We start from the raw sequence: 140,196 nt of genomic DNA, 5'->3' as shown, positions 1-140,196 counted from the left end.
AAACACGTGTTGTTAAGGCTTGACCTGAAGGTTCGACATTGAGGAGATCAAACTGGAGATCAAACGGATCCAGTCTGCCTGCCCTCGACTACAGTGTACTAGAATAGTACACTGTAGTCGAATTCTAGTACACTGTACCTCGACTTTTGCATTGAGTAGAGCCCACTAGGTAGAGCCCTTACTGCCCTAAATGGTCAACAACATGATCATGACGTCACAACGTCCACGTTACATCACGCGGGAGTTTCAAACACCTTATAAATTCAAATTAAGCTAGCAAATTTCGGGAGGGTCCAAATAATGCCGAAATTGGCGCTGAGTTTCCTCTGATGGGGGCATGTCATAAAATAGGAGTCATTTAGCAAAATAAATATGTCACCATTAGAATGCGAAGCCAGGCCTTTCTGCCTGCTAAGCGGGTATGCAACAAGCCACGGATGGTCATGAAGGTCAATTAAGTGCTTTTGGGATGAGTACTTATGTCACAATAATAATTTAAAAAATGTAATAACTTACGGAGGATTTATTTTTAAGATTCGCGGAATAAAAGGCGCTCCTCCTAATATTTTCGCCGAAACACATCACTTGAATACTTTAGACAATGATGATCGACTCTAAACACCGTGCATTCCTAATTGCACCGTTAGCTGTACTGTCGCTTAACAACTCACTCAGAACTCTTCACTGTGCGCTAGAGTTTTCCTAGCTGCGCTGGAGAGGTAGCTGAGCTGGTAGGTTTATAAGAGGTGAGTAAGGCGAGAAATAACAGGCGCACGCTCCCATAAAGGGAGACAGACCAAGAAACTAGGATCGCGTTTGTAGACTCAGCGGGATATTTAATCTGTCCAGGCATGCGGTACACTGGCACATGATGACTTGAAGTAGAACCAGACTGTGGATGTAATTTATTGGCACAAGGTAAACGCACGCGTATGGCTCAGGATCACCATGCAAGAACGGCCTCCTTGAACAAGCACGGACGACTGGTTGGCTCGTGGTAGTGTGAGTAGTACAGCGAATTCGAAGGCATTTAGTTGACAGATATTTGGGATTATCATGTTTGCACGTTGTAAATTAACGACGCCGAAATCAGCTGTTGCGGCGCAAAACTGAAAGCACTGCACCATAACTGCACTGCCTTTTCGAAACGAAAGTAGCTCAGCCATGTTGTGGCTACAGCCGGCTAGGTGCTTAAGTTGCCGTAGCCATAGACAATTGGCTTGCTGCGCTTGGTGAGCTAGGCAGCTAGGTCTAGGTCACTGTAGCTAGGTAAACGAAACGTCACTTCGAGCGTCGTCGTACTGGGACGCAACCTGTGACTGTGTTTACTGACAGACAAGGCTTTATACTGTATCTACGCAGCTTTTACAAGCTGCCCAAAGCTTCAAAATGCCGGAAAGAGGGGAAGGTAAGTGCTTTCACGTTTCTGACGGATGTGTTCGTTTTCACTGTCAACCGAAGAGTCTATGTTTTCATGCTTTAAACTGAGGACCACGTTTGCAGCTCGTTGATCTGCGTAAACTCTGCATCTTGATGCAGACAGAACCATCTTTTAGGCCCTGAAAGATGTGATTGCGTCCTCTGCTGTGGCGATGTACGATGCTTTGCAAGTAGTGGCCACGGCATTTGTTTCGGTACTTGCAGGTGGTGAATCGTACTCCAACCCGATCGCTCCTCCGGGGCTGAATGTGTCGTCATCGGAAAGGTAATTAGTCGTTATGGCATTATTCTTGCTGTTATGCCGGTCCATATAATTGTGAAAGAGCACTGATGTTGTGGCTACTATGTCGTCGAATCCAAAACCCTTGTTTGCTTCGTTTAATGTAGCCATCATCCGATGACCAACGATGACTTTCGGAAGCTTATTATGACACCTCGAGCGACGCCTCAGGCGACGCCGACACCAGCGAAGGAGGAAACGCACCGGTAAGACATTAAGCATCTCGACATATTACTGATGGCATTGTGAAAGAGCACGCTGCGCGAGTTTAGTTAAAATGAGGATGAGTATGGAAGATGGATACAAATCCTTCTTCCGCACTGCATTGTTTGCTGCATCTAGGCTGCACTGTTCCAAAAGTCCTGTGCACACACTGGATTTGTTGGAGTGACAGCAGCTTTATTCACAGTAGATGGGCTCATCATTGTAAAGCAACCACTCTAAGCACTAACAGTATCTTCTGCAACACTTTGTGAACTTACATTTATAGCACATCAATATTTTGCAGCTTGATAAGTTCATAGAAAACAGTGTGTGCCTCTAACATGAAAGAAGATCTATAAGCATTACAGTGCTTCCAACTGCCTGTGTGCTCAGGCTGCAAGATGCTGAAAAAAAAAGAGCTTCACATTTTGAGCATATAAGCTGCAGTGTAAAAATAGGTGCACTGCACAAGTCCAAATGCAGTTCTCTTGGTAGAGCAGTCCCTTGCAAATTACAAGGCCAAGAGATGACTTAAAGGTCAACTACAGTGTTTTTTACATCTTAGGTTTTACTGAAATCTTTATCGTGTATGCTCCACTATTTTTGGTCCTTTGTACCAAATTTCACAGCCGCAAATCAGAGTTTCCCATTTTATGGCTTCAAACAGGATTTCTATGGGCAACCCTGCATGTGCAACATCACTTAATGTTTAGCCGCCAACCTTCACTTTGCTTTTGCCGAAGGACAAAGCTTTGTGCTTGCTTTTAGTCAATTCAGACAAAGAACAATCCCAGCTTTCTTTAACAGTCATTTGTTTAGCCAAACCACTGGAACGGGTTTGTGACCATATCTGTGGCATCATTGGCCAGTCTGTCGTGTCATCAACACTTGGCCGAAACCCAGTTTCAGTTTTGGTTCCTTGGCCTTTTGCTTTTAAGATACTGGTACATGGTATAGAAAAACTGCTTTTTTTTTTCTGGAGAGAGGGGACCCTTGGGAACGTGATTTGATTATCAGTTCAGAATGTTCAAAACCCCTGGGTTTGGACGTTATAAAGCTTATCAGTTTTGCTATGTGTTACCTTGATAGTTATCATACTAAATTTACAATGTCCATAAATAAAGATGGTCATGTGGTGTTCATGTTGTTTTGATTTTCTCATCAACAAGTTGGAAGTACTAAAATCTCAAGTAAATCTGGTGAAGAGCTCATGTATTAGTTAGGCTTTTTGAAGTGCTGCTAATTAGAATAGTGCATTTCAAAAGTGTGTTTTGGAGGTGACAATGGCACAGCTTCTTAATACATGTTTGGCTCATATTTATGACATGTGTGGAGCTGGAAGTTGCTCTGACAGCTTGGTGTTATTGGCGTTTTTGCTTTGATAATTTTTCATCACTTTGGAGAGCCATCTCAGTGGATGTCATAGTTCACTGTGGGAAATGTGTCAGTCAATGCTAAGCCAGCTTTACCTCAGTACAGGACAGTGTAGTTTGGATTAGTTACCCTTTTCACATTGTTAAACATGTCACAATGAAGTATTATATATATCTGAACTCTTGCTTTCCATTTTTCAGTAAACCAGCACCTGAAGATGATGACAAAGGCGACCAAAGGCGCAAAAAGAAGATGTGAGGAGAACAGTTTGTTTTAACCCCATTACCTCGTTTCTCGCTTTGGTCTGTCTGACGTTTTCACATATTTTTTAGGTTTTATGCGTCACTCAAGAAACAAGAAGAAGACAAATTGGCCGAGCTAGCAGAGAAATACAGAGACAGGGTAAGCCTGCTGATATTCATTGTAGCCAGGTCATAAGAAATCTTGGATTCATATGTTTAGTTCATTGTGATAAGCCTTGTAACTTTGGTTGCTTTACTAGGTCTTCAGTTCATATTGAAGAAGCTCAGTAGTGAAATTCAGTAGTGATTGGTTAATTCACATTTTTGTTGCCTTTCACAAAGTGGCATTTAGTAAATGACTGAAGCTGAAGTGAAAGCTGAAGTGTGCAGGTACTCACAGAATGCTAGAGTGTGGTCTTGTTTTGCACTCGGGCCTGAAGGGGAATTGAAATATATGGAACAAAGCAGTAGGTTTCAATTACAGAAGCCTGTCCTAATTATAGTCATCATTTTAAGAATTTTATTGATCCTCAAAATTCACCTATTTGCTTCATTTTGTCAGAGCTTGGTTCCTGAGCAAGGAAGGTGGTATCAAACAGTCCTTGTAATCAGGTCACTTGTGGTAAATGAAGCTGGATCAGTAATAGAGGAATGCAGCATAGCATTGCTGTATTACCATTGCTGTATTACCATTGTGAAAGTTTCAGTTGTCTTGAAAGTGACCTTTTCAGGCAGATAACTATAATTTTGTATTGCGTCTTGTCTCAGTTTTAGTTTATTCAGACATATGACCCATAAGCAAAATTTTGCTACCCTGAGGGGCTTAAATAGACGTAAATCAGCCATACTCTGTTATCCAACCTGTATGATCCTGCGAAGGCTATTTTTTTTACTGATAATGACAATGACAAGCTCTTTAGGGTGCCACAAGTCATTTGGTGTGCAATAAATCCATTTGGACATAGGTCTTCATTTGTTAGGACCACTGTACTTGAGATCCTCTTTCTTGCTAACCTAATGTTGTGATTAATTCAAGGATTTACGAGCATGAAAAATATTCCTGACCAGTGTGCGCAAGGATGTTGTTAGAGCTGTTTATAGTTTGAAATGTCTTAGAGTGTTTGCACCGAATCAGATTACATGTTGTGCAATAAGTGGTTTGGTTGAATAGGTTGAAGTTTTAAGGGACAGGGGAGCATTGAGAAGGCATGCATGTTTTTTTTAGGCTGTTGCTTAGTTAACACGAGACTGTGAAACCTGCAGGCTCGGGAGAGAAGAGAAGGCGTCAATCCAGACTACCAGAATGAAGATCCCATTTCATCGACAGCAGGCTACAGGGCTGTCGCACCAGACGCTAAATCGTATGTTTTGAGCTTGGCATTGTTATTATGTGGCTATAAAAACAAGAACATTGCAGATGTTTGCTTTTTATGAGTGGGTTCAGTATTAACAGGGTCAGGGAAAGAACTGATCAGGTCGCCAGATAACAGTGTACAGTGCCTTTTAGCATGACAGACTGGTGAAGCTCTCAGTGTATTGCATTAATGCTGCCATTGTCACCAGGGGTCTGGATGCTGCTGAGCGTCGTCGTCAGATGATCCAGGAATCCAAGTTCTTGGGTGGTGACATGGAGCACACTCACTTGGTGAAAGGTCTCGACTACGCTCTTCTGCAAAAGGCAAGAGCATTTTGCACCAAAGTGTATATATTCACATGTATAAAAAAAGTTGTGCGCATTTTTTATTTCCTCAGATTGATAACAATGTGCCTTTTAAATGACATTGCCCAGGTACGGAGTGAAATCTCCAACAAGGAGAAAGAGGATGAGGAGTTGGAGCAAACCCTGACTCGACACAAGTGAGGAAGTCTCCTTCCAGCTTAATTGACTCTAATAACTGACCCTAGGAAGTTCTGCTAATTTTGTCTTTCATTTGCACCGCTTCCTTTCAGCAAAGACGAACCGCAGGAGGAGGAAATGCAGTTCAGAACCGTTATGGGTGCGAATCTTTCTTTCTCTCAGTCAGTTTGCATAATGTTGGCATTGCACTTTCTGCAGTGCGAGCTGTTTGTGCATGAATATGGAAGCTCTTGTAAACATGTTGTAAGCCAGCAGCTTTCCTTATATTTCGCATTTTGTTTATCAGGTCTAGCTGTGAGGTGAAAATAGTTTTCCGTGAGAGAGTAGTAAATTTCAGAGGTGCAAAAAATGGGCAGTTGGGCCAAAGCTGAGTACTGTTCCCATTTTTCACCCTTGTGATTTTGTTTTGGCACTGCCTCTTCCTCCTCACGAATCTGTATTTCTCCCTTTGTATATAAGGGAACAATTTTGCTTCCAAATGGAAAAGATGCAGCACAGTAGTTTTTTGCAAACGAAGGTAGGCGGAGGGGATAGATTCAGTACTCAGCCATACAAATAGAATGTCTTACTGCACGTAATACTTGTATGCCCTTAGGAGTTGCTAGCAGAAACAGTTTGGGCTAGTTGGTGAAGATTCAACATCAAAAACCTAAACGCAGCCGATAAGTGTGCTCTGTTTTTGATCATATAGCTAGGAGAACTCACTGCATGCATTATGCCTTTTTCTTTGAATTACCAGGGCGCAACATCTACCGGTTGCTGTTCCGACCGCAGAGGATAGAACGCAACGATTTGTTCCTACCCAACCGGATGGCATACATTATCGAGCTGGATGATGAATATGCTGACAGTGACATCCCCACCACACTTGTCCGCAGCAAGAAGGACTGTCCAGCCCTCGAGGCAAGCCTCACCTTGTTGGTTCACTACTCTGGTTGAAGTAGTTAGGCTTATTTGCTTACACATGCATGTTCTTGCTCAATATTTGACATTGTAGTAACTTGGCATTATTCTGAAATTATTTGTGTGATTGTTCCTTCTGGTAGTTGGTTTCGCTGATTACACAATAGCATAATCAATATGCGTGGATTCTTGCTATTGCGCTTTCAGTAACCAAGTTTCCAGCTGTTGCGTGGACTTCTTTTGTATAGAGCTATATGCACTGCAATTTTGTTTCTACATGGTTTGGATAGGCATTTATGCTGCATGCATACACATCGCAATTAGTTCAGCAGGGTGGAAAAAGCTTTTAGTGAAAGAATCCACTTGAAAACTGCTTTATAACTTAGTCACTTGTTGCTGGTTTCTATTCAGTGAGCTGCCTCGTAAGCTAGTACTAAACTGAGTGCGTTTTACTTTTCACACTTTGCCCCACAGAGCCACACCACACTCACAACCAACGACATAGTGATCAACAAGCTGACCCAGATTCTGTCATACCTGCGTCAAGGCATGCACAACCGCAAGGGCAAGAAGAAGGGCAAGGGAGCTGACAAGTCGGCTGGACCTAGCAAGGCAGTGGACGATGCGTAAGAGCCTGCTTGTTTCTCTTTTTCTCCCGCAGGCCTAACAGTTTTCATGATTCATGCACCTGAGCTGCTGTTTTAAAAACATAACATTCTCAAAATGAAAAGAGAAGTTGGCCATATAGGTATGAGCCCACAATACAGAAATTTCTTTCTTGAAATTCAGGGTTTTGACGGAAACCCGTCTTGTTGAATATTTTTGTGATAGAAAAGCTTCAAGTGCTGGCCAGTGATGTCAGAGCTTGAAGCTTTTCCACAAAATTTCTGTCTTGCATCAAAGAGCATCTCTAGCATTTACATTGCCATGAAATTCCGAGCAGGCGCCCCCACACATGCAAGTGCTCCCCCCCCCCCACCAGCTGGCTCCATGCCCTTATTACGCACCGCACCCAGGCAACACTGTCCGGCCCCATCCAGTCCAAGAATCCAGCTGAATCTCAGCTCTCAAGAACATCACAAACAAAAATGCCATCCTGATGGCACTGACTGGACCAGGTGCACAAATGTCAAAAGCCCAGAGGCTGATAGACATTGTCGGTACCATCACGAGCGGTGCACGTGCCAAAAGAGCAGATGGCTGCTGTCTAGGCGGGAGCTGCTGTCAAAATGAAATATGAAGCAATCGCTAACATAGTTAAATGGCACGCTGAGAGAAAATGTCGGCAGCGGCAGCAAAGCGTTGGTCAATTTGCATTGGTGGTGGAGGCGTAGCGATTCTGCGACGGTGCGCCGTCTCAGCGCTTATTGCTAGGCCTGATTAGCCTGATCAGAGATAAAATTTAAAACCCATTGGCACTGGGGTTTATATATATATATATATTTTTAGGAAAAATTTGTTTTCACCGGTGCCATTCCAGAATAGGTGCCACTTCTCCACCCTCCCCCTGTTTGGCGGTAACTTCGACTTGCATGAAGGGGGCGCTTACTCGCAATTTTACGCTAGGTAGCTGCGCATTGTTTGATGCTAGGCATAGAAATTGAGCCGTGAGAGATCTTTTATTGTTGTAACGCCATCAAAATGCCTACAGCTACATGCCAGTGTGATTCAACTATCGAGTGCTCATGAAGCCAATTTTAACGTCGCAGAGTTAAATCCCCCACTCTACAGAAAATGCAGCATTGTCTGCGTTGTGACTAAAAAATCATGGGCATGCTCTGACAGGTGGTAATTAGTAATTGGCATGACTGGTTGGTCAGTGGGTTGGACATCACGAGACTATATGACATTGCTGGAGCTGCCAACTTGGGCTTCGTCATTAAGACGGGTTGGTAAGATGGGAACCAAATCTTCCAGAACCCAAGAATGATGAGCAGGATGCTGCTAGGCCAGTCAGACTTGTCCATATGGTTTGTTAGTGAAGATTTATAGGTTTCTATGTCACGTGGTCTTTTAAATACCCTAATAGCTTATGACCATATCCTAATAAGCATGTGTGAGATAGCAGAGACGCAAATTAGGGGTTAGATATTAAGAGAGTAGCAAAGTGCATGCATACGCTAATAAGGATCCATAGGAGGAGCTGCAGTTAGGAGTCATTTATGCTACCATGTAGCACCCATGAAGGCAGAGCTTAAGTGTCCCTCCACTTTTTTACTTTGCTCAGTTTGATATAATGAGTATCTCAAGTGGCTTTTGTGTTTTTTTTTCCTCTGCATGCCCACTCGTGCGGCAGCATCTTTGACGATGTGGGTGACTACGTTCCGGAGGCCGTGCCCGAGAAAGCCAGCAAGCACAGCAGCCGGCGGGGTGAGGGTGAGCAAGAGCGGGAGCGCAAGCGGTCGTCCTACTTTGAGAAGCCCAGCCTGGAGGACGAGCGTGCGGCCACACGCAGTAGTGGGAGTGGCCACCGGAGTCATGACACGCGTTGGTCCAGCGCAGCTGAAGCCCCCTCAGCTGCTCAGCAGCGCGAGGATAGTGGTCGTCTTAAGGCCAAGCTGACCAGCAAGCTGGAACGAGACTTACCAGAGAGCTATGCTGAATGCTACCCAGGGTGAGTGCTCGTAGTTGCCTTCAGTCTAGAGCAGCCATATGTCATGGCTGAGATGTAAGCATAGCAACAGACAGGCAAGCTGACGTAGGATTCTAGCAGACTTTTTATTCGGTGGACTTGTGTCGAAAAAGAAAGGAAAGCAACTCAAGTGTTGTCAGTAACAACGTGTGAACTGAGCAGTCATCAGGATGAGAATGGTTAGAGTTGGAATGTAAGGTACCTAGATGACCTGAAATAAATATGACCTCCATACAGGCTGTCGTGCGTGATCATAATTGTTCCAAAGTGGCTACATTACCTCTCATGCTGCTGTCAGAAAGTGATACGGCCAGTGCCAGCGGCAGTAAATTGGGAGCATGAGCAAAAAATATAACAAACCGTCACGGAAGCGCAGAAAATATTAGGTTGTACTATATGCTCTTACTGTCTGGCTCAGTTCAGTCATGGCTGCAATCATGTGACTGAAATTAATTCTGTGGCAGGGTAAAGGAAATAAAAACTTATGTTCCCACTCGTGCCACTAAGGTAACAAGACTGACAGAATATATTGTTAGAAGCAAGCTCTCAGTGTCAATGTGACTGTAGTGACAACCTGAATGTTGGCAGGAAGCAGGAACATGAATTATTTCGACCACCGAACACTGTGCCATTGTGTGTACTACTACTGGTGCATGTCCCAGCTGAAACAGGAAGGAACAGTTGCAATAAATAAAAATGGAGTTATGTAAAAACATGATTGAAATATACTGCACTTTGTTGGTCGTGTATGAATACATCACTAAACAATTTCATTTAATTCTTTGCTTGTACCTTTAATGACATGCACTGCATTTAAAAAAAAGTTATCTAAAAGGAGTGAGTCTATAGCGACTCTATCAAAGCATAAGACTTGGATATCCCTTCTTCATGGTATTTGTATGACAGCAAAAATTGTTTGTTGGACTGATATTGTTTGACTCTAAGGAAATTCACAAGAATCTTTAAAGTTAGGTGCCTGCAATTATTATTTTAGCAGAGGAACTCGCTAGTTAGTACAGTACAAGTTGGAATACTTAGATTGGTTTACTTTTGTTAGAAATGGTTTCCAGCTGCTGTCAGCTTGTTTTATGGGAATTGTATGCTATACTACAACTGTTTGTGCTTTTGGCTCCAGTGCCAATTATGCATTGCAGAAAAGAACACTTCTGATGGATCGACTTGGCATAATTTTAAATATTTATGGTTGGAAGGGTGGAAGCCTTGCGAAACAAATTTATTTATTTCACGGTGTATAAGTACTTGGTCCTGTGTTTTGCAAGCTTGCCCGATTGCTTTAGTAACATATGAGAATAGAACAGAAAAGGAGTTGTATGCTTTTGCTGTGAAGGCATGTCTGAGAATAAGATCACAGATAGCCAGAAGGTGGGATTGAAGTGGGATTATTCCACATCTCAGGATCGAGGGGTGGCCTCATTTTGCATTTGTGCCTAGTATTTCGTGCTACACTGTCATGTTCATTCTGTTCTCATTGTTCATTGCATTATAGACGTCTATCACTGCTGTCCTTTGTCACATGCCTCCCTATAGTTTAGTTCTCGCAAGAACATAGTCAAAGAAAGCTGAGAGTACAAATTAACCAAAGTTGCTATTTTGATTTAGCATTTTCAAATGCATTGAAAACGATGAGCTGATCAAATCTTAAGCTTTTGCAAAAAAAAAAAAAAAAAAAAAAACAGTTGTGCAAATACAAATGATCTTGCTTTATGCTTCCTGAATCTGAGTGTGTTGCATGTCAACTGTAGTTAGGTTGCAGTCACTGAAAACTTGCAAAGCAGCAGATACCTGATCTGATTTCTTGTGCAGTGTCTAAATTTAGACTGTTAACTTGTGGTGAAAAAGTTGCTGGTGTCACTTTGGTGCTCTCCAAGGAAATCACTAAGGCTTGCTGCCAGGGCATCTTCACAGTTCACGCGCAGAAATGATAAGCAGCTGCAGCTTGAAATTAGTTGTTGGATAAAAGATGAAGCATGCTGCAGCTTTGTGTTATTGCTGTGCACTTGCATGTGCGAATATTTGTTACGTTCAACGTGCCTTACGCTTTTAGTTTCCATATTCTGATATATGGACAGTCTTTATCATTTTAACTTCCGTCTACACATTAGAAAAATGATGTGCACTCATGGGCATTGCTGTTTCAGACCTCTGCATTTAATTTTGTTTGCGTGCGCAGTGCTCCTGAGAATGAAGATGCTGTGGCAGACAGTGACGACGAAGTGGACTACACTAAGATGGACCTCGTGAGTTAATCCTGTACCCCTTGGTCATAAGCAATCTCAAGAAAACCAAAGGCAGTCAAGGAGAGTCATCCGGTGTTAGAATAGATGGTAGTAATGGTCTGGACGATTTACGGGTATTATTTGACTAAGTGGACTGGCTGAAAGCATACTTGTTGATGAAATTGCACTGAAAACTAAGCAGGTGCTTGCTTGCTTGCTATTGCATCCTCTTGGTTCTTCTAAAGGCGTGTTTGCTGGTAGGTGGACTGGGTTTAACATAATCTGTGGCCGACCACCTCTAATACTCACTGTTTCGAACATATTTCATACAGGGCAACAAGAAGGGTCCCATTGGTCGGTGGGACTTTGATACACAGGAAGAGTACAGCGAGTACATGAGTCACAAGGAGGCTCTGCCAAAGTAAGCACTTTTGAGACATGCTCTTCTTGCCATAAAGCATTCATCATCATCAGCCTGATTATACCCACTGCAGGGCGAAGGCCTCTCCCATATCTCTCCACTTAACCCGGTTCTGTGCTAGCTGCATCCACTTGACCCCTGCGAACTTCTTAATCTCATCCGCCCACCTAACTTTCTGCCGCCCCCTGCTACGCTTTCCTTCCCTTGGAATCCAGTTTGTTACCCTCAGCGACCATCGGTTATCCTCTCTTCGCACTACATGTCCTGCCCATGTCCATTTCTTCTTCTTAATTTCCACTAGAATGTCGTTAACTTGAGTTATTTCTCTGACCCACTCTGCACGCTTTCTATCTCTTAATGTTACCCCTACCATTTTTCGTTCCATAGCCCTCTGGGTTGTCCTCAACTTAAGTAGAACTCTCTTGGTTAGCCTCCACGTTTCAGCCCCATAGGTGAGTACAGGCAAGATGCAACTGTTGTATACTTTCCTCTTGAGCGATACCGGTAAGCTGCTAGTCATAATCTGCGAGTGCTTGCCAAATGCGCTCCATCCCAATCTTATTCTTCTTGTTATTTCCTTTTCATGGTCCGGATCTGCGGTTACTACCTGTCCTAAGTAGATATATTCGCCTACTACTTCCAGTATTTCGCTACCTAATGTAAACTCCTGTTCCTTCCCGAGGCTGTTGAACATTACCTTAGTCTTCTGCATATTGATTTTCAAGCCTACCTTTCTACTTTTCCTGTCTAGGTCATCAATCATTATTTGCAGTTCATCTCCCGAGTTGCTTAGCAAGGCAATGTCATCAGCAAATCGCAGATTACTGAGGTATTCTCCATCTAGCCTTATCCCTAACTGCTCCCATTCCAAGTCTCTGAACACTTCCTCTAAACAAGCTGTGAATAGTACTGGGGAGATTGTGTCTCCTTGCCTAACACCTTTCTTTATGGGAATTTTGTTACTTTCTTTATGCAGAACTATGGTTGCTGTGCAGCCACTATATATATCTTCCAGCACTTTCACGTACGGCTCGTCTACCCCCTGATTTCGCAATGCCTGCATCACCGCCGAGGTTTCAACTGAGTCAAATGCTTTTTCGTAATCAATGAATGCTATGTATAAGGGCTGGTTATATTCCGCGCATTTTTCTATCACCTGATTGATGGTATGGATATGATCGATAGTAGAGTACCGTTTCCGAAACCCTGCTTGATCCTTTGCTTGATTGCAGTCTAAGGTTGTCCTGATTCTATTAGCGATTACCTTAGTAAATACCTTATACGTAACAGACAGTAAGCTGATTGGTCTGTAATTTTTAAGGTCCTTAGAGTCCCCTTTCTTGTGAATGAGGATAATGTTTGCATTCTTCCATACTTCCGGTACCGTCGATGACACCAGGCACTGCGTATACAGGGTGGCCAGTTTTTCTAGCACGATATCCCCTCCGTCCTTCAGCAAATCTGTAGTTATCTGATCCTCTCCAGCTGATTTCCCCCTTTTCATATTTTCTAGTGCTTTCTTGACCTCATCCTTCGTCACTGGTGGAACGTCTGACTGTTTTTCCCTACCGCCAATCTCATTACGGTCCTGACTACTTTGGCTACTGTAGAGATCTGTATAGAACTCCTCGGCTACTTTGACTATCTTGTCCATATTAGTGATGACGTTGCCCGCCTTGTCCCTTATCGCATACATCTGGTTTTTGCCTATGCCCAATTTCTTCTTTACCGCTTTAAGGCTTCCCCCGTTCTTTACAGCATGCTAAATTTTCTCCATGTTATACTTCCTTATATCGGCCACCTTGCGCTTATTGATTAGCTTTGATATCTCGGCCAATTCGATCTGGTCTGTTGGATTGGAAGCTTTCATACTCTGCCGTTTCTTAATCAAATCTTTCGTCTCCTTAGACAGCTTACCGGTATCCTCTCTAACTATCCTACCGCCTACTTCTGCCGCGCACTCAGTAATGATATCTCTGAAATTATTGTTCCTTGCCTCTAGGGTAATGTCGCCATCCTCAGTTAGAGCTGAATACCTATTCTGTAGCGAGATCCTGAACTCTTCTGCCCTCCCCCTCACCGCTAATTCGTTGATGGATTTCTTTCTTACTAATCTATTGCATTCCTTCTTCAGATTTAGGCTAATTCGGGACCTCACCATCCTGTGGTCACTACATCGAACTTTCCCGATTACCTCTACATCCTGCACAATGGCGGGGGTTGAACACATTATGAAGTCGATTTCATTTTTAGTCTCTCCGTTAGGACTTTTCCATGTCCATTTCCGGTTCTTCCGTTTGCTGAAGAAGGTATTCATGATTCGTAAGTTATTGCGCTCTGCAAACTCAACTAGTAACTCCCCCCTGCTATTCCTAGAACCAATGCCATAGTCACCTGCTGCCTTGCCTCCTGCCTGTTTTTTCCCTACCTTGGCATTGAAGTCGCCCATTAGTACAGTATACTGCGTCTTTACTTTTCGCATTGCCGATTCTACATCTTCATAGAAGCTTTCAACTGCCTGGTCATCATAACTACATGTAGGTGCATAGGCCTGTACAACCTTCAGTTTATACCGCTTATTAAGCCTAATTACGATGCCTGCAACCCTCTCATTAATACTATAGAATTCATCTATATTACCCGCTATATACTTATTGACAAGGAAACCTACCCCTAGTTGTCGCCTCTCTGGTAAACCTCGATAACACAGTACATGCCCATCCTTCAGTACAGTATATGCCTCATTCGGCCTCCTAACCTCACTAAGCCCTATGACATCCCATTTCATGCCCTCTAGTTCCTCTAACAGCACTGCTAAACTAGCTTCACTAGCTAGGGTTCTAGCATTAAACGTTGCCAGGGTCAGTTTCCAATGGCGGCCTGTCCAGCGGAGCCAGGCTTTCTTAGCACCCCCTGCTGCGGCACAGGTCTGACCGCCGCCGTGGTCAGTTGTTCCGCAGCCGCTGGTGACTGAGGGCCGAGGTTTTATGGAGCTTATCATAGGAGGTTGTGGCCAATTACTGCACCAGGGTGGCCAACTCCTGTTCTGGTGAGGGAGTGCGTTGCCGGAGGTGTTCACCGGCATCAGGTCGCACCCCAAACCTGTATATGCAATTCCATCGACACGCGGATTTTTTTTTTTTTTTTGTCATCCGGTGGAGAATTGCGCGGCACCGGGATTTGAACCCCGGTCCTCTTGCATGCGAGGCGGATGTTCTACCGCTACGTCACCGCTGCTCTCTAAAGCATGTAAAGCATTCTGCAAGCCAATTTTTTATGCCTTTTTATCGTTCTGTGTGGAGGTGCATACATCAGGCTTGAACGTTGGTAGCACATTTTCAGCAGAATGTATTGTTGTAATCTTGATCAGAAATGCTCTTTCTATACTGCATGTTTTACAGGTGCAGAAGCCGAAGGTTCTCAGGTTGTGGATTGTGCTTCAGTTGTTCGAGAAGACTTTCGAGAACAATATGGGTGTAGGGAGTATGGCTGAAACAGTGTGTGAACCAGTTTGTTTCACCTAGGGTTGAGTGTAGTGTCACTTGCAAGATGCGGGGCAAATACTTACTGATGTCTGCATAGAATTACAGTGACAGCTCGTTAATTCGAACCTCGATAATTCAAATTTTCGTATAATTCGAACTACACTACTTGGTCCGGCCAAGCTCCATAGAGATCTGTGTATAAAAAAACCCGTTAATTCGAGCGCGTGTCGATTCCACTACGAATAATTCGAACTATGCGCCGTCGCGTCTGGGCGGCTTGGCACACATCACGCGTCAAAAAAAAAGTAAAGAAACACCTCCCCGATCGGAAGGCATAATTAGAAGCTGTGCACGTCCAAAACGGGCACAGAAGATGGAACCAGGTAAAACCATGGAAGAGTGGGTAAAACTTAAATGGCGCTATGACCGGCGCGACGACCGGCAGCGTTGGAGGGAGGGGACGGCAGCCGCGGCAAGGTCAGTGCATGGCCGCATGGGGGCGGCTGCCTGCTCTCTCTTCTGCGCAACCTCCGTAGCTCGCAACTAAACACTCGTTAATTCCAACCCTGTTAATTTGGAAATAGGGATAAGTACTATCGGCGTGGTCCCAGCTAACGCCCATAAAAGGCTATGATCTCAGATGGGCACTATGGGTTAAACTTTTCTTTTTTTGCAATAGCCATCCATCCTTCCACCCATCAGTGGTCAACAGCCAGCACGCGAGTCAGCCGCGATCATGACGCTGGCTTTTAGCACCGTTCATTCCGATGATTGGAGTGGCAGTAGAAGGCGCCTGCCTCAGTTGCTCATAGCATGATAAAGCGAATGTACTGAAAAGGAGGTTTGCACAACCGTACAAGCGCTGGCACTTTGCCAAGTTCGCTTCCCTCCCCCCTGCCGGAGCTAAAGTCAAAAGATAAACACGCTGTTATGCTGCGCAGCATCTTGGCGCACTGCCAAGAATTGTGTTGTGGACCGTATGCACTGACTGCCGCCTTTATTTTTTTTTTTCAGATTCGTAGGCACAAATCAGGGCTGGGTGGGTTCATTATGCGAGTTCGTTACTGACTAAATACAGTACATTTACCGTAATACAAATGGTTCTGGTCAGTTTTTTCGAGGCCATTCGAGCATCGGATAATTCGAACTTTTTTCCCGGTCCCGTGAAGTTCGAATTAACGAGCTTTTACTGTATATGATGTAAATAGCGTTTGCGAAGCACAGTTTTATGCAATTTGCCCTTTGGAGTGACTGTTGACAAGGTTTTTGACATGTCCCACAGGTGTAGTCCCCTAGTATTTTCAGGCTTAAAAATTACACATAATATAAAGCCATTCCTTATTATTCAGCCACAAGAATTTTTGTTGTTGCTCCTGACTGAGAAGTACTACAGACACAGATGTTGCCATGTTTAGTACCGCACGTTTCATACTGATGACCGGGAACTGTTTACAGGGCTGCTTTTCAATATGGTGTCAAGATGGCAGACGGTCGTAAGACTCGTCGTGCTGCTGGAAAGAAAGACGACAAGGCCAAGCTTGACCGTGAACTGCAGAAGATCAATCAGGTAATGCAGTGCGTGCTGGTTATCAGTCGGGCTCTGTTGGCGTTCAAGTTTTTATCACATATCTTTTTCATTTCTTGCAGATCATTGCACGCCGCAAAGCTGAAGGGGACGGTTTTGTGGGCCTGTAAGTACTTTGACGGTGGTGTGCTTAGTCCAGGCTAGCATATGGTGTAATAAGTGACTGGCTTTTCTCTTCTTTCGCATCCAAATAATATATGCAATTATCCCCTTCAAGAGCTGCTTGCACATATATGCATGTAACCTGAGCACTGTCAAATGTCTCTAATTTTCTGCAAATGTGGACGTTATAAAGTGCCACTGAAGCATGAAAAACCTCATGTTATAAGATACTGGATTAGACATCGGACATGAACACAGCACTTCATTCCGTTTAATAGATGATTAAGTGTTCTACGGTAGCTCTACTATAGCTACAGTGGTCGCCATTTTTTGTTTGCTTGTTTCATAAGTGTAAGTGCTTTAAAGCATGTATATTTATTTTAATTTCTTTGGATAAAGTTGAAATGGTTATGCTTACCTGATACCTTGAAATTGGTGCTCATTCATGATGTGAATATATGAGGACCTGAGGGACATTGAATAATTATTCACTGGGGAAGGTTAGAATTTCTTCTGTGCAAACCTAGCATTTTCCTTGAAGAAATTTTAAATTATGAAAATTGTCCCTTGACGAGATCCTAGTTTATGCTTTAATGATTTATTCAGGTACAGAACCGCCGCATATTGATTTAATCAGGAAAGCATGCATGCAGGCACCGAATAGTTGATTTTCAGTTTGAAGCAAATATGAAGCGAATAGTTATTTTTTTCCTATAGTTTCGATGCGGAGTGCATAGTTTAGAATTGATGCGACTGGTTTGTGGCAAAGAATGTAGTAAGAAACAAAAAGGCAGGTCATTACATTAGTATATGTTTAAAGGTAAGTTTAAAATTTTTAGAATTTAGAATAAAATAAACAAAATAAAAATTCACACTTTAAAGTTTTAATAAGGCAATGTTCAAACAGCAGCAAGCCAAAGTGCATTAAGCACCGTAGTCTCAAGCCTTTGCGGAAATTTCCGGTGTCCTCCATTACAGCGTTCTCATAGCCTAATTCACTTTTGGGATGTTAAACCCTATAAACGAAACCAAACTTTGTATGTTGGTTTTTTACATGCTGCTGATTTTAAATATAAAAGCTGCTGACATATTTCATATTTTTCGGACATGATTCATATTATAAACTTGTGCTGCATCGAGTCACGCATCCCACTGCGTTCAGTGAGTGTACAAGCATGGCTGAAACTTCTAATGTGTTGAATCTGATGTCGCAATTTCTCTGACTCGATCTGCTCATCGTATGGTTACTGTATATTTGTCCCATTCATACAGCTATCGGATGAAACTACAGCTTGTGTCGTTTATTACGTGAAAACTGAAAAATGTCAGCCAATGCGCCATCGCACATGCGCCAGAGGATGTGGTACTCGCGGTTTCTGTCATGCATTGCATAAACCAGCCTTGTAAAGTTACGTGTATCACTACTCAGGATGGAGGCACATTGTCGGCATGGGCCAGAACAAGCCGCGAGGAGATGCGAGCACACCCTTCCACACCATCAGATGTGCCACTGTGTGAAGGCATGAAGGGCCCTTATTTTTAAGAGAGCAGGTTTAAATTATTATTCCTTCGAGGCAAGCACTTTCGTCTAAACATGCGAAGAGGTGGTAGAGAAGCGCAGGGGAGCCGTGCCTCTTTGGGAAGATTTAAACCGACAAAGAATGTAAAATAATCTATGCCTGCCTGAAGCTGACTTCCAGCGACACCACTGCTGTAACACCCAGTGCCAACAGAGCGCTCACCCACTCACCTTGGTCAGGGTTGTGTAGTGGTTCTTATCCATGTTATTATCTTATTATTCCTAATAAATTTTATTATTATTATTATTATTCATTATTCTTACCTTTTTGTCATCTTCGTCTTTTGGCCTTCAGCACAGTTTCTGCCTTGGCATGCTTGCTTTCACATCCGGGTCTTGCCTTTGTCCCATCACGTGCACACGCCAGCGGAAGTGCAGGACACTGCAGCTGGCGAAAGCCCAGTTTGTAAACGCAGCTATAGCGCAAAGTGGTAAAGTCATGCGGAAGTCACGGAAATGTCAGAACGTAAAACTGCTGACTGCTTCTTCAATAGTTTATTTTCCTTAACTTTAAAACTTCGAAATACTCAAAAATATTTGAAGTTTCCAAATCCTGATACAGTCGAACCCGGTTATATCGAACCCGGATGTATCGAATTTTGGTTATATCGAACTCACGGAATATCTTCTTGAAAATCCCATGTAAAAGTATAGGAAAACCGCGTCATATATCGAACTCAATTTTACCGGTCGTTCGATATATCGAACTCCGCACCACGCACTGGAAAGTGTGCCTTCCCCAAAGACGATCGCGTCACCCTTGGCCGTTTGCCGCGTGACGTTTTCAAGCCACGCGCGGAAGGAATGAGAGGGGACAGTTCTGGACACCGCGGCGCCCATTCCCCAAAGGCGCGCGCATCTGCAGTTATCGTTTCCCGCGCACCAACACATGACATTTGCAAGCCATGTGCGTGGGTGTGCCCATTTTTTTGCCGAGCTATCTCTCTCCTTCAGCACGCGCTACGCATGCGCCAAGCCAGTTCAGCCCATTTTCAGACAGACGTCGGACACTTTCTCCAGCGTGTGTTGCGAACCCTCTGCCCGCGGCGGCTGACGTGGCTATGGCGCCTGCGAACGTTAAGAAGCGGCAGCTCTCTTTGTTTTTTCTTTTTTTTTTTTTTTGCGAGAGTCATTTTTTCTTATCGTTATGTTGTACGCGCGACATAGCGTAAGATATGGCGGCTGCGGACGTTAAAACGCGGCAGGCTTTTTTTTTTTCTTTTCTTTGTTTTTTTTTTTTTTTTTTTTGCGGGAGCCGTTTATCTTTGCATGTATGAATCGACGGAAGCACGCGATCTGCTGCTGCGATCATGACGCCCGCTCCAAGCGCGGCGTGATAAATCGAACCAGGCTTGTGCAATCAAGCCATCACGGGCACTCTGCCAAGTCCGCTCCCCGTCACCGGAGGAGCTATAGAAAGATAAACGCGCCCTGATGTTATCGCTGCGCAGCATCTGGGCACGCTGCCAAGAAATGAGCTGTGGATGCGACGACCGAAACGGAGTGGCGCGGGCCATCCACATGCAAGCGAAAACGCTCGCGATTTCTGCCACAGCGACACAGAAACCTTGTATTGAGCTGTCGTGGTGGCTCGTGGTGGCTCGAGCAGCAAAAGGGACGCAGTTCCAACATTGAAATTTTTCGCTCTGTCGCTGCCGCTGGTCGCTGAGATCGCTCAATCGCTTGCTTGTGAGCGAGCTGGTCTTAACGCATTTTTCTTTTTTTCAAAATCTCGGGTGCAAAAGTGGAGAGTGGGTTCATTATGCGAGTGGGTTGATTACGCGACACATGCGGTATCGTTTTTTGGCATCGTAAGTTCCGTCACGAGCCGTTTTTTGTATATCGAATTATCGATATATCGAACTATTTCGCGATCCCCTTCGAGTTCCGATATATCCGGGTTCGACTGTATTCGCTTCAATCGAATACTGCATTATTCGCTTCGATATCCAACACGTTTGAATATTTGCACAACCCTACATACCTGGCATATTATTTGTATAGAAACCACTTTTGTGTTCCTTGAAATAATCGTGGTGTTTGTGCTTTCCAGCAGCACTAACTTTTTAATATCACTGTCAAACACAAAGAATGTTTTGCCACTGTGGTGTAAATGAAGAGGGGTTATATTGATGAAATCAGTCTGATAGTGTTGGACAAACTAAATATTTTAATTTTAAATTGGCACTGGAAGTCGCATAGTATTTGGTGAAGCAGGTTTCTGTCCTGAAACATTTTAATGCAGGAATGCATTTAACGGCTACATATTCAACTTCCTTTGTCCGTCTGTCCTCCCGTCCATCCATAGCACGTGGAAATTACTAAGTTAGCTGGGTCACTTACATAGAAGAAAAAACAAAGTAAAAAAAAACGAAATACTAGGATTAAACCAAAATTTGTCAGAAAACTTGCTGTAACGAAAAGAAAATAATTGAGCTAAAAATAAAACTGGGTTAACTTGAATGGGACGGGAATTCAACAAGGCCCTTCAGATTGTAAGACAGGCATATTACCCAAGCCATGAAGGCTTGTTGGTTCAAGCTGAATAAAGGTGGACCTGCGTAATGCACGATGCAAATGGTGGGACTTGATTAGATAATTTCGTTCCACTCCGGAGCAAAATTATAGAAAGCACACGATGTGCAAGATAGAATCTTGGCCTTTTATAAAAATGAATACCATCGTGATACCCTTGAAAAGGTTACTTTTCATCATTTCATATTGTGCAGACCCTCAGAGGGTCTTTCTTTATGATGCCTTTTTTTTTGTCCGAGCACATGCTCATAGCTTCCCTTGCACGCGTTCTTGTCTGCGCTCGCACGTGCTTGCAGTGGCCGCAGTTTTCCTGGTTTGTGATTACTTTTGTGTTTCCAATTGGCTCGTTGTGGGCATAAAATGGCTATAGATATTTGTGTGCCAATGCTGAAGCGTTGTCATTGCTTGCATCCGCTAGACCTACATCACCTAGAACACGTGACACAATTGGATAGTAAAAGAACTCAAAACATTGCTTGTGCCAAGACGTTGCTAAGAAGTGAGGGTTCTTTAGTCATGCATGCTATGTCATCGCTGCTGTCATGTGGGTGCCTACAAGAGAGTGCGCAAACGTTCGTTCAGTGGCAGCCTCCTTTGTCTGTTCCTTGTGCATGCATCAGATCAGAACTTTGAATGAGATGAATGCATTCTTGCTGTAGGTTAGTCTAAGTGTGGCATGCATTGAACAAATATTTTGTATTAGTTGCATATTCCCACCACCACATGACTCAAGCGCCGTTGTGCCTAATGTCGGCGGTATTAAGTGAGCCATATTTCTTCTAATTTGTGTTGTATCTCTCTAGCACTTGTACACCTTTTTCTCTGTCCATCATTGTTTCTTGAAAAATGGTGCTGCCTTTATGTTGACAACAGAGATGAGAGAACCCTTATAGCAATGCTGTGCACACCAGAGTATGCACAAACATATACTATATAAGCATGAAAGGAATGCAACAATTGCAAAGGCTGTGTTGTGAATGGTGTTTACATTGTTCAGTAAAAATATCTGTAGGTTGGGCTATATCTATTCCGTTCTTTTGCCATATGTTTACGCCACATTATTCACCAACACGAAATTGTGCTCTTGTATTGTTTTCAGTATAGGGATACTAAACAATGAGGGCTTGCACATTGAGAAAAATTCATAGCATGTGCTTTTTGCTGCATATTAAGTAACTCCTGCACAGCTAAGCACTTTGTGCACTAAGCTTTTTGTTTTGCTTAAAATGTTTGTTTTTGCACATTTTCCCTAGGTCTCAGTACATATTTTTTTCAAGTGACAGCAGTGTGTCTGAGCAGATATGAGCAACATTACTGTGAAGCATACTTTTGGAACTCAACAAAAGACGCCAGAGGGGATGCTCAGATGTGGAGTGTTCACAGCAGCCATTTGCCATGGTTTCATTTTTCACTTCCTTAATTGGTCCTGTTTTTTTTTTTGGCACAAGCCCTTTCACGGGTGCTAAAAGAAAGAAAAAAAAACCTGAACACATTGGAATAGGGCACCCAGACAAGTCATTTGGGGAAATGGTTTCACCTACCTTTTACTGATGTATGACTCTCACTTATATAAATGTCCAAACACATGATCTGACCTACACAGCTGATGGTGTGCTGGCTACTCACTTCATAGTAAAGGACTTGTTTTCTGCTTGTCTTCTCCTTCTTACAATATCAAGGTTGCAAGTGTCTAGCCATTAGGCCCAGTAGCTGCACATTGTAGTCATAATTTGTGACATTTTTTTACAGTGGCTATTGTTTTCCTTACAGTGGCACACCAGAATACAAGAGGCCGAAATACTGAGAATCCAAGTATCAGTGTTGTTTCTTCAATCTCTCTGTGAAGAGTGAACCAAGAGTCTTAGTGTCTGCATAAACTGTGCACCTTGGTCTGTACCCTACAAAACATTATTCAGCCTAGCAGTCCACATGTTCACATCGTGCAAAGTACCTGCACGTGTGTAACGTTTGTATAGGCATGCACAGGGTCATTGCTGGGATTTAGACTCTAGAACAGCGACTTACCCAGTTTAATTTCTCCCAGCACTGCACAGCTTTGGATGCTAAACAAGAAAAGTAACAAGACCGTCTTGTAAAAAGCTATATTTTGTTGCTAAGTGTTTACCTTGACTGTACATTAAAAGAGAATAAAAAAATTTGGCATGCAACTGCATGTGCAGCCACTTGCATGTATACTAACATTTTCTTGCTCTTTTAAATTCTTCTGCACAAAGAGATACAGAGATGTAGCATGTGGAATTTGAGGGCAGAAATACAGGCGAGTTGTCAGGGCTGCTGAAAGGAAGACTTAAAAATTGTTGATATTTAATCTTCTCAAAAAGGGCTCAAAAGATCAATGCAATGATTTTCTGGTTAACCACCTGTAACATACAGAGACTATCACACACTGTTTCTAGATGTTACTGGTAACTACTGGTATAGTTACTAGTCCTGTGACATAACCGTGTGCTAGCCGCGTTACATGTTCATGTGCATTGCAAATTTGGTTGCAGTGCTTCCGAAAGAATGCGAACCTGGATCAAATAATTGCCAATATTTCTCAGTAGTATGTGGACGAAATGCGACATTGTTCCTAAATGTCACTAATTGAGGAAATTCTATTTTCCAGTTGCAGCATGTTGTATTTTGTAGAATTTAGTCAACAGGTTCGGCTTAAATTTTCTCTTGTTTGGTGCTTTAGTGTGTATGCCTGGGTCACAGTAGACAATATGGCCAATGCAGATTGTGGAAAAAAAGGATCACAGTAGATCCCTGATTGCTGGCTGCTTTTGCAACAGACATGGGCTGCACATATGCCATTAGCCCCTCAGCAATGCTACCATAGTAAAATCTTATTAATTCGGTTTTTAAAAAATTAGGAACAATGTTTGAAATATTGAATGTCATTAAAAAAACTGACAAAATTTCCTCTGCACTGTCTGTGGTGCAGCGAAGCATCCTCAAAACGTGACTTTCCAGCACACTCAAAGAACGGAGTAAGCACGTGGGTGCGTGCTTCCGCTGTTCGCACATAGTATTCTTTAGAATGGCTGGACACCATCCTGAAATGAAACTAAAGGACCATTGATGCTGTAGCAGCTCTCTCTCTAGATGACGGGAGCAGTGGAAAAAAAAAGGCGGCACGTAACTTCAGCACTCCCGCTTGTTTGACTCAAAAGCAAAAAAATAGAAACCTTTGGTTCAGTCTGCATTTGACGATTTCAGGTAATATCTCCAAACAGCACTCTACAATCCAAAAACTAGTCTGAAATGGCATGAATGGCTGGTGGACGCACCCAATGGCAGTGGCAGGCTAGTGTAAATTTGAGAGCAGTGGAACTAAAACTGCTGCTCCAATAATGCATAGCGGCAAATAACGCAATAACAAATTCTGCATGGTCACTTTTGTTGAATTTTTGTGGCAATAAAGGAGTTAGGGGTTGCATATTAGGACAATGATACCTGACCTTGGCTTCCTAAATTCGGTCCTAAATCCGGATAATCACAAAAGACCCGGACACTGCAGCGCCCATGGCACCAATCAGGTGGCCGTGAGCTTGGGAGGGCATGAGCTCATCAGTGTTGACAAAATTCACTCAACATGAGTAAATCGTTCCTCTTTTTGGGAACTCCTCCGATTGTGTCTGGTATGCGATTAGAAACCCATGGGTAGCGAGAGTTAGATACCCCTGGCTACGCTAGGTTTCGCTTGAAAGTAAGACATGGTTTACGTAACGTGCGATGAGGCGAAAGCGTCAGTTGCGCGATGGTCTTAAGCCCTCCACCACGGCATTTTCCATTTTCACCCCCACCTTCCTCCTTTTCCTTAGACTCTGTTAAGGTGCCCGCAGAGAATTTGACAGATACTGCGCCTTTTCTTTCCTGTAAACCAATTCAAAACGCCGCTGATGCTTCTATATGCTGTGTGATGTGGAGTTCGAGGAAGCGCCAAATGAATGGCGCCGCACGGATGCCTGGATCGAACGCCCGGCGGGGTGAACTTTGCCTGGTGACGTCATCACCAGTCGGGATGTCTTAGCCAGTCATTATCATTACTTATGACTATTTAGACTAATCAGTGCTAATGACTAGCTAGTACTAATTAGTCATGGCTAAATAGTCAAGTAATGACAAGACTGGTTAAAACGTCATCACATGATGTTATCGACTGTGACGTCTTAGACAGTCATTGCCATTATTTATGACTATTTAGTAGACTAATTAGTACTAGTTAGTCTACTGCGGTGCCGCCAGCTGTGCTACTATCATCTTCACGATGGAGAAGAATTAAGATGGCCACGTTGTCATCTGCACTGACACACTTCAAGCAGTACGCTTGCTCCGACGTGTCAGCCGTTGCGCCAAAATGTCGACATCCACCAGCTTGTAGCGTGCATCTCGCAGTCAGTACGTATTGAGTGGGTCCCACGGGACCTGCTGCCTTCCCAAAGTCAAGCAGATTTAGCGACTCGCCTTGTGAACCAAGACTCATGAATGCTGTGGCTCCTTGAAGTGGACGACGCTACCCTCCTTTTGTCAAAAAAGGAGCACCTCCGGTGCTGCACACATACTCTTATTCTTTCGTGTGCGATATCCCTCCCCTGCGGTCTCACCTGTGCTGAGGAGGTTGCGCTTAGGAAGACCCGGGTCGATGTTGCCCTCACACCAGCTGCCACAAGGACGTGATCTCACTTCAGACACATATCCCCGCCTAGGGTGTTCGATCTATAAAAATGAAAATGTCGAAGCAGACTATTACCACTTGTTATGGGACTGCCCAGCACTGAAACTGACGATAATGGGCCTTTCAGAAAGCAATCCTGCCTCATATATCGCTTGGACGCAGGGGCCTCATCATCGCTCACTCCTGGACTTCATAAAATTAGCACACCTTCTTCCATTAATTTAATCATTTATTCATCCTTCATATCATACCCTGCTGACGCCCTGAGGCAATAAATATTGTTACAAAAAAATTAGGATGCGCTACTCACGATCCCAGGCGTGGCGCAGTTGGTAAAGCGCTCGGCCGGGGAACCTAGGTATCGAGGTTCAATTCCCGTTGCAGACTTTTTTTGTTCATGAGGAGACCGGCCCAGCGGCACCGCCAGCTGTGGCGGTTGCTAGGCAATGGCTCAAGGTCAATGCGACCACGGCCAGGTGGCGTCTTCAGGAACACGATTCTTATAGAGGCTTCAATTGCCAAGTTTTTGGTCTCCTGTTTGAACAAGTGCCATTTTTTAAAAACTGACAGATCATGGCGTGACCATATGTCTTTCAAACAAGTAGGTACATCACACTTAAAAATTTCATCTGAGAGCAGACAGTTATTCATCTTCCACAGCTCCCACCGAGGGTGAAGTATGTGCCAACTGTACCTCCCTACCTGAAGAGACACCATACAGTGGTCACTGAAGAAGATGGGCCGCACCCAGTAACAACACATTTGCTAACATGTCTGCAGAAACAAATTCTGTCAAGGCAGGCATTAGAGGAAAACTGTGAAATGAATACTGTTGCCTTTTTTCTGCCCCACATACACAAGATTATATTGACAAAGCCAAATTGTTAAGTAATGCAGCACTAGCGTCATATCTCTTACATAACACTGATCGGTCATCATTCTTACAAACAATTAAAATCTCCCATATATAATTTTGCGATCTGTGCACAAATGGTTAACTAATGACAGAAAAAAAAAAGCCTTCTATCTCGCTGTTTTACGGGGACGTAAACACAAAGAATTCGCCACTGCACACCTGAAATTGTGAGGTCACAACATATGTCACCCCTCGTCATATATGCGATAATACATGCCTGTCATCTCTAGCCTTCTGGCCAGGAATAGCATACACCCGCCGGACAAGCCTCGAGCGTAGCTAACAATAATGTTATATTCTGGCAAAAACGGCTCAAGAGCAGCTTCTGTCTCTTTATTAGAGGACAACTTTCTTTCCTGAATTGCTGCTACAGACACGCTCCATTTCTTTAGCAGATGCCTTAACTGCTGCTGCCTCCGACGATTACGCATACCTCTGACGCTAAGGGTAGTGACTTGATATGCTGCGATGCTAGCCATTTTGGTACCAGTCCTATTAAACATCATCCCCTGGAATGGGGTGGCCCGCCTGCAAATCGGTGGCCTTTCGGGCAGACATCGCCTTCCTCTTTAAAGTCATTTTTCCCGTAGCCTCTGCTCAGTGTGCCTTCTGGCCAGCACCATCGATACACACCTCATCATCTGCGGGATGCTTCAAAGGCGCTGTGTTGTCCATGTCATCCTCTGAGATACTCAAGGCTTCGGCCCACGAACCTGAATTGAGCACATCACTCGCTGTCACACTGACAGCTGACTGAGATTGATTGATTGAAAACTTTATTTAGTGCATGGGAGTTCTCGGAGTTGTGGGTGGTCCGCCTATTCCGGCAGCCCAGTGGCCTGCGCTGCAGCGTGGGCCCTGCGAACCAGTCCTCGCTGTTGGTCGGGGTCCTCGCTGTGCAGAATGGCCTCCCACTGCTCCAAATTGGGATTAGGAAGTCTATCGATAAACGGATTTAACTGGCATGCCCACACCATGGGAAAAGCCGTAGCTATTTCTCCAGTGTGGGCACTCTGGTGTGTAAAGTGAGGGGTACCATATTGGTGAAGTTTAAATGGTGTAACGAGAGTGTCTGTCTGTAGCCGCCGGAGGGTGTGCTCTTCTGCCTTTTTTGTGAGGTGTGGGGTATGTCTGTCTGGCCTGTCTGTAGGCCTGTAGGAGTTCAGCAAAGGTGATTATAGGCTGTGTGGTATGTTCCTCATCGGCTAAAGGGGGATCCCGGTGTAAGAGAGCTCGGGCGTGCCGGTGGGCGGCGTCATTCCCTCCTGTGTGTTCCGTGTGTCCCGGAAACCATATGATTGAGGCCCGATTAGGGGGGTGTTTTGCTAATAGTGTCAGACATGATTGATGGATGAGTCCGCTGGTAATATTTCTGCACGAATTTTGGGAGTCGGTGAGTACAATAGCGTTTGGGTTGGTAGCCAGCGCTAGTGCAATGGCTGCCTCCTCAGCGTGAGTGGGGTTGGATGTGCGGACTGATGCGCAGTTGACTAATTTGCCCTCGGGATTCGTTATGGCGATGGTCATCCGCCCTTGGAATGGACCGGCTGCATCCACATAGAGCGTGTCCGGGTGGCCATCCGATTTCTTGCGAAGGCTTTCAGCTCTGGCGTTTCTTCGCTCCGTGTTAAATGTCGGATGCATATTTTTGGGTATTTGATGGACATAGATGTTCTTGCGGATTGATAGAGGAAGTTCCGTCCTTTGGACCACTGTGTAGGGTATTTTGAGGTGTATCTTGTTAAGAAGGATTTGGCCTGTTCGAGTGATGACTAGGCGGTTGAGCTGTGACAGTCGTTGCGCCTCCCAGACTTCTTGGAGTGTGTTGTGGATGCCGAGATACATGAGGCGCGATGTTGATGTGGTCTTCGGCAGACCCAGTGCCGTTTTATAGGCCAACCGTATTAGTGACTCTAGCTTTGCGATTTCTTGCGAGGTGAGGTGGAGGTAGGCAGTCCCGTACATTATTCGTGTGACAGCAAAAGCTTGTACAAGGCGAATTGTGTCCCTTTTTAAGCCGTGGTGCTTGCTGCAAATGCGGCTGAGCATCCTTGTTATCTGCTGCGTTGTTGTTGCGAGTTTTTTGACGGTCGTGGTGTTTTGGCGGCCTTGTGGTATGTACTGGCCAAAGATATTAATTTCGGATGGCTTGGGGATTTCGTGTCGATCGATGCTGACTGAGATGTTTTGAGCTAGAGGTTGTCTTGGGTTCTTGAGTATGAGCAGTTCCGACTTTTCTGGGGCGCATTGTAGACCTAGAGATTTTGCGTACTGGTGGACCACGTCGGCTGCAGCCTGAAGACGTTCCACCTCTGCGTCGTTCCCAGTGCGGCACCAGATCGTAATGTCGTCTGCGTATATGGCGTGTTGTATGCCTTCAATTTTCTGAAGCTGGGATGGTAGGTCCTTCATCGCCAGCTGGTTGAATAGCAGGGGTGAAAGGACCGCCCCCTGTGGGGTTCCTCGCGGGCCAAGTGTGATGGGCTGTGATCGGAAGGATCCCAGATTGAGGATAGCCTGTCTCGATGTAAGGAAATCTTTGATGTAGTACGTTGTAGGTCGTGGGACCGCAGTTGACATCTGCAAGGCCGCGCAGAATGCTGGAGTGGAAAATGTTGTCAAATGCGCCTTTTAAATCAAGTGCTAAAATGGCCCTGGTTTGGGTTTTTGGAGGTTTCTCGAGAAGGTCCTTGTATATGTATAGTAGAACGTCTTGAGTTGACAGATGCGGCCGGAATCCGAACTGCGTTGGCGGCAGTAGGTTATTGCTCTCCAAGTACCGGGTAAGCCGGGTGGTGATGACCCTTTCAAAGAGTTTTCCCAAGCATGACGTTAGGGAAATCGGGCGGAGGTTGTCTAATAGCAAGGGTTTGCTGGGTTTTGGTATGAAGCGTATGTCAGCCATCTTCGAGGATGATAGCAGTTGTCCTGTATCCCAGTGCTTCTCGTTGAAATATTGGACTAATGATGTAATTTGGTCGTCGGGGAGGTTGTATAGAAGCTGGGCCGACACCTTGTCTGGCCCTGCAGCGGTGTTTTTCCTCATCCCAGCGAGTTCGGCCCTGACCTCTGTCTCCGTAACTGGGGCGTCAAGGGCATCGTTGTAGGCCAGTATACTCATGATGGGGTATGTGCGGGCTTACGCATAAGTACCTGTCCTGCAACTGATTTAGAATTTCTTCGTTGGTGCCCAGTGTGGAGTGAATTATCTGGTTCATCAGATCACAAGTTTCGGATTTGCTTTTGCTAGGGTCTATGAGTGACCTTAATAAGTGCCACGTTTTAGACACTCCGAGGATATTATCGCAGAGCGAATTCCAGTTCTGTCGGGCAAGGGTACACGCGTACCTTTCAGCTTAGGTGTTGATCTGCTCAATGCGGAGCCGTAACTTGCGATTATGTCGCTGTTTTCTCCATCTCTTAGTGAGAGAACGCCGCGCCTCCCATAGGTGTAGGAGATGTGGGTCGACCGCCGGACAGTCTTCAATTGTTTGGACCTTTTTTGTAAACTTAGTTAAGCTGTTCCTGATGTCCCGAGTCCAGTCGTCTATGTCGGCGATGGGACTGCTCGAAGGGGGCGGGATTCCCTCCATTTGTCCCAGTCCGTGAGTCGCGCAGTTCCAATCTTCTTTTTGTATCTGCCGGTAGTCAGGCTGGTGGAGAGGATATAGTGATCGCTACCCAGGTGCTGGTCCGTATTACTCCAATTTGGATTAGCTGCGTTTTTTACAAGCACAAGGTGTGGGCAGGTATCTCGGGAGACGCTGTTGCCCAATCTGGTTGGGAACGCAGGGTCTGTTAGGAGCGTAAGTCTCTCTTGGGTAATTATTTCGGCCAATTTTCGACCCTTGGGTGTTGCCTTCGGGTATCCCCACAAAGGGTGCGGGGCGTTGAAATCCCCCCCAATCACGCACGGAGCTTTGCCCGCCAGCGCTAGGAACCTTTTAACGAGATGGCCTAGCCTAGGGTGTCGGTCTTTAGGTGGGCTGTAGACGTTTAATATGCGTATGGCTTCCTCACCTCTCCTTAGCGGCAGGAGAGTGATGTAGCAATGTGATATGTCCTCGATTATCCCTTCGTGCAATACGGCTGTGTAGCTGACAGAGAGGAGGAGGAGGAAGAACATTTATTTCCGCCGAATATGGTGCAGCAGCCACCTACGAGTCCGCACGCAGGCGTCCGGGGAGGCAGTCTGTCACACCGCGGCCAGAGGACACCCGGCCTCGTCTAGGAGAAGAGGTCTTCAGCCTCGGCCGCCAGGCGGACGGCGAATCGCTGTGTTTTTTCGTCGGAGCTTCTTAGCGTGGTCTCCCATTCATCGCTAGTTTTAATCGCGTTGCGCCCTGGGGCACGAACGCATCGATCCATATTATATGATCTAATGTTGCCACGTGGCCGCAAAATTTACAAATTTCGGTTTCTGCACCGTCCCTCTTCCGCCCTCTGGCACCCGTCCAACTCCTCCAAAGGGGCGAAAAGAAATTTCGAGCTTGGAGCCTTCTCCAGTCGTACGATTCCTTTTTACTCAGGGATCTAACCGGTGGCGGATATATCCTCCGGTCTTTCTTCAAGTTGTCGGTTACATCCCTAAAGGTACCTATACATTCCTTGGTTTTAGATGTTGTGGAGGCGTCCGCAGCACCCCGAGGTAGCGAGGAGCGGGCGAGCATGTGGGCAGCCTCGTTGCCGGCGAGACCGGCGTGTGCTGGGGTCCAGATTATGGTCACGCTTTCGGCGAGAGACGACTCGTTCAGAAGTTTTGCAGCACGATTGCTGACTCTACCCTTGCTAAAATTTCTAACCGCCGCTTTGCTATCACTGATGACGTGTTTCACGCCTGGTCGTGTAATGGCAATGGCTATTGCAATCTCCTCCGCCTCTACCGGCGGTAGATCTCGATTTCTTTCTATTCCTATGGCGATCCCAGTGTCCAATAGGGTGACCGAGGTTACGTCGCCTTCTTTCCCGATCGCTGCATCGGTGTAGGCGACCGATCCCGGCGGGAGTTTGTCCAATTTGTTAGCGAGGTGCTTAGCTCTGCTTTTTCTCCTCCCCTCGTCGTGTACGGGGTGCATGTTCTTCGGTATGGGCGAGACGTATAGATGCTTTCTGATTTCTCGATCTATGCTTTCTCTGACACTTTCGCCTTCCCCGGGCGCTAGTAGGTTTACCCAATCGAGGATTTGCCTACCCGCCGCCGTTCCTGCGAGTCGCTCTCTCTGGGACAGCCTGACCGCCGCAGCCAGCTCTTTCCACTCATTATGCAACCCCATTTTCTCTAGAATGTCGTTAGAAGTAGTTATGGGGAGTCCTAGAGCGCACTTCGTGCATCTCAATTATGGTGTTTAATTTGTGTTCTTCGCATATTTAGGAATGGAGTCGCGTAGCACATTCTGCTCGTGACAAAAGCTTGTACGAGTCTGAGTCTACTAGCCTCCGTGAGACCACTCCTTCTGTTGAACGTCTTCTTAAATACTCTGACTACGAGCTCCGCCTGATCTTTTAATTTCTTAATCAGGCTTTTGTTACTACCCCTGCGGTTGATAATCATACCTAATATTCTAATTTCATCTACTTTCCGGACTTCGTTTCCGTTGACTTTAATTTTGATATCTGGAGTTATATTCCCACTACTGCTGGTCATTACCAGGAGCTCCGATTTTTCTGGCGAACAGCATAGACCTACGTCCTCCGCGTGATAGCTGATTATATCTGCTGCCTCTTGGAGCCTGGATGTGATGTACGAGTCGTTCCCTTCGCACATCCAGACGGTCACATCGTCCGCGTAGATGCTTAGTTTTAAGTCATCGAGATGGCCAAGCTTACTGGGGAGCTTCCTCATTACGATGTTAAAAAGGAAAGGTGAGAGCACAGCCCCCTGCGTAGTGCCTCTGTTACCCAGCGGGAACTCCTCCGAACATAAGCCCTGAAAGCTGATGATCGCCGTCCTGTCTCGCAGGAATGATCTAATATAGTTGTAGGTTCTTTCGCCTACTCTAAGCTCAGCGAGCCCGTCGAGAATGGCGTCGTGACTGACGTTGTCAAAGGCTTTCTTAAGGTCTAAGCCTAGAATAGCTTTCGTATTTTTTTTCCTGAAGTCTCTGACAACATCGTTATGTAGTCTGAGCATGGTATCTTGCGTACAAAGGCCGGGCCTGAATCCGACCAATTCAGCCGGCCACGCATCATTCTCTTCGGTGTATTTGGTTAGCCTCCTCTGAATAACTTTCTCAAGTAGTTTGCCTACGCAGGATGTTAGTTTAGTGATATTGGGCGGAGATTCTCCAAGCCCGGTGGTTTTCCCTGCTTGTGGATTAGGGTGATCTTAGCCCTCTTCCACTCTTGGGGTACTTGACCACTCTCCCACACCTGATTTAAATATTTGGTTAGGGCATTGATCGATTCGTCGTCCAGATTTGCGAGCATCTTGTTATTAACGAGGTCCGGCCCGGGGGCCGAGCGTCTTTTTAGGCCGTGCAGCTCCGCTCTGACTTCTGCCACTGTTATGGACGCGTCAAGCTCGCTGTTCGCCGGTCCGTTGTAATCTCTGTAATGCGCTGTGGCGGGGGGGGGGGGGGGGGGGGGGGAGAGAGAGAACTGAACGCGCAGAGATCGGTGCCACACACGGCTCACTGTTGCCCTCCAACTACGAAGGTCGCGGGTCGCGAAGCGCTGCTCATAATTCCGCTTGTGTACCGGGAGGATGATAGTGGGATTCCGCGCGTAACAGATACTGCGATTGGATCACAATTTGAAAGTGCCGAAGACAAATAGTTGTCACTCAATTAGGGTGACGTCAAGGATGTGACATCACCCATCTGCCGTCAGCTATGAGGACGAAGCGGGAACGAGTGCGCTCCAACGCCGCCGGGCTTCGCTTCTTGACAGATGCTGCACCTTTCCTTTCCCGTAAACGAATTATAGAACGCCGGTGAACTTAAATGCGCTCGACATGGAAGCCAAGGAGAGTTTAGCTGCTGACGAATGGCGCAGAAGAGTGGAGAAATTAACTTCTGATCCCGAGGTAGTCACTGCTTTTCGCCTACGTATATCCAGGCATAGCAGAGCTAATGTTTATTTTTTTTTTCCTTCCTCGATGGTGGGAGGCTAACTCCCGCCGCAAGCGGCGGTGAAAAACCTGTCCCAGCCCCATCAGGGCCCGGAGCAGCCACCAGCTGAGCCACATTGTTGGGGCTGTAGGAAAAAGGAAAAGAAAATGCATGGGCCTGCTACTGGCTCTGTAGCAGATTTATTTTTTTTATTGATTTATAGGAAGGGAAAGGCGTGGTAACTGTCTCACTTCTTTTCTGTGGACACCGCAACCGCGCCGAAAGGGAAGGGAGGAGGGTGGGAGTGAAAGTGGAAAGAGAGAAAGAGGAGCCGTGGTGGAGGGCTTCGGAGTAATTTCGACCACCTGGGGATCTTTAACGTGTGCTGACATCGCACAGCACACGGACGCCTCTTCGTTTCGCCTCCATCGAAACGCAGCCGCCGAGGTCGGGTTCGAACCCGGGTACTCCGGCACAGCAGTCGGGCGTCTTACCACTGCACCACCCCGGCGGGGCACTGCCTCTGATTTAAAAAAAAAATGATTTATTTATAGGAAGGGAAAGGCGCGGTAACTGTCTCACTTGATTTCTGTAGACACCGCAACCGCGCCGTAAGGGAAAGGAGGAAGATGGGAGTGAAAGTGGAAAGGGAAAAAAGAGGAGCCGTAGTGGAGGGCTGCGGAGTAATTTCGACCACCTGGGGATCTTTAACGTGCGCTGACATCGCGGGGCACTGCCTCTGATTTATTTATTTATAGGAAGGGAAAGGCGAGGTAACTGTCTCACTTGTTTTCTGTGGACACCGCAACCGCACCGTAAGGGAAGGGAGGAAGATGGGAGTGCGGACAGAAGAGGGTAAGTAGAGGGTATGTAGAGGAGAAAGAAAAAGAAGAGGGAGAGAAAGACGCGCGCCGCAACAGCCGTCGTCCACCGTACAGCGGAGCTGTTGTGGCTGTAGGAAGAAGGAAAATAAAATGCACGTCCCTGCTACTGGCTCTAGCTGAGCAACCTCCGCTGCCTCGTGCGTACAGAAGAGAAAATTAGTCTCTTAAAGCCTACCCTTCCTATCCTATAATTTGCCTCCCATCGTTGGCCTCTTGTCAGCATTCGTTGCAGTGCTACATATAATTATAATTGGTTTACAGGAAAGGAAAGACGCTGTATCTATTACACTTTCTCCGACAAGTGGGAGTTTGGACGGTACACCATCGCTCCTGTCGCGTGGCGTTCCTTGGCGCGCGTTTAAGTGTGGCATTGCAGATGGCAGGGACGCATCCCGCCTCGGCCAATCATAACGCCTCAAAAGCGCGGGACACACTTTGTCCACGACAGCATGAGCCAATAAAGGTTTTCGCCTTAAAACTCCGGGAATCGAGCCTGCACCCCTTGGATCCCCAGCCCAGTGCTTTACCGCTGTGCCACGACCTGGGTGTTGAAACGCTCTTCATAATTCCGCTTGTCTACCGTGAGGATGATAGCGGGATTCCGCGAGTGACAGATACTGCAATTGGCGCGCAATTCGAAAGTACCAGACTCAAATAGTAAAGTCGCTCAATTAGTGTGACGTCAAGGATGTGACGTCACCCATCTGCCGTCAGCTATGAGGACTAAACGGGAACAAGTGCACTCCAACGCCGCCGGGTGGCGCTTGCCTTCCGCGAGTCAATAAATAGTCAATAAATCATCATCATCATGACAGATGCTGCGCCTTTGCCTAAATAATTGAGAAGCAGTCGCGTGGAGGCGGCTACAAACTAATATGTTCATGAACCCGGTCTGGGCGTTTCACGCGCTACTAGATCTTAGGGATAATGATCTGTGCAAACACTGTGGGGCGAGGTGGACCCTCGACCACATAATTTGGGAGTGCCCACAATCTCCAGGGGTAGGACAAAATATTACAAGTAGAGTAGTCTGGGATACCCTGCTGCGAAGCGCGGGCACTGCGATCCAGCACCGTACCGTCCATCTGGCGGAAGAGGCCGCAACAAGCCAAGGCTACCTGTCAGCCTCTAATCCGCGGGCGCAGGACTCCCCGTCTTCCCCGGCACGAGTGCCGGGGGCGGGGAAGAGGACGCCCATTTCCAATGAAAATATAAGTTGTGCAACCAACCAACCAACCTTTCCTGTAAACGAATTATAGAACGCCGGTGAACTTCGACGCGCTCGACATGGAATCCAAGGAGAGTTTAGCAGCTGGCGAACGGCGCAGAAGACTGGAGAAATGAACTTCTGATTCCGAGGTAGTCACTGCTTTTCGCTACGTATATCCAGGTATAGCAGAGTTAAGCCATCTTATATTTTTTATTATCACGTGGGGTTCTTTAACGTGCACTGAAATCGCGCAGCACACGGGCGCCTTGCTTCTCGCCTCCACCGAAAAGCTGCCGCCGAGGCCGGGATTCGATCCCGCATCGTTGGGCACAGTAGTCGAGCACCGTCATCATCATCTTGGTTCACAGGAATGTAAAGGCACAGTTTCTTTCACACTAGCTCTGTGGAAACCTGAACCGCGCCTTAGTGGGAGGGGGAAGGTGGGAGTGAAAGTGTAGCGGGCATGATGAATTACTCCGTTAGGATGGCTAGAAGGAAAGGTGTGATGAACGCGGGGCGCTTTCCTTAGAGAGGGGTGGCCTTTTGCGCGTGACTGCCGCTAGGGCCAAACGGGGTGCTGCGGTCAGGGGCGCTGTCAGCATTCCGGATAATACGGCAGCAGGTCAAGCTAGTCAGTGCGTAGTTGCTGTCGTTTGGCCCGTCAGTATTGCGATTTCCTGCGTGTGCTGCTTGAATTCCTTTATTGCGTGATGACAGAAATGCCGTCAACGTCGAAGAAAAAAAAAAAAAAAACTCAGACGTGGTGCTTTGTTCCCGGGTGCGATTAGGGTTACAAGTCGCGGTTGGAAAAAGTGGCTCTGTTCCGTTCGCAGTCTAACCCAGATCTGTTATCGAAGTGGGCGCGCGCCATACCAGGAGCCAAAAGCCGCTGCAGGAGAATTCAGCTGTTTGTAAAAGGCACTTTGACGAAGGTACGTAGCTCCAGCATTTCTAAGCAACTTACTGCTTTCGAAACAACCGGTATTTTTACCGATGCAACAACAACGCCTTAAAACGCTTCTGCTGACGTGCGACACATTTTAAGGCGAAAGCTTTTCTAGGCTCATGGAACGGAATCCCGTGCGCGAGTTCTGTCAATGCCTCCTATTAGGAGGCGTTGGTGTAACTGATTCAAATCGTTACGGCTGTTGTAGTTTTAAGATAACTTCGTTTATTTACAACAACAATTGAGAACCAAATACAACATCTTTAAGAGGGGAGCAAGAGCTCGGAAATACACATGCTTATCGATGGGGCTCCCCGTTCGTTCTGTCTGCCCGCATTCTTTTCCCCCTCCGGTCGGAGGGGTCCGCGGTCCGCTTGTCCCGGCGTTGGCCCCTCTCCCATGGCATCCCGCAGAGGGTGGCCCGGGGAGGAGCTGTCGCCGGCCATAAATTGCTGAAGGCGCCTGTTTAGTGTCAGGCGAACACTTTACACAAAGGGAGCAAAAAAAGGAGAGAAAAACGCAAGTTTCAACAGGCGTTGGATCTATGCGCGAGATTCCACGAGATGTGTTCTTGTTTAGTGTTCCTGCCATCTGCAGTCCCAGACATGAACGTGCGCCAAGGAACGCCAGGTGACAGGAGCGATGGTGTACCGTCCAAACACATTTGCCGGAGAAAATGTGACAGATATTGTGCCTTTCCTTTCCTGTAAATCAAATATAATAATATGTAGCACTGAAACGAACGCCGATAAGAGACAAGGGATATGAGATGAAGGGCAGGCTTTCGCCATTCTCCCTTGGATTCCTCAGTAGGGAAAGTTTCAGAATTGACATCAGGGGCCGTATTCCGAGTTTGCGTCGTTATCGGTGTGTCGCGATCTCACGTGACCTCGAGACATCTGATTGGTCGAAACGCCGGAACTGGGTGTTGCCACTACGGAACCGGAAGAGGTGGCAATATCATCGGTTATAACCGATGAGATCGGATAAACGAGGTTTTATTGTTATTATTCTCACGGGACTCGGGCTGTACTCTCAGAGCCAAACGCCTCGCCGCTAGCTCTGACCACATCCGTGGCGGGGAAGAATGAAACACCGAGGCATAGCCAGCGTTGGTTGGTTGGTTGGTTGGTTCATGGGAAGGGAAAGGCGCAGTATCTGTCACACTTGCTCTGTGGACACCTGAACCGCGCCGTAAGGGAAGGGATAAAGGTGGGAGTGAAAGTGGATAGAGAGAAAGGGGGGCCGTAGTGGAGGGCTACGGAGTAATTTCGACCACCTGGGGATCTTTAACGTGCGCTGACATCGCACAGCACACGGACGCCACTTCGTTTCGCCTCCATCGAAACGCCAAGCTGTTTATTGGGAGTGCCCAATTTCCATCCTCGGTCGTAGCGGCATCCGCGTGCTCCGGCGTCGCGCTTCGCGGCGGCGTCTCCCTGGATGCAGATGCTCTCCGCCGAGATGAGAGGGGAGGGTTGGTTGGTTGGGGTCTTTGGGATATTCTCGGGAGGGGGGGGGGGGGATACCGGAAAGGGGTTATGCCGGCCTTAAGTCGCGGCGGCACTCTTGGTGTCCGGGGGAAGGGGAGATGGGATGTTGGGAGGGGGAGGGGGGGTCATCATCTAGGAGGGAGAAGGAGGGGTCGCCCAGCGTGCTACGCCAGTTCTCTCACCCCTACCCTCTCCGCTACACCTCCTGGGGAAGGAGGCCAGGAGGGGAAAGACGAGGGGTCCACGGGAAGGAGAGAGAGAGAGTGTTCGCCATGTCGTGCGGGCGAAGGTGATGTTTGATTCCTACAACTACTGGGACGGAATTTGCCCGGTGATCCGTATTGGGCGCGAGCTCCACTACTGGAGCGGGCGGCGCTATCTAGGGGAGCAAGTGGGATCATGTGATTCCGCTTACTGCACTGAAGCAGACGCTAGATTGAATTCTCGTCGGTTTTGGTTTTTGAAGTGTGCGCAGCATCACACACTTTCCTCTTGCGACGTCGCTGTTGTTGCTTTAGTTTATTTGAGCTAGTGACATGGTCTGTTACTCTTCTATATGCGGGACCCAGCGCACGCTGTCATTTTTAACCAAAAAACTAGCTTAAGGAAGCTTGGTTAAATACGTTGTCAATGTGTAGAGAAGTGAGCGGTCATTCTTGTGTAGGTAAAATGCATCGAGCAAGAGTTGCAGCCGAAGGACTGGCTTTAATTAAGGTTTATATTCTTGCTCTTATCACTTGTAAAGCTAACGAAGTCTGATTGCTGGCGGGATAGAAAATATACTGCCTTCTTCGCCGAGCAGTATACCTACCCAGAGCAAGGAATGTTCGTCCGAAAGTGGAGAGGTGTCACCGATGCCTGAAACTAAACGTTTCTACTGCAACGCGCAGTGGTACGCGCTGTGACTCGCCATTGACAACTAAAGCAGTAATTGCAAATTTTTGTTGGGAGGTCGTTCATGTAGATGAGAAATAACGGTGACAATCCAGCGCTCTGAGGGACACCTGGTGTTACATCAATTTGCTGAGTTATGACAGTTGGTGGACGTAAACTGTACACGCCCCTTCAGGAAGTGCTCAGGCCAGATGAGTAATGTCTGCGGGATTCCAAGTGAGGCAAGTTTAACTAGAAGGTGATTATGCGGAGCATGGTCAAAGACCTTTGAAAAGTCGAGAAATATGGCGTCAATTTGTAAGCGATCGTCCAAGTACTGAAGTATGTCGTGTGTGAATTCGGCGAGTTGCGTTCCGCATGATAGAAACTTACGGAAACCGTGTTTTGAAGCGGATAAAAGTAGTTCAGTAATTCAAGGTTAGTGATTAGATATGATGCTGTTACGTGTTCAAGGAGTTTGGACGGAATGCTGGTGAGCGAAATTGGTCAGTAGTTGTTAGCTTTTGATCTATCGCCTGATTTAATAATGTGAATTACGTTTGCTTTCTCTTCAGTCGTGAGGGACTTCGGCGGTACTAAGCGACTGTGCGAATAACAGGCATAGTATTTTGCTTAATATTGCGATAGTATTTAACATTTTTGGGGCTGATGTGGTCGAAGCTATTCCGTCATGATTGATTTGTATTTCGGGCATTGAGGTCACTGATAAGTCGGGGACTTCAGCGTTAGGGTTAGAAAATACTGATGAGAAGCAATTGTTTAGGGCTTGCTGACGCACATTAATCAACCTCGATAGGTTTGTCATCTGCGTCTATATAAGAGTTCCATTTGGTTGATGAGGTTTCTTGGGGGCCGAGAATCCGCCAGAATTTACTTGGTTTTGTCTGTAAAACCGAGGTCAGACTAGAAAAATGTTTTTTTTTTAGAAGCTTTCAATTTTTTTGGCATAACAATTCGCACTATGTCTATATCGCTCCCATGCCTTTTGACTGTTGACTAGTTTAGCATTTCTATAAAGGCGTTTTTTTCTTATTAGGCACGTGTTTTGGACAATTATTGAACCATTGGCTGAGTCAACGTATATTCCTGGGCAGGGTGCGTTTATGATTTCACTGGGAAAATTCAACGAACCAGCAGCGGAATATGGCTCTGCGGAGAGCCGGTGAAGCAGTCCACTGGGGACCCCTGTGGAGACACTAGTGTCATAGATTGTAATAGATTGTAATTTGTGTGGTTTGACGCCCTGCAGCGATTCATGCCTTATTAGAGACGCCATAGTGGAGTGCTCTGGATTAATTTAGATCGCCCGAGGTTCTTTGACTTGTGCGGCTGTTGCGACGCACGTCTTTCTCTCTCCTTCTTTTTCATTGTCTTCTCTACTTTCTCCTCTGTCCGCACGAGGCAGCGGAGGTGGCTATGCATGGGAGAGGATAAAGGATTTTGCTCAGCAATCTTCCGTTCGCGCTTGTGCAGCCAAGGGAATGACTTGGTTACACGTGGTGATCACGGGGTATATATATGGTTCGGGTGAAGGATTAGTGAATCTCAAATCTCGGCGGGAAGAGGTGGGAGTGAAGGGCGAAGGTTAACACACAGTTGGTACTTGTTGGTGGAGAGGAGCAGCAGCTCAGATTTTTGTTTGGTTGAGGAGAAGGGGGTGGGAGGGGATTAGCGTTATGAAGGAGTGCATCGAAACGTGCAGCTGTGAAGTTCGCCGCATTCTGCGCACGCGGGGTCATGCATTTGTATGTGGAACGCAAAATACTCGCCGAAGCATATTTGAAGACAAGGCGTTTATCTAAAACAAATATTACCGAGAAAAAAAGCTCGCAGACGCGGTACATAGCTATTACACGCGGCCACAGCTCCTTAGTTGGACGACAGCCTCGTGCAGCAGCAGTTCCGAGGTGCGCCGCTGCTTGTAGTCGAAATTCAAGTACGCCCGTGGCGTTGCGACGTGCTCTCTGGTCGCAACGTTGAAGAATCATTGAGCTGGACTGCCAGCGTGGAGTCCGATTCGCTCTCCTCTGTCACGCGGTGAAATAAAAAAGAAAAAGTGAACAATCAAAAGGGCGTTTCCAGAAAGGAAACAAAGTCATGAATTGGGGCACATTGAGCTCTCCAAGCTAGCCAGTTATCTACATGCATGCTTAAGTAAATAAATCTGATTATGAGATCGAAAAACTCTCCTACTGCGTGTCCGTCAAATCAACGACTCGAATTGCTAACAACCTTAATAATTAACAGGTTTTTTGGTCCTACGCCTGCTAGCTTCGAAAAGTTCGAATGGCTGGTATTAACTCCATGGCTGATATATAAAGTTAAAGAAAGCAGCATTGACTGGACACCTTCATGGTGTTTTGGGGTAATCTATCACGAACAATTGATTGCTTATTAACAAGAACTTCTCGCGCATTCAAAACAGTACAAAAGCTAGTCACACAAGCCGTTTCAGCGAAGGCGAAAGAGAGCAAACGTGCTTCTTAGTGCGGGACCGTTCGGATCACTCGGACTTCCTCGAGTTCATATAGAGCGGCATTACTTAGTTACCTCATTCCGAAAATGCTGTTTCCTTCTGTCTCTTCCTACTCTGCATATTTCTCATGCGGACACTTCTTACCTTTTAGAGCGGTAATGTATACCTAGGCGAACGACAATTATGTTACGTAGACTTATTACCTGCGGACAATTCGGAGCCGGGCGGGGCCCGCTCGTTGCATGCAGAAGTGACTTCGTGGTTTCATTCAATGAAATATCCACTAAGTCAAAAATTTAGCGCAAAAATAAAACAATGAACAGAGGAGGACACATAAGACGAGTGACGAGCGCTTCTCTGTTCATTGTGATTTATTTTTGCTCTAAATGTTTGACTTAATGGATCACCAACTAGCCCGGCAACATGTTCTCCTCGACGAAATATCCACTATGGACGGACACAACTCAAGTCTGCAGTGGACAACATACAATTCCCTCATAATTCCCTAATAATAAACATTTTAATGTCATAGAATCGAAGAACTGTAGCTGTCGATTGATGAAACGATGTCAATTTTTAGAAATTTTGAAATGTTATTCGATGCTGCGACTCAAAAAAAAAAATTTTTGGCCTCATGAGCGTATCTCAAAATCTCAAAGATCGCGGTCATTTGGCGCGTGCGCGCGCTACAATGCCCACCGGTTTGCGTAGCTCTGAGGTGCACGCGACTGCTTAGAAGGGAGAGGGGGAGGGGAGGGGGAGCCAAGATCACATCACACATGCGCCACGGAGTGACGTGAGCGTGGCGTTGCTGCGCACACTCAAATAAAGTCCGGGCTTTACACTCAAAGACGCGCGTCCTTCGAAACGCGTCCGTAACGACGAAAATTTGTCTCAGACGCAGCCCCGAGTAAAATCGCATTATATTATAAGAAGTGATCTGTATGTTTATAACGGCAGGTGCTTCATATCACCAATTGCAACGGACTGCATAACCGTAACAGTTAAGGAGTGAAGGCTAAAATTCAGTTAGCAACCCTACTATTAACATGAAGCATTTAGTTTCTTTTAGTATTCACTATCAATTGTACTGCAGTGCCGCATGCAGAAGCCACCTCTATACCATAAAAAAAAAAAAAAAATCCAATTCGAAACTGCCGTAAATCCTGACAATTTATTATCTTTTCGGTTAAGTGAACGGTGCGGACTAATTGAAGTTGGCTTCTATAGATAGCATACCGACTTTAATCACAAATAATGTCCTTGTCAGTTGTCACCGGAAGTGCGCACCTCCTCTCGGATATCCGGGGGTTCTAGACTTTATGCTGTATGACGATTCACTTCAAGATGGCGATCACGGTGCCCCTTTTGATGCATGTCAGGATTTCAGTGGGAATTTTTCCAAGTTTACTTTCCTAGGCAATAAATCCGCCTTTCGCTGCCAGACAAGCTCGTCAACATACTTGGAATCGCCATAGAACGGATAAATTCAGTGGAATTGTACTTAGTGTCCTATTAATGTGTAAACATATACCGCAAAGGAAAATAGTGATACGACGCAACAGTGGTCAACGACATGGACAGTGGTCATCTTGGTGCTGCATGTCATTGGAGGTTTGTAGCTGGCTAGTAACAGTCATATCAGTTTTTAAAATCTCAGTAATGCGATCGCACACATACAGTACTCTAGCTGAACAAATAGTTGGCCGTCAGCGGCGTGTTACAATGATCGTCCTCTTCTTGACATTTTGGCAATTCTGGGTAGTGTTGCGAAACCGCGTGACAGCATTTTGAGCATATTATGATCAAATGCTCGGAATTCCACCCTCCAGCCACTTGGCAACTTTCCGACCTCGAGCGATGGGAGGCTGCGGTGTCCAGCTCTGACCCGGCCGTTCAAAAGCGGCTGACAGACTGGGCTTTGGGTGTCGCTGTGAAGCACCAGCTTCCGGCCACAACACGCAGCCAAGAGCCGACCCGTCATTAGCATGTAATCCCTTAAGGCTCCCAAATATAAAGTTTTTCACCACCACCACCACCACAGCGGAGAGTGCAAAGGAACACCCACTTATACACGTCACTCGCCGGCGTACATGCCAAAAAACATTACTGGGCAGATTGCTAAAATTCTCTCAGTGACTCGCTACTCGCTTCTCGTGTCACCAACCCGCGAAAATTCCCCTGAACACTTTAGGTTAGGCTTTACAGCAAGTGTAGTGCAAATGCGGGAAGGCCGACTCATAATTTTACGCAGCCGGCTTCACTCTCTCCGAAAGAGTATACTAACCGTATCGCTGATCGAAAAATTCGAGAGTTATCACGCTCCGTCACAACAAAGGTGAAACGGCAGCTACATACCCCCCCCTCCCCCCCCCCCTCCCCTTTATATTTCTGTCCACTACCGGGTCTACGTGTACCATTGGAACATCAATGGTACGCCACCAGGAGAACCCACATACCTTTCCACACTTCCCTTGTGGCTCGAACCCACCTGAGCAACGTACTTTGGGGCCAGCAGGTAAGCGCAGGAACTTTCGACTGCGAAATGTGACCGCGCTATGTCTATCGCTCACAAAAAAATGCTCACACCAGTCGTTAAAAAAAAAAAAAAAATGTCCAACGTTTTTGCGTTTTTTGGTTTTACGATGTGCTAAAGTGAACTTGAGAGAGTCATGTGTAGTGTATATATGTGCACTTAGAGCCAGCTATATTTTTTCCGCGCATAACCACCCTTAAAATGACACTCGATCCTTTTCCAGTTCTCGATTGGTTTAAAGGAGGCGCCGGCACGACAACTGCCGGAACCGCCGCCGTGCCTTGTCGGCCTGGCTCTGAGCTCGGTACAATCGGCTCCCAAGCTTAGCCTGGCGACGGCAGGTGGTGATAGTCCCGTTCAAGGCCAAAGCCAGTCGCCGAGCTCGACCATGTCCAATTGAATCAGCTCGGGCTGAGGTTGGCATGACTGGCTGCCGCGCACGAGCCGGTAGTGAGCTGAGAAAGCATTTTCTTTTTTTCTTTTGAGTAGGCATGTTTGTTTGCTATGTGATATCTGACCGCGGCCTATTATGCATTAGCCGGCGCAAACTGGTCGCGACACCTCTCCACTGTTCCACCGTACGTACCCACTTCCCTCCACATTCCATCTTACACTTTCACCTTTCCCTTTCAACCGTTGCCACCCCCGCCGTCCGCTTTTGGCTAATCGTGCCCTCCTATTGTAAATTAATCTCTCCACAACCCTCCGAGTTTACGGTAGGTTTTTCTCTGGATACCACCCTCAGGTCGGCGTTCTTCAGGCCTCGTCATAACCTCCTCTTTCTACGCCAGCCACCATCCCGGTTCTTTCCAGCCGCCTTCTGGTTCTGCATCCCTCCGCTCTACCCAGGACACCAAGCCACCCTTTAGTCCTCTTCTTTGTCCCTGGGGGAGGAGACATCCATCTTTGCACTCTACCACCTTCCACCCGCGGCAGGTGGCACTTCTCTCCAGTACTACTACCTGCCACGGCTGGCACTTTGCGTGTTACTCCGACATCGACGCACAATCAGGAACGGAAGAGCTGTGCTCTAAAAAAGATGGCATCTTGGGTTCTTGTCCGTATATGGCTCAAACAATACCCTGTGATGTTAGATGCTTTTGGCGTGCGAGTTGACGCCATACACCGCGTATGCTCCGAGCGTATACTAACCTGTCGCATTCTGCGGTGGTTCTTGCCCTCGTTCATCATCCTCCTGGTAGCCGCTCAGTTCTGCACAGTGCAGGAAGAGACGAAATTTAGGTGGCGTCGCGTGAAGATGGGGGTGCGCGCACTTACCGAAGAGGGCGACGCACTTGTTCTCCTGCCAGAGCGTGCCGCCCATGCAGTCGCAGCGGGGCGGCCGCAGGAAATGGTCGCAGACCATGTTCGAGCGCTTGGCGCACTGAAGCCGCCCGTCGCACGGCTCGCCCGGCTGGCTGGGGCTCTCGGTGCACGCGCCCCCTTCTTCGACGAAGCCGCTGTCACAGAGGCAGACACGGTCGAAGCCGTCCTCCGAGCTGCACACCAGGTTCGCCTCCTCCTGGCAGTCGCCGTCCTCCACGCAAGCCATGCGCAAGCCCATGCCTGCGCACGCGTCCATACATGCGCTGACATGCAGGTCACGTTCCTGCAGAAGCTGGCGCTATGCCTTTGACGGATAATTTGCAACATGTGTCCACGCCATATACGGGAAAGGTCCTGCAACAGATATCACCTGCATGATGGTTACGACGGTGACGCAGCGCAGTAAAAGTTCACATCTCACCCACCGTTGACTGAAGGGAGGGAAAATAGGATATAGGGAAGCTAGAATGTGTGGGAGGGAGAAGTTGCAGTCATCTGTGTTGACGGATGACTGACGAATGGCGCTGTCGGCACTTCGCAGATTGGAACATAATCCGGCCCAAAACATGCCACGGCGCATTAAGAGCATGAGCGGGGAAGTAAACCCCTTGATTACAGGTGAAGTCTGACCTGATATAAATCGGGAACGTGCTCCTCGAAGCACACTCTGTCCAAATGCATCGACTGATCGTCGTCAAATAGCGATTAATACATTTTCACCTGCTATTCTGGCGGACATCTTTTCTGTTGGTCTATACCCAGAGGCATAACAGGAAAGGAAATCAGATGGCCCTATTTCCATTCCCGGTGAAGAGTGGACCACCTCAGCACTAATACTCCGCACAGTCTCTCCTTCGACCCCTCCGCAACTCTGCCACAAACAAGGAACAATTAGCCCGCTCTCCACGGTACGGTGACCACGGCGTGTCTCATTCCTTGCCTTTGCTACAGGGCGACAGGAAGTTGTTCAGTGTGACACCGCAGCTGCCAGGGGTTTACCCGCGACATTGTAATACGTCATGTCAATCAGTCGAAGTCAATTATTCGTATTTATTTACTTTTTGGTAAGGAGGGGGGGGGGGATATTTGTCGCCACGGTCTCAAGGTGCATCTGCTGTTATTTTTTTTTACCATCGTATGCCTTTGTGCTGATGGCTGACCTAAATTTTTAAAGAAAGTCTAACGAAAGTTCTTGCTTGTTACTTAACAAGTTATTTGTGCATCTATTCTTTTTTTCTTTATCGTGAGAGCCTAACGAAACAAACGCGCCTGTTCTTTTTTCATTCGCATCCTGCTTTAACGCGATAACGTTAAAGTCCCGTTGCTAAAGAAAAAAAAAAAAATCCGGCATTAAGTCGGCGTTGTGAGCGAAAAATCACGATCAATCATCTTGATTTTTTTGATCGATCACGAAAAATCAGTTGCGCATGGTTGTGCGATTTAGCGAGACCACATGATATCAGAAAGATGGGAGGAGCTGTCAATGCTGGTTGCTCATTTGAGGTGGGAAAGTGGAAATTAGAATCAACCTCCTAGTGCTCTTCATACCATTAAAGGTGGAGCTTAAGCGTCCCCCAATATTTTGTTAGTGCGAAAACCTGACTTGTATCTATGTGGTGCGTCACCAATGGCCCGGGTTTTGTTACCTGTTGTTTTGATTATCCTTCCTGAGATAACTATGTAGCCCAAGTAAGCACTCTTCTGAATTCACTTCTTGTTCATCTTTAGCGGTGTTCTTCTTTCCGCTCATAAAAGCGACCCCCCTCCTCCGCTTGTTGTGCTTCTGCAACATTCTGTTCTCGCCGCGCGCTTCCCATGAAAAACAAAACAAAAACAAAGCGTGTCTGAGCTTCGTTGGCGTAACAGATGATAACATTTCTGATAAGGCTTTTCGTTTACTTCAACTGCACTGTAAAAATTGCGATGAAAACAAAAAAGTCTAATGCAAAGAAACACTTACGCTGCTTCTCGTAGGGCATCGTTATGGGGTTGACTGCAAGAGTTGATTGAGGAAAAAAAAAATACAGTCAGACGAGTTTCTCAGTGTTAGTTTAATGGCGCCTTTTGCGAGCCAATGGGTATAGATGCACCCGCTTACCGGCGTAGTTTTCATCTGTATACTCTGCAAAAAAGAAACGCCACGATGACAGATTAGGTACTATTCCATAGGCATGCAGCACGAGCATTCAGTAGCTTGCGGTAGCCGTATTGTAATTCCTCTGCTACATACATTCTGATGAAGCTCGCAGTCGATCTCTTTATGTAGATAGTACATACAGTGTAGTGTGAGTTGACGAGAACCGAGGGTTGAGGCAGAAGACCGTAGAGATTGCGAGAATTACCCAGCGTTCGTCTCTCCGGTCACACTCACGTAAGCAGCAGCTCTCTTGTATGGCGGCGGCTTTACGCAGCGAAGAGCCGGGATATAGGTAGCGACATTACCAATAAGGAATTTTATAGCGCAGATCTTACGCAGCCGTTTGTCGGTTCAGCCGCGTTACCGTCGCTGTTGCCTTTGGCGGTGTAAACCAGCGAAAGAGTGCAAAAGACGCGCGAAAAGAAGAGCCGCGAGCTTCCCCCGCTCGTTCGTCGGACATCCGAGACGACCCGCCGCAAGACCCACATGACGGAGGTCTCACCAAGGCTCAGTGCTTCCACGTTCTCCTCTCGCGTTCCCTTGACTTCGTGAGAAAAAAAAAAAAAAATCTAGACACTTAGGACCGCCTAGGCGTATGAACTTGACGGTGAAAGCTGCTGCACGCGAAAGTTTGTCCGCGTCGGCCACGCCGCTTGCAGCGTCGCCTTGCAAGCATAAACTGTGCAGTAGTCGAATTGCCCTCGCGGTTTCCGACCACCAATGCCGAACGGTCATCACCGACTCGAGGTTCTCCTGTGAATGTTATATGCGCGTTGAGACGGGCACACTGGCTCACTGCTTGCTTTGCAATGCGGTCCGCGACGTGGAACCCCAGGCGCATCGTGTGGGCGCCGGCCCATCAGGGAACTACCAGGGAACGAAGCGGCAAACGCCGCTGCCCGCGCGCTTATCCTCCGAGCACCCACCCTCCGGGGCCCCCAATGACGATCTAGGCCGACCGCTGCTGCGGTTCCTAGAAATTATTAACTGCAAAGTTCGACACCAACGGTACCCACCTCCGGCGAAGGAACTGTCGAAGGCCGACGAAAGCGTGCAGACCAACACTTTTTGGTGCCCGGCCCAGGCTGCTCGCTACGACCCAAATGTTAAACTCGAATGCCCACACTGTGGAGAGTCGTTACTCTTTATCCCACATGGTGTGGGCATGTCATTCTAGTCCCCACTTTCCTCCTCATCCCACGCCCACTGGCTTGGGAGGCCTTCCTCCTCGGGTGCTCGTCGGTCAAAAGATCCTGATCCGCCGTGTTTGCAAGACGGCCCGGACTGGGGCTGCTGACCAACTAAGGCCGGCGTCCTCTCATAAAGGAAATAAAACTTTTCACTTGCAAGGACAAAAGACTCTTAGGCTGTTCTGTCAAAGAGTGGGTGATGCCTTCGAGAGTCTCCTGCTGTTCGCGCCGCCGAAGCTAAAGCTGCTGCGCTGAAAATTTGCATTAAGGATAACGTAAGAATTTTACGCATATCCTTTGATTTGAATACAAAAAAAAAAAAAATAATAAAATTAACAGACGCTCAGATCGTTCGAAGAACCAATGAAATGTTAAGCAGAATAGGGTTTTAGGATGGTATATTTACGCCATTTGATGCCTTTTCCCCCTCTGGTGCATCCCAGTGCCTGAAAAATGTCGCGAAAGTTTCGCTTTACCTTGGCTGGCCATTATGGCAATTGTTAATGATTTTGTGCTTTGCATTTGGTACTTTTACATTAAACTTTATTTTGGCTGACTTTATGGCTCGATAATTATCTTTTTATTCTTTTAAGGTTGAGTTATACAGACTTTGTCTTGGCACGCTAGTTGGATCAGGCAATAACGCGGGCTCGCTCAGTTCGGCTATTGTGGCTATAACATACTGCCAGTATACTCTGTCACCACCCTTCCCCCTCCTTTCACTTGCCGCTCGCTCGGGGGTGGTGTTGGTGGTGGTGGTGACAAACATTTATTTGTACAAGGAGGTGTTTGGAGCGAGGCCCTATTGGTCCAGGCCCTCACAAATCTAGGTGGAGTTCCTATTCTGCAGCCCCAATGGCGTCTAACGCCGCTCGCGCCTTGGCGACCAAGGCTAGCTGGGACTGTATGTCATGGCTAAAGCCCCTTGGAAGCTGAGCAGCGCCGCCTCCCAGGCCTCCCTAGAAGGATGGGTAATGAAGGATTGGGAACGGTGGGGATTGGATGGACAGGCCCAGGCCATGTGGAAAACGTCCGAGAAGGTCGCTCCACACTGGCTGCAGCCCCCATCAGTCTGTATTGAAGTGCTTCAAGACTGCCGGGCACATCATTGTGTTTGTAGAAATTTTGAAAAGGAGCCTTTCGTCCGCTCTCCGGAGACCTTTACAAGGTTCTGGGAAGCGGCGGTGACTGTCCTTATTATATGCAGTAATTTCTTTGAATGTGATAAGACATTGGGTTGGCTCGGAGTAGACTTCCCGAGCAAGTTTGAGTGCCCGGGGAGAGAGTGCGCGGGCCGCCTGATTGGCTAACTCATTGCCCAGGAGTCCCTGATGGCCGGGAGCCCAGATGAGATTACAGTTTTGAGGGTTGCTTGACCGACTGCAATTTCGTAGGATGCGCTTGGCAAGAGGAGGTATCCAACCCAGCTCATAATTCCGACAGGCCCCCTTGGAGTCGGCAATGATGTGTTTTACTTTTGGGCCCACAACACAACACGCGTCCGCGCGTGTTGTGTTGTGGGCCTGTAATGTGAGTCCTGCCACTGTGTTGGTGTTGTGGACCACAGCCGCGGTGTACCACCTAGCTCTCACGGACAGGCAATGTCCACGTAGTATACATGTTGTCTACCATAATGCCGCTCCAGTGCTTCCGCACGCGCCTGGCGACGGTCATTATGATCAGAGTATGACATGTTGCGGGAAATGGGTCTGTGCAGAAGCGACGGGTAGTGCGGCCTTTAAATGCGCTCTTATTTGTTTTGATTCAACGCACTAAAGATGGAGTGACGGACGCAACTGGCATGATCAGAGGATTACTGCAAGCAAATTTAATCCAGCAAACTAATTTATTGCGTATGCGTTTTAGTTTATGCACTTCAATCATACTAAAAAAAAGCAACATATAACTTTATTGACTTCCTTTTTGTTGTGTTTTATTTTTTAGTGACGCCACCCGGCACTTCCATTGCTGCAGTTTTCAGGAATGGCAATACGCTGCGGCGACCGGATGGCGTTTGCGACAGGCGCGTGTTTTGGCTGAAAAGATGGGCCTCTCGGAGTTCCCGATAGGTGTTGACCATCCCAAGGTCCAACAAACGCTGGTTGGATGTGACAATGAGGAAATGCAGAGCCCGTTTGATAACTTTGGGATGTATCATGACTTCGAGTTGGTCCTCGACATGTCTGCGCATGTGAAGGTAGGAGATTGAGTAGAGAATTCTACGCGTAAGGACTTGCATCTTTACTTCGTAACCCCCACGTGCAAGCTTATTGGAGACCCGGTGGACCATACGGCCCACCTGGTCGCCATACATGCGAAGTTTCGGTTGTGTCTGATCTGCGTTGTCGGTGAATAAAGAAACCAAGGATGCGGATCTCCTTGGACTCTCTAATCGTTGCGCCCGCCTCTCGAAGATAGAGTTGTTTTACGCCTCTCGGCCAGCGCTGGTGTGGATCGCTCCTCTGGTCAACGGCGGTTCTCGCGTTCACCTCGCCGCCGGAGGCCTCGGCGTCCACGCAAACACACACGTCGACATTTTCGCCTAATGGCGCTCATACTGCTTACGCAGAGGTAGCCAGATTTGAAAATTTGAAGCGAAATTTTTTGTCTTCGCACTGCTCCACAATTGAAATTCTGTGCGGTGTGAAGGTTTCTTGAAACATGGCATGATCTGTGTATTTGCGCAGCAGGACAGGACGGCATGGTAATGTAAATCTTCTCTCCTTGTGTGTCCCCTCTTCCTTTCCCATTAATGTGCCGGGGCATTTTTTGTTTTGTTAACTCGCCACCTTGTTTCTACACCTGTTCTACCCTCCCTTAAGATGCGCAGACAGACTTGCTGCTGAGCACGATGCGTCGCAGCATCGAATTCCGGCCGTGACGGCCGATTTCGTCGAGATTCTTGCAATTTTGCACGTATTTTGATCAGCGATGCGCGGTTTCCCAAGAGTGTAGCTTTAGCTAGCAGTACATCTTTCGTCATTGCCCTACGAACTTGCAAAAGACTCCCGTATGCTTCGCGATTCCAGTGCATGTCGAGGAATCCCCGCCAGGTTCAAAACGATTCCGGGGAACTATTTCGAGGGGCGTTTTTTTTTTATACCTCGGGTTCTTTAACGTGCAGTAGACTAGAGTTTTTCCAGCGACTCTGGAGTATACAGCCGCGGCCCGTGTTAAGCCACGTCTCTCTTCACGCGTATTTCCGATTCTGCTCGAACAAGGTCGCCGGGAAAAGAGGGCCAGAACAGCGCGCTCTTTCGAGTGTGTTCCAGAAAAGTACTCTCTGGCTGGCGCTCCGCAAACGCTCAGTGTTAACCAGAGCAGCCTTTTGGTGACCACGAGAAGGTGAAGCTGCAGCTCCTTTCAACAGGCAAATACAAATGCGCTGGTATCAGAGTTTACTCTGCGCAGTAGATTAACCAACAAGAAGCTTTTCTGACGTCTCTTCTTCGTTTAACTCCCCCATTAGTTCTTTCCGTCCAAGGCGCTTTCTCTTTCCTCGGACCCAATTACGCTCAATATATTATGCGCAGCTTCCGTCCGCGCCACAATAGCATAGTCATAGCACGACTCAAAAATTCCCAAACTGTCAGACCAGGTCTGTGAGAACCACATTAACCGACTGGCACTTTTTTGCATATTCTGCTGTAGCCGTGCATACTCACCTGGTGCGGAAGTGCCAAATTTTACGAGGGAGCGCACCGCTGTATAAAGGAGAAGAAGACAAACAAAACACCTCGTCAATGCAATGTTCGAGAAACTATGTTTCTGCCAAAAAAATAACGTGGGGTAAAGTACGCCCCATCCTGACACGTTGCGCAACTTTTTCACACGTCACTGTATTCTTCGGACAGGCGAGCCAGACAAACGCACATCTCTTCAGGGCAGACGTGGCGTGATCGATACACGTACTCTGCGTTCCGATAGCGTTCATAAGACAAATGCTTCATCAGCTTATAAGATAAGGCCTATCTCGCCCGTTTAGGCGGTCGCTATCATTATCTCCTCCCCCTGCTTACTCGACGCACATTTTTTGCGTCCGCACTTGTTTCCATGTGTCACTGGTCCATTATCAACAGTACAATTAGCTGCAGTACAAACGGCCAAGCACAGAGAGATAAAAGCCTACAGCATTGCACGATCTGTTCACACCTGGTTTCTGAATAAAAGAGGTAGGTAATTAACTCGACATCGGAGTCATAACATCTATTGATGTACATGTCAAGATCTCAGTTACAAAACTGTTGGCACTGAAAATGTATATGTGATTAGGCACGGCCAGCTATCTCTTCTCGCATCTCTGGCCTCCGCCGATCGGTAAGCTCGTAGATGGTATGGTTCAGATTCGGAGCTTTATAAGCACTGCTAGCAGCTTCGATACCTTATGTATAGTGATAAAGCTGCACGCTTTCAGGGCTGAAGATAGAAATAAAAGCTCATTAATTCGGACTTCACTGGACCAAAAACAAGCATTATAATAATCCGAAAGCTACAAGCACCCCCCCCCCCCCCTTCTCCTCTCCACCCAACCCTACCGCCCCCCCCTCTCCCACACACACACATACATACATACACCGAGCCTTATACAAAGTATTATATGCACGTAACATGAGTGAGGGATTAAAATAATTTAAGGTGTGAAACAGAATTCCTAAGATCATTGGATATCTTTTGTATCGCTGTAGATTCGTGAGATGTTCTGGAGAATGTTAAGGTGATTTTCCAATGACGTAATTTTGACGTAAAATGCCTTCTTTTGATCAGACCCCTACATTATCAAACATGCGAATCCTAGCAGCGATGTTCCGTGCCGTAAGCGGAACTTGCCTCAGTCAAACCCATTTCCACAATTACAATTCAAGGGCCTATTTCCTTTCGCTTCTGAGAGATTCGTGAAGCTCTGTAAAAATTCTTTTTTCGCCGAATTGCCTCTTCAGATTTCCAGAAAAAGGAATTTTTTTTTTCTCGTGGAACATCGTGCATTACTATAGGGACTCTGGCAGGTGCCACGTGCGGGTGGCCGTTGCACGTACTGCACGTACCTGGCGTCCTCCTGAAGTAGAACAGTATGACGGCGGTAGCGATGGTGAAGGCAACGAAGGCACTGGTGGCGCACAGGAACGTCTTCCAGGGAGACTCGTGGCTATGGAAGAGAAGCATATGCACGTATAGGTATTGGACATTGGAGACAGCTGCGGCGCATACGAGGGCGATTTCTGTAACTATAGATGGCATGACATGTGGCAGCTAGTAGTGTCACCCCCACCGCCTCCATGTTTGCCCTCGCTCTTGTGATGATAATGTTTATGTTTCTCTTTATATCGAAATCCGTCATAGAATTTGTTTAATTATACCGAAGTATCATGCAGATTCCGAATCTGGCAGTATGCTGCGGCAGTCTTAAGACCTCAATTAGTAAATTCCTGTTTGGTTTGGTTTATTAAGTTTATAACCTCCTAAAATGACTCAGGCTATGAGGGACACCGTAGTAGAGGGCTCCAAAAATTTCGACCATCCAGGGTTCTGAAACGTGCAACTGACATCGCACACGGCACGGCGCTATGCTTTTCGCCTGCATCGAGATGCGACCGTCACGGCCGCGATTGAGCCCGCGTCGTTGGATTCAGCATTCGAGCTCCATAACCCCTGAGCCACCGCGGCGGGACGAATTGCCACCTACCACGTTGGACAGGTGGCAATAAAATTGCATTTATTCTATTTATTTATTTGACTTGTCATCTGAGGCACTGCGGCGAGATAATTGCCTCCTGCTACGTTGGACAGATTTAAATGTATTCGATTTACTGATTCGCCCTAACCTTTGCCCCAGCGCGGCTGGACTGATTGCCTCGTGCCATGTGGGACAGGTGGCAATAAAATTGAAGTTACTTGGTTTATTTATTCGTCCTATCCCCTGAGCCATCGCGGTGTGACTAATTGTGCTGCCTGTTGCGTCGACAGGTGACAATAGAATCGAATTTATTCGATCTATTTATTGGCCACTTGCCACGACGGGTGGGCTGAAACTGCGTATTATGGTCGCACCTGTTATTCGTGCAGTGATGCCACTCTTGCGCCAAATGCACCAAACTGTGCCAAACCAAACAAGCTGCTCCATCCTCATAAAAACCGGTAATTGCACAATGTGCTCCCGACTGAGGGCTCTGGAATTAGGCGGTGCCGTGCTCCAGAAATTACTTTTACGATCACGACTGCCTCACTGCAACGTGGATTTGAATAGCGTAGTTTTTATGCCAATACACGAGACAACGTTGGTCCACCGACATTTCGGTGCCCATTTCGAAGCAATTACATTTTCTCTGTCGTTTAAACAACGCGAGCATCGAGATGAACACCGATCGACTCCTCAAGCTTGCGTGTCTGAATCTGTATATACCGGCCAAGTAGGCATGTATAACATGAGTCAACAGATCGAAAGTTTAGTGTAGTTATGACTAAACAGTAATTCATTGATGTAATTCATATGCGCATGCCGATACGACGATTTCTGAGGAAGCGGCACACTGCATCTGCTAGGATATTGTCTTTGCTGAGCACCGACGAGCGACAGCATGTTGGGAGACAATGCCGACGCTACGAGTGAGCATGCGGAGACGACGCGTAGACAGCTTCCCACGTAAGCTACGCAGGCAAATTTTGTAGCGAAGCTGCACTGCCAGCATGCAGAGCTGAAGGTCACAACATGGTTGAAAATGACGTTTAAGTCCTCCCCTGATGGGGGTGGGACCGATGGGTCACTGCCGCTTGCGGCGGGGGCTAGCCTGCCACAGAAGTTTTGTCTGTTGTAGGCCGTCATTGCACCCGTCACCGCTTAGGTGGTGGACGACGGCCGTTATTGCGGCGCGTGTCTTTCTCTCCCTCTTTCTTTTTTTTTCTTCTCTATTTTCTCTTCTATCTGCAAGAGGCAGCGGAGGTGGCTCAGCTACAGAGCCAGTAGCAGGCCCGTGCATTTTCTTTTCCTTCTTCCTACAGCCACAACAACTACCACGGAAGGCACGTCGCCGCTACAGCTGTGCGCTTCGCAGACACATCCGCTGCAGCACCGACCGTGGCTCCAACCGATCGCTTATTATGCCTTATCGTTCTTGCTTAATTGATACTAATTAACCACTTTCTAATTTAAGCCCCTTATTTGTTTTATGTTTGCTTTTATTGTCACAATTTCGACGACTTCCACTTCGATGTGACGTTACTACCGGTTTGCATGTCCCCGAGCTATAAACACGTCCGCGCTATTTCGATGTCTATTTGACCTTTTTGTCTTTAACTAATCCCTCTACATCGACCGAATTTAGTGTCTAGGAAGATTTTTTCATCCTCGACCTCATACAAGCATTTCTATTTCTTTTCTCCTAACCCTTTATTGAACGACAAAATCGGGCTGACAGCTTTTGATGACACGAAATTGCGAACATGCTTTCGCAAGGTGATACTGTTTAAGAGGGGACATAGTGAACCCAGTGTATGGTACGGGGATAAAACCATTTTAGACTCGACCTGAATAATACTTTCGATAATGGACCCACGAGGCCATTTTAATCAACCTTTCGGACATAAGCTCAGCGAGCAGGACCTTCCGCTATATTATATACAGCTGCCGAAATTTAGGTAGGAAAAATAAAATCTGATTCCTTTCCTCTAAACTCCCAGGGGGGGGGGGGGGGGGGCGACGACGACGACGATGCATGGTTCAGTGATTTCGCCGGTCCTGTTTAATCCTGCTTTAATTAAGTTGCCGCTGAGGCTGGAGCAGATTCTGGGGCTGAATTCCGCCTACAATACTATAAGGAGTCACCATGGGGAGTGACGGGGCCAGCTGGAAGGGATGTTGTACGGCCAGTAAATGTGACAGAAAGAGAAGAGTTCGCTGGGGAAGCCAGTTCACATGCAAACATTCAGCGAATTCAGCGGAGACAGGCAGTGACAGAGCGAAACATTTCCTGGCTCTGCTATCTCGATGACGTCTTTTTTTTTTTTTCTGACTTTGACACTGACCTCTGCCGCCTGAAGCAACTCTTGACCTGCCTTTCTGATGCCGGCATGCAGCTCAACTTGGAAAAAAAAATCGCTTTGCCGCTCGTGAATTGACCATTTTAGGGCACGTTGTATCCGAGGAAGGAGTCTCTCCAGTGCCGGCCAAACTTCGTGCTGTCGCTGCCTTTCCCAAGACGAGATCAATCAAAGACCTGTGCAGAGGCCTGTGTTCTTACTTTCGTCAGTTCATTGAAAACCTTGCCTTCATTGCTGCCCCTTTGACACAGTTTCTGTCGGACAGTTCCGACTTTTCGCTCTGGTGATCGCCAAACGACGACGCCTTCAATACGTTGCACTGCATCCTCATGACACTGCCCGTCCTGCATCACTCCGACCCGACGGCCCCTACTGAAGTCCACACAGATGCCAGTGGTGTCGGTCTAGGCGCTGTACCCGTGGAAGGGAACGAGTGCGCCCATGCCGCTGCCCGAGCTCTCCTCTCCCGGGAATCGACCGCTCCATCCCACACACCCCCTATCCCAGCCCACTGGCGACGTATCACCCCCAGCCAAGGGGCTCTCCAAAGCGGAGGAAGTTAGATGGCGACGCCTACAGATAGGTGGGGAGAAGGCCGGCCTGTGGACCTGCCCACACAATCCACCTGATGACCCAAATGTAGTGCCAGGAATTGAGGGGTGGGAGGCTGCCCTATCCAGCTCTGGACTAAAGGTCCGTCCCCCTTCCTTATCTCTGCTCATAAAGTTTTTCAGTTAGTCACTCAGCGGAAATCGCTTTGCTGAACACGTCGTCGCCTATGCTCACGAAGACAGACTCAATTACTCAATAACTAACAAGGAGTGTTTTTCTATGTTCGGGCTATACCCAAATTTCGCCCTTACCTCTATGGCAGCGCAAGGCCGCAGTTACGTGGTATATATTGATATTTCGCGGGCTTCTTTAAATTTCGGGGGAAAAAAAAACGATCACACGGGAGGTTGGTTAATAGAAAAAACTGTGTCGGTTGAATCTTAAACCCCTCTATACAACTTAATGAAGTGCACTTGGCCCTAAAGTGAATAATAAAGATTTTGCATTAGTTATCACTTACCTAATTGAGTGGGATATAAAAATAAACTGAAAAGCACTACATAACGACAAACAATATGTCGATGGTCTCAGCCAGCTACAAGCTTCGCTTATTTCAAGAAGCTTGGTTAAAGTTGCGTGAAGCACCCTGTATTATAGTCCGCGGTTTGGTGCTCACTGAGCCTGATCTGATCCACTGCCACCTCTCTCGAAGGCTTTCCAGGTTTTGATGCACAAATCTCGCACAGGGGCCGCTCTCCGGACATAGTCGCACGGTGGCTTAGAGTGACACACTATAAAGTCACTATCAAAGCCGTATACGATGGATTCACCTGGCAGCGTTGCTGGTAAGGACGACTCCTTGTGGGCCGAAGCCCCGGAACTCGCCGTTGTTTTGCGCCTGCGAACAAATAGTTACGACGTGTGCATGTATGATACTTATATAGGCACGCATTGCGTGAATTATTGGAGGCTATGCCTTGCAATCCAAATTGGACGTTCACTTTTAAAGTAAGCGCGAGCGAATCTGGTTGGGAATAATTTAGAATAAATTGAGACATTTTCGTTCACTGCAATATTGGAGCGTTCGCTCTAATGCTCACTTCGCCACAGTCAGGTTATTCCGTGAATAGGAAACAAACGGCGATTCCATAGAAACGGGTGAATTCATCGCATAGCAACAGCGCATACCACGTGAAGGGAAGACACATTATCTGTCAACCTTTATGTGGACGCCAAAACTGCATCGTAAGGGAAATGAGAAAGGCAAGAAAAAATTGTAGGGGAAACTTTGGACCACTGAAGTACGATGAGGCAAAAACCTTTTAGCGCGGTGGCCCGTAGCCCTCCACTACGGCACCTCTTTCTCTCTTTCATTCCTACCTTCCTCCCTTTTCTTACGGCGCAATTCAGGTGCCTTTTCATCTTCCACATAAGAACCACTTCTCTCTCTCAGCGAAGGGTAACAGATACTGCGTCTTTTCTTTCCTGTCAACCAATTTTATAGCGAGAGAACTTTTATTTGTCCAACTATCCCGCACTTCAGGGGTTAGACCCGGAAGGTGGGACAGTCGCGCCTTCGTTGCAGGCCGGTATAGTTCTTGGACCCCGGCGGTACCTTCGGCCAATCGAACAACTTCTCTTTGGGCTCTCTGGGTTTGAGCTTCGTAGAAGGGTCACCCAGGTGTCGGGCCGCGTTCCAGACGCGCAGCTGAACGGACGCGCGCATGGGCTCCAGGACTTTTGTCCTGTTCTACCGGTTCTCCCCAACCTTTCCACACGAATCTTCACCGATGCATCCGTGAAGGTGAGATGATCCATTGGTCACCTTCGGTGCTCGATTCCGCCCATCTGCGAATTTTTTGGACAACGTTTAGTGCGCTGCCACGCAAACGACATGCTAAGCCTGGTGCCCGGCGTTCGACACCCGAGCCCCTGCGCAGCGCGCAGCTGCGTTCCATGCCACACCTGCGTTTGTCGCCACAACTACCGCTGGCATTTGCAAACCTGGAAGCCGCCGACATTGCCTACCAAGCCGAAGGCGTGTCTATCACAACTGCCGAGCTTGGAGCAGACTTGCACTGGGTCCGGGCCGTGAAGGCACACCGTGCAGCTGCGTCCCACCAGCTCAGCGTCTCGCAACCGCCCGCCTCTACACCATCCAAGTCCGACACTCGACCGTCAGCCACCACATCTACTGCCATTCTCCGTCGTGAAGCTCCCCTCCTCGCGGGAGGCTTCAAAATCGTCTTCAGACCAACCTGGTGGGCTTGATCTCCGCACTTGTAGGAACGGAGCATTGCTCCATATTCTCTGCACCCACACCAGCATCGATTACACCATCGCACGTACTGCCGACAGTGTGCAGACAAACCCCTGCAATTCCCTGACAATCAGCACCCCATCTGAGCCGCGCGCTGGTCTCTATCTCTGGATCTCTGAACTCCGCATGGGGGACAGCTCTTACCACCTGCGTTCCTACATTGCCGCACCCGCACCCATCCCTTGTCCTGCTCTATCTTCTCCATGCTCACTGTCAAGCCCCTTCCCAAGAACATGTACCCTGAGCATCATGCCGCTCGCCGATCTGCTTGCGCCTCCACCCTCTGGTGCTAGTACGACGCCATGTATGTTGATGCGGCACTATACTTCTCGTACCTCGTCTATGCCCTGGCCACTGTTTACAATACACGAACCCCCCTCTCCGTCGCCAGTATCTCTGCTCTCACTTCTACTGCCGTAGAGGAAGCAGCCATCACCCTCGCCATTGCCAACACACACCGGCCCTTTTAATATTTAGCGACTCTAAACCGCAGTCCGCAACTTTACAAAGGGTAGATAGAATCTCTTCCTCTACGCTCAACATTCTTCAGCACTCCTTCTTCAGCACTTGCTATGTGGACACTGACGGCGTCCCCCTTTCTCCTAACCTCCGCGCTAACCTCATCATAGCTCCCATCCCTAAAAACGTGCACCCTGAGCGAGACCAGTTTGTTTGCAGTGAAGGAAGGACGCGATCCGCACTAAGAGAAGGGGAAATAATAATTATTGGTTCACAGGAAGGGAAAGGCGCAGTATCTGTCACACTTTCTCTGTGGACACCTGAACCGCGCCGTCAGGGAAAGGAGGCAGGTGGGAGTGAAAGTGGAAGGAGAGAAAGGGGAGCCGTAGTGGAGGGCTATGGAATAATTTCGACCACCTGGGGATCTTTATCGTGCGCTGACATCGCACAGCACACAGACGCCACTTCGTTTCGCCTCCATCGAAACGCAGCCGCCGTGGTCGGGTTCGAACCCGGGAACTCGGGCACAGTGGTCGGGCGCCTTACCACTGCACCACTCCGGCGGTGCCTAAGAGAAGGGAGGTGGCTGATTGATTTATAGGAAGGGAAATGCACGGTAACTGTCTCACTTGACTTCTGTGGACACCTCAACCGCACCGTAAGGGAAGGGAGGAAGGTGGGAGTGAAAGTGGAAAGAGAGAAAGAGGAACCGTAGTGGAGGGCTACTTAGTAATTTCGACTATCTGGGGATCTTTAACCTGCGCTGACATCGCACAACACCCCTGCTTTCCTCTGTTCTCTTACGGCGTGGTTAAGGTGCCCACCCAGAAGTATTAAGGGCCTTCACGGCATAGAGCCATCGCTATGTAAACAAGGAAACAGGAACCAGGAACCAGGAAGTGAACAAAGGAGATGAAATGGGAGCTCACAACCAACACCCAACAGCTGTCTGCGGAGGCTCATAAGGCAAGAATTATTGCGCAGTCTTGACGGGAAACTTGTGTTTACTGCATATATTGTGCCTTAAAAGAGTCGGCAGTGAACTGATCAAAGTGGAGAACGGAAATGCTAAGCAGACTTACTCGTTCAGACATTTCCAAATCGTCTTCCCAGGCTGTCGCAACGGGGCTACCACTCATTTCCTTTTCAACCTTTTTCTCCTCTTTCTTTCAACTACGTTTGTTGCCACGTGAGTGACACGCTTCATGATTTTGGCGGCAGAGTTCAAAATTATGCTTTCACTGCCAGTAAAATTCCGAGAGTACTGTGGGATCTGCACTGATGAAATGCGAAAGCCGGATCATTGCTGGTGCACACGGTGCATCACGTTTGCTCTCATTATCAACTAACTGCACCGTCATTTTCATTGCTAATGTCACCCTTCTCATTATCACTAATTGCAGCTTCATTTTAATTGCTACTGTCATCCTCAAGGTAACAAGAAAAATTATGTCGCGTTTTACGATGCTGGGCGTGGCGCAACTGGTTAAAGCGTTTGGCTGGGCATCGAAAGGATGGAGGTTCGATTGCCGGTGGAGACAGGATTTATTTATATGTAACTATCTTCCTCTAGGTAGACAAGGAGAATTATAATGTGCGTTTTGGTTGATGAGGTCATTTAATTGACAGCTATAGTGGGACAGGATGCCGGGCGCCGTGAGTATGAGTCATTTTGTACCGAAAGATAAGCCCGCCATTTCACTATTTCCAAAATTTATTTATTCATTGTCGGGTAGTTGTTTGCTTCGTTGGACAGTAAAACTACTTGCACGTTTTATTATAAGTCACTACATTACCTTTTATCTTCTGTAAATCATTTATGCTAGGAATATTAGGAAAGATAGTAGGAACTGATCACAATAATTTAGAAGACTATTAAAATTTTGTTTTCTCAGCGTAAGACTGATGACCTAAACCATGGTTTTCAGATGAATTAGCGAAAGCGGCAAAGGTTATTCCTTTTAAAGTGCTTAATTTGTGTTTTTATATGTGATAGACAGGGCGCACAAAGAAATGACAGGAGTGATCCTTAGCCGCTTTTCGCGCACATAGTTGAATACCGGAACCGAAACTAGTAGTACCAAAAACGTGAAACCATATAGCTTAGGAGCACATGACAAGACAAAACTTGTAAAATATAACTAACTGAAATATCATACAAAATTACGCACATGTTTTTATTATCATTATTTAAATTGTTATTTATACGTTTTAGCGCAGCTATATTTATTTTGTATCTACCTTGTATCCGCGATATCCGTCTCTGGTTTTTGTAATGGCCGTCGGCGAAGGCCGTCAACCCAGCTCCCAGCCGATCCAGCTGAGTTGCTTCATACCTTTGAAGTTTTCAGCTCTATAAAACATATATGGATATATGGATTCTACGATACGATGGCTAACATCGCCGTGCAGAGAATAAAAAGGGAATTTAAGGAAGTCGTCAAAAGCGAAGAGGTGAGCAGCCGCGCTGGTATAGATGCCGAGCGTTGGGGATGCATTTTCGAAGCTCCTGGCATTTTTTATCTGAACGTTGTTACTCCCCTATTCCTCAGCATTAGCCGAGTGTGTATCGTGAGATATCGTGGAAGGCGTTGCATATTGCTTAGATATAACGCTATACTATGGGATTTATTCTCGAGGCATAGCAAGGCTTCGAGGTCCTGCTTGTTATTTTACCTTGGTGCGTTACGTGGAGAAAGCGCAGTTTCTACCTGTGCGCGCTCTTATAGTGTGTTGGGAGCGAATCTCCGCGGTGCGGTGCGGTTGCGGTAGGCGCGAGTTTTGCCATGTCATTCAATGAAAGCCACGAGGCGCCGGTTCACCGGCGTTGTGGAGGTGTTCTGAGCTGCGAAATATCTCCCGTAACTCATTGAGGAAGCTCATATTCCTTTGTATTCGGGGCCCTTGGCCGTTGGGAGCTAATTACTGTTGATGCCCTTCTGACACGCTTCGCTTAATTTCAGTCGGAGTATCGAAACTAGCCCCACGAAGTCTCGCGAGGCGGTCTGCGCGGCGCGCTGTGAAGGCATGTGCTGATTTCCGCACGTGAGTTCGCCGTGCGGTAACCGCGGAGAAGCCAGCTTGCCTAAATCCCAAGGTCGCCTTCCCAGTCGGCCGAGCCTTCTGCCCGCCGGCGGTACATTTCTCGTGTTGAAGTGCACCTACCAACGTTTGCGCTTCAACTGTAGCACACTAACATCGCAAATTCGATATCTCGCGATTGATGTCCAGTTTGACCGGGTTTTTCCACGTGCGCCCGTGGTTTAACGCTGCGGATAGCCAGCCGCTTCTTGCTAGGGCACTGCCCCTTTGTAAATTACAACCAACGTCAAGGACGGCGGAATTAGCAGGCGAAACGGATGCCTTGTTTTTGTTGGCCCCACTCTTCACGTCGTTACAATGATTAATCAGCGCCAAGTTGCAGTTTTTTTTATTTGTATTTCCATGAGCTCGCACCGTAAACAAAAATAATGTTGGCATGGGTGATTTTACTTTAGGTACTACATCAAAATCTTCAAGGGAAGTGGAGATTCAGTACCATCTCTTGTTTTTGCTGGTGTTGTTGCCATTGGGTCTGTCAAGGCCATTCCTACTCGAGGCCTGTTGACTTGAAAGGGTGTAGTGCTAAAACAGGCAGCATACAGGAATATAGACAGGGCAGGCGTGACATGCACTGACTTCGCAGCATGATTCTTTATTTAATTAGTTTAAGCAGTGGGCATTAAAATAAAATTAAGGCACCTGATGATTACATACTAAAGTCTTGAAAGCTTGCATTACATTGATAACATATCTGTGTAGTGTGCAATCACCTAACCACAGCATTCTGAAAACATCCATTGCAATATACCATATCTTTCCATGCGAGATCGAATTTCAACCATGATGGGTGCTTTTCGATGGAGGCGAAAAGCAAGGTGCTTGTGTACTGCTCAATATCGGTGCACATTAAAGAACCATTGGGGGACGGAATACCCGAAGCCCCCCACTGTGACGTCTTTCATTGCCTCATTCGCTTTGGGATGTTAAACCCCCTGTACTAAACCTTCCATACCTTCCTGTTAACCCCGCTCGGGTGGCGCAGTTGTTACGGCGCTCGACTACTGTTCTCAAGGGTGCGGGATCGAATCCCGGCCTCAACGACCGCTTTTCGATGGAGGCAGAAAGCAAGGTGCCCGTGTGCTGTGCGATGTCAGTGCATGGTAAAGAACTCCAGGTGGTCGAAATTTCCGGAGTCTTCCACTATGGCGTCTCTGATAGCCTGAGTCGCTTTGGGACGTTAAACCCCACAAACCAACCAAAACCTTCCTGCTAATTTGTGTGACATGTTTGTGACAACAAATCTTACTTGGAATCTCATGGTAAAGTGAGAGGCAGGTTTTCTTGTGAGGTGGCCTGAAAAATTTTCTCTTGATGCTGCTAACTGCTTGCTGCATATTCTTGAATTCATTTACATTATATGCTGGCCAGGGCTATTATTGCTGGAGATACAAATGAAAAAGAGGCTATGACTATCAGCTTATGCTGACTGGCCCATATCCCATTGCATTGGATTTAATGCGAGAACCGTTGCGCGGTGTGTAACGCGCGTTTTGCCACATCAAAGGTGTAGTGAATATAGTGCAGTTATATCATACATATCACAGCGTGCAAATATATCACACATATCACAGTGTGCAGATACTCTGACGTTTCCATTTTACTTTCATTCTAATTTCTTCTGCAACAGGACGCCATGTGCTTTTCCAGATGTCAGTATGTAATATTACTAGTTCCTATTTATTTCATTCCCTATGTTGATTATAAATAAAGGTGTTCTTGTATAGTGAGTGCCAAACATTTGTAGATATTTCTCTATTATTTGTGGCCCTGCACTCTGAGATAGTAGCTGATATACTAGTGCGTACAGGTGTTAACATTTAATTGGTGATAGTTTGCACATGATTGATTTTTCTTTTATTCATTTTATTTATTTTTGCTAATCCTTTTAGTTTACAGAAAGAATTTTTAAGGCTCATGGAATGAAATCCCATTTGCGAGAGTTGTGCGCAAAATTTGTGCGCGAATCTGTGCGTGAGATCTGTCATATTCCGCGAGCTGTGTTCTTGTCTAGCGTTTCTGCCATCTGCAATCCCCCACTTGAATGCGCGCCCAGGAATGCAATGGGACAGGAGTGATGATGTACCAGCCAGCCTCACACTTGCTGGAGAAAGTGCGAAAGATTCTGCGCCTTTCCTTTAATGTAAACCAATTATAATTATATGTAGCACTGCAACAAACACTGATAAGAGGCAAATGATGAGAAGCAAATGATAGGAGAGGAAGAGTAGGCTTTGGCCATTCTCTTCTTAAGAGACCGTCTAATTTTTATGCAGTACTTGTTTGTTTCGATCATTGTACAAGTCATTGTAAGTGTTTAGTTATAAATGATCTGACAATATTGTGAAAATTTTTACACCTGCCTGTTTCTCTAGAGATTTTGATGTTTTTTTTCTTTTGTTTCTAGCTTGTTGTTTGGTGTTTGGTGTTTTTTTGCAACCATATGAACACTTGTGGTGATTTTGCAGGTTGCCAAGTGTGCCATCAAAGTAGAACTGGTGAATGACAACTACACGGAGCTGCGTGGTGAGATAGCCGGCCCGCCAGACACACCCTATGAAGGAGGCACTTTCGTCTTAGAGATCCACGTGCCAGAGACGTACCCATTCAACCCACCGAAGGTTAGCTGGCTATAGCAGCAGCATGTTGACATGGGCCAGTAAATAATGTTGTGGCATAGTGTCAAACTGAAGAACATGAAAGCATGACTTCGTAAAGTGTTAAGTTACTTCAGTTACATAAAATCAAAAACATTGGGGACATATATCTCTGCAGAATGTATTTTGTATCTGCAAGGACTGTTTAAAAGAAAAAAACTGATGAGCAGTAGTGACAATTGCCGATTTTAAGTGTGAAATATGCAGAGCTGGCCTAGCTCTAACTTCTAAGTGTGTTGAAATCGATGTCTGTGAGACGCTGCACTGCGTTGTTGGGAATAGTAAGACAGAGCTGCTCGGAATGTAACTGAGCTGCTTCCAGTTGTCACAAGTTTATTGGCCTGTATGACCTGGATAGCGCGAATATGGCAGCGTGAGTTTTTCAGTGTTTCAAAGATTCAATGCTGTAACACAATTATGAGCCAGGGGAGCCAGGTTCATTTCTGGGTCTGTTTCCAAGGAGGCAAAGCATGGTGCCAGTGTACCATGCAGTGTCAGTGCACATTAAAGAACACAAGGTGGCAAAATAGCCCGCGTTGCTTTGTGACTTTCAGCCTTGCAAACCAAACTAAAGCTGTTGTAAAATTCTATCATCGCACATTTTGTAGCATAGTGGTAGGTGTTACTGATGTGTAACGTTCCTCATGAGCATGCGAGCTATTCCCAGGGGGATTTTTAAAATTGTTACAGCTTAATAAAAAAATAGTATTGCACAGCAGGCACAAGATAGCAGTCTCATTGATGCGACTAAATAGCTGAAAATTTGTTACATCTTAAGTATATTTGCTTTATGCTACATGTCATAGTCACAGCCTTGAAGACTATAGATTTAAGACTGATCTAATTTGCAGAACTTCCTACAGTACAATAGGGCTTGAGATTTCCATCACTCATTTCGCTGCTTTTTTTTACCTCATTTTGAAACTGGCCGTTCAGTGTGTACCAGAACTGGGTTCATGGTGAAAAAAATGTGAAATGAATTGATGAATATTTCAGGACTTATTGCACTTTATACAATTGTGCAAATTGTGCTACTCTTAAATCATACAGTTTTCAAGACTATGCTTGTAACATGTAGCTGTGAAATGAATTGATGAATATTTCAGGACTTATTGCACTTTATACAATTGTGCAAATTGTGCTACTCTTGAATCATACAGTTTTCAAGACAATGCTTGTAACATGTAGCATAGTGTGGATAATTCAAAATATAATTAGCAGGTTTTATCTAATTAATCTCAATCAGGAGTGGTTTCTCGTTATCTTGTGTGCACAGAGTCCAGTGACGGTAACATTCATTTGACGAACAGTGTCATTTTTTGTTAAACCTATGGAGATAAAAGCCTTCATTTAGTTTAAAAAAGTACAGCAAAAAGTGTTGATTACAGTTCTTCGGTAGTCTGCGCATTGGCACTGTGTTAGTGCCATTTCTTGAACTGCTCTAGAAACTTGTGCAAGTAGAGTTGTAGCGACCCAAAAAAAAGGCATTTTTTTTTTTTTGCACATTCGCATTCTATAGGAATCACATTATCAACATCCAAAGTGCGGCAGACTTCAAAACATGTTTTTTTCACTTGTAATAATTGCTTGCTGTGAGGTGATGGAGTACTGGTGCATGCTCATTGTTTGCTCAAGTCTTGTCAGAAACACCCGAAAGTATCTAAACAAGCAGTGTTAGCATAGCCACTTGTGCCTAGTGCTAGAGAGTGGGCGACCAACTTTCCACGCTCTGGTGTGGTTGGGGCTCCAGTAGTACTGTTTAGAGGTCATGTGTTTTTAGATCTGCTTGGTTCTTCTGTTTTGTAATCATTTTTTTGCAGCAGTGGAAGTATTGAGGAAGTTGTTGCATATCTTATCATTTGACCACTTCCACAGCACTGAGGCTTCATTTTCATGCTGGAAATGGTCATAAGTGTTGCCTGCGGACGCAAAAGTGAAAATAGTGGTGCATCCACACGGAGGCAGAAATGGTTCTCCCTCCATGGGCACCTGAGTGACGGTTTATTGTCCCCTGATAATCAGTAACAAGTTGCAGTGAGATTGAGGTTATAGTAGTATAAAGCATATACTAGTAAATAACTTACATTTTGCTGTGTGCATTTATCTTCATCTGTTTTAACTGCATGGGTAAAAAAAAAACATACTTTTAACACGTGAGATCTGGTTATCATCATTATTACATCTTCACTTATACGCAGTGCAGGCTCACTTCAATTAAGTGCTGCTATATGAGTATTTGTTGTCGTGGAGAGATGTATGTGGTGCCAGCGTAGACATGCTTTGAGTGCTATCAAATGCTCATATCTCACATCAGATTTGTTAATTTCTGGCAATATCTCACAACATTTGGAGGGTATTTACTGTATGAGTGGATAGCATTGTTCGGTCCCATTGCTTGGTGCCATGCATGCAGCCACTGTATTACACAGGCAACTACTTTTACCATGCTTAAATTTCTTAATAGTATTGCTTGTGGCATTGGAAACAGTCTGGCTTCGATGCTGCAGTATGCCCACGATACTGTATTTTAGTTATCTTCATGTGTGATTGGGTGTCAGGGTCATTGGCGGAGTTGTGGGGCTGCAGCTTAGCATGAGGTAGTGTACTTGCGTTTGCGATGGCTTGAGGTTTTGGTGAAGAACTCCTCTGTCTTTCTCTGATGCAGGTTCGCTTCATCACAAAGATTTGGCACCCAAACATCAGCTCAGTGACAGGCGCTATTTGCCTGGATATTCTCAAGGACCAATGGTGAGGCCTTTGTCTCATTTACTGGTGCTAGTCCACTGTGCTTGTGCACTATGAATGCATAATGTACTTCTAATTTACAAATAAGAAGAACATATGTCAACTATTTTGTGACCCCCTCCCCTTTTGATATATCTGGGTTTAGCTGTAGTTTTGCCTGTCCTGGGTCACTCTGCAGTACTCTCATGTGCATGTCCTTCGAGTGTGAAAGAGAATGAAGTTTGAGCATTCAGCTAATGATTACTCTATAGTGCATATGATTAGCACACATTTAACGATTGAGCGTTAGTACCACCATGTCAAGGAAATTAACCGGTTTCATTGTTGTCGTCAGCATTTACTGCTGAAGCTTCACAGCGTCCAAAAATCGTGAGCTTGCCCCAACGCGATGGTGCAGTGGTAAGATGCCCGACTACTGTGCCGGAGTATCCAGGCTCGATCCCAACTGCCGGCAGCTGCGTTTCGATGGAGACGAAACAGAGTAGAGTCCATGGGCTGTGCGATGTCGGTGCAGCTTAAAGATCCCCAGGTGGCCGAAATTACTCCAGAGCCCTCCACTATGGCACCCCTTTCCCACCTTCCTCCCTTCCCTTATGGTGTGGTTTAGGTGTCCACAGAACAAGTGTGAGATACTGCGCCTTTCCTGTGAACCAATTCAATGCAGCGGCCACTTTTCAATGAAGGTGAAAAGCAAGGCGCTCGTGTGCTGTGTGTTGTCAGTGCAGGTTGAAATACCTCAGGTGGATGAAATTTCTGAAGACCTTCACTATGGTGTCTCTCATTGCCTGATATGTTTTGGGACCTTAAACCCCATTAACCAAACCATACCAAAAATCGCTTTCAACTTCAGTGGGGAAATACAAAATCTGTCATTTTGTGCAAACTTGTTATTCCCTTTCGCATTTAGGAGACCTGCACTTTTATTGAGAGAAATAAGTGCTGGCAATGCTTTTCTCTTTCTGATACTATGTCCTTTTTTTTTAATTATATTGTTTAAGTATATTGTATTACGCATCTTGTCAGGGTCAGGCTGAACACCGGAAGCATTAACCAAGTGACCAAGCACTTTGATTTCCCGATGGCTGAAACTACATTTCTTTGAGTTGAGTTGAAGGCCGGCGCGGCGGAATAGCTCGAGAATGGTAGAAAGGCGAGAGAGGTGGCTGTCAAAAGTGGATGAGAAAACAATGAAGTCGTCTAAATAACAAAGACAAGTCGTCCACTTGAAGCCGCGCAGCAATGAGTCCATCATCCGTTCGAAAGTTGCAGGGGCGTTACATAGGCCAAAAGCCATGACTTTGAATTGATAAAGGCAGTCAGGGGTGATGAACGCTGTTTTTTCACGGTCTCTCTCGTCGACAGAAATCTGCCAGTAGCCGGAACGAAGGTCGATGGATGAAAAGTAGCTGGCTCCGTGCAAACTATCAAGCGCGTCGTCGATGCGCGGAAGAGGATATACATCTTTTTTGGTTATCTTATTCAAATGACGGTAGTCAATGCGGAATCTCCAACTGTTATCCTTCTTCTTGACCAACACGACAGGGGATGCCCAGGGGCTACTGGAAGGCTCGATTATGTCGTTCGCTAACATCTTTTCGACCTCCGTTTGAATGACGCGTCGCTCGGCAAGCGAAACGCGATAGGGCCGCCTGTGAATAGGACTGGCGTCACCGATGTCAATGCGGTGGGTGACAACTGTCATTTGACCCAATGGGCGGGTACCGAAGTCGAAAAGGTCACTGTAGGTAAAGAAAAGTTTGTGTAACTCAGCGGCGAATTCAGGTTGCAGATCAGCTGCAATCATGCCGTTAAGCAGATCAGGGCGCGATGTGGACGACGAGGGGGGTTGTTGGCAGGGACGGCAGTTGTATGATCTGTAGACAGAGCTGAAAAGGCACAATCGGTAATCGGGGACAGCGCAGCTAATGAAATTCCCTCGGGCAGAACTTGAGTTGAAAAGCTGAAGTTAAGGACAGGGAGAGTGGTGCGGTTCTGGGAGATGTGTACAATTAGATGAAGGGTGACGTGCCGCTGCAGCATGACATCAGTAATGGGACAAGCGAGATAATCGCCATCTGGGACGGGTGGAAATGGCGACATAGGGATGTAAACGGCAGTTTCAGGAGGAAGGCGGCTAAATTGTGCTGATCGAAGGCGGGGTGAGCAGGAGGGGTCTTGAGAGCAGAGTGGAAGGTCCAAGCGAAGTAGGCCGCTAGAGCAGTCAATAAGGGCAGGGTGGGCTGTTAAGAAGTCAATGCCAAGGATAATGTCGTGGGGGCATTCATGTAGGACAGTGAACAACACTGGGGCATGATGGTCAGCAATTGTAACTCGTGCCGTACACATGCCAACCACAGCAGCAGGGCTGCCATTGCCGACGCGAACTGTGGACGAGACGGCTGGCGTAAGGACTAGGCAACGGCGAAATGAGGAGCTGAGAACGGACAGTTGGGCGCCTGTATCAATTAGAGCAGAAACGGGAACTCCATCCACAAGGACGTCGATACGGTTATTTTGTAGGGCTGGGGTCAACAGAGGTTTTTCGGTCCGGGTCATAAATGCAGCGTCACCTCCGGGAGCTGCATTGGCTAGTTTTCCGGTACGTGGCCAGAATATGACGGTGGCGAACTGCGGCGAGGAAGAGGAGAACGCGAACGTCGTGCTTGCGGGGATGGTGAACGGTTGGCAGCACGGACAGTGGAACCGGGGTCAGCAAGGGTCTGGTCGGGGCGAGGTGGGGAATAGCGAGAGGCATAGTCTCCGCGGCGGTCGACGTAGGTGTACTGACTAGATGGCTTGTACCAGCGACTACGGCAGTGGCGGGAAATGTGGTCAACGTGAGAACAAGTAAAACAGATGGGACGGTTGTCGTGGGTACGCCATTCATTTGGGTTGCGGTAACGATATCGGGGCGAGAAACCGGCGTTTGTTGAGGTGGCAGCAATTACTGGAGGGGCAGGTCCTGAATCCGTGGTGTCGGTGGTGCTGGTAGAAGGGAGGCCCATATTTGCAACCTCTTGGCGAACAACAGCCTTAATAAGTGATATGGTAGCCAGGGCGTTGTCGGGTGTATGCGACAGCGAGGCCGCGGGAGTCATTGCCTCAAGCTCTTGGCGGACAATGCGTGTCAAAGTGCTGTCATTAGCAGGCGGTCGAGGAGTCGGGATATCAATACAGGAGGAGCTAGCAGCCGTGTTCGGCAGCCGGTCAAAACGGTGAGATATGCGCCTCTGTTTCGCCTGCTCGAAACGTCGGCACACCTGTAGCACAGAGTCCACGGTGGAGCAATCCCTGCACAACAGGAGGTTGAAGGCATCGTCGGCAATGTCTTTTACTATATGGCCGACTTTATCCTCCTCAGGCATGCCTTGGTCAACTTTGCGGCATAGAGACAGGATGTCTTGGATGTGAGATAAGACTCCGTAGACGTTTGGGCGCGAGAGGCGAGCGCTTTTTTGGCGGCAATGTGGCGGCCAATAGGCTTTCCGAATAGGTCGTGCAGCTTCTGTTTGCAAATATCCCAAGATGTTAGCTCGTCTTCATGGGTTTCAAACCACACCCGCGCGGTCCCAGCCAAGTAAAATATTACATTCGCGAGCATGAGTGTGGCATCCCACCTGTTGTGCTTGCTCACGCGCTCGTATAGGGCTAGCCAGTCGTCTACGTCGACGTCGTCGGTCCCGCAGAAGGTTCCGGGGTCACAGGGGTGGGCCATTACAACAGCGGGTGCGGCGGCTGTAGAGGTAAAGGCGTCGGTAGTCATCGTGGTGGTTCCGATGTGGCGGCCGCTGCAGAGATCCAGCTTGTGACAGGGGATCGAATAGATTCACCTCCACCAAGAGATGTTACGTGGAAGATTTACAGTCCCAAAGCTGTCCGCACAATAACGTTGATGAGGGCACCGATTTTACAACACTCAGCGTCGTCGTCTTCTCCGAGTCTGTTGCACTTCTTCATCCTCATCACGAACAGCAAATACAGCTAAGTAACAATATTTTCGATTTGATGACAGTATTGCACTCCACTTTTTTTCACTCTTCACAAGCACAAATTACTTTTGCTTTAATTCTTGGGTTCTCCAATCTCTGGAGTGCTTTCTGCAAATGAGCCACCCAATGGAATGCTTGTAAGAGCTGCTAGAGTTAATTTTTGGAGCTGCAGAGCTCTTTCTGCACTCAAGAGGTTCGCTCTCCGCCTTTGGACAGTTTGTGTGTTCACTCAGTTCATGAGGAACACGTCAAACCATATGCTTCTAGCTTCTGGAACAAACAGACTAGAATGTACCATTTTTTTGAGTGTCTGTGACTTTGTTGTCACCTGTACACTGATGTTTCAGCCCACTTAGAGGACTTCAGTCTCGCTAGACCAAGTGTATGCACCAGTGGCAGGTTTAGATGACTCCCCTTTGTTTCATCATGGGAAAATGCTTCCTCTTGCACTTACAGCATAGGCAATTATTTGCACTGGCAGTGATAGCTTGTGACATTGTTGGATGCAAACAAATTGATGCCAGTTTTGTTTTGTTTTACTGTGTGTTGTGTTTTTTTTTTTTTTTTGCCTTCTTTTAGTTCTCTGTGAGAGAGATGCAGAAGGACTTCACCAGGAGGGCAGTGATAGCATCTGTTGGTGGGACGGAGGTGGTCACTTATTTTCGGCAGCTTCGACAGCAAAAAAAAAAGGCAGATGTTTAGGCTCTTTTGTTCAAAACGCCAAGCTGCCACTATGCTGCTGGCTCTCATTTGCAAATTCTTTTAAGGTCTGCGGTAAATACTGTATAGTGCAGTATTGCAGTACTATTGCAGTACCTGGGCTACCACACTTATTGCAACGAGTGCATAGTCAGGTCACCTTGTATCTGCCTGTGCAGAAGTTGTGCTCTGGAAAGGCACTTTCGAAACATTTTTGTTGGAGTAGGAAGAATGCTTCTGAAACAAAGCACAGTTCCTTTTTATCAGCTCATCATCACTGCCTAGATTTTATAGAAAACTTAATGCCTCATTTTGGACAACCTTCAGTTACAGTAGCAACTAACTCTGTATATGTTTCTTGTTATTATTTTTTTATTTACTGCTTTGCTTCAAAGGCTTTTGCTTGTGTAATTCAGTTATACTGCTGTGCATAGCAGTGCCAGTGTATGTGCCTTTCTTGACAAGCATCATGATTTGCCACTGCAGCAGTGTGGGTAAAAGGCTCTTCAAAAATTCAGGGATCTTTTGTCTTTTCTTTTTTTGGCAGTGGCATTGTTGTAAAGGAGCACATAGGGATTCCTGCTGTGATTTCTGTTTTGTGTCTGCTGCCTTGAGGCTTGTTTTGGGAGCACAATAACTTTTTTCTTTTTGCGGTATAGCAGAGAAGCCAGTGTTCGTTGAAACCAAGAATCAAGGCTTACTGACAACCCAAAACAAGTTATTTTTGCACCAGCAAATTGGGCACAAAAGGGACCGTTCCTCCCATTCTGATCAAACTGCTCACTTTGCCTCACAGTTGTGGCAGGTGGCCTTGTGAGAGGGCCAGGTGTAATGATGCCTTCTTTGTGTCTCTCTGTTCGTTCAGGGCAGCCGCGATGACCCTTCGGACAGTGCTGCTGTCACTGCAGGCGCTGCTGGCTGCGGCGGAGCCAGACGATCCCCAGGATGCCGTAGTGGCTCGCCAGTTCAAGGAGAACCCCGAGATGTTCAAGCTGACTGCTCAGCATTGGGCCCAGGTCTACGCTGGGGGTATGCTCAGCAGCTGGACACGCCTCTACTCTCGTGTGCTCCATGATTGTGTTCAGGGGCTCATTCGTGCCATTTTGAACAGATAAATTCAGGGGGTTTGCGGAGCATTAAGCTATGAAGTTTGTAAGCACAATGGCTAGCTTTCTAACTACAGGAGAATGATGCTTGCTATTTCTATTTTGCGATGTCAAAGGAGGAAAGGTACTGAAGGGACGTTTTACTGGCATCACTGTGTGGTGTTGCTTTGTGGCAGCCATGCTTGTTGCACTTGGGCAGTGATGAAGGAGCAGAAGCTAGTTGGGCTCTTGGCAGAATGAAACTTCGTCCTGGGGGGGTTCACCTTATGGCCTGGTCGCATCGAGCTCAGTCATCCTTAGCGGCAGTGGCATCAAGGCAACAATTTCCTGTTACAAGATTGTTGTGCGTTAATGGCCATTGTGATTTGTATGCATATGTTTTTGAAATATATGTACCCAAGCCTGTATGCATGTACCATACATATCTATCAAGGTCTAACAGAGGTGAGCAAGGTTTGCTCAGGAGGATGGTAATGAGTGTGATGAAGTGATTGTAAGAAAACAAAAAACTGTCCCAGAGACCTAAGGGGTCCCAAATATAATTTACTTTCTCGGTATTTTCATTTGATTTCTTTTCTTTATATTTACAAAAGGAAGTCTAGGGAAAAGGTGCTAAGTGAAGCTAGCATGGGGATGCCTTCTAGCAAGATTAGCTGGCATCGTAATGCAGGTAAATTAAGGTGCATGGGACACCTATTACCCCAGAATTGAAACTTGTACCACTTGGGAAATAGTGGGTGCTCAAGTTTATATCTTGCACATCGGACTGTCTTGGGCAGCCTTTGACGGAAAATTAAGTTTCGGATTGCAGAAATGACACCCACACCCATTCAGATGAGAGGCTTTTGCTACCAAAAAAGCAGTGCTTTTTGCCCAGTGCAGCTAGTGTGGTTCGTTTAACTTCTCATGTGCTACCAACCAAAGTCACATAAGTGGATTGGTTAGGCCTTATAATTACTGAGAAAGCAGGAGCAGCGGAAAACACAAGCAACACGACGTAAATTTTAGATTTTGAGAAATCGAGGTATCAAATTCTTTTTGTAGATGACGGCGACAATTGACGGTGAAGATTTGGACTTGACTGATAAAGACGTAAAAACATAGGGGTACAAATTGACATTCACCACCCAGAAAAATGGGGGGCCTTCAAATCCTTTTGTAAATTCACTAGATGACTCAGAGAAGTTATTTATTTCGTTCAGACATGTGCGCTAGAAAGGAGATTGAAGTCGTGAAAGCATTTTTGCAGACTGTAGCATGTTGTTTTAGTGGCAGTTTGCCTTGTCAGCAGCATGTAACGAGGGGTCTTGCGCATGCAGCCTGCAGGTCCGGTACACCAACTGGGGAAAGGGGATTGTAGGAGGGTGAGATTTCTCTGCATGATCAGTTCAGGCAGAGGGCCCTTGACACTCGTTTGTGGTACTGTGACTCCGGATTTAGTGCGAAGATGGAACTGCAGAGATGGTGGCGCTGAGCAGTGGAGGTTCGCTGCAGTGCTAGTTTTGCGGCCAGTTCCCTAGGCTGATTAGAGTTTGCTGATCCCCGAGCACAAAACAAACTATGCGCTATGAGCAAGGCTCCTTGAGTGTTCTCCATCCGCATTCTTCCAATTTCTGCTTCTTTCTTCCTGCCAGCACAATTACACTATCCACATTGCCACAGTGACTCTTGAAGTAATGCGCATATTGCTCGAGGACGAAAGTTGAGCACTGCCTGTTAATTAGTATTGCAGCTTTTTGTATGTACTCCTACATTGTGGCAACAAAGAAGTGCCTTCTAGAATTTCGCAGAAAGTAGTGGCTACGGCTAGAGAGAGTCTGCTCCCTTAAGGTGCATACATAGGGGGACGTGTCCCAGTCCGTAATTATTTCCCGATAGTGCCGCAGTCTTATTCACTGCTTTGGTTGTGTTATGCAAAAACTATCATTATTGTCAATTTCTCATTGCTTATTTTCTGATGTGCGTGAGGGGGTCACTATAACTTTAACTGTTGCCTAGTGAGCACCATTGACGTTTTCACCTGCAAAGACACTGAGACTGAATGATGCAAATTTAGGCAGGACAAAGAAAAAAAAATAGTATAGTGATGTCTCAGTGTCTGTCAGCGAACGTTGTTGACGCGGAGCCTAAAATACTGCCTCTGAGCATGCAATGACTGTGCACGGTGGAGGCATTAACAGGCAAATTCCTTGCATCACAGATTTCACTGCCCACATGATCACTGGTGGAGCAGTAGCCTGAATTTGGTGTCGTGTAGGTGCTGACTGAAACTGCTGGTATACAATGGCTTGTGATTGGTTAGCTGCACTCTGGCTATTTGAGCTTATTTTCATAACTGCTATTCCTACAAAAATTTTTTGAGGCAAAAATGGTAATCTCCAGACGTTTTGGATCTATATTCTTTCAGTTTGTGGTGGTGCCCCTTTTCCAAAAAGCAAGTCGGGCATTGCCACAGCTTGTCTTAACAGGTGTTTGCAATTCATACATTGTGTTGTCATGGAGCATAGATAAAATTCTTTCTGTTCTAAGGGCTTCGAAATATTGAAGAAAAGGTTGAATGTTCTATTTCACCTAAATTAACGTTGTGGCAGAACAGATGTGTTTTTGTCAACAAGTGCTTTACCGTCTTTTTCTGACAGTAACTGTAATGTGATGTTCTGAAGCCAAGGTGTTCTTATTATGCTTTCATAGTGTCTTAATGATGCTGCCAGTTTCCATCTGTTAGTCATCTGGTACGGTGGTCGCATGCAGCTCGGTGAGCATAGAACTTGCAAGTTGCCCAAAAAGGTGACTACAGCCACTTGCTGTGTTCCCGTTTCGAATTTTTCAGGTCCAAAGCACTTCCCTGACTTCGACGCGAAGATCAAGAGGCTCCTGGACATGGGAGTTGAAGAGGTTGGTTTCGTGCCTTTGCTTGGTACTATTTATTTGCTTTCTTATCGAGCAGCGCAAAAATTAGATTGCTGCTTTGTTACTGTGGTATGAGCAGTCTTGAGTGTTGCTTAACAGAGTTGATGCGGGTACAGTAGAGTAAAAGCAAAGCTCACTCAGCAGCACTGCAGAAGAATGGTGTGTCGAATAAAACCAAAATTATGCAAGGAACATCTTTCTTCTAATCGAGTTAGTCATTGTACATTTCTGTTTGTGCCTGTTGCAGCAATCAAAAATCTTGGTGGCTATTGGTGGAGAATTTACTTCAGCTTGGGTTTGTCAAAAGTGCCACAAAAAAAAAAAACTACAAAAGTTCACATGTAATTATGGCCTGCAATATAATATGGTGTGCAATTTAGGCATAGCAAGAGTGAGAGAAAGCTCTGATTGGTGTATCATGCGAATGATGAAAGCTCACTTAAAGTAGTTACAATAAAATGATTTGTTTGATCTCGATAATTTCGCTAAGTCACGCTAGGAGCCCAGTTCTGGCCGACGCGCATGTAAGTTGATGGCTTTGAACGCTAGTTAACTCGGACACGATCAGGGGTGTACTGGGTAATTCAGACAGGGGGTCACATCGAGGTAGTTATTATCCACAAAGCCACCAATGGTCAAAACAGACCTCCACAAACCTGAATTGCATGGAGCAGTGGTGCCTGCACAGTAATAGACATGGGCTGTATGGCAGGTGCGATGATAGTAGAAAGGCTTCCATTGCTGAAACGCAGCCCAGCAGCATAGTTCGCGTCGGTGCTCAAATTCATGCAGTTCCACCATTGGCATCGGACGTGTTCATTGGCCAGGCCTGCCTTTTTGGATACTAATTTGCACTTAATGGTCTTGTATTTTGGATGCCTTCATATCATTTTAACACCTGTGCATAGTTTTCCCTCTTTCATGCTAGTTCTTTCTTTGCCGTTACGCTAAACCATCACATTTTGATGACCCTTTGCTGCACGGTTAGTGCGATGAAGCATCCTGAAAACTCGACGGGGATAGAATGTGTGGCGGGGAAACTTGGCAGTCTGCCAGCGACCCTGACTCCTTGCTGGCACTAATCCTTCACGGTTCGACGCCGTAGCCGCAGTGCAGATCCTTCACGAGCAGCCTGGGTCGCATGTGAAGCTTTATCGTACAACACTCTGAATGACACTAGACGAGCGCACATTTTGGGAGCTATGGAAGAACCATGGTGGAAGCAAGTAATATGCTCACTACCATCGCTGCCGCGAGCTGGTGCAGACGGCGTGAAGCTCGTTACTGCGAAACTGAAACTATGTTGTCAGCCTATTAAGATGAGGCATGTCAACCTTAAGAATTAGAGCTGTGACCCTTGATCTGCGGTGCAGTAAGTTGCCATGATGGCGGGCTTGGGCGAGAGAGGACAAGCAGGAGTTGCCTACTCGAAGGAGCATTTATTTCTCTCAAGCAAATATACACATCAGCAAGTACACCACTACCACATTGAGGGAGCATTCCAGCATTCAGTTCCATCTGAAAAATGGATTGTGAAAAAAGGAGGTGCCGCCTTAAATCTTCCGCCCTGCTCTATGCATTCTATTTAAATGGCATCATGCACCAACCATCGGGACCCACGGAGTTTATCGTATACTATCCTGCTGCTTTGCTTGCATTGACGGAGTGAGCATGGGTGCTGATGAAGGAGCTACTTCATCTGTCATTTGGCATCAGGTTGTGCATGTTACATCACTGGCAGTGCATTCTCTGGGAAAGAGTGGTAGCGGCTGTTGCACCACTATCGCTGAATTGTTAGGGAAGCCATGAGGAGGAAAAATAACAAAATAAGTGCTGCTTAGAGTCACAGCACCGGTCAGATGAGCCCCATCGATTTGCACTGTCATGCAATTTGGCCATCACTTCTCTAGGCTTTTGCTTGTAATCATATACCTGCTTATTAGAGCTCTTGGAATGGAATGTCTGAAAAGAAATCTGAACGTCAGTAAAAGTTCTACTGAGTGTAAAATGCAGCGTGGCTGTCGCTGTGACAGGAAAATGGCCGACAAGCGTGACATCACTGGTAGAGCTTTCAAAACATTAGGTAAATTAATATGTCCTGAACTTTGTTATAATGCATAATACATAAGATGAATTATGTATGCTTTAGAGAACATTTGGTAATCGGGTGGTGGAATCAAAGCCTCAAAGCTGTGGTTCCGAGTCAGACATGCTACCCCTAGGGCACCCTTGAATGTTTGTTAAATCTGGCGGAAGGGAGGCTTTATGTGGGAGTGTCACATCACGTGGTGAAAAAAGAAGAAAGAAGAAAAAAGGAGGAGAAACTAAACCAGTGTCTTCTGACAAAATAGAGGTCTGCCGAGGGCCCTTAAGTGGCCGTTGTTACTCTTTGATAAAAATCTTATTGCATCGTGCTCATTATGCTAAACTTAAGTGGCCCCCATTCTTATTTAAGGCGAAAACCTTATGTGTTACATTAAAACAAAGCCTATAGTTGTAGACTGCGTTGTGGTACAAAAAGATCCTAGCCACATTTTGCCATGTCCGCCACTCTCTCAAGTGCAGAGGGAAGTGATGCCAGCAGCTTCAGATTGAGCAAACGTAATTGGTTTCGACATAATTAGTTTGTTAAAGGACAAAGCAAGCAATGCCATCACGAATATGGACAAGATAGTCAAAGTGGCCGACGAGCTCTGTACTGATCTACACAGTAGCCGAAGTAAGGACAATAATGAGATTGGCAGTAGTGAAGATCAGTCAGACGTTCCACCAATGACGAAGGATGTGGTTAAAAGAAAGTTTTAGAAACTATGAAAAGGGGGAAAGCAGCTGGGAAGGATCAGGTAACTACAGATTTGTTTAAGGACGGGGGAGATATCGTGCTAGGAAAACTGACCACCCTGTATGCGCAATGCCTCACGTCGTCGACGGTACTGGAATCATGGAAGAATGCTAACATCATCTTAATTCATAATAAAGGGGACGCTAAGGACTTGAAAAATTACAGATCAACCAGCCTACTATCCGTTAACTACAAGGTACTATTTACTAAAGTAATCGCTAGCAGAATGAGAACAACCTTAGACCTAACCAAGCAGAAGATCAAGCAGGTTTTAGGAAAGGGCACTTAACTATTGATCATATTCATACCATCAACCATGGGATAGAAAAATGCTTGAAATATAACCAGACCTTTATGCATAGCATTCATTGATAACGAAAAAACATTTGACAAGTAGGGACATCGGCACTCATGCAGGCACTACGAAATCGAGGCGTAGACGAGTCAAATGTGAAAGTGCTGGAAAATATATATATATACATATATAGCAAGCATTGTTCTGCATAAAGAAACAAAATTTCCATAAACAAAGGGGTTAAGCAAGGAGACATGATCTTCCCCAGTACTGTTCACAGTTTGCTCAGAGGAAGTATTCATAACTTTGGAATGGGAGAAGTTGAGTGGATGGAGAATACCTCAGTAATCTGCGATTCGCTGATGACATTGCCTTGCTAGGTAACTCAGGGAATGAATCGCGAAAAATGATTGATTACCTAGACAGGAAAAGCGGAAAGGTAGGCCTAAAAATCAGTATGCAGAAGACTAAGATAATGTTCAACAGCCTAGGGAAGGAACAGCAGTTTGCAATAGGTAGAGAAGCATCGGAAGTTGTAGATGAATATGTCTACTTAGGACAGGTAGTAACCGCAGGCCCAGATCATGAAAGGGAAATAACTAGGAGAATACATTTGCGATGGAGTGCATTTGGCCAGTACTCGCAGGTTATGACTAGCAGCTTATCGGTATTGCTCAGGAGGAAAGTATATAACAGTTGCATTTTACCTGTACTCGCCTATGGAGCTGGAGCGTAGAGGCTAAAGAAAAGGGTTTTACTTAATTTGAGGGCAGTGCAGAGGGCTATAGAGCACAGAATTTTGGGTGTAACATTAGGAAATAGGAAGCATGAAAAGTGGGTCAGAGAAATAATTTGAGTTAATGACATTCTAGTGGAAATCGGGAAGAAATGGACGTGGGCATGGCATGTGGTGCAAAAAGAGTACAACCGATGGTCGCTTAGGGTAACAAATTGGATTCCAAAGGAAGGAAAGCATAGCAGGGGTGGACAGAAAGTTAGGTGGACGGATGATGTTAAGAAGTTCGCAAGGTTCAACTGGATGCAGCTAGCACAGGACTAGGCTAATTGGAGAAATATGGGAGAGGCATTCACCTTGCAGTGCGTATAGTCCGGATTATGATGATGATAATGAATTGGTTTTGAGGTAAGGAAAGGTGCAATATTAAACTCACCTTGAAACAATTACGTCTCTGAAGAAAAGTGTCCTAACCACTGAACCACAGCGGTGGGTAGAGATTTAGCGGACAGCATGAGCTGAATGCAACGGAAGGTGGTGGAAGAAGCAGACGGCCTCACCTGCCACATGACTCAGCGCTCAGGTGATAGCACGGTCTCTGCATAGGGCTGCATGGCCATGTGCATGTCACACACGCACACCGGTACTATACGAGCTGAAAGTACTTCACTACATTTTGAAAATGTCACTCAAGACATCTATTCCTCAAGATTATTTTGCTTTCACATTTGTACGTGTAAGCAGCCTTAAGTGTTTCTGCCAGTTCCTCCATGTGCTTTGTTGCTTCTGAAATTGGTGTCAACTTTTAGCTATTCTGTTTTACTTGGCCTCGACATGCTGCCTCAAACTAAGAGGTGCATGGCACAAGTTTCTTATGCAAGTGTTTACGGACTGCAAGCAAATATCATTTTTGATGTTCTTGCTTTGGAAAACAACCATGCTTTAGTTTTGGGTGCCATGTTGGTGGAGTGGGTTTTACATTGTGGAAACATGCTTGCTGTGACTTGACAAAATACTAGCCTTCCCAAATAATGTTTAACATTGCTTTCTTTTTTCATTTTATTTTGCAGCACCGTGCACGTGTTGCACTGTCATCATACTCGTGGGACCTTGAGAAAGCCACAGAAGCCATATTCAGCTAAGGCTGGATGAAAGAAAAAAAAAAAGAAAAAAAAGAAAAGAAACATAACCGGGACTGTTTGATTCAGTCTATATTTCTTCCCATCTTTTTCTCTCTCTCTTCCTTTGGTGCTTCTGCTCAGGGCGTCAGCTCTTGTGACAGAATGAGCACTTCACTCAACGCCACTTGCTCCTCATGTTTTTAGGGGATCCGCTACACAGTGTGAAAGGAATGCCAGTTTACCTTTGATCCAAACAGAGAGGTGTGCCTTTGGCGAATTTCGCAGTTATTGTACAATTATAGATCCCGGTAACATCTGCACTAAGTCTGCAATGGAGCACTGTAATATTGTGCTTAAATAGACCTGATAATGGAATTCCATTCCTGGAGACTGCCTGCTTAACTGTTCAATTGTTTTTGTGGCTTGGACAGAATCATAGCTATACATGTGCTGAATTTGATATGTACACTCTAGAAGTTATTTAAGAAATTGTGCTTGAAAAAAAAAAAATTGCCTGCAATCCAGGCTCTTTGTGTGGACTTGATAAAGCATTTTCATTTTCCTCATTGGAAATTGCATGTTTACCTAAGAGTGCTGAAGAAGTTCTATTTTTCTATTGAGAAACTTTGAAGATGCCCTCTTTTGCCCTGTTTCTTTTGTCGTTGTGAATGATGAGCATTAAAGGTGTGCTTTTAAATGATTCCCTTTGCTGAGTTCTGTTGCTTACTGCCGCTGAGTATGCTGCAAATTTCGCTGCTCATTCTTAGGCAGTTGCTCAGTTCAGTTCAGTCCAGTCGTGTCCGACTCTTCGTGACCCTATGGACTATGTCACGCCACGGTTTCTGGTCTCTTACTAGTATCTTCCTAACATCATATAACTTCATGCAGCGCCTCGAGGATGCCATCTAACCATCGTGTTCGCTGCCTACCCCTTCTCCGGCGATCCTCTACCTTTCCCAACATCAAATCTTTCTCCAGCGACCCCTCTCTTCTCATCAGATGACCAAAGTAGCTGAGCTTTAACTTTAGAATTTGACCCTCCAATGAGCAGTCAGGGTTTATGGTCGACAATATCGACTGATTTGATCTGGCAGTCCAAGGAACTCTCGAGAGTCTCCGCCAGCACCACAATCCAGGCAGTTGCTCAACGAGCGTCAAATTCGCTGCTCGTTCAGTCAGTTGCTCAATTATTTTAAACCAGTTTAGACACCGCAATAATGTTGCACCGAGATGTGTTGCTTCCTCTTCTTTCTTATATTCCTGACCTTGTCTTTGCGAAAGCGGGCTCTTGCGCAGAATGGAATGTGTGCCCTACGGGCGCCTTATCAGAGCGGGAGAACCGGGCTGATGCCCTTGCGTATATTAAAGAAGAAAAAAAAAAGGATACCGGTTTTACGCGCGTAAAGTTCCGCGTGCCTCGAATCTGGCGGTCGAGTTACGTTTAAAGTTGGCGCCAGAGCACGTGAGTTGTGCGCTGGACCCATGCGTTGCACGCGTAGCACATGCCAGCGAGCATCCCGCGAGCGCCAAGCATGAGTCCTGGTAGGCGCCATCGATGGCGCGGTTGAAAGGCGGCAGGCGATCGGGGCGACCGCGGCGATAGCATGGATTACAACCTGGCGCAGCATTACGGACCAACTCACGCGCCTCTCCAGAGGGCCTTGCTCAGGCCCCACCACAACGAGTGGTGTCAGTTCTGTCCGCCCTCGCTAGATGGCAACTGCTCTGCCATGGCCCGCAGCGGTCAGTACTACACTCCTCCGTCGACGAGCGAGGAGCAGGACCAGTTGCCGCATTCGACGCAGCCGCAGGTCTCTCAGCACCGGGGTCTCCTCGCTTGTGCTCCTCCGGGCTTCGAAACGCCAGTTTGTTGTGTCGGTTGCCACGACGGGAAAGTCACTTTCTGCCGCAAGATGCCAAACATAAAGGTTTTCAGTGGGTCGTCGCACTGCGATCTCGCCCAGAAAGTGGTCGACAGGCTTGGCATCGAGCTCGGCAAGGTAGTTCTAAAGAAATTCAGCAACCAGGAGACGTGGTAAGTGGCCTGTACTACGCACTTGTTCCTCACGTTGTGCCGCATTTGTGTGTCAGCTCACGCTGCTGAATGGTATCTACTTATGCTTGTCTAGCCCCCTATACACCGTCGGCTCGTACAGCATGGCTTCTGTTTCGCGGGTTTCTAGTGTCCTGTTTCAGGATGTATTGAGCTCTTCAAACCTAACGTTGCAGCACGTGCCGTGCTTGCTAAACACCCGTTGAGCGCCTATCAGCTGTTGCATCGCCTTGCTTTTCGTCATAGACGAGAAAACCCCCTCGGGCGCTGCAGACCCGTCGAGCGTTCGTGATAACAGCTCTTCGTCGGCGCCTTATCGTCAGGCGCCGAACTTATCCCACTAGTCTGTCTCGTCTGAAAGTCATGACCTTTCTACCCGTGCGAAATCTCGGGCTGCTGGTTTGAACTGCAAGGTCCAGTTTACTACGATGAGCTCTTATTTCGGTGGCAAAGTCAGCGGCACTAAGAACGAGCTACCCGCTGTCGCTCCATGTGCTGTTATTGCGCAATCGCTTGTTGTCGAACACGTTTTCGGGCTCCAGGCAGCATCGGAGCAGTGGCTCCGTTGGTGTCAGCTAAGCTCTGGAAAATAAAAGATTCAATACCATACATTCGCACAATGAGTGCAGTTCAGCTGTGAAGAAGCTGCGCTTCTTCCTTCTTCGAAGTGTCGGTGGTGCGCGCCTTCCCCAGCCGATTTAGCGCGTTTTTATTCTGAAGAGGGACATGTCGAAACTTGATGTGCTTGTGCCCTGCAAGTGCAGTATCATTACTAGTTGCCTGACCAATTGCCAGCTTATTCTTTCAATACTGATGGCAATTGACAATGGGGTAACAATTGGCAGCGTGCAGCTGAGAATTGATTAAATTTGATGAACAGTTGGGGACAGAGCAACGTAGGGGCGCTTTAGTTTATTGAAGTTTCGCAAAACACCTGCAACCAAATGAATTTTTGCCTCTTTTTTTTTTTTTTTTTTCTTCATATGTAGTTTACTTGGGCTGTATTGAGGCATTCTCTGACTTCCAAGTTTGCGTTAGCTGTTATGAACATTTTGAAGCAGTTTGTCTAACTCTAGGCTAAATTTAGTAGCACACAGCCATGATCTCTCTATACTTCAGCATTATATATATATATATATATATATATACGGGCTGCGAGACCGTTTAGAACTGATAAATAATCGTGTTATGCCGAATTAATTTTTTCCAAATTCGATTTTATATGAAGCAAAACAAAATGTCATTTGCATTCATGCCAAAATGCAGGCTATTGTCTAGGAGTGACAGGCAGTGAACTGAAGTTGCAGAAGCCCGAGTATTGGCGAGATAGTGTATAGTCAGATTAAGAAGTGTATTTGTGCATTATGTGCTCTTGCTTTACTACTTTCCTAAACTGGTGTACTCAGCCACTGGAAACCATGTGTGATCATCGCAAAAAAGTCTCATTCTTGTCACTGTGATGAATAAGCAACAATTCCATCACTGTCGACTTGCAGACCACATAATGTTCCCAGCCTCTCACTCGACCAAGAGCAATAGCCCAGTAGTGACTTGGCAATCCACCTTATAAAAACAAGCTTCCTTTGCATTTCGGTCTAGGTTCCTCCATTTAACTGCTGTCATGTTTTTGTTTCTGATACTATTTTTCTGTGTAAGCATAGGTGCGATGGTTTACCAGTGATAGATACCATTTGTCTTCTAATTAAAACTAGAATGCTGCAGCTGTTAGAAAATATATGATAACTCTATGGTGTTCAGCTGCACAAGGTAATTAATCTTTAGGATGCAGTATCCGGAAGAAAAAAATAGCCACACTGTTCTGCGAAATAAGCGCTGGAAAAAAAAAATCCAACTTAAAAAAATTATGCCAAAAAGTTTAGCAGCTTGATACCTGCAAAATTACTGTGCACAAAACTTTCAATTCTCTTTATTCAAAACTAAGGTTTTGAATTCAGATGTGACAATCCATCAAATGATATAGAGCTAAATTGAGACCTTTCGTGAATATTATTTTTGAGTCTCTGTGAAGCTCTGTGGCCGCTTCATTTCACTGAAAATTCCAGCATCACAAACTGAGAAATGCCTTTTAATAATAGAGAGAAGCTGTTCCAGTTGAAGTTCGAACAGGATTCGACTGCATGAGGTGCAGCTTATATGTTGGCAGGTGTGGTAGGGTAAACCTCTACAGTGCTCATTAAGTACAAGTCTAAAAGAAGGAAAATTTTACCACTGCCATCTTTGTGCATTTTTGAACTGTCAGCAATACAGTGCAGGTGATCGGCTGCGCTACCAGCAGAGAATAATTTAAGACCACAGGGAAGAACTACCTCTACACAAATAATTTACTATTTCCTCTTGGGCAGTGGTTATGGCACTCGACTACTGTGCCCATGGATGCGGGATTGAATCCCAGCCATGGCGGCTGCTTTTTGATGGAAGTGAAAAGCGTGTGCTGTGCTTTGTCAGTGCACATTGAAGAACCCTAGGTGGTTGCAATTTCCGAAGCCCTCCGTTATGGCGTCTGTCATAGCCTGAGTCGCTTTGGGACTTTAAACCCCACAAACCAAAACTAAAGCATTCCCCCACGGGGTATTTCTTAACCTCTTAGGTTGCATTCTAAGTTAACTTAAGCCAAAATTATCATGTCAAGCTCATTTCCAGATGAGCCACGGCATTGGTGCACTATACTGTTTACAGTTCGGAAATACTCGGTGTCCATGGTTCTACACGGAATTTTGGAAGGAACAAGGCATATGGGACAATTGCTCTGTGAAATACTGATAACACGGTAGTGTGGGATTGGCTGTGCTGCTAGTAAGCGTTAAAAAGAAAAGGACCTTGTACATGTTGTTTAGTCAGCTAATTTGTTTAAGATCATTATAAAAATTTGATTTTACTTTTGTCACAAATGCTCGTGGCCACAAAAAGTTGTAATAGTAGACGAGAAGGAGCAATAGCAAATTGAATTGTTTGCCTAAGGTTGGTGCCTCTCATTTTGCTCGAAAATGCTGGGCTTATCACATTGGCTGCGACTTGTTTTTCTGTGTGTCTATCAGTGCTGCATCTGTCAATGATAAGGAGGTGGAAAGTTAAGATCTCTCAAGTGTGTGCTGTATGAGGGGTGGCACTGACTGGAGTTAAGAAATGTCTCACTAGCTGTTCTTTCAAACAACACTGCAGTTGAAAACATAGTTTGGAAAGGTGTTTTTAACATAACATTCCAGTCACTGGTGATATCAGCAAAATCTTCATGGGGGGCTGCCATTTTGTCACTGTGTCATTGGCCGAGTTGGTTGTGTAGCCTGTGGACCTCCATTGAACGCTTGCCCTTTTCCTTTCATGGCATGGCCACTTAATGAATTGCCAATTGCTTATGCTTATAAGCAATGAATGAATGCTTAGGAACAAAATTATGCAGAGTGCGCCATCCTGATTGACGCAGATTGCCTCAACAGTGCTGCAGAACAGCTGTGGTTGGATGGACGGTTGATACTTCATATTGGGTGGCAGCTTACACTGCCTAGCCTATAGGCATATGTGCTGCCTGTGGAGTTGAAATGGAGACCACGGAGCATGTAACGTTGAGGTTCCCAAAACTTTAGCCTGCCTTTCCAGAAGGAAATGCGGCAAATATAGAAGGAGCACATGGATTTGCAGAGAAATACTGACAAATAGATGAGAAACATTGGTATAACAAAAGGGAGATGGGGAGAATAGGAAGGGGCAAAATTACGGAAACTAATGGCAAATTATATATTTTAAAAGTGGGTTTTAATAAGGGGGAGGAGATGGATTTGCCCTGTATGTGTTAGTTCTCAGAATCTCTGTGCTAGCTTCAAATAGCAATGAGTTATAAAATAAGTTCTTTGCTTTCTTGTTTTATACATACCTTCTCTATTACCTTCTTTATCGCGCTAGTTCTGAACCCCTATCCTGTGCAGGTACTTAAATCTTAGCTTTTGGGTTCTCTTTGTCCATTTTGTCTTTGAAGCTTGTCATGTACAGGTGCATGCCCACCTTGTTAACTCCATTTTAGCTTGTCATGCAAAGCAGAAGTATCACCTTTGCCTCAACCCGCGTACGACACTCAACCCATGCCCCCCTGGGGTTTGACCTCCCATGTACATGCAAGGCTAACCTTCCTACACTATTTCCAGGCTTGATTGCACATCCAGCATCATGCACGTGACTGCTTTCCCAAATATGAGGCCTGATACAATTTCTTTGCATACTGTTAACTGCCTTGTACAATTAAAGTTCCATAGTGCCTTGTGCTTCATGATACCTGCATTTCTTTTTCTTCTGTCTATAGCAATTCTTTCATGCTCATAGTTTCTTCCTTCATTTAGCCATATTCTGAAATGGTTGTATTTCTTATCTTGTATTTCTAGTGGATCTGATCATTAGTATATGCAATTGTCCCTACACTGAACTGCAGACCCAACTTTTCTTCTTCCCTCCAGGGATTAGTTACTGCAACTCATCCCACTTATCTTTTCATCTGCATACATCAGTGCCGCTGGCACTTGATTTACTATGTCTTCTTTGAATTACCTAGACTACTAGTTTTGTTCTAGGCTTTTGTTTATCCAACTCAAGTATGTGTATATTACGAAACGTAGCGGTGATTAGCGTACAGCACTGTCTGAGCCCACTTACTTTAACTGGTTCTGCTGCTTCTCCTCCCCTTGTTCTTACAGCCTTTTTATCTATATGCACATATCCCTTCAACTGGCCCCAAAACTCTTCTGATCCATATTGTCATATGTCTAAAAATGCTATCCATAGTGTCTCGGAATTGCCACTGCTATCTTTATGCTCTAGGTTGTAGTAGCAAATAAGTTACCCTCTTATCTTTTGCCTTTTTGGGAATGGTTCTGTAGCTCTCCAAAGATCTCTCCACATTCTGCCTATTCCTCTGAACTCATTTTGCCAATTGCAACACTTACTTGTCTGTTACTGATATGTCCATAATTCGTTGCTAGTATTTATTGTTGTCTTTGGTCCTTGCTTCCCTTACTTTTATATATTAGTCTCATCCTGCTCAATTATCAGTCATTTTGTGCATCTCCTCACCGTATTTGTTGGATTTCATTTTTTTTCCCTAATATGTTAATCAACCTCATGGGTATGCAACAAGAGCCCTGTCGCTGTTCCTGTCGGAACCGTGCTTTCTATTACGGCGAAACTCTTGCTTGAGCCTCATGAGTGATGCAAGCAGAAACTGAGCAGGGACTGACATGTGATTTCATTTCAAAATTATGATGCATCAGTTTATTGTTCAGCATTCAGGGTGGTGTCATACCATTTCACTTTCTGTATAGCATCCATCTATCTGCTAGTCAAATTTGGGGGCTGGTTCAGTGCTGGAGATTGAAAACGACAACATATGTGCAGTCTTTGTCAGTCTAGGGATTCTTCTACGCCATGTAGTGGAGCTCCCTTGGAGTTCATGATTGTCTTTTCCAGTGGCGGAACCAGAAATATTTTTTGGGGGTGTTATCGCCAATGATAAAAAAAAAATGCACGCACAAAACGGAGGAGTAGATGCAGCATTCAGAAAATTAGGGGGGGGGGGGTGACACTGAAACACCACCCCTGGCTATGCCCCTGGTCCTTCCCATTGGAGAGGGTGGGAGGAAAAATCTTACCTTGATGACATTTGGAACACTTGGGATGCATTGTGAGCCACACGGAGTGCCTCAGGAGCTAACTCATTGGGCTCTAAATTTCTTGTTAAGGTTGTGTACCTCCAGCTGTACAGCTTGCTTTAATTGTATCAGGTGTCCGCTGAGAAATAAGATGCGACAATACACCTTTCCCTTCCTCGGAACCAACTAGTTTTCACTTTTGGGAAGGCACACTTTGCCAAACTGTGGCAATCTCTGTGCTAAACCGTTAACAAAACCATGCCAAATGGTGCTTTCGCAATTAAGTGGCTTAAGGGGAGTTAACCTCCCGCTAATTTTTTCCATATTGTTCTATTCTTTTGCAGTCATCTCCCTGTGTTGCTCCTCCTCTGCTCTGTTGCCTACGTTTCTCTCATTTGCTTCTTGTGTGTCATTCACACAGGAAGCAAAAGCTCTGCAAATGTTATCTTAATTCTGCATCTGTTACATTCCTGTGTTTCCTCTTCCTCCTTTTTGCCCTCCTTTGTTGTCATTTAGAGAGTCTACTGTCAGTGAACTGTCTCTGAATTTCAGTAGCTATATATCTAGTTTTGAGGGAAGCTTCACTGAAATATGTTAGGAAATTTTTTTTTATGCGAAAGCATTACTTCGCTATTTTCACAGATTTCTGTCCGCACGCCGCGTCAGCAAAATCGTGTCCGCAGCAGTTGTAATTGAGAAGTGGTACAGGTTAATGAGTCGTGGCGATCGATAGAGGGTGACGTAATGTTGTGTCCTAAAATATAGTTAGGCCAATAAGTTAATTAGGTAATTAACTAGAGGCAAAACAAAATCGTGTCCGCAGCAGTTGTAATTGAGAAGTGGTAGAGGTTAATGACTGGTGTCAATCGATAGAGGGTGACAATGTGTCCGAAAAAATTAGGCTTATGAGTTAATTAAGTAATTAATTAGAGGCAAACAATGTTAAAGTAGAGGCGAAAATGGTTTCATTAGCAAATGGCTTGGCGCCACATTTCAATGTATCAAATATTAAAATAGTTAATTAAATCAGTCAATTACGGTGACGCCACGCAACCGGAAGTAGAGCCGAAAAGAACATAGGAAAGGATTGGCGCGCAATTTGAAAGTACCGAAGATAAAATGGGTAATCAAGAAGTAAGTTAATGTGCTGTCAAGGGGGTGACGTCACGCAACCGGGAGTAGAGCCGAAAAAGGGCATGGGAAGGGATTGGCGCGCAATTTAAAAGCACGAAAGACTAAAATGAGTAAGCAAGAAATGAATTAATGTGACATAGAGGATGTGACGTCACGCAACCGGAAGTAGAGCCGAAAAATGGCATAGGAAGCGATTGGCGCGCAATTTGAAAGTACCAAAGACTAAAATGGGTAAACAATAAGTGAATTAAGCAACTAGAAGCAACCAACAGCAGCATCCGTACTTTCGCATTACTCCAATGCAGATTCTGCAGTGCTCTTATTTTTTGGCGTCGCTATGGATGAAGCCGGGGCCGTCTGGGAATGCGGCGTAAGCAGTGCTACGCTACTTCCTCTTTGATTAACTACACAAATCGGCTGTAAATTTTCTTCTCTCACATTTTTCAATTCTCTGTCCGCATGAGGCAGCGGTGGCAGCTCGGCCAGAGCCAGTTTAACATTGATGGACTTTAAGCCAGTTGACGGCCTCGTGCATTTTCTTTTCATCTGTTGAGCCCACGGAGATTCGTGGCTGGCGCCTCTTCTGCGTCTGGCTGCTGTAATAAGTTGTCAAAAGATGCTATGCATCGACCCTCCGAGAGACGTAGCGATAGCCGGTGCCATTCGGTAGATCGGTTACGTGAGACACCTCCCAGGTTATCGCGGCGCCAGTATTCTCGACTCACTCGACTCAAGCTGTCAGATGATCCCATGCAGCGACCCTGCGAGGCGTGGCGATAGCCGACACGGCGCCGGTCAGTAGGCCGGTTACTTGGAACACCTCGTGGGGCCAAAATGCCCAGGTTATCCCGACGCCAGCATCCTCTTATCCAGTGCGCTGGCGTTTCTGCGCCTACCTGCTTGGCGTTAAATGAGCCCATGCATCGACCCTGCGAGTTACGGCACGTTCACGCCAGCTGGGTTACTTGAGATGCCGCGCCGGTCCATAGAAGCGCACGGCGCTCCCCTCAAACTTGGCGCGCCTATCCACTCTCTCGACTCGCTGGCAGCGATGGCAACTCTCCATGGCACTGCACTTCTGCAAGCGCAGACAACAGGTGTAGGACCATTAGCCCACTTTTTTTTCAAACTCGCTCCCCCTCCCCTTGACAGTATTTACAGGCCCGTTTCACTCCTTGGTTCTATTCCCTTCATCCATCCAATCGCCAGCTTTCCCAATACATTGTCGCTCTACATTTTCATCGAAGCTCATTCATTCTTCGCTTCTTTGGTGGGCATTTCTTGTTGTGTGAGCAGAATAAAGCAGTCCACATAGATCTGCTTTGCCTGTGGCGCTTTGCAGGAAAAGAAATCCCACAGTTTATTCGATCCCGCGGTGCGCACGTGCATGGGACATACTACCAAAAGTGTCCAAAGTGAGAAGTTTGGAGATAGACTGCTTAAAAGACTTTGAACACTGACCTGTGAATTATGACTTATTTGTTTGTTTTTCTTGTATTTAAAATCGCTGCCAGTACCAAAACAAGGTGTCACTCAAGATCACAGGCAGTTTCCTTTGATTTTCAAATGCAACCAAGTTTTGAATGATAAATAATCTATGATTGAATATTTTCTCGCCTGTTTTGGTTTCAGCAGCTGAGTGATGGCTGTGTGATGTCATTCTAGGTCACGTGAGAGATGAAAAAAAAAAAACGATATAATTGTTGAAGCATTGCAATGAAGGCAAAAAAGCAGAGGTGCCCGTCTGTTGTGCGGTGTCGGTGAATGTTGGAGATCAAGCCTTCCCAGGCATGTATAGTCTGTAAGCCGCGCACGCTGTGCACATTCGAGGGTGTAGTGCTGACGCACATTGCCTTTTGCCATATATTCCGTGAATGCCACATCGAAAACAGCATATGTTGGCTGCTGTCAGCTGACTGGGTGGCACATAAGCACCCATAATCAATTGTATATAAAAGGCTCGTGATGGCAAAAATAGCAATGCTTAATTGTTTTTCTGAATGAGAGTTTTTCCTTCTTTTATGATCTTTTTTTTTTTCATGAGCTACTCGTTTTGTTGACACCTTTTGCTGACACTTTTGCTCGGGACAAAAGTGTCAATATTGTAACTTGTCTAAACTCGGTACAAATTCTGCATTCAATGATTCACATAATTTAAACATCGGAATAAAATGCTGTCCGATATTCATACAAAGCAGATGCAGCTTTTATAAACCCTTTTCTCAAGCAAAAGTAGTTTTTTTTTTTTTTAATTTCATTTCTTTAGTGGGATACCACTCCCAACATCACATTGGTTCATGACGAGGGACGGGTAATAAAAATAGGGTTGCACTGCTGCAGCGAGAATTACTTTTTCTTCCCAAGTTTGGCACTTTTCTTTTTTTTTTTTTTTTTTTTTTATTGCACCAGCATTGGTTTACGCTCATCAACGCGGCGTATCACACCGCCGGCTTCTGGACTGGCGCCTGCTCGTCGAGAGCGCAGCGGCGGTCTTGTGTTCACTTGACAGCCGTCGCGCGGTGCGTGCCTTTTCGTTCGTTTCCCATGACACTGGATCGCTGAATGCCTTAAGTCGTCGATGCAACGCCGCCCATAAGATGACTCCGGATGTCCGCGCGTCGGCAAAGACGAGCAGCAATATGCTCGGAGGTCATCTGCGGCATGTGTCGTCCGTCAGGCGACTCCGGATGTCCGCGCGTCGGCAAAGGCGAGCAGCAATATGTTCGGAGATCATCTGCGGTATGTGTAGACGACTCCGGATGTCCGCGCGTCGGCAAAGGCGAGCAGCAATATGTTCGGAGATCACCTGCGATGTGTTTGTGTGCGTGCGTGCGTGCGCGCGTGCGCTAGGCTCTTGTGTAAAGGAGCAACGGATGCCACGAAGCTCATTCTCACGGGACTCTGGCTGTCTCGCATGGGCGCACGTGACGACGCGGCCGCGGATTCGAGCACTATGGAATGTGCACGCGTGAATTTGTGCGTGCAGCACTACAGCTGCGAGGAGGAACTATGCTGAGCCTGTTGGCCCCGCCCAGGGAATTTACTTAGTTGCTATTGGCTTAGCGTTGTGGTCTTTGTTTAACAAGACTATTTAATGGGGTGTCAGGGGGATTTCGGGGAGAAGAGACGAGTTGCAATAAACGTGCTGTAACCTCGTTCGACTACGAGTAGTTCTCCGATGTGCCCAGCAGGCACACCTCGACAGACCGCCGGTCAGCGCATCCGAGCACTGCGGGTGAGAGAACCTTTTGAAGGCCAGCAGTTGAACAAAGCCGAGGGAGCAGGTCGCATTTGTAGATGCGGCGGGCGGAAAAAGGGGGAAGGCACCTTAGCGGTAGTGGTTGACGGGGGAGGGGGCTCGATCTCGGCACTATCGATTAAGAGATAAGAGCGATGATATTGATGTGGTAGAGGAGGTTGCAGTAGCTCTTGCATGCGTCGGCACAAAGGCCACGTATGTGTTGAGCTACAGTAAAACTGCAATTCAAAATTTTGGTAGTGGGAGGATATCTCCAATGGCACTCAAAATTCTAAGACAAAAAGAATTGGATAGGACAATCAATCTGATTTGGACCCCGCACGAATGAGCAAGCTGAAGAAGGCTACAGCAGAGAAGGGCGTCTGCTGTCGTATTATGATGTGACACAGCATATTATAGAAGGCAGCGTTTGAAACCACCCCCTCTGGACAACTCTCTAGATGGAAAACATGATGGCATGGAGGCGTCTGCAAGCAGATGTTTATCCAAATCCAGTCTTAAATAAATATATATTCCCAGATTTTGAAGATGAGAGCTGCAGGATTTGCGGGCAGAGGGGTACCATGGGAGTGTTTGCATTCCCAAGGCAGGGCAAACAAAATTGGTAGTAGAGAAGCTTGGGAGGCTTTGCTGGAAAGCCCAACCCCGAAACACCTGCTACTCTAGCGGTTCGACTGGCTGAAGAGGCCGCCGAGATCCAGGGGATTTTGGCCGGCATTTGAAGCGGACTCTCACCTCCCCCAAAGCGCCTTTTTTGTCGGGCAATAAAGTTGATTCACTCGCTCACCTTCGCCTCTCTGGACGAGAACGGCGGGCCACAGCTTGGACAGCGACTTCGAAACTTAACTGGCGCAGTCGGACAGCTCCTGTTGTGGCAGAACTAGAGTCTACGGGAACGACTATGGCGACGAGCCTGGTCAACGACGACTCCTGACCGTGACAGCCGCTCGGAAAGCCAATTCGTGAAGGCGCTCCGAGCTTCTTGAATCCGGCACACGGGGACCCACCCCAAGGGACGCAGCGGCAGTCAGGCGAATACCCCTTTGGCATTTGCGGGTGCATGCTATGTCAAAGCCCTGGGTGTAAAGGAGCGATTGCGCTAAGGAAGGGGGAAAATGGCAGAGGGGGTCAGAATGAAGAGTTGGCAGCTGCCGGCAAGGCAGGCGAAGGCGAGGTAGACTCCGCACTGGAGGCTACGTCAGAGCAGTTGGCACTACTGCAACTAAAGATTGTAGAGGCCCAGAAGGAGAATAAAAAATTGGTTCTAGAAACGGAGCGATTTGCGGTGTGGACAGAGCGCGAAGCCTAGCGATAGTGGCAACACCGTCGCGGCGAATGCTGGAACAGATGAAGATAGAAGGCTAAAATACGCGAGCCTAATGAAAGGCGTCCTGGCACCTATGCCGAATCAAGAGCAATTAGTGCCTGGGTGGTTTGAGGAGTCGGAGGTGACCTTATACTCGTACGACGTCCCGACCGAGTGGTGGGCCGGACTGGCTTTACCGAGGCTGAGCGAAAGGATGCGAGGGCTCCTCGTACGGTTATCAGCAGACGTGAGAGGAGAAATTTTGCTTCTTTGAAAGACAAAACTGTTCGCGGACTGCGACTATCAGCCGCAACATAAAAGACTGTTCTCGTCAAGCAGTAAAGCGACAAGAGAAACCTGGGAGCAGTTCTCCGTACGACTGGAGAATTATCTCTGTAAAGTGCGCACCATCGAGGAGTTCAAACAGCAGACGGTGACTGACCGAATCAAGGAATGCTTAAGCGCCGATGCAAGAGCACACGTTGCCCTGAATGAGAAAAGGTTTCCCCAAACCTAGTAACCTCGTAGAGCTTGCAGATAACTTCGAAGAGAGTCGGAAGTGAAGGTCAGCGGTAGGACTAGCTGCGGCCGCAACGGCAAACCACCATGCCGAGAAGCGATCCGCTACGTCATCTCAATTGGGGAGGCAGCACGGCTGAGAAGCGTCCCGGGCGACAGTGCTATAGGTGTCACGAGAGAGGCCACTTTGCAAGGGAATGCCTGAGGAAAGAAACTGCCGCAACAAAAGATGGAAGCAGCAGTCGCAGAGGCGAGAGGCAAGTTGTTGCTCGAGTGGAAGTTTCAGTTAGTGAGGAGAGCGCGACAGGGAGCGTCAGGCGACAGAATGAGGCAGGCGACAAACGGATTGCCACAATATAGAGCACGGGTCAGCAGCTCAGAGCCTTGATTGATTCAGGTGTATGCCGATGTGACAGTCCTTCGTAAGTCACATTGCCGCGAGTATGAAGGCGCGGTGTCAACGATGAAGCTGACAAGAGCGTTTGGGAGTCGGGTAGTCGCCGAGCTGGCTTATGTGCCATTAAAGGCAACGGAGGGTACTCCCCTAGTGACGTTCAACCCGTTCGAACGAGGAGTGTTGTGTGCGCTTACCAATGAGCTAGTCGCAGACGTAGATGCACTGATTACGCCAGATGACTACAATGAGCTTCTCTGAGAGAGATCAATAACGCAAGCAAATGGGTTAGTAACTCTGGAATTATACACATGAACCAGATGACCGGATACGGGGCACACTAATGTGGATGCTGTAGCGTTCGTCTTTGAGGCTGAGCCTGCTTCCAGCCAAACCGAAACGAACCAGACAGTAAGGCAGCTGTTCCGCAACGCTAAACTTGCCGACGAATCGCTAAAAGAAGCTTGGGTGCAGGCTAAAGAAGGCTCGCTTGGCATGCTTATATGGGCTGCTCTTCCACCGAGAGCCAGTTGCCAGACACCAGTGTTGTCAATTAGTACTACCATGGGAACGGTGCTCGGAGGTTTTAAGGTTGGCGCATGAATCGATGTGGGCAGGGCACCTGGGCGAACGTTCGACAGATAAACAGTTCGGGGAAGGGGACGAAGTGTTGTGGCTGGAGAAGGAGGGCCAAGGCAAAATGATGGGAAAGTGGATAGGACCGGTCAGAGTTATACAAAGGTTGCGGCCCTACCTAATCGAGTTGGAAGGCGGCACACGTCGAGCTGTGCACTCTGTTGCGTGTCGAGGGTCCTGTATTGGCTGTGGCTCTGGTCCTCTGGGGGACTGACCCGCAGAAGCGAAGAAGAGACATGGGCTCAGGAACAGAGAATATTAAGAGAATTGTATTGTCATTATTAACACAAAGAGTGTCATAGAAGTAGACGTCACATGGCAACAACAGAGACCACAAAGGGGAAAGAGAAGAACAATGGGGTCGGGCGCTCTTATATAGAGTTCAGTCTTTCAGATCACGCCCTTTTCCACCAATCAGCGGAGCTCTCTCTTCTGCGTTGACGCTGCGAACAGTCGAAGAGGTGGATAGGTCCAAGACCGTTGCTGGGAGGCCCCCAGCAACGGGGGCTCCCCAATTCTTTAGAATTTGTTGTTCTCACACGAACACACGCGCAGCCGTCATGTGCCTTAAGCATTTCACACAGGGAGGCAATCGCAGCTCAGGCAAGTATCCGAGTTCCGTAGGTCCAAGACGAAGGGATATGGGGATGTGTTCTACCGCTTCCGCCGCAACGGCACACATCGTCCCAACCTTTGTATACTCGTCTCGGATGGCGTTGTGGATGCGCTATTGGAGAACGCAGCCATGAAGAATGGTGTTTTCGCTGCAGCCACAGATGCCGGCTGCTGGCGCCACGTCGTCGCCTCGAGGCAGCGGCATCGACGGTACGGCCTGCTGGGAACGCTCGGGTTTCCGGGTGGAATTCGTCCGGCAAACAACGAGGTCCACGAACTCAACTCCAACTCCGAGCGTGCCACGCGCGCGTTAATGTTGTAGGCACAGTTTTCGAATGGGACAGTGACTTCGGCGACGTTCCTACATTCTCAACACCGTCTGCCGAAGGAAGTAGCGTGTCGGGCGAAGCTTTGAACCACCTTACCCCATCGCAACGGGGAGAGCTGACCACGGTCGGTGCTCGCTAAGAATGGACAAGTATTCGATAGTAAGCCGGGCAAGTGCAGCGCTGGTATGCACAGAATAAGGCTGAAGGCAAGAGCTGAAGTGGTAGCCGGATATGCGTACCAATGGTGTTTCGGAAGGAAGTGGAAAGGCAGATAGCAAACTGCGTGAGTGGGGTCTGATATTCCGGGTAGAGCGCGGCCACGTCCATCCCGTGGTTTGTGTATCTAAGAAGGACGGCGGCATAAGGCTCTGCTGCGACTATCGCAGGCTCAACAGTATTACGGATGCGGACGCCATTCCCCATGAACATTCCCGGTGGCAAAGGCGCGTTACATCACCCTCATGGACATGCTGAGGGGATATTGGCAAATATTTTTAGATGGCCAGTCTCAAGCATTGAAGGCGTTCGTAACGCCGGTTGGGCAATACACTTGGAAAATGATGCCCTTCGGGCTTCGGAACGCTAGCTCCACGTTCCAGCGAATCATTAACGAGGTATTAGCACCACACAGAGTATTCCTTAGCTTACATTGATCATCTGTTCAGAGCGGCTGCAGGATTTACTGTGAATGCAGCAAAGTGCTGATTCGCAAGAGGGGAAGTGGAGTTCCTTGGTCACATAGTAGCACAGCGTGAATCCTACAAAGGTCAGGGCAATTGAGGAGGTTCCCCGGCCCCAGGCGAAGCGGCAGCTGAGGAGTTTTCTCGCGGTGGCGAACTACTATAGACAGCTCCCGTGCTTTCGAGGGCATTAAAGAGTTCAGGGCGCGCAACATCGCTGTATCCACCAGACCCTTATAAGGATCGTTTCTCCTAGCCACCGGTGCCTCCGACTACGCCGTAGGAGCATGTCTTGCACAGTGCGACGAGGACGGGAACGAACGCCCGATCGCATTTCTAAGCAGGAAGCTCAGTCCGGCCCAGACTCGGTGGACCACAGTCGAGAAGGAAGCCTACGCGATCATATGGGCACTCGGTAAGCTGGCGGCTTGGGTATTTAGTGCACAGGTGCGTGTGGTAACGGACCACAATCCCCTCAAGTACCTTACGCTTGCCAGACAGTGCCAAGTTGACTCGCTGGGGTCTCGGCACTCAAAATGCCAACGCCGATGCTGTGAAGGCTTGTCGCGGCCAGCTAAATGGAGTTTAGCGCATCGAGGCAAAGGTAAATGGCTTGGGGACGCTTTGGACTTTGTCATTGCGTGTGTGCGCGGGATGGCGGGGTGTATTTAATCTGACGCCAGCCGCGTCGCGTTATTTGCTTGTGTGTGGCTGCACGCTCATCAACGCGACGTAGCACCGCTGGCTTCTGGACTGGCGCCTGCTCGTCGAGAGCGCAGCGGCGGTCTTGTGTTCACTTGAGAGCCGGCGCGCTGTGCGTGCCTTTTCGTTCGTTTCCCATGACCCTGGATCGCTGAATGCCTGGCTGCAGGTGCGGATTTCAAGTCGCCGACGCAACTCCGCCCGTAAGACGACTCCGGATGTCCGCGCGTCGGCAAAGGCGAGCAGCAATATTCCCGACCGCGGGTTCAGAAATCATCTGCGGTGTGTGTGCGAGCGCGCTAAAGGAGCAGCGCGTGCCACGAAGCTCATTCCCACGGGACTCGGGCTTTCTGGCACGGGCGCACGTGACGACGGCCGCGGATTCGAGCACTATGGAATGTGCACGCGTGAATTTGTGCGTACAACACTACAGCTGCGAGGAGAAACTATGCTGCAGGCTGTTGGCCCCGCCCAGGGAGTTGATTTCGTTCCTATTGGCTTAGCGTTGTGGTCTTTGTTTAACGATGCTGTAACCTCGTTGAGCAGGCACACCTCAACAGACCGCCGGTCGGCGCATGCTAGTATGGCGGGTGAGAGGAGAAATCTTTTGAAGGCCAGTAGTTGAACTCTGGACAAGCACGGGTGGCAGCTTGGACTACGACTTCGAAACTTAACTAGCGTTTTAAAAATTCGAGGACACCTTGGCGACTAAAGTGATGAGGCGAAAGCCTGAGTGCTGCATTCTGCTACGCGACTCTTGCGCATGTAGCGATGAATGTTGCTACGGGTAAAGTGAGCGACTACTCTTTTACCCGTGTCACACGGCACTGTAAAGGCATTTGAATAAAAAGACACTTTCCCAAAAGGAGTTTCTTCGTAAGTGGCGGCCGTGTGCTGTGCGATGTCAGCGCACGTTAAAGATCCCCAGGTGGTCGAAATTACTCCTTAGCCCTCCACTACGGCTCCCCTTTCTCTCTTTCAACTTTCACTCCCACCTTCCTCCCTTCCCTTAGGGCGCGATTCAGGTGTCCACAGAGCAAGTGTGACAGATGCTGTGCCTTTCCCTTCCTGTGAACCAACCAACCAACCAACCAACCAACCAACCGCAGACACACGACCGAGTTCGATCGCCTTTCCAGAAGTGGTCTTTTCCGTAAGCGGAGACAGTGCCACCTAGAACTAGTTGATCACCGATCTCTTTAAGGCTGGAAAGGAGTAGCCTCCAGACCAGTGGACACAAATGATAATCTTTTAATAAATAAAAAAAGCAAAAGTGAATTTTCGTGTCACGTTTATACATTATTAAAACGTTTTACGCTTTGCAGAAGGTTAACTATGCACAATATTGTAGTTTTTCTGCAGCACTCTCGTAACCATTTCAAGATATCACGTGGTGACGCAAAACTGCCGGTGCGTATGCGCGCCATCTTCTTAACGTTTGTGAACATACAGTAGCTAAATTTAATATACACAATGTGTTATAACACAATTATTTGATTTATATGTTTCGATACGTGGGTTTATTCTGAGTGATTTTGTTTCAAGATCTAGCGCCACGCTTGCGATAGCGTCCGGTAGCAAACGCTAAAAAGAGATCGCCAGCGTCAAGTGTCTGCTACGCAACTCCTTTTGAATAAAAGTCTCAACTCGCTAAAAGACCGCTTAGGTGAGAGTTTTTGCTTGCTCGTTTGATACAGGTATTTACATTCTGCGAGTGCATTTATTCAGAGAATTCTGCTTGGCAGCGAGATCGCACTACTTTTATCTTTGCAGTTGTTCTACGTTTACTGTTGTGTGGTTAATTTTACTGGGTGCGCGGCATTGATTAGTAATTAATCAAATAATTATGAAACTAGTAGTAATTAGTCATTATTAGTAATTAGAGGTTAATTAGCACTTAATATAATTAGTAAATGTCTAATTAGTCATTCATTAGTAATTGATAATTAATTTGCATATGACTATATAAGGCACGCATTCGCGCTTACTGTGGTGGTGCTCTGGGATTGGTGGAGACCACCACATCTTCCAGTGTCGACCAACCTCAGTCGCCTCAAAAGCGTGACACTTTTGCTAATGACAACGATGAGGCAATAATAAAGGCTTTGGCCTAAAGACACCAGCAAGAACCTTAGTGTTACGTGGTGTGCCTCGCTCACACATCCCATCCCCTCCCCACTTGTGTTGCACTGCCAGACGGCACTGCATAGGGAACAGAGAGATGGGGGGCATTGTCAAGAAGGGTTTTAGGCAACGAGAAAAGAACAAAGGGAGTTTGAAAGAGTGGGGAGTTGAAGGCTAGTAGAATAGTGCCTTTCTAACACTTCATTTCATAGGAATATAGGGAACTGGGTTTCAACACTGTCTTGTATCATTCACACCCCACCTCTCTGATGTCTCTCTCTCAGGGAGAGAATTGGAATAGAATGGTAAGTGATGGAAATAGAAATGGAATATATTGGTGGAGACAGAAAAGTGCTGTGTCAATCCATAGAAGCATCATTAGTGTTGTGGGGCGATGTCGTGAGAATGCCCCAATGCTGGCTTAGAGGCTGAGGATCTTGTCCAGTAGTAATTAAAAAGAAAATTACTAGCTCGTGGGATGAAGCAACAGGTGGCCGGATTCTATCTCATGCAGCAGGAGCAATGAAATGAGGACGTCAGCCCCTGAGGCATCGGATGACAACTTCTCATAATTTATTGCTGCCCTGTTACCGAATGGCTTTAAAGTGTCCTTGTGGTGTGGAATTTCATCAGTGCTGCCTGCTTGGGCTTAGATTTTGCTGTTTTGTTCCGAAATGCTTTAAAGCTTCTTCGATCTGGGTGTGGTTTCATATTGTGAAAAATTGGCAGGGAAGAAAGAGGGGGGAAAAACGAGATATGTAAGCACTATCATGAAGATGTGTTCTTGTTAGTGTCCTACAATTATGTACGGAATATTCACCAAGAAGAAGTTAAACCGCAGAAGACTGTACCAAAGCTACTGACACCGGAGACTGACCTCCAGTGCGAGAGAAGAAAGGGGTCTTGAGAAAGCCGTGCTCGGCAGGAGTGCACGCTAATTTGTGCTGAATGGGACAGGGATATGAAGGACAGGCCTCCTTTTCGGTGTTAATGCTGGTCATTTGGTCTGAGGACTTGCTATAGGCATCTGTTATGCAGTTACGCTGAGGATAGTGTGCGTGGTTTATTCTTTTATTAGGAAGTGCACAAAGAAAGGGTAGACTCTGAATGGTAATATAGCAACATGGTGCAATGCTGATGCCCCAGTTCATGCTGTGTGCAGTGAATGAGAGCCAGGACATGACTGTGCTCAAAAGCCAAATAGTTTAAAAACCCTCCATTTTTCTTTTGTGCAGTGTGGAAGTTGGAGAAAGTGTCCGTGGTGAAGATGTCTATATTATCCAGAGCGGATGTGGAGAGGTCAATGACAACCTGATGGAGCTTCTGATCATGATCAATGCTTGCAAGATTGCCTCTGCCTCGAGGGTGACTGCTGTCATACCATGCTTTCCTTATGCGAGGCAGGACAAGAAGGACAAAGTAAGGCCCTTGATCTGCTGTGCTGTGCAAGCACTGCATGTGCCTGCTTGTAGTTGCACCATCTGTGAGCAATTTTGAATGCCACTTAAGCAGAGTTTTTTGTTGTAGTTTTCCCTACCTTTTCCCTACCTCCTATTTGCCTCCTCTTTTTTTTTGTTCCAGTGTGCCTTTATCATGCCATAATTCTGATAACTATACAGTAGGTATTGCAGGCAGTGCACTGCTTTCCTTTTCTCATTACTCCTCTTTTTAATGAAGCCGCCGTGTGCAGGTGGTTGCATTGGCGAGCTGCTCTAGGCAACAGCTGTGAAATGATTAATCACGGCGGGCTATGTTATCTACCCAAATGGAGCTTATTTGCTGCAGTTTTTGTGCAGTGTATTCAAGGCTCTTGGGGGGGAGATGCTAGGCTGCAACTTCTATGATATTTATCGACACTGATCAATATGGTATGGAGGAGGCCAGCATATTTAGTACTGCAAGATTTTCCAGTGTGACTGTTCCGTAGGGACTGTCTAACATGCTGTGGAATATAGCCATACAGTAGAGTTGCCACTTCCGGTTAACTTGTCATGTAAGCTGTAACTAACTAAGCAAAACTTTTGTGATTATGTTTTACAAGTGTTGGTTATACTAGGAGTAATATTCCGATTTAAATCGCATCATGAGAGGCTACATTAAAGCCGATTTTTGCTGTTCAGGGCCTTGAGTCAACATTCTCTGACACTAGTGTGAAATTCAACTCATTTGAGGTTTGTAGTTCTTCGTTTTGAAAGCTATGCGTTGGCAGAAATGATATGAGGTAATGAATGTAAAGCTTTGAAGTCTGTGTTAATAGCTGAGCAATGTTCAGCATTTTACATTACACGAATGGTAAGCATGTAAGGACAACTTTCATCCTCCCATCAGGTGCCAAGGAACATTCAGGCACCTATTGTTGGTACTATTTTACTGCCTTTTGGCATCTTCCTTTTATTCACCTTTTCACTTTAGTTTGTTCCCAGGTATTGCATTGCTATCTTGTGGTTTCTTCACCTTTATCTTTTGGGTGCATGCAAACTCGCATAAATAACTAACTAGCCTGTTCTACCCAAGTTGCCTTCTGTGCCTTGCTTACTTGCCAAGAAGGCATTTAAGCTGATGCCTGGACAAGCTAAACGTGGTTCACAGCAGCTGTAATAACCAGGTTTTACAAATCTGCTCTTTTTTTTCAGAGCAGAGCACCAATTTCAGCCAAGCTTGTTGCCAACATGCTGTCCGTGGCTGGCGCTGACCATATCATTACAATGGACCTCCATGCATCACAAATCCAGGTAGGTTCGGCATTCCAGAGGAGTGGAACATTTAGTACATTAGGTGTTGAAATAACACATTTGAGAATGCATTCCAATAAGCGGTACGCATGATCATAGGTGCGGCACTTCTTGGTTGGCAGGCTGATTAAATACCATTTATTAGATTTTTTTTGTTGGGCTGTGGGATCTGTACTGTAGTTTTGTCATGGTTTTTCTGTCGAAGTTTTGGAAACTTGACATAATCTGTCCCCCAAAGTGTGTTGCATATTTTATTGCGATAGCAGTACTGTGCCAGGTTTCGGCCCGTCGCATTCGTCCTGGGAAGGGCCACGTTTGACCTTGAACAGCTGCGAAGAAGAGGAGGAGGAATAAAAGGAAGAACACTCGGTCACCAGCAGCTAATGCTTTCGCTCCACATTTGATTCAGCAGCATTGAACCCTTCTCATTTATATGTGAGCTGGCAGCTTATGCTGTCGTGTCATACTCCTAATCGATGAGCTTAAGTGTCCCCAGTAACACTGATAGGGTGTGATAGGGGAATAATGTAGCAGGCAAAAAAAGCTTCTGCTGTTGCTGTCGCAATTCAACTAGAGTTAACCAGAGTTAAACCCCAAGTAATTGTTTTTTTGTTTTTTGGCAGCCAAAACTTCCACTCTAGTTCTGTTGGAGCATAATACTGGCTTTTTCACTGTATGGGCTGTTTTAGCCAGGTTTGGAAGTTTAAATACGTGAAATTTCATTTTCAATATGAGTAAGGTTAGCGTTCCTGACATGCATATGCATGGTGATCCATAACAACAGCGCGACAGACGGGACGTGGAAGAAAGGAAGCAGCGCTCTGTGTTGTCGTCCTTTCTTCCACGTCCCGTCTGTCGCGCTGTTGTTATGGATCACCGTGCACACCAACTCGCCCAACAACTGGTATTGTCGAAATGCATATGCAGCTATTTGGCTGTCGAATAGGAGTTGGGATCTGTCATTGAAGAAAATTAACAAAATGCAGAAGCCAGAGGCAGTGGCAAAAGTGTTTTATTAGAATAAGTAGCACAGCTGTGCGTTTTGGGGTGTCACTCCCGCGCGCCTCGCAGGCTGGTGGGCTCTATCTTGTTGTCATGTGTTATCTGCTAGTGTAGCGCTGTGCGCTGTCATCACCCCTTGAGGGCACTTGGTTAAAAGCAGGTGCCCTCATTGTGTGTGGGAGCATTTGAAGCCATGTGTTCAGATCAGGTGTTGTGGCTACTGCAACGGTTGAGTGGCATTTGGTTGAGTGGCCGTTCCATCGCTGTTTTCAGCACACTGAATTAAATGGTCTTCCGCTTTCTTCCTCAAGCTAGTGCCTCAGCCAAGAGAATGTTCTATCATTTAAGTTCCGTTAGTTTTTTCTATTGGCGATAGGATTTCCTTTGGCAAGCACAGACAGCTGTAACCACTTTACCAGTAATTAACCAAAATTTGTGCATTAATTGGTGCAATTGGTAATTGGTAAACTGAATACTGAAGCTGAAAAAAAAAAGCTATTATAAATGTTTAGTAGCGTTTCACTGCACATGAATACCACATTATTTCGCTGAAAAAAGGCTAATTCATCCTTAGGAAATACTATTTGCAGGAAAATAAAAAAAAAAAAACCTGAAAACACTGTTCTGAAATAAACCTAGACACAAGTCTGACGAATTTTCAAGAGCCCAAATCCTGAACTTAGAGTGTGTGGTCATTATAGCATGCTGAGACGTCCGCACTGAGATCACATGACCTATTGTCATTACTAATTAGTCACATTTCAATGGCCCTTTGGTGTTTTTGGTGCAGCTATGTTTTAGGGTTGTTTCTGTTTGTGTGTAACTAAACGTGTAGGTCAGCCATGTCTTATGTTGGTGTGCAGGGTTTTTTTGACATTCCGGTCGACAACCTCTACGCTGAGCCTGCTGTTCTAAAGTGGGTTCGAGAGAATATCCCTGAGTGGCGCAACAGCATCATTGTCTCCCCCGATGCTGGAGGGGCTAAGAGGTGTGTGAACCGCTGCTGCTGCCTTGGCACACTTCACTTTTTTTCTTTTGCTGCAGGAAACACTGGGATTATAGTCATACAAAGCAGAAAGCTGGGCTAGTTGGTGTGTCATCATAAATAAAAAGACGAGCGCAAATAACACAGACACAGACATAGGAGAAGACAGGACGAGCGCTCGTCCTGTTTTCTCCTATGTCTGTGCCTGTGTTATTTGCGCTAGTCTTTTAATTTATAGTCATAGCATCAATGAAACTGAATAGGACAGCAATGATACCCCATGAGTGTCGATAAGCGGAGAGAGCACCAACAAAGATAAAAATCAGCCTTCACGGGTCTCCGTTAGTGTCCCAACAAAGAAACAAAGATAGCGATCAACTTTTGCGTTTCACCTAAACCGCCAGGGTGACTCACCGCAAACCATGCGTAGCAGAAAAGGTCACATCAGTTTCTTTTTTTTTTTTTTTTTTTTTTTTTGCAAGTTGTTAGTGTAAACACTCTTAAAAGGTCCTCACGGGCCTCCCCTAGCATCCCAACAAAGATAAAGATAAATTTCACGCCTCTGTTGGCCTCTTTCATACTGACAACCACCAACTCTGACCCTGCGGTGACATTTGTGCAGGCAGAATCGGCTATCCAAATGCTGAAAATTTTATTCCAACGAGAGAAGGTTCCATACTGTTCCAAACTGTTTTTTTTTCCAGCCTGTCGAGTATGGGTGACACCATTAAAAAAACTGCAGCGGCAGCTACAGCAAGAAAATTTAAACTCGTTTTTCACTAGCCTGTAAATCACAGTTCCCAAGTATTTACAGGTAGAATGAGTAACATTAATGACATGTTTTCTAAGCAATAAATACTTTTCGCTCCCGTTGCCAGTGACCTTGAGGGGTTGTTCAAACAAACCCAATATCCAACATTTGGGCACTGATTTGTCTTTCATCCGAGCGCCAGAAGGGATTTCACGAGACAAGCTTGCTCTGTTAGGCTGCCCCCCCCCCCCCCCCACACCTTTTAAGTATGGCGTCACGGTGCCACACACTTGAGTGTAGAACGCTGCTATACAGCGGTGGACGCGATGGCGGTAGCTCCACGTGCATGCAGACATTTGGAATCGGGTCTGTGAATGTATTGTATCATCAGCTCATGCCGTTTCTCTGGCAGGCAGTTTTACAGATGCCTGGGGTGCACTTGGGACGCACTGCTTCTCCTACATTCTTGTCAGGTCAACGTTTTTCCGTGGCCACGTCCACATGTGGACAGTTCTGCATTTCACTGCTGCCATCACTTCACTAGTAATACGCCACGGCAGAAGACCGCTCGCCCCCTGCCAACACCATGAATATGCGGCCACTCATGAAGATGACAAGGCCGCCATGTACCGCAACTGTGCCTACCTAAGGCCTCACAACTGCAGGCGATCACTTTAACGCGACAAGAAAAACCCGTGAGAACGACTGAACACACTGACCTGTTGGAAGAAGAAAACTCGTGTAGCATGCTATGCACTACTAGACCCATTTTAAGATTGTGGCTAGTACGAATGTGCTACAGCCAATACCATTTCATGCTACATCTACTCTCAGAATTCACTGCTTGCGGTTGTGCAATAAGTTTATGCCCATTGTGTACTCTTCTCCTTATTACTTAGATTTTGCCTATCAGAATCCGCTTTTGCGGAGACTGTCAACTGCGCACGTGTGCCCGTCACTTCAGGACCGCGGCGTGGAAGTGGATCACACATTGCTGAACCTGTTCTCTCTGTACACAAAACTCCCGACATACTTACTTATGCGGTGGGGTCCCTTCGGAAATATTCGCTTGAAATTCCAAACTTTGCTTTTATCAAACCTTGCACATTTGGTGTCTGTTAATGACCTATTGCGAGTGTCCTGATTAGCATAAATATATTCACATACGAGGATAAAAGCGCTTTTCATAAAGCATCCATGAACTGGGCCGTCATTTGAAGGAAATATGTTGGTGTATAGGTGCATTCAACTTCAGTCAGCATCAGCTTTGAGTCACTTGAAATGAAGTAGGAGGTGATAGCCAGTATGTGAACCTGGACAGCTTCTTCCCTTTTCTCTTCGCTGCTTTAATACCCTTATCCCTTTTCCCCAATGTATGGTAGCCAACTGGAGGCCTTTCTGGTTAACATCCCTGTCTTCCCTTCTCCTCCCTATCTATCTATAGCTATCTATGGACAGCTTGCAATTTGTTGCATGTGGCAGTGTAGTGAGATTTTAATGTTCTTGAGAGGGGAAGGCAGCTGCGACAGTTAATGTAGTTCTTTGCATGACAGCCAGAGAATGGTATTGTTTATGGCACCATTGCCTTTGTTACTGTTTGCAGGTTTGAACTGTGTTGCATTAATATGGCGTTAACTGAATAGCACCTGATTCGCATTCTTAAACAGTCAAGTTTAAGTTGTTTCAGTTGGGAACAAGGTGGCTGTAGCAGTATTTGCTATGGTATACTGACCTACTTGGCTGCAATATTTTTTCATGTGGACTCTTCTACGAGCTCTTCTCTGCAAGGACATTTGATTACAGTGCAAAAACATTTGTTATTTGAGGTTTATTCAAAACAGAATTTGTAAAACTCATTCCATGAATGCCATTAGTGACATTCCCATGTGTATAATTTTCTTCCTTTGTTCTTCATGTATTAATTATGGATTGACTAGATTCTCTCTGCCTATTTGCAGTGCGAGGTTAGTTATGAAATGCTGGCATGTAAGCATTGCTTTTTGCATTTTATTTTCTGTGGCTGGCATATTTTTGTGCATTTTTTTTGTGGAACTTTATTCCTGTCTGTGCTTGTCATTAACTGTGCCCCTACCATCTTAAAAATGGTCATATTTTGTGGGTTTTCGTTATAACTCTTTTCTTTTTTGTCCAAGAACTCGAAAGTTTAAAATCTAATGCAGCAGTAATAAGTGGCAGCTATGAAAAAGGGTAATGGAGTGTGAAGCTTGCCAGTTTATTAAACCTTTGGAAAAATGGTTTGATAAGCAGTGTTGTTGAAGTATGATTTGAAAGGTTAGGAAAAGTCATTCTGTCATCAATCTAGCCCAATATGCTATTCTATACTTATTTTGTGCTTCTTGCATAACAGGGTAACAGCCATAGCAGACCGCCTGAATGTCGAGTTCGCGCTGATCCACAAAGAGCGCAAGAAGGCCAATGAGGTGGCCAGCATGGTGCTGGTGGGTGACGTCAAGGACCGGGTGGCCATTTTGGTGGACGACATGGCCGATACCTGTGGCACCATTGTTCATGCTGCTGACAAGTAGGTGCCTTGGCCGACTTTTGGCTGCTTAGAGATTGGGTTAGGCTAGGCATGCCTTGCCACCATGCTAACAGGATGTCAGAGAGCTCTGCTGAGCTTTCTGCCCTGCTATCAGGTGGATTCTCAGATGCTTTTCTCGAGTTTCAGCATGTGTACTAGCTTTAAGAACATTGCCTGTGCATCAGCCGGCTATGTTGATATCACTTATTTTCTCCTTGACTATTTTACAACCCTGGTAAACTGTAACTTTGATCATAAGCTATTTTTTGCACTGTGTGCGCCACAGGAGTGATTGTATAAGTACTGCTTTTGTATGTGCTCCTGGCGACCGTTCCTCACCTCACTGCATGCCCCCTTCCCATGTGATGTCACATTGTGGCTTGCTGGGTGCGCCCACTCATTGGACGCTGCCAAGCTATGCAAGCAGGTCAAGGCACGGTGGGGCATCGTCACAACTTGTTTTCTTAATTTTTCCTTGTGTGCCAAGCTGAGGAGGGAGAGGAGAAGCATTAATTTTGGTTGCTGATATGTTCGGTGCTAATGAAGCTAGCTTAATGATTTGTGCATTGTGAAGAGGACTGATAAGATACCCACTGCTCATGCACATTTTCTAGTATTGATAAATAGGTTTTCACGGTTTAATGGTTTCATTCAGTCTGGTCTTGCTTGCACTTGTGCTCATTGTTTGTAGTGAACGAATTCATGTGTGAATGCTCACCAGTACATCTTCACCTCTTTTGGATTGTACTCATGAAATACTACATGTAACCTCTTTCAACACAGTCTCTGCAAGAGGGCTGCATGCATTTGCTTTTCACATTGGTGCTGCAAAACTGTAGTTTAATTCTGAACTATGTTTTGCTGTGTTTGTCTACGGTGTTTGTAAATCAGAACAACACAGCTTTTGGCTTAGTTGTTGTAGTGTTAATTGGGCTTATCTATTAAAGTGGGTTGACAGGACGAAGCCAAAATCATGAACACAGACTGGATGCAAGTCCGAACTAGGTTCGGACTTGCATCCGAACTAGGATGCGAACTAGGTTCTAATTTAGGGTTATGCCCATGGTACAAGAGCATGGTAGTGCTAGACACAGTAGAAATGCAGGGCACACAATGGCCGCCTTGCTTTGCAGGTTGATGGAGGCAGGTGCCAGCAAAGTGTATGCCATTCTCACCCATGGCATATTTTCGGGACCTGCCATATCAAGAATCAACAATGCCTGCTTCGAGGCTGTAGTGGTCACAAACACGATACCCCAGGATCAGCACATGAAGGAATGTTCCAAGATTCAGGTACGTAATGTTCCTTGAAACTCTCGTCTTTGTTATTGCGTGCTGATGCTGCATGATATATTTAAGAGGAACACTCTTCGATGGGTAAGATTACACTACTGGTTTTGAATTATGCAGATAGCAGGTGGTCCATGGACGCCTGCCACTATTAAAAAGTGCTTTTGATACGAGTGATGCTGGCGGCATAGTAGTAGTACCAGTGTTGGCGGACATCAGATTGTGGATTAATAATACTAACTAGACGAAACAGGTGGGTGAAGACATGAAATATTTTTATTACATTTCTGCTTTAGAAATAAAATAGTAAGACATGTGAACACATATGACAGCATGAAATTCGTTTATGCTCGGCAAATAATTTATAACCACATTTCTTCTGCCACACTGTTTCGGTTACAGTTTCAGGTTGCCCAACAATAGTTCTGACGTCGCATATGACCATGTTGAAGTGTTTCACTTTTTGGCTCGTGCTTGTGACTTTCTCCCTCCGCCCTGCGCTGCAGGCAATTCGCCGCGAGATTGACCTAGAGGTGGCACCACTGTTGCTCCGATAGTGGGGATTGGCAGCCGGCGGTGCTCGCAGAAACGCATGCGGCGTATGTCTGCTTCCGAGTTTATGGCGGGTTTGTTGGCGACGAATACGTGCCTGATGAAATGCATTAGCGATTTACAGTTTAGACCGGGCAGAGGCTCTTTATTTTTCCTTCTTTTTCTGCCTCAACATAATATATGTTCCAATATTGCAGGAAAATTCCGTGTATTTTGCCAATGCAGCAAAAAAAAAAAAAGTAGATGCGCGGATTTTTGGAAAACGAGGAACGCAACCACCCATTATTTAAATTTACTGCATCGCTTTGCACGCTTTTTGCGTTGTATGGTGCTCACAGGCCTGATACTTGGGCCTGAACATATCATATCGCCTGTTCAACAGCGTGCGCGTGCTTTGTAGGAGTGAGACGGGCAAATTTAGTGTCAAGCCTACGGAGATACAAGGTTCGTGCACTGACCTGCAGTACTTTAGAATGAATCAAGGTAGCCTGGTTCATTCTATCGTACTTGACTCGAGGGTTAAGCAGGTTAAATGTAGCACTGACAGCGTACTGCCCGGCGGGTTGCCGTAGACTGAGTGGACATACACTCTGGCTAGGTAAACAGGCACATATATTCTCCGAAAATGAGATTACTCTGACACTGTACAGGAAACAAACCTTCAACAGACGCCTCAAACGGAAGAAAAAAAGAAAAGAATTGCATATACGAGTTTAACCCGCCATGTGACATCGGCTATATGACTGATGATGTAGGGGCGGGCCTCGGTGTTGTTGACCACGTGCGATTGTTTAACGTGCAGTCAAATCCCACAGCTGAGGAGCGCCTTTCGAAACGACCAGGGTTGAACCCCCCGTTCTCAGCAGTCGAGCGCCCTACCACTGAGAGACACCGTGACAGAGGTTCAACATCAATGAAAAAGAAAGAAAAAAAAAAAAAAAAGAAGCTCGGACAACTCTATCATGGATACAGAAGGCACAGAGTGGCTTGTTCAAACTCTGCGGTCGCATGTTTCAGTAGCTGCGGTATTCCAAACAGAAACGGGAATATACAATTTTGAGCATTTGCATTAAGTTGTATTGACAGCAGCAACCTGTTTTGCTTTGACACGACTCCTAACAACAGCACCGCTTCGTTTGAGACACCGCTTGTCAAAGAATCTCAAGCGCTGAAGACGGCAACTGATGATGGCCTTTCCAGCATCACATACTCGATATGGACATGGACAAGTATTTTGTTTTTAACGGAGCGTCGGGTGATAACCTGTTCATATTTCTTTTGCAAGAGGCAGATAAGTAAGCAAAAGCGCACAGGAACTGCGGAACAAACAAAAAGCACTCTAGTACATGCCACACGCGCACACGTAAATCACTGCGGGCTGGCGCGCGACGCGAACACGCATCCACACTGAGTAGGGTTTGCCGCTATGCCGCTAGGTGGTGACTCTGCTCGATCTCGAGGCCAATGCTGAGTAGGGCTGGCTAAACGCCGTTTAGCAAATAATCCAGTAGAAGTCTGTATGTAGTTATCTTGCAGCTGTCACTGAGTTTTGAGCTGTAGGTAAAGCTGCGGAAACACTGCCACAGTGAAGTGTTCCTCTATCCGGGCTCCACTCCATCGCCTTTCTGATTCCAGCTAGAGCACCACATGCAATGACAGGCATTTTTTTTTTAGCCTTGATTTTTTCAGCAACATATCAGTGCCTTCAGGCATTGATATAATGCTGAGGGGCAAGCAGTCATTTTAAAGATCTGCCTCGTCAGCAGTGGCAGAGTGGTCAGCGCTCTCGACTACTAAGCTGAGTGACCTATGTTCGATCCCAGCCGCGGCATCTGTGAAATACAAAGCACTCCAGTTTTGCTCTAGGCAGGCAATCTCTTCATTTTTGGCTGCTTCTGATAAACGAAGGTACGAGCAGCGCTGAGTGTGTTTTTTTAATGTTGCAGCCTTTGAGAATCAGCAGCTCAAACTTACGGACTGTGAATTGGCCATGTTCAAAAGTGGAAAGAAAATCATACTTCATTCAGCATAATTGGTACAAGCTAACATCCTCACGAAGTCATGCATGTCTGTTTTTTCTTCATCATGGGCATAACGGGGCATTGTTTGCTTTCCTACGAGACTAGGTTTCTCTGAAGAAATATCATGTGGTGCACATTCTACCATTTTGATATAGTTGCATGTTATCTATTATACATCATCGTTAGAGCATTGCCAACCGCGGTGGAAACAATGATCTTTGCCGTCGACAAAGCTGTTTTTAGGAGAGAAGTTGCCAAATTAACATCGTTTTCGCAAGTAAGAACCTTTTTCATTGCCAAAATACAGTCACTGCTTCTTTAAACACGTCAATACATTTAAACAATGCAGTGAACTGAAATCTTGGACAAAGGCGAGGCAACTGGAAAGCAAGACAAAGATGGACTTTTGAAATCTATACCACATACAGATTATTGCTCATAGACATGTATCAACACACAACAGGCATACATGGTTAGTGATGAAAGGGGAGTCGCTTGTTAGCTGTGGTCTTTGTGCTGCATTAAGTCAGCTATGTCTATTACAGTGAAAGATCGTTAATTCAAACCTCGATAATTCGAATTTTCGGATAATTCGAACTACACCACTTGATCCGGCCAAGCCCCATAGAGGTCTGTGTAGGAAAAACCCTGTTAATTTGAACGCGAGTCGGTTCCACTACAGATAATTCGAGCTCACCGCCGCAGCGTCTGGGCGGCTTGGCGCACAGCACGTGACCAAAAAAAGAAAAAGACATCTCTGCAAAAGAGCGCCATAGTTGGAGGCTGCGCAAATCCGAAACAGGGACAGGGAACCAGGTAAAACCATAGAAGAGTGGGTAAAGCCTAAATGGCGCTATGACTGGCGCAGCGGCCAGCAGCGCAGAGTGTAGTGGTTGGCGGCCTGCGGTGGCGGCTGCCTACTCTCTTTTCCGCAACTAAATACTTGTTAGTTCGAGCACTGTTAAATCGCAAATACGGATAAGTACTGTGGGCGCGGTCCCAGCCAATGCCCATGAAAGGCTATGACTTTGGACGGGCACTATGAATTATGCGGAATTTAATTATTTTATTTATTTTTGCGAGAGCCATCCATTCTTCCACCCATCAGTGGTGAATAGAAGCATGCAGTGAGCCGCGATCATAACGCCTGCTTTCAGAATCGTTCGCTTCAAAAGGAGTCTGCGCGTTCCAATGATGGAGTGGCACCAGATGGCCCCAGACCCAATTGCCCAATTGCCCAATTGCCATGGCATGATAAGGTGAACATACTGAAAATGAACCCCCCCCTCCCCACAGCTAATATCAAAAGGTAAACACGCCGTGATGTTATCGCTGCGCAGCATCTTGGTGCACTGCCAAGAAATGCGTTGTGGACCATGACGGTGCGAAACGGAGGGACGCGCTAACGAAAAGTCGGGATTGGGTGGGTTCATTACATTATGCAAGTGAGTTTGTTACGCCAGTAAATACCGTACATTTACCGTAATCCAAATGGTTCTTGCAAGTTTTTTCAGGCCATTCGATAACTCGAATATCAGATAATTCAAACTTTTTTTCCCGGTCCAGTGAATTTCGAAGTAACGAGCTTTTACTGTATATGTAGCTAAACCGTCCGCTGTGCTACATCTTGTTTCATGGATAGTACCTTGAATAGGCCCTTGTTGTCACTTACACGAGCTACACTTGAAATTACAGAAACATTGCATATTGCATTGTGAACTAGGGGTTATGCTAGCAACAGTGCTGAAGTGGCATAGAACATAGCGGGAGAGGAGGTAGCAACCCAAAAGGTTAAAAAAGTGTACGAATACACAAGGTGGCGTTAGGGCAACTGGAGAGTAACGCTATGGGAAGGTGCAAAGGAAGAGGCCAGTGGCAGTCACCACGAGATGGCATTACATTTAGTTTGTTGAGGGGCTGTAGTGCTCGCTTATGCTCGAAGTTCCAGTCAAAGTGCGGCATGGAAAGTTGCGTGGCATGTTGACATCGGTGAGTGTGTTCTGCAGGCATGAAATTTTCTATTTGCACTGGAAATTGTGCAAAAGGTTATTCGGAAAACTAATACTAGCCGTTGTCACTGAACACCTACAAATTCCTGATAGCAATTGAGAGCATATCTACAATAGTTAACAAGTTCACTCTGATAGTTAAGTATCTACCTAGTTAACATTACTCATTTGTGTTTTGATGTCTGCCAACACTGGTATTTTTAAGCCACAGATGTTATTTATTCGTCACAAAATCCACTTTTAACAATTAATAGGGGTTTTCGCTGAAGCAAGCTGAGCAAGCAACTGGAACCTTGGCTCTTGATGCACATGTGGCCTAACTGGCTCGCTGATAACTTCATTGTGATCTAGTGAGGCTGCTGCAGGAAGTGCAGCACTGTTGAGCTGAAGCTTCATAGCTCTGACAGCACTAGGATTCTGTCATGGTCATTTGATGTGGTGAGTGCCGACTTGTGATTGCGCTGTAAAACTGTCTTTCTGTGCTCACTGTGATTGTGTAGGTAGGGGATTGCAGCATATTTCTTTGGTGCTAATGTTGCACATTCCTTTATGGGAAATAGCGAGCTGGTGACAAGAGGCATTTAGAGGCGTTACCTTATTAGGTTTTGGTTTCCTTCCACTCTGGCTCGGTTTTTCAAAAGCAGTGGGTTGTTATGCTGTTGCAGCATGTCACCTGTTGTCGTGCTTCCTGAAAGAACATCATATTTGTGAATATTGCAAAGCGTGCATGATTCACCTCTGCTGTTAGTTTCTCCTGTACGGTCAAAGAGTTGGTGGTTTGACTGCACTTCTATTGAGGTTACCTGTAGCAAAAAAAAAAAGTGAGGCCAAGTATTCTTTCTGTTTTAGATGAGGCAGCAGTCGGGGAAACTTATATTCCTCTTCCCCTTCCTCTCAAACCTCTTATTCCCTCGTCATCTCAAGTTTGGGTTTTGTCCACCGAGCAAAACCTGCCTGTCCTCCTTTCTCCATTTCTTCCACTGCTCCTTCCTTTTCTTTGCCTTCTTGTGTTCAAGCAACAGCGGGTGTTTTTGTTCTTTGCAGTGTATTGACGTCTCCATGATCCTTGCCGAAGCCATTCGCAGAACACACAACGGAGAGTCGGTGTCATACTTGTTCAGTCACGTGCCCATGTAGCTGGGATGACAACAAGAATGCAGACATCAACACTGCTGGTTTATGCTCCTTCCTCTTTGTTTTATCACACCTTTTTCTTCAGAGGCTGTCTTCCTCGGTGATGTCTTTTTCCTATTTCAGACCCCAAATGCAGCACACAATCCCCCTTCCCTTTCCTATCATCATGATCAACTCCTGCATATGCAGCGTTGTTCTCGCTATAATATTTTGGGTACCACTGTCGCAACAGGCACTGGCTGCTGGGTGGCATTGAAACGGGCACCACCCACCGTGGTCTCAGGTGGACAAGTGCAACCACTGTTCGATTTGACAATGTTGTGCCTTTCTGGTCAGCTAGTTTCATAAGGAATGTTGGCATGACAAGATTGTGTGACGCATCCCTTTTCTTCCTTTTCGCGTTCTGTTCATGAGCTATGGGAACACAGATGATGTTCTTCTCTGCATTATTAAAGTTGTGGACAAGGAAAAGGAGATAAGGGTCTTCTTAGGAAGTGTGATTGAGAGTAGAACAGTTACAGTGTTTATCAGACTTGTGCTAATACTTCACCTTAGTGCCATGCCTACTGTTGGCTGGTGAAAGTCACCATGGTAAGGAGTATGCAGCTGGGGATGGGAACTGTTTTATTAAACCGGATCATGTGTTTAGTGAAAATTGGCATTTCTTTCTTGCTTTTACTGGAAGTACAGCGGGTGGTTATGTTTTATGTTGCCTATTGCCCTAAAGTTTTAGCATCTCAATTTGAGAGTGTTTCTGCACTTGAGAGAGAGGCTTTTTTACAGAGATGGTGTTTGTTTTGTAAACGGCGCATATGTCAAATGGTTTCTTGGCATTTTTTTTTGTAAGTGCGAAGTTGATGTGCCATCTGACTGATCCCAAATAGTACTTCTGTATAGCATGTATGCCGCAGAAAAATGTTCCGTATACCTAGTCGGCACATGCTTGTGTGCATCCACTGTGTGCATTGCTTGTGCTGTTTTTTTTTTTCTTCTCTCCCGCACTTTTACATTTCAGTTGACAGACATTTCAGCGCTTTTCAGTGAAGCAATAGTTAAGAACTACCATGGCGTCTCCTTGTGCCCCATCAGTGGTGGAGAACGTACGAAGTGATGCAGAGACTGCTTGTGAATCGGCGACCAGGTTGCTTTTTTTTACATTTGCTATGCATTCCATTTGTCCAGAAAAATAGAAAATGCTGTTTGTGCTATGTATACAACTCGGGCATTGTTTTCATGTTTTCGTTTTTCTTGGCATTAAACGAGAGTTTTAGCTACTGTATACTGCTTTGTGTCGTCATTTATGTAACGCTCGATGTGCAGGGCACTTTTTATTCAACAGCCAACATAGTACACGAAAACACTTTGAACAAACAGTCAAATAGCAAAGTTTGCACTTGGCCAATGGTGAAAACATTTTTCTTTTAAACACCCTGATGATTGTAGCTGTAAGGTTAACTCCTTGTGTAACAAATTATCAACAAGACATGCCTTTGCTCACACAGAATGGTAGCATTGCAGTTGTGTGGTGCTGATGCAATGCGAGAGCTCCAGTAAAAAATTCTGTTCGGCTCTTAAAATCTGGCTGTCCAAGTTAAATTTTACTGAGGCACAGTACTTGAATATCCAGTTGTGCAACAAATTTTTTTAATTGCTGTTGTAGCAAAGCATCTGTTGCTGCAAAGGCACAAAGCATTGACGGTGTTGGCATTTTCGTATCTGCTATTGCTTCGCTTATAGCTCGAACCAAGCCAGAGTAGGAGCCAAGATCAGCTTCGTCCAGGGGGGGTAAATACTTAGATGGAGCAATACAACCCTTTGTGCAAAATGGGTTTCTTGCACTTGACACGAAAGCATGCTGCACCTGCTACGGGCTTTATCAGCTGCAGTTGAGGAGACTTGTAATCTGCAGACAACCTTAAACCAGAGGACTAGCCCTGATATGTAAATGCCTAGAGCATTGAGACATGGAGCAGCTGTTGTCTGCACCATTATCTAGCCTTGTTCATAAGTGATGCTCCATGTATAGGTTCTGTGCAAGATTCATCGAAAAACATTTCAGATGTCTTGCATGAAATTTTGCCGAGCTAAAGCTCTGTTAGCCACAGTTTCAAAAGCATCGGCATTGAAGAATGCACTTAACCACACACACGCAATTCATTGCAGTATCTGTACACACATGGCAGCATGCCAGACTGACCAAAGAAAGATCAGAACATGTGCTTTTGGGCTGACTAGCATGGGCAGATTAGTTTTGAAAAAAGACTATGGTAAGAATTTTATCAGGTTACCTACTTCAATGCATAGGTCCAGAGCCTTTAGGGCGGCTTGTGTTTATTAGGAACCAAATCAGTTTTGAATTAGAAATTTCACACGAAAAATAGTAGAGGCATGCTTATTTCCTGGGCACTAGGCATGGTTACAGAACTAGCTGCATGGATTAATCCCTTAGAAGGTGTGTTAATTTCAAATTGAAATGCATTTGTCCAATAGTCGTCCACACAAGCATCCACGTGCCAGGCAGTATGTAACTAAGAATGGACCATCGTCTTGACAAAATGTGGTGCTATGCAATACAGGCTTTGGTCATCGCTGTGCCTTCTTAAAGAGCAGTTCCTTTCGACAAGATTATAATCCAACATTATATCAAGCCTGCATAAGATGCTGGTGTGTCAAAGCTAGTATGAATTTTGAACAGAGAAGACCTGGACTCGCACCTACCATATTTATTCAAATAACAAATTTTCCATAAATGCAACTTAGCTATGTGTGTAGGCAAAAGTGCTGCACGAGTGTCAAAAACTCGAAATGCTGATTGTATTCGGTTCTTAAAAAGCAGAGAGAAGTTTGGAAGTAACATGCACCATCATTCTTTGATAGCTTATGGTACTGTCAAGGTGCCGGTCTGCCACTTTTAACCTTCAGCAAAGCAAAGGAGGTAATTTGGTGTTTGTAAAACCCTAACGATGGCTGGCGTCAAATTTTTATGCTACCGTTGGTCTGTGTCTGGTCATGCTAAGAAGTAGACTTCGACCATAGTTATAAGCTGCCAATGCTTAAGAAATATTGTAGATCAGCTCCTTTGGTTCAGAATGATGATTGTACAAGAAAATGGTGGATGTGCATTAGAATAAATATGGAAGCATTGTTTCAGAATTAATCCGACAGGTCTTCTCATGCGTTGTGCCTAAGGGCACAATACAATACTTGGTCATAACTGCGCATTTGTAGCATTGTCTCCATTGGTGCATCACAAGCCTTCACATGTTGCAGAGCTAAGAGATGTTAAAAGTAGGCAGTTGGCTGGATAACCCCGTAATCGATCACATTCATGCTCAAAAGCATGTGAGCTTGTCAACTGTGTCTCTCTCTGGCCAGCATTACAGTTCCTGGGCGACTCTTTGGAATGCTTGCTATTGAGATTGAGTAAAAAAGACTGATAAAATAAATGTCGCCTGAGGTATGTTGATGGGTAGTGTAACACTGCTGGCTTTTCAGTAAGCTGAAGGCTGAAATAGCCACTAGTTGTAAAGTGTTGTTCGTGTTGCGACATCAAGCACGTTGCATAAGATTATGCCACATGCCAGCTCAAGATTAGCTCCTTTGACAGCTACAGTGACTACACTCGCCACTAGAACTTTTTTAAGGTAAACTCTGCCTACTGTGCCACAGTACGCCATTCAGAATGTTGCTCCCTTAAACATGCACACAAATGCCATTAGTTTGTGACAGAGCTACCCTTCCTTGAGTGTCCTTGGAACTTGACTTGATTGGCAGCCCAGTGTAAGCACCATTGCAACAGCTGCATTAGTATGGCTTAATGGCCAACTCATACAAAGCCGATATGAGAGCAACACAAAAATCAAACACTCCTGTACAGAAAGCACTCATCTATATACAAAAATAAAATGGCTGCACAGGGCTGCGCACCAAGTTCAAGTATCTGCGCTGCTAAAAAAAGAAAAAGAAAATGGGGGCAAAGATGCTATATGTACATGTCTTGTGTTGCAAAAGCATTGAGCGGTCGCCCAGAGAGCTGCCTCAGGCCCAGGCACAGAAGTTCAGTCATCACTATTTACAAATACAGGCTGTGGTGGGCTGAAGACAATAGACGTGTTGCAATCTGAAAACAGTGCATGTGCCGCTGGCTCTGTGACACCATTCACAGTGCAATAAGTATTAAATGTCCCACGTCACAGGAGTTGGACTGCGGCTTGCACTGCACCAAGCTGTTCAAACCATACTAGCAGTGCACACATCATCCGGGCTGCTCTTTGCTCTCGCAGCGAGAATATCCAAGCAGGCTTCCCATAATGGACTACAGAGTGAAATAATGCCAAGACAACAGAGCAATGCATTGTCTGGCCTTGCACACGGTGTTTCAAGAAACCTAACAAGTAAACAATCCAGCTTGTGGAAGCTAATGACCTTTAAACCGAGCACAGTGATGCTGCCAGATTCACGTACATGTAGCATCAAAAGGCAGCACTGAGGAGTGCCATGTGAAGGCAGCTAACCATTTTTACAAACTGAGTTGTTAGTGGCTGCTGTATGGCACTGCAGACATGTTCGATGTAAACTAACAATGGCACCATGGCTCAACGCTGCCCAAGAGGAACGAGTGCCCCCAACAGAGCACATTTGGTAATTGAGTTAGTCACCATTGCCTTGCTGCAAATAAAAAATGCAAGTTGCAATACATTTCAGAACCCAGACCCATTGGGGCAAGTACCATTACAGTGCTGTTTTCATCAGCACTGCAACCAGGTTCCTTTTATCTAGTGTGTTATGTCAAGGCCTTGCTTTGTAAGCTAGGCAACATGAAATGACATGCATTATCTGTAGAGCAAGCTCATGGCACTTAATGATTGCAGTTACCTTGGAGCAGGAGCAGATTTAATCCTTGGAGGTGGCAGATGTGGGGAGTGGTCCTATTAGCACAGTGCACTTCTACCTTGAAAGAAAACTTTGGCTTTTTCGCTAAAAATTTCTTGAAGCAAGGGAGGGGAATATGCCACCGTCTACGGAGTATCGCTGAGCTAAACATTAGTTTATTAATATCCCAAATACTATTTAGGAATATTGGCTAATTCAGAGGACAATGGAGAAAATGCTGCACATATCATGTTGCCCATAGGTAATTGGGTTCTGAAGAGTGGCAAAATGCAGTCCTGTTCTGTACATCTGGCAGTAATCCAATTCTCTGCAATCTTTACACCATCTGACTACAGGCAGTAGGTAATAATGCAATCAATATTACAGATCTGCATCACAAATGAACAGCCACAGCTCCAAAGGGACCAAACACTGACCAAAATGTCTCGAGATTATGGTTGAAACGAAAAGAACCATAGGGCTGTTGTTTGTAGTAAAACCATACCATTATTGGCATATCTCACCACATGACTACCTCTCAGTAAAATATCACATTTGCTTTAAGTGCACAGTGTTTTTTTTTTTTTTCTGGGTGTTCAGCATGTTATATATATATTACACTCTGTCCAGTGAGAATTTCAACTGAAACATGGCATAGGATATAGAAAGTGATGTTCATTCTGCATTGCCAATGAAGCGTTTTTGGCCCTTGATCACTAGATGGTGCCATAGTGTTATGAATTTATTGGATTAAATGGTAACCAAGGTCCACTAAAACTTTATTGAATTAAATGGTAACCAAGGTCCACTAAAACCTTTGTTCGACAAGGCGCAGGTCACTGTGCAGTGTCAGCTTTGGGTATGGAAAATTGAATGATGTCACTCTGTACTAAATATGCCTAACTACCATCTGGTAGGCAAGATTTATATTACTTTTGGTACATATATTTTTACAGGCATGCAATTAATGTGCTCATTGGCAATGGTTTCCAGCATGGCAACATATTAAAATGGGTAGATGAACAGATCAATGTCCTACAGCTTTTCCAGCAAAGCAATTGTGGAATGGGGCATCTTAGACAGCCAGCTTTCCATAACGGCAGAAAAAGTTGGGTGCTTAAAATTCAGTGTTCGGTCCCTTTAATCTTGGCTCACCTAGCAAATAAAAAGGAAAAATGAAGTATCCAGCAAAGGCAGGACAGGGATGCACAGAAATAAAGTGGTTTCTCCAGTCCTCGTCCCTTTGCATCATTCCACTAGCCAACACTACTGAGCAATGCACAAATGCTTGTGGCAGAGCACAGAGGCCCTTGTTAAGTGATGACACTGACACGTAGAGAGCTAGCGCAATGATAAATCACTACAATGCCGCAACAGGAACTTTGGTGGGATGCCTTCTTAGCCTAACTTGAGAAACACCATTCAGTCGAAAATGCGACAACAGCATGGCTGGGCGAATTCAGTGCGAGTGGTGCTTCTGGCGGGGTGGGTAATGCTTGACAACACCTCCCAGTGGAGGCGCTGCGGCCCCTGCCATCACTGGAGAAGTCTGTAGTGCATGCCGTGTCAGCGAGAGGGAGTGCGATCGCGCTCTCTGCATGTGGCTGAGGTCCTGCGGAGGCGCTACCTCGCGGGATGGCTTGGCAGACTCAATTCGCTTGAGCAGAGCCTGTGATTTGTGAAGAGAATGACGCAGTGTGAGAAGACTCCGCCCAGGCTGCCACAACTCTAATTTATTGACCAGAAAGCTCAGTGTCAAGAACTTCTCGCATGAAAATCTGGTTTATGTTAGGCTCACTGTAATGGAAAAGACTGTGGTTTTCTTTGGCTGCCTAAATAACGGCGCCTTTTGGCAAGACATTACAATGCATGTCACACATTGCAGGTCAATGATATCCACTGCCTTTAGAACATGTCACATTTTTGCTGCGACATGTTAACCTTGCATTACCTGTTATGGTGGTTGTTAGGTGCTTAGCTACCAAGCCAAAGGACTAGCATCCGAATTTAGAATTTCGGTCGAGACGCAATACAAAAGACACCAGTGTGCTGCATGTCAGTGCACATTAAAGATCCCCAGGTGGTCAGAATTGACCTGTAGCCCTTCACTAAGGCACCTCTCATTGCCAGAGTCGCTTCAGGATGTTTCACTACATACAATACCATACAAACCTTGTTTTGGTAGAGCTCTTGTGAGTGAAAGGAATTTTTACGTCATGACGACTCGATGGCAACCTTTTGCTGTAAGATGATCATCAGAAGCCAAATTCAGTGCCCCACCAAATCGTCTAAAAGCCTGAAAGAGCAAATATCAGCTGCACTATTGTGTACTAGCTGCCAAAAATCAAAAACAATCCCCTCACAATAACTCTTGTACAGACTCAATGGTGCATAATATTCTTTATTCCTTGGAGCAGTAGATAAACAAAGACGGGCGCTTAATGTTTTAGTACTTACCTTGTGGGAACGATTGAATCGAGAAACCTCACACAAACCGCTAACCACCTGATTCTAGTCTATACCACCAGCAATATATGCATTGCCTGATAAACAAAAAGCCAGGAAATTCTGTGCAAACATTTCACTATTTTGCACCAATTAGGACACGACTGCATGCAGTTTGCCTTCACAAAACGCACGACCTGGCTTGAAAAGGCGAAAGGTGTTCCAAGAAGGTTGCCCACATGTTTCCACCGAGAAACGAAAACGATCACGTGAAATAACAAAGCTGGACTTCAGCCAATCGCAAAAGCTTTAAGTAGGCAACCTCGCGGCACTTAAAAGCCTCATCGATGGCGGTTTTTCTGCTGATTCACCACCGCACTTTCTCAAGAAGAGTCGGGGCGCGAGCGAATTGAGCGAAGTGGCGCAAGCGGTTGGCACGAAAACTTACGAGGTTTTCCACTTCAATCTGCCGCTGCTGCCGCTGGCGGTTGATTGCCGAGGGCGCCAGCCGGGACGGCGTCCTTGAGTCGAATTTTGGCCTCGGTCGGTTTTGTTGCGCCAGGATACGCTTCAAAAGCCGCTGGTTTTCTCGGTCGATACGCTGCACTTCTTCGTTTGAAAATGACATGTTCTTACGCCCTTTGGCCAGCGACGGGGGCTCCTTGCGCGTCCGGCTTGCTTGACCTTGCTCACACTGATGCGCTTCGAGACGCCGAATAGCGTCCACGAGAAGCTGCAGGTCGACAGGCTCCCGCTGTTGGTGTGCGCCTCCAAGGCGCACTTTGCCATGCAATTTCATGGCAGCAGATCTTTTGCGCCTGGCGCCACTGAAGGAGCTTCTGTCAGACTCGCTACCGCTGCTGCTGCTGTCGCTATCGGCAGCGGGGCTGGAGGCGCCGTTCAGGGCAGATCCACGCATGGCCAGCTTGCTTAGAGGTAGTTTTACTGCGGGAACGGGGCTATCGCACATGTAAGGCGAATGGAGCGGCGTTACGTCTGTGATAGATTCGGACTCCGAGAGGTCCTCCATAGAGCCCTCGCTAAGCGACGACAGGCCGTCCGAGTCCGTGGCAGAAACGCTTGAACGTGGGCTAGTCGCATCCACCTGGTGATCCTCGTCATTTTCGCTGTCCTGCTCCATGCTGGTGTTACGAAGCAACGGAGGAGACGGCTCTTTCATGTCGCGGTCGGTGAGCGTCGCGTTCGGTGGCGGCGCCACGGAGGGGCTGCTTCTCCTCGTGAAGAAACCTGAGCTTACGGCCGACGACAGGCGATACGTATCCGGCGGCAGCAAGCTCACGTTGCCGCCAATGGGAAGGGGACTACCACTTGATGACAGCGGGTTCTGCGCAGCGAAAGTCACTGCCTCGCGAATGTGGCATTTCTGACCTAGGCCTCCGACATCGACCGCAGCCGCGCTGCACGATGGCTTGTTCTCGACGCTGTCACCGTTGATGTAACACGACTGAGACGAGGTAGCAACAGCATTTGAGTCGTAAAAGGCGATTTCACTCTGCAAGTCCACATCGCTGTTGTCTCCGGCCAAGTTGGCTTTCCAAGACATATTGGTCGATCCTGCACCCAGCGGACCGATGACTGCATACGGTCTCCCCGCACATCCATCAACTACACGGGCAATCACGACGTATGCGAGCAAAACCCACTCCACTCCTCCTGCTCTTCGGGAACGCTTATGCCGCGAAGCGCGGATGAAACTAGAGTGTTGCTACGGTGACAGGCTAAAAATTTCGCTAACAAGGAGTCACAGACAACCCACAATGATTCGCGGCAGTCGCCATGACTGCTTTTTAGCTACCGCTTTCGCCTGGTGGCGCCGTCGTGCACGACGGCAACCACGACGGCAACGGCGGTAGCCAGCGGTGGCTGGCTGCAGTGCTTATTTCTTTTTTTTACCCTCTCCGTGCATGACGTCACTGGGTTGTCGGGTTGGCGGGTTGGCGTCACAGCGCGAATGACAACTGCCGCGCTAGCCAAAACTCAATAGTGGAAAAACACCGCTACATAAAGTTCCCCCTTTTACGCTCTTCGACGCTAATGGATTGTAGCGTCATCTAGGAGCAGTCAAAGCTATCTGCCTTTGTCGTCCGCGGTCGGTATCGAAAGGGAGCGCGCTCCCTTTGAGACACTTTGAGACCGGCAGTGTGTCCCTTCTGAAAACTTCTCTTCTTATACCCTTTTATTCTCTCTACAGCTATGTCTAAAAGCTTTCACTATCGCATCCTTTCAAAACTAGGCTGTGCAAATATGAAAAGATTTCGAAGTTTGCAGTTCAGTTTACTTTAATGACCGCAGGCTCCGCCACTATCCGTAAACGCCCGAATGTTGACAAACTTCGGCCGTCGTTTTTGATGCAAGAGCCCTGCAAGAAATTGACCTCTGAGCGACACGACTAGCCGCGCCCGCTCTTTTGTCGTGATTGTATGGTAGCTCGCTAGTTTTTGCCGTGGCCTCGCCGGAACTGCGCAATTCTAGATGTCAGTACGGCTTTGAACAGCACGCAATCTGCAATGATGAGGCGGAGAAATTGAGATTATCGACGTGATTTTTGCAGTTCCGTATGGCGCAATTCGTTTGTGCACGCAACTGGAAAGCGTCGCTGCATGGTGTCGGTCGAAATTCATAGCCGCAGCAGACGACTGTTGGCACACCAAGGCACCAAATAACCAAGTGCCGGTGAGCCACCAAAAGATTGTCGCGTATGGCCTGACCGGTTTCGCAAAATGCAGTATGTAGGTTGTGCGATCGCAGCCGGTTTTGCGAAATACAAAACGTTATGCTAAGCGACAAAAATAAAAGACAATTTATTTCGGGGACATCAGACGGGTTTTATCGCTATTAAAGGTCGCGGCTATATCAAAGGTATTCGTTGTGGAACACTGCATGGGTACGTTCTATTTTCAGTCCCGGACTACTTGCTGACAGGTGTCTGGCGTTCGATTTTCCTGGAGAGACCTCCCGGGCTAGCGGCCATATTGAGTTTAGACTCCGAGCTCATTCTGAGTACTTTTCGTGTTCCTGTAGACGATATCGTGCACTAAACAATGACACAAGCTCTGTAACTGGTCTCTAAGCAGCTGTAAGACGTTTAAATTTTGCGCCTTCGCGCTTTCTTGTCTTGAATTTCAGTACACACCGAAGCGTCCAGAGCCCCGAGCATGGATTGTTTGTGCCGTCCAGAATGTTCTTCACCTGTTTCGCGATATTTTCAGCGCGCAGTTCTGAAATCGTCGCAAGGGAACCAAATACTTTTGCAAACGTTTTTGTCCGCTTTCGAGAGCAGTGATCCAGCTGGTAGCCCCGAACATTGGAATGTTGTTATAAACTTCTTATCTAGTTGCTTGGATGTTGCCTAACATTTTGTGACATACAAATAACATTAGTAGAACATATTCAAAAGAAATATATGCAATGTTAACTTCAGCATGTTATTATAATGTTATATAATGTTTTATACTTCGTATCACAAGATGTTTGCACCACTGCGAAAGGCAGAGGCACCCTGCGGGTCAATCAGGATCACGCGCACTACAATAGGCAATTATGCTCCTACTCGCCCCCCAATTGGCGGAGTAGGAGCACAATTCTCTATTTTAGTGCGTATGGCCGAGAGGCACTTAGGTGCACAATTGCAAGGGCTCCTCTGCCTTTCGCAGTGCAGCAGATATCGTGTACAAAGAAACAGTGCCTGAATATGGTCTCCTACATGTTAAGCTAATGCTTGGATCATAATTATACGACAACATAGCATAAATATTTCAAACACCTAGTCCCAGCACTGTTGCCCTTGTTCTTCCAGTAGTAGTAGTAGTAGTAGTAGTAGTAGTAGTAGTAGTAGTAGTAGTAGTAGTAGTAGTAGTAGTAGTAGTAGTAGTAGTAGTATAGTAGTAGTAGTAGTAGTAGTAGTAGTAGAATACTTTATTAAAGCGCAAGCGCAACACTTAGGCGAACACTTAGGCGCCTAATACATCGATGGCCTGCTGGTCGAGCAGGCGCTGTTCTTGCTTACCCTCAGCACAAGCCAGTCCACCCAGGTCCAGATAGTATGGGAAGGGGTGGGAAAGAAATCCGATTGCAATGCAACCGGGCATGAAAATAGGCAGTGGGAAAGGTTGGCATAAGGGGAAGGGCAGTTAGGGCATGATGAATCACGGCGGAATTTGTACAGTAATTATGTTTTTTTTTCAGTAACACTTATTTGCAACTACAACTTCGAGATGATGTCCGCCATTGAATGCACGCACAGAATCGTCATCAATGATTCTCAACAGGCTATCCGCAACTAAGATGCTGGCCGTATCTCTTGCCAGGCGTTACACATTCTTTCTACTGCACCCTCTTCCACATCTCGCATACTTCTTTGGGCTCCAGCCCACGAGTCGCTCAGCGGAAACACCCAGGCGCACGCTCTCGCTCGATATCTCAGCTGCCGAGCCGAGAATATGATCAGCCACCCTGCTTCCCCTGACAAATATCTCACGCGCTTCTCTACTCACCACCTACACGGACATACTCCAGCACTACCGACTCGAAAGATGCTCATAATCTCCTGCACACCGCGATCTAACAAGACGCGAGGCCGTTCAATGGCGCAAACCACAAACTGACAGCTTAATCCCACATCCCCTTTTATACAACAGGATCTTTCCGCAACAGATAGCCCCCATGTGCAAACACTGCTCAGCTCCGGCCACTATCATACACACGGCTTGGACTTATACACACTACAACACAGATAACTCAAACACCCCAGAGATGTGGGAGTCTCTCCATGCGTACTTCCGAGCCAGCAGACCAATGCCGGCTTATCCAGCGCGCGGTGGAGGCCGCGACATCCCAAGGGATCCCCGCCAAGCTCCTCTATGCCAGCGCAACCGGCCCTTGGACTGGCCCCCTGTTTTTTGGGAGAAATAGAGTTCACCACCACCACCCGAATATTTTGTCAGAAAGTTTTGCTTATCTTTTCGCCACTGTCACTCATGGAACACCCTTCGGCGATGGATATAAAAGCTTGACTCTATGCTATGTGTTCAGAGGTGAGTGTAGGATGGTGGCAGTTCCTGGTCCTACGGGGCTGGGACTGGTAGGTCAACGCCGCTTGCGGCGGGGGCTAGCCTGCCACCGAATGTTTATCGGTTGTAGGCCGTCAGTGCACCCGGCTGTTGCGACGCGCGTCTTTTTCTCCCTCTTCTTTTTCCTTCTTCTCTATTTTCTCTTCTATCCGCACGATAAGGTGGTGCAGTGGTAAGACGCCCGACTACTGTGCCGGAGTACCTGGGTTCGAACCCGACCTCGGCGGCTGCGTTTCGATGGAGGCGAAACGAAGAGGCGTCCGTGTGCTGTGCGATGTCAGCGCACGTTAAAGATCCCCAGGTGGTCGAAATTACTCCGTAGCCCTCCACTACGGCTCCTCTTTCTCTCTTTCCACTTTCGCTCCCACCTTCCTCCCTTCCCTTACGGCACGGTTGCGGTGTCCACAGAAAACAAATGAGACAGTTACCGCGCCTTTCCCTTCCTCTAAATAAATCAGACAGCGGAGGTGGCTCAGCAGAGCCAGTAGCAGGCCTGTACATTTTCTTTTCCTTCTTCTTACAGTCGCAACAATAACAACAGGAGTTGTGCTGTATTGGTCTTTGCAAAGCATGCAAGTTGAGCACCACCGACTGCATGGTTGGCCATGCTCGTGCAAGCGCCTGCCCTAGATTTTTACAAGTTTTGTTTAAATGTTTATTTAAATATTCAACCTTTAAATGTAACATTGCTAAAACGTTAGCAGTGCATGGACAAATGCCAAAGCCTGAACGTTACTGCTGAATACGTACTACTAAATTGCGGTATCTGTCACTCGAAGAATCTCGCGGAAAAGCCTCGCCGACGCAACATTTTCGTCATGAGCCTAGAAAGGCTTTCGCTTTATTTTTATTAAGGCGAAATTTTAATATTACATTTCATAAAATTTTATGATTATAATTTTTATTGGCATACTGGAGGGAATGTCCCGGACTATAAGTTTGGTTTGGTTTGGTTTGTGGGGTTTAACGTCCCAAAGCAACTCAGGCTATGAGAGACGCCGTAGTGGAGGACTCCGGAAATTTCGACCACCTGGGGTTCTTTAACGTGCACTGACATCGCACAGCACACAGGCGCTTTGCTTTTCGCCTCCATCGAAAAGCGGCCGCCGAGGCCGGGATTCGATCCCGCACCCTTGGGAACAGTAGTCGAGCGCCGTAACCACTGCGCCACCCCGGCGGGGTGGACTATAAGTACATTATGCAGCTGCGCTTTCAGACCCCGGGACTCTTGCGTGCTGTGTGATGTCAGTGCACGTTAAAGATCTCCAGGTGCTCGAAATTACTCCGTTGCCTTCCACTAGGACGGCTCTCCGCTACCCCAACTGGTCGCCACTTGCTTTCCTATCCCCAACTTAGGCCGTTAGGTGCCCCTCCAGGAGAAACGTATGCAGTTCCAAAGACAGTCCGCGATCACCTCACTGTCCACCCACTTCCTAAAAACATGCATCCCCTTCATAAGCAGGTCAGATGGAAAGCGAGAGCACGTGCCCTACACAGAGCATGTGCGAACGTACCCGACACGGTTTACGTGGACGCCGCAGAATATCCACACCGCTCAGTTTATGCAATATGCGCGGTATCCAGCCGCTTCGAACACATCACATCAACCTCTATCATTGCCCGAACGTCCGTAGGAGCGGAAAAATCCGCTATAGCCATCGCGATAGTCTCTCCCACTGCCACCCTTATCCTCAGCTATTCTAAAACTGCCATACAAAATTTCACCTGAGGCCAGCTACATGCTGCCTCTCACAAAATCTTAACTACCAACGTTCAAACACCCCGACCCACAGAACTTGTCTGGGTAGCAGCCCACTCGGGCAACCCCGGTAGCGAAGCGGCCCATTCTGCTGCTCGAGCATACGTCGACCGAGAAACAGATACCAAGCACCTATAGGCAGCGCCAGAGATCGGCTGATCACCTACAACGGCATTACATTACACTACCGGTCTGAAAGACTCACTGCCCTCCCCCACACCCCTCCTTAACTAAACCACAACAAATAACACGGAGACACCTTCAATCCCGCACCTTTCCCTCCCCAGCACTTCTGGCACTCTTCTCCCCCTCTAGAGGGCTCATCAATCCGAATGTTCCCTCTGCGAGGCCCTGAGAGCTACATTCGAACATCATGTTCAGATGCCCAGAATTTCAACCACCGGCCGAATGGGGCCTTACGGACAACGAGGCTTGGGAGATTGCGGTCTCCAGCTCAGAACCGGCTTCACAAAGAAGACTGGTCGACTGGGCTGAAGCGGTCGCCATCAGGCAAGGCCTGCCGGCCACCACCCGTTATCAGGAGCCAGCACTTGTTACAAGTATTACGCGGCTCCACCAAATAAAGTTTTTCATCACCACCACCACTATGACATCTGTTTCTCTCTCTCTCTCTCTACTTTCACTCCTTCTTTCCCTTACGGTGCGGTTCAGGTGTACACAGTACAAGTGTCAAAGACACAGCGCCAATCCTTTCCTTTGGATCAATTAAAAACATTAATAATAATAGTTTTGGTTGGTTTTGTGGGATTTAACATCCCAAAGCGACTCAGGCTATGAGAGACGCCGTAGTGGAGGACTCCCTAGGGTTCTTTAACATGCACTGACATCGCACAGCACACCGGAACTTTGCTTTTCGCCTCCATCGAAAAGCGGCCGCCATGGCCGGGATTTGATCCCGCATCCTTGGGAACAGTAGTCGAGCGCCCTAACCACTGCGCCACCCCGGCGGGGATTAATAATAATGACAATAATAATAATAATAATAATAACAATAATAATAATTGGTCACACTTGTTTCTGTGGGCACCTGGACCGTGGAAGGATGGGTGATCCTGGCTGGGACTGTCAACGCCGCTTGCGGCGGGGGCTAGCCTGCCACTGAATTTTTTTCTGTTGTAGGCCGTCCTTGCACCCGCCACCGCTTTGGTAGTGGACAACGGCTGTTGCGACGGGCGTCTTTCTCTCCCTCTTCTTTTTCTTTCTCTATTTTCTCTTCTAGCCGCACGATTCAGCGGAGGTGGCTCAGTTACAGAGCCAGTAGCAGGCCCGGACATTTTCTTTTCCTTCTTCTTACAGTCGCAACAACCTGAACCGCGCTTTAAGGAATGGGAGGAAGGTGGAAGGGAAATCGGAAAGAGAAAGAGGAGCCGTAGTGGTGGGCTGCGGAGTGATTTCGACCACCTGGGGATCTTTAGCATGCACTGACATAGCACCCTCATTCCCCTCGCCCGGAAACTGTCCACGATACCTCATCCTCTTGCCCCGCCGGGGTGGTGCAGTGGTAAGACGCCCGACTACTGTGCCGGAGTTCCCGGGTTCGAACCCGACCGCGGCGGCTGCGTTTCGATGGAGGCAAAACGAAGTGGTGTCCGTGTGCTGTGCGATGTCAGCGCACGTTAAAGATCCCCAGGTGGTCGAAATTACTCCGTAGCCCTCCACTATGGCTCCTCTTTCTCTCTTTCCACTTTCATTCCCACCTTCCTCCCTTCTCTTACGGCGCGGTTCGGGTGTCCACAGAGCAAGTGTGACAGTTACTGCGCCTTTCCCTTCCTGTGAACCAATTTTTTTAACCTCATCCTCACTCACACGAGAACACGCCCAGAGCATCGGACTCTGCTCCCCAGAGACGTTTGAGCTACTTATACTTCGCCCCACGACCCGCGGATGCCCCACCACACCCATTGTCATTGAACTCGATGGCCGTCCCGTCCCAGAAGTGAACACGCTCCGGGTTTGGGAATTCACATCCAGGAAAATGGGACAGGCGCGATATCGCACCTCATCCGCCGAGTTTCGGGCCATCACAGAGGCATGAAGGAGAACGACCTATGTCCTCTAATTCACGCCTTCGTCCTCAGCAGCTTCTTATACACAGTCCCCTATCTCCGACTCAACAGGCAGGAAACGGACGCCTTGGACGTCATGTTGCTTACGGCGTTCAAGACTGCCCTACATCTCCCAATCAATACTCCCACAGAACGCCTTTTACAGCTTGGCCTCCTACTTGCGTCTCACCAAAACCTCCACCGGTCGTCATATCCTGGAAACTTTAGACATTCGCGTCCCAGCAAATGACCTTACCCTTTTTTCCATACCTCGCCCCCTCCACCGAGACCTTCTCATCAAGCCTCCCCCTCGCAACATGCACCACCAGTATCACGAGTAACGCCGCCGAGCCAGAGCAGCGGCACTCCACGAATACTACGGCTCCGAAACGGACGCCGTATGGGTGGACGCCGCATGCACGAATGAGGGAGCGGTATTGGCCGTCACCAATTCCTTCCTGGCCCCGCCGGGGTGGTGCAGTGGTAAGACGCCCGAATACTGTCCGGAGTGCCCGGGTTCGAACCCGACCTCGGCGGCTGCGTTTCGATGGAGGCGAAATGAAGAAGCGTCCGTGTGCTGTGCGTTGTCAGCGCACGTTAAAGATCTCCAGGTGGTCGAAATTACTCCGTAGCCCTCCACTACGGCTCCTCTTTCTCTCTTTCCACTTTCACTCCCATCTTCCTTCCTTCCCCTACGGCGCGGTTCAGGTGTCCACAGAAACAAGTGTGACAGATACTGCGCCTTTCCCTTCCTGTGAACTAACTATTATTAACTATTCCTTCCTGCAACCTCTTGCTATACTGTCCCCGTCCCTTCGGTCACATCCTCGGTGGCAGCCGAGGAAGCAGCCATCGCCTACGCGCTTGCACACACGGAAGCACGCTACATAATTTCCTACTCTAAAACTGCGATACTAAATTTTGCGCGTGGTAGAGTTCACGTTTCTGCGTTCAACATACTGAGCTCGCCCGCCGCCAACCCGCCCCGCTACTTGGAGCTGATATGAGTGCCTGCACACTCCCGGAATCTCGGTAACGAGGCCGCCAATGCGTTAGCCCGAGTTTCTTTAAACCGAGCGCCGGCGGCCTCCGATCCGGGATTCACGCGTGATCGCATGGACTCCTTCAGTGAGCTAACGCAGGACTATCGGGCCGAGCGACTTCTCTACCCTCTACCTCGCCCATCTCTAGATAACTACCACCAGAAACTCTGACGACGACTACAGACGCGCACCCTCCCATCCCTTTATAATGCGCCTCGCTACCACCACATCTCACCGATCCCTCCTGCACACTTTTGCAACAACCCCACCGCCATCCTCGCCCACATCCTGTTCCAATGCCCGGCAGGAACATGAACGTTTGAGTGTAGTGGGGCTGTGCGGGGACCCAGTGGCATGCATGCCCCAAACACCTCTGTTTTAATAAAGTTATTACCACCACCACAGCACACGGACGCTTCTTCGTTTCGCCTCCATCGAAATGGAGCCGGTGGCGGTCGGGATCGAACCCTGGTGCCTCGAAAAAAAAAAACATTAAAAAGAGATTTCGCCACCATCACCCTACAGCTGCGGCGGCTATCACACAACCAACTGTGTCGGGGACGCGTGCGGCGGCGGTAGATGGATTGATGGAATAAATATCCAACAAATAAGGCGATCTGCACCCCCGACACACAGTTCAGGGCGCGGGGGCTGCCGCCTCAGGTGCAATTGGACGAGCTAGGGTCCGAGCTGCGCAGTAGGGCCACGGCGGAACTATACACCGACCTTGGCGGAACTATCGCGCCAAAGTCACGTGGTTAGTCGCGGGGTGAAGGGAACGGCTTAAGGTCGTTGCGACGTGGTTGGCAAAACTCGTGGAGGCTCTGACCCTCAGTACACTCTGAGCAGGGACGGGCTAGTCAGCTATAGAGAGAGATTACTGAACAATATCAGCTAAATAGGGTATATATACCCATCGGCAGGTAGGACACTAAATAAGAGCCAAGAAAGCCTCTGGAGGCGCTTTACGGACAAGGGTGGGCATCTACCCTTAACCAGAGGACCCGGTACTCATCATCATCAGCGCGCAGGCATCGAGGCATCCTAGGTTCAAGGTCTCCAGGCCGCCCTCTAGGCGGATAGGTTGACGCCTATCCTGTATCTGAATTCAAGAACGGCGTGGCGAATACCCATCAAATAAGGCCCTCCATTCATTGGCATTGACCGTTTCCCGTGACGTGGTGGTTATAACCACATAGCGTAAATCTGTGACTCTGCTGAGAAGGCCTGACAGGAAAGAGAAGGTGACGGGCTTACATAGCTGTAAATCAAATGACGTCATGGTGACGTCATCAGAAAAGTAAAAATCCTGTTTCCATCGGGAATCGAACCTCCATCCCTCGGATCCTTTTTTTTTTTATTATTGCCTGCTTAGACTCATACGTCACAAGAAAAACGACACTGGCGAACAATGCACATAGCGTTGGCATCGGTTTAAACTATCAGCCATACCTTGGCTGACGTAAAGGGGCTAAAACCACTTAATGTGCGCAAGCTGCTCAATTATCTACACCCATTTAGGTGCCGGGTACACACTCTTGTGGGTTTTCACAAACCTCTCAATGGACTCGCGGAAGTAGTGTGCCGGCTGTGCATCAACGTTGGCGTGTCACCGCTGTCACACGGGCATTTCGAAGGCCCTCGAACGGATTGTCTATCGACTCGAAGGCCTTCGAACGCTGCCACACGGGCGTTTTCAATGGCCATTGAGTCGACAGTCTATCGAGTCAACGGAACAGCTCAGAACTCTATTATAGTGCCTAGAATATTCTAGGCACTATAACTCTATCGAGATCTCGAAGGCCATCGAACGTCGCGCAAGGTTGCTAGCGTTGACCCGAGGAGCGCCACGCACACTCTCGCGCACAACGCGTTTACGATACCAAAACATTAAAAAGCGTTATTTTTCATATCTTTAATTTACCCGGTAAAATGTTAGTGTGCGTAATAATTTAAAAATAGCATCGTTTTCTTTTCGGCGCATTATATTTGTACTCTCTACCACTTTAACCTGCGCCGCCAAGAAAAGCAAACACAATGAAAAGCACAGCCATTTTGGTGTAGTCCTCGGACCACGGTGCACTGTTGTCGATCGTTTGCAATAATATTTTTCTGCCTTTCTTTTGTTAAATTTTACAATTTCATTTAAAGCGTTTTCTTTTTTAATTGAACCAGCGGTTATCATTTGTTTTCTTTTTGTCCCTCCTTTTCTTAAGTGCCTTATTTTTTTTTTTTTTGACATGACGTTTGAACAAGATAAAAAACGTGCTTCCGTCGCGCCGGCGCCGCGGCACTTGTGGAGTGAGCGCGAAACGTATTTGCTGATAGATCTGTAGGAAGATCGCCTCAACGACCTCCGTCGTCAAAAAAGGAACGGGGGGATTTACGAAGATATTGCTGCAGCCGTGCGAAATTACGGCTTCTTCAGGACGCGCGCCCAGGTCCACAATAAGATAGAGAATTTAGGCCAAATATACCGATAAGTCACATTTTTTTGTGCACGGGGTTTATATACATGGTGTCCGTTTGCAACTTCGTTAAAACTTCAAGCTGGGCTAGTTGGTAATTTCTTCTTGGAATAATTTTGTTAGCGCTAAGTGTCCCTTGTGTATCATGTTCTTTGTGTCCGTGTTTTTACCGCTAACAAAATGATTCCACAAGCCTTTCCAAGTTTGTAAACATCACCTGCTGAAATGGTCAAAGCCAGCATAGTTTTGCATGCACTAGGCTAGAAGAGCGCAAAATCACGCTTTTTTTTTTTTTTTTTCACACCACTTTTCTGTATTCTCTTTTCTGAACAGTTCACTGCCTACACTTTTCAGGCAGTGGCTGAGGAAGCGAACGACGGGCTCGGGAGCTGTCCCCTGGGAATTCTTCTGAAGAATTCATGGATTTCTGGGGACTGATTTCTGGGGACGCTCCCACTCAATGATCCGACTACGGCGCAGGAAAGTGACGTGACAGTTGAGGAAGTAAGCCGTAGTATTTACTGAAGCTTTTAGCAGTGGTATTATTGCACAGCATGCTTTTCTTTATTAGTGTTCTTCCAGTGCTTGTTACGAAGTTAATGCCCAGAAATGGGTTGAAATCGCAGTCAGCATTCATATTGCTGAAAACAGGAGCTGATGCACCGTCTACGTTTGTGCCGGGATGCCTGTACAGGAAGTTTATTTGTCAAAGGAAAACAGCACAACAGGAGTGAACTAAACAAAGCAGTGTTTATTTCAGCATAGCCATGTCATTAGGGGCAGTTGCATGTACTGCTTCTAAGTACATAAATGAATATAGGCTACCCATTATCAAACACTAGCTAATTTCTATGGAAATGTAAGCATGTAATAGTTTGTGTGCGTTTAGAAGTTTTTTTTTTTTTTTACACAGTCTGCCAGTAATCTTGTGCTTGTTTTGTATTTCGACCCATCAGTAGCCGTAAAAGTTATGGGTCCAACAGACTGTGTGCACTTGTTCTTAGAACAAATAAAAAAATAGAAATGTGAAGCTTTGTGAAAATAATCTTTTGCGGTCTATTCAGTTCTTCTCCTGCATAATGTTCTTATGACTGCCATGCAGATAATTCTGCAAATGGAAAGAGGGGAAGATCCCAGCACATCGAAGGAGATCCCAGCACCCCTGCCCAGTACGGACGATGGCCTGCGTTGCAGCAGCCCTGGCGCAGGGCACTTCTAGGTGGCACCAGCACCTACGTCATGTGCCACACCGCCTGCGCCATGTGCCACACCGCCTACACCATGTGCCACACCGCCTACGCCACCACAGTTGTGTGTCGCACCATCACAGTCGTGTGCCGCACCACCACACCCTACGCCTCTGGCAAGGAAGAGAAAGCGGCAGGGAAACTGTCAAGCAGAAGCTCAAGCTGCGCACCTGCAAGAGCAGAAGGTTCTGCGAGAACATTTGCTTGCAGCCCGCGCAAAGGAATATGAGCAGAGGGAGCGACAGATCGCTCTGCAAGTTGAACTCATTAATATACTGAAAAATTACTTTCAGAAGTAAAATAAAATACTGTTAACAATTTGTGCTACTTATGGGTTGAGTACAACAGCATGACCTTAGTGTGCTCCAGAAGAGACTCCAGCAATCAGACCTCTATATTGGCTGAAAGCTCGTTCGTAAGAATGTAGGCACATGCTTTGATGAAGCATTTGCCTGCTCCAGAATATGCATGATACACACACATTCCAGTGCTGTTTATGATGCATGGTGCGCGTCTTTTGACATGGTGCTTTTAGCCCATTTATATTTTTGCCTGTTGCTACGAATGCGTCTTGAGCAAATACTATACTCCATTTCACAAGCTCTTTGCAGCGCTACGAAAGCTAAGAGCAATCTGGGCCAATGAGGGTGGTGCGCATTGCATGGCTATGCTCATTATCTTTTGTGCTGCCGTCAGCGATAGGCACGCAGGAACATAGTCAGGCAATGCGCGCTATCCTTATTGGCCCAGGTCGCTCTTAGCTTTCGTAGTGCTGCAAAGAGCTTGTGAAACGAAGTACAAGTATAGCAGCTTCACCATTTTCTATTGTGTGTAGAAATGGCGATGCAGTGGAAATTGCAGCAATGTTATGCAAGCTGTTTCTTCACTACATTAGGTGATGTCACCACGGCCTTAAACATTGCTTTTGCAGTGAAATATTCAATGCAGTCTGTTATTACAGACATGCAAGAAAAGGTACTGCCATGCTCTGGTACATTATGCCCTATTGCAGTAGAAATTAGTTGTGTTCTGACTTTACAGGGAGTTTGGAGATAATCTGACTGTCTAGATGTGTGTATTGGAAATAATGACACACTATAGAGAGGGAACTGGTTCCGGAGGGGTCTGCACTGTGGCTTTGCCAAGGCACATACTTGGTGGTCCTGAAAAGGACCGTTTTTGTGTCTTCCTACAAACTCGGCACATCCTTGTCCTGGTACACTGCAGTGTACACGTAGCCGCAGCAACCACGTGAAATCATCTGTGCTTGAAGAACTCGACGAGTGCTGTCCTGACCTCGCTACCGGTGCTTTCTTCTACGTCCGTGTTGTGCTGCGGCTGCTGGAAGCAATCATTGGAGTTCTCCACTTCTGTGAGCCACTGCTGCAGCACGGCATCTCCAAGCTCCTCGCAAACGTTATTCAAAATGCAGCACGCACGAACAGCCAGACGGGAATTGTCGATTGTGCATTCCATGCGCTTCATAATGAAGCGGAACCGGGCTTTCAGTCTGCCAAAGGCGTTTTCGACCACTCGCCTTGCCTTTGACAAGCGATAGTTGAACTGCCTTTGTTCGGCACTCATATGGGCCCTGTGGCTGAATGGCTTCAACAGGTTGGCCGTCAGCGGAAATGCCTGGGCACATAATATGACCGGTATCGTAAACGCGTTGTGCGCGAGAGTGTGCGTGGCGCTCCTCGGGTCAACGCTAGCAACCTTGCGCGACGTTCGATGGCCTTCGAGATCTCGATAGAGTTCTGAGCTGTTCCGTTGACTCGATAGACTATTGACTCAATGTCCATTGAAAACACCCGTGTGGCAGCATTCGAAGGCCTTCGAATCGATAGACAATCCGTTCGAGGGCCTTCGAAATGCCCGTGTGACAGCGGTATTATAGATGTGGCACTCTGGTGCTGCTCGACGAGTCCTCGGCCACATCGACGACCGCTCCACGCCGGAAAGAAGTGCCGTTGAGCGAAGGAGTACGGAATTAAAGGACGAAGACTTCGTTTATTTAGATTTTCGGAGGATCAGCGAAGAACAAGAGCTAACAAGGAATTATGATGCCCGAACGCATTCAGAATTTGTTTGTCTTCTCTAGTCTCCCTGGGTGAAGGTCGAGCTCGTAGTGCTCGTGTGAGTATAACAAGCTTCACGAAGCTGGTGCACCAGCTCGTCCAGTGTTTTGAGCTGGGCGTTCTCTTGAAGTGCCACGATCGGTGTGATGCGGAAAGGCAAGTGATAGTTTCCATAGCATAGACTCATATAGTTCTAATAGTATAAGACTTTTTGGTAAAGAGTATGCGTGCGATAATGAATGCACAAATTAACAGATTACTGATTAAGCGAGTAATAAAGTGCATGTAGGCTAACGAGAGCCTGCGAAGGGAGCCGCATTCGGGAGCAGCTAATGCTATCCCTAAATAGGTGGCTTAGGTGTCTCCGCTACTATAATCACACGCGCATATGTTGTGCTTTGTTATAGTTAGTCTGTTACTATTTTTACGTCATTTCTCCTTCTTTTCCCTGTTTCGACGTTCATTGGCTTGATCCTGCCTCGCATTGCATTTTTATGCAGTGCTGGCTGTGTTACTTCATCTGTTCCAT

At 46.7% G+C, this 140,196-nt stretch overlaps 5 protein-coding genes across 5 annotated transcripts; 3 read left to right on the top strand and 2 right to left on the bottom strand.

Annotated features, from left to right (window-relative positions):
- Positions 1–1,240: 1,240 nt before the first annotated feature.
- On the top strand, positions 1,241–23,076 carry beag (IC cytokine homolog beag). The gene is made up of 17 exons (XM_084602156.1): positions 1,241–1,408; positions 1,645–1,705; positions 1,828–1,926; positions 3,499–3,552; positions 3,631–3,700; positions 4,804–4,901; positions 5,104–5,218; positions 5,330–5,397; positions 5,491–5,537; positions 6,138–6,301; positions 6,776–6,927; positions 8,598–8,915; positions 11,125–11,191; positions 11,503–11,591; positions 16,532–16,643; positions 16,724–16,767; positions 22,648–23,076. Exons 1-17 carry the CDS (start codon positions 1,390–1,392, stop codon positions 22,679–22,681), a joined length of 1,611 nt encoding a protein of 536 aa, XP_084458282.1. The 5' UTR covers positions 1,241–1,389; the 3' UTR covers positions 22,682–23,076.
- Positions 23,077–40,795: 17,719 nt separating this feature from the next.
- On the bottom strand, positions 40,796–59,402 carry LOC146191635 (uncharacterized). Its single transcript, XM_084600358.1, has 9 exons — positions 59,253–59,402; positions 58,032–58,099; positions 53,661–53,761; positions 52,284–52,322; positions 47,390–47,413; positions 47,252–47,284; positions 45,244–45,531; positions 45,118–45,177; positions 40,796–40,980 (listed from the first exon to the last, which is right to left on the bottom strand). Exons 1-9 carry the CDS (start codon positions 59,400–59,402, stop codon positions 40,886–40,888), a joined length of 858 nt encoding a protein of 285 aa, XP_084456484.1. The 3' UTR covers positions 40,796–40,885.
- A 2,954-nt stretch (positions 59,403–62,356) lies between these two features.
- Positions 62,357–82,879, top strand: Ubc4 (ubiquitin conjugating enzyme 4). The gene is made up of 6 exons (XM_084602155.1): positions 62,357–62,434; positions 65,548–65,700; positions 68,402–68,484; positions 74,035–74,198; positions 77,106–77,170; positions 82,129–82,879. Exons 1-6 carry the CDS (start codon positions 62,372–62,374, stop codon positions 82,198–82,200), a joined length of 600 nt encoding a protein of 199 aa, XP_084458281.1. The 5' UTR covers positions 62,357–62,371; the 3' UTR covers positions 82,201–82,879.
- An 855-nt stretch (positions 82,880–83,734) lies between these two features.
- Positions 83,735–117,587, top strand: Prps (phosphoribosyl pyrophosphate synthetase). The gene is made up of 7 exons (XM_084602153.1): positions 83,735–84,214; positions 102,817–103,000; positions 104,215–104,313; positions 106,179–106,303; positions 109,420–109,593; positions 110,727–110,886; positions 116,510–117,587. The coding sequence occupies exons 1-7, from the start codon at positions 83,784–83,786 to the stop codon at positions 116,600–116,602; spliced, it is 1,266 nt and encodes a 421-aa protein (XP_084458279.1). The 5' UTR covers positions 83,735–83,783; the 3' UTR covers positions 116,603–117,587.
- A 5,007-nt stretch (positions 117,588–122,594) lies between these two features.
- On the bottom strand, positions 122,595–125,808 carry LOC146191632 (uncharacterized). Its single transcript, XM_084602152.1, has 2 exons — positions 124,365–125,808; positions 122,595–123,140 (listed from the first exon to the last, which is right to left on the bottom strand). Exons 1-2 carry the CDS (start codon positions 125,478–125,480, stop codon positions 122,931–122,933), a joined length of 1,326 nt encoding a protein of 441 aa, XP_084458278.1. The 5' UTR covers positions 125,481–125,808; the 3' UTR covers positions 122,595–122,930.
- Between the last annotated feature and the right edge of the window lie 14,388 nt (positions 125,809–140,196).

The sequence above is a fragment of the Amblyomma maculatum genome, chromosome 4 (genome assembly GCF_055883805.1).
Source record: "Amblyomma maculatum isolate TAMU_Amacu chromosome 4, ASM5588380v1, whole genome shotgun sequence".
Classification (NCBI taxonomy): domain Eukaryota; kingdom Metazoa; phylum Arthropoda; class Arachnida; order Ixodida; family Ixodidae; genus Amblyomma; species Amblyomma maculatum.
This window is presented reverse-complemented; position numbering and strand designations above follow the sequence as displayed.

Coding starts and splice junctions, on each gene's coding strand:
- beag (XM_084602156.1), top strand. Junction 3,701..4,803: donor CAGAGAAATACAGAGACAGG/GTAAGCCTGCTG, acceptor TGAAACCTGCAG/GCTCGGGAGAGAAGAGAAGG. Junction 11,592..16,531: donor CACAAGGAGGCTCTGCCAAA/GTAAGCACTTTT, acceptor AACTGTTTACAG/GGCTGCTTTTCAATATGGTG.
- LOC146191635 (XM_084600358.1), bottom strand. CDS start 59,402: ATGGCAGTAGATGTGGTGGCTGACGGTCGAGTGTCGGACTTGGATGGT. Junction 58,100..59,252: donor CTGCTCCAAGCTCGGCAGTT/GTGATAGACACG, acceptor ATTTGTTCGCAG/GCGCAAAACAACGGCGAGTT. Junction 45,178..45,243: donor CAAGTGCGTCGCCCTCTTCG/GTAAGTGCGCGC, acceptor TGCACTGTGCAG/AACTGAGCGGCTACCAGGAG.
- Ubc4 (XM_084602155.1), top strand. CDS start 62,372: ATGGCTAACATCGCCGTGCAGAGAATAAAAAGGGAATTTAAGGAAGTC. Junction 62,435..65,547: donor AAGTCGTCAAAAGCGAAGAG/GTGAGCAGCCGC, acceptor GTGATTTTGCAG/GTTGCCAAGTGTGCCATCAA. Junction 77,171..82,128: donor TGGACATGGGAGTTGAAGAG/GTTGGTTTCGTG, acceptor TTTATTTTGCAG/CACCGTGCACGTGTTGCACT.
- Prps (XM_084602153.1), top strand. CDS start 83,784: ATGGATTACAACCTGGCGCAGCATTACGGACCAACTCACGCGCCTCTC. Junction 84,215..102,816: donor TTCAGCAACCAGGAGACGTG/GTAAGTGGCCTG, acceptor TCTTTTGTGCAG/TGTGGAAGTTGGAGAAAGTG. Junction 110,887..116,509: donor AGGAATGTTCCAAGATTCAG/GTACGTAATGTT, acceptor TGTTCTTTGCAG/TGTATTGACGTCTCCATGAT.
- LOC146191632 (XM_084602152.1), bottom strand. CDS start 125,480: ATGTCTTGGAAAGCCAACTTGGCCGGAGACAACAGCGATGTGGACTTG. Junction 123,141..124,364: donor AGATTGAAGTGGAAAACCTC/GTAAGTTTTCGT, acceptor CACAAATCACAG/GCTCTGCTCAAGCGAATTGA.